This window comes from Myxine glutinosa, chromosome 5, assembly GCF_964187855.1.
Source record: "Myxine glutinosa chromosome 5, kmMyxGlut1.1, whole genome shotgun sequence".
Taxonomy (NCBI): domain Eukaryota; kingdom Metazoa; phylum Chordata; class Myxini; order Myxiniformes; family Myxinidae; genus Myxine; species Myxine glutinosa.
Genome location: NC_136265.1, coordinates 103,277,837 through 103,405,694, shown reverse-complemented (window position 1 = coordinate 103,405,694; position 127,858 = coordinate 103,277,837). Strand labels below are relative to the sequence as shown.

The 127,858-nt window shown below is 43.7% G+C and overlaps 3 protein-coding genes across 3 annotated transcripts; all 3 read right to left on the bottom strand.

The window, feature by feature from the left end:
- Nucleotides 1-10,927: 10,927 nt before the first annotated feature.
- On the bottom strand, nt 10,928-17,494 carry LOC144892352 (uncharacterized). The gene is made up of 3 exons (XM_078778459.1): nt 16,798-17,494; nt 16,569-16,703; nt 10,928-13,542 (listed from the first exon to the last, which is right to left on the bottom strand). Exon 3 carries the CDS (start codon nt 13,211-13,213, stop codon nt 12,548-12,550), a length of 666 nt encoding a protein of 221 aa, XP_078634585.1. The 5' UTR covers nt 13,214-13,542; nt 16,569-16,703; nt 16,798-17,494; the 3' UTR covers nt 10,928-12,547.
- Nucleotides 17,495-23,795: 6,301 nt separating this feature from the next.
- LOC144892351 (uncharacterized) lies at nt 23,796-36,510 on the bottom strand. Its single transcript, XM_078778458.1, has 3 exons — nt 36,055-36,510; nt 30,497-30,559; nt 23,796-26,472 (listed from the first exon to the last, which is right to left on the bottom strand). The coding sequence occupies exons 1-3, from the start codon at nt 36,185-36,187 to the stop codon at nt 25,361-25,363; spliced, it is 1,308 nt and encodes a 435-aa protein (XP_078634584.1). The 5' UTR covers nt 36,188-36,510; the 3' UTR covers nt 23,796-25,360.
- A 17,274-nt stretch (nt 36,511-53,784) lies between these two features.
- LOC137427310 (uncharacterized) lies at nt 53,785-113,905 on the bottom strand. The gene is made up of 11 exons (XM_068116720.2): nt 113,641-113,905; nt 108,679-108,741; nt 107,438-107,569; nt 74,304-74,366; nt 74,009-74,149; nt 67,101-67,355; nt 63,190-63,269; nt 56,842-57,401; nt 56,120-56,495; nt 55,032-55,798; nt 53,785-54,812 (listed from the first exon to the last, which is right to left on the bottom strand). Exons 1-11 carry the CDS (start codon nt 113,786-113,788, stop codon nt 54,242-54,244), a joined length of 3,156 nt encoding a protein of 1,051 aa, XP_067972821.2. The 5' UTR covers nt 113,789-113,905; the 3' UTR covers nt 53,785-54,241.
- Nucleotides 113,906-127,858: the final 13,953 nt, after the last annotated feature.

Below are 127,858 nucleotides of genomic sequence, written 5' to 3'. Positions count from 1 at the left end.
CCCGGGCTGACGTGCTCCCAAACGTGCACGTCACGTACCGGGAACAACGGCTGCAGCGCACACCTCCTTGCCAAGCAAAGCGGGCAAAGCAACGTGCGGCTTGCCCAGCGCGCGAGGCCCAAGGTGCGACCCGTACGCATCCTTGTAGATGGTGAGGCGAACTGTGCCGGACGCTTGGTTCCGTGCACGCACCCACGGCGACTTGACGTGTAAATGGGTAATTACCCCGCGCAGGTAACTCCTTTCGCCAGACGGGCTTTCAAACGCAGCGTCCCCCCACGCTGCTCAATATCGATACCGCTCACGTTGGAGCTCGGCGAGGAAGAGGAAGATCGCTGCTTCTCCCGGACCTCGTGTCTTTTCTTCTTCCGTTTCCGGTCTCCTTTTCCCCAGAAGGGCTCCTGACCCTTTAATCACAACAACCTTTAATCGACTACACATTAATAAGCAAAGACCTGAATAGTAATTCACATAAATCCACATAAATCCGTAACACCCACCTCCTCACCATGGTGGACTGCACCACCCGGTGGCCGGAGGCCGTGCCGTTGGCGGCGACGGCTGCGGCTGACGTCGTGCAAGCCTTCATCGCAACGTGAGTTGCCCGGTTCGGTTCCCCCTCGGACATCTCGTCCGACCGCGGCCCCCAGTTCACCTCGGAGCTCTGGGGAGCGGTGGCGCAAGGGCTCGGCGTCAAACTGCACCGCACCACGGCCTACCACCCCCAGGCCAACGGCCTGTGCGAGCGCTTTCATCGCTCAATGAAGGCCACGCTCTGGGCCAGCCTCCGCGACGACGGCAGCTGGGCCGACAGGCTCCCCTGGGTCCTGCTGGGCCTCAGGACGGCACCCAAGGACGACCTGCGCATGTCCTCGGCGGAGCTGGTCTTCGGACAACTGCTGCGGGTGCCGGGCGAATTTATCCACGGCTCCTTGGCCTGCGGCGCAACAGCGCTCCACCCTGCAGGAGATCGCCAGGAGGTTCGCCCCGGTGCCGATGGCACACCACGGTTGCCCGTCCTCCCACATTGCCCCGGAGCTTCGCACGGCGGAGTACGTTTTCGTCCGCCACGACGCCCACCGGGCATCGCTGCGGCCCCTGTACGACGGGCCCTTCCGCGTGCTGGAGACCGGGGACAAACATTTCACCGTGGACATCGGCGGTGCCCCGGATCGTATCTCCGTGGACCGCCTCAAGCCGGCCCACCTCGATCTGGATCACCCCCCGCAAGCAGCTTTGCCTCCGCGTCAGACCCCAGGCACCCCCCAGCCCCGCCGTCCCGCTACCCCCCCAGCCCTGCACGCATCGCCAGAGGGTGTTTCGGCCGGTCATCCGGCTTCCCCGCAAGCTCACCCTTCAGGTGCGCGGGAATTCTGGGGGGGCGCGTGTGGCGGGCACAATGATCAATAATTCCGCGCACCAGTGGGTGGCGCGAGCGTCCTGGCATGGAACTGAGATACATGCCCCGCCTTTCGGCCGATCGGCCACGCCGGGAACAAGGCGTGGCCTCGGGACATATATGCGGGCTCGAAGGTCGAGCCCGCCCAGTGCTGATGTGCGAGCTTGTAATAAAGTGCTTTCGTTTGTACCACGCGTTGTGGCCTACCTTTTTGGCAAACGAGTTGTGTGTGCACAGCACCACAGCATCACTGGACCTCCCGTGGTGTTCCATCCACGGAATCCTGGGCGGACAGCTGCATTCATCCACCTATGGGTTCGTCAGGACAGATGTTGGCGGGTTCGGGCTCACCTCCATCCTTCCTCCGCCGGCGCGATCTTCCACCCCTATCATTGTGAGTCTGATTTCAACCTGGAGTATACCGGGATTGTTGGACACCACCACCCCCTGTGTCACCACCTATACCGCTTCTGCCGCTCCAGGTCCCAGTTGGTCCCTTTGAGGTTGCCACAGCCGTACAGACTTATATGGATCGCTGCCTTCCATGCCGTGGTCAGCCAGTCATCCGTGCTTCGGTGCTACAGGTGGCCGGCCCTCAGCTATCACCTACACCCAACCTGTGTGACTCCAGTCACGCTTGGCGACCGCCTGTTTGTCTGCACGATTACTGTCTTATCCTGATTTTGTTCATATTGTAAAGGCTTATATCTCCAGTAATGTTTTCAGTTAGTGCTATTGTTGATTGACGTCTCTAGAATTATAAAGACCTCTACAAGCCAGGAGTAGGCGAGTTATCGCAGGCATTCAAATTCAAACTCGTCCGTGATCCTCTTAAATTAATAATTCAAACTTGTCCGTGATCCTCTTAAATTAATAATTCAAACTTGTCCGTGGTCCTCTTAAATTAATAATTCAAACTTGTCCCTGATCCTCTTAAATTAATAATTCAAACTTGTCCGTGATCCTCTTAAATTAATAATTCAAACTTGTCCGTGATCCTCTTAAATTAATAATTCAAACTTGTCCCTGATCCTCTTAAATTAATAATTCAAACTTGTCCGTGATCCTCTTAAATTAATAATTCAAACTTGTCCCTGATCCTCTTAAATTACTAATTCAAACTTGTCCCTGATCCTCTTAAATTAATAATTCAAACTTGTCCCTGATCCTCTTAAATTAATAATTCAAACTTGTCCGTGATCCTCTTAAATTAATAATTCAAACTTGTCCCTGATCCTCTTAAATTAATAATTCAAACTTGTCCCTGATCCTCTTAAATTAATAATTCAAACTTGTCCCTGATCCTCTTAAATTAATAATTCAAACTTGTCCCTGATCCTCTTAAATTAATAATTCAAACTTGTCCCTGATCCTCTTAAATTAATAATTCAAACTTGTCCGTGATCCTCTTAAATTAATAATTCAAACTTGTCCGTGATCCTCTTAAATTAATAATTCAAACTTGTCCGTGGTCCTCCTAAATTAATAATTCAAACTTGTCCCTGATCCTCTTAAATTAATAATTCAAACTTGTCCGTGATCCTCTTAAATTAATAATTCAAACTTGTCCGTGATCCTCTTAAATTAATAATTCAAACTTGTCCCTGATCCTCTTAAATTAATAATTCAAACTTGTCCGTGATCCTCTTAAATTAATAATTCAAACTTGTCCCTGATCCTCTTAAATTAATAATTCAAACTTGTCCCTGATCCTCTTAAATTAATAATTCAAACTTGTCCCTGATCCTCTTAAATTAATAATTCAAACTTGTCCGTGATCCTCTTAAATTAATAATTCAAACTTGTCCCTGATCCTCTTAAATTAATAATTCAAACTTGTCCGTGATGCTCTTAAATTAATAATTCAAACTTGTCCGTGATCCTCTTAAATTAATAATTCAAACTTGTCCCTGATCCTCTTAAATTAATAATTCAAACTTGTCCCTGATCCTCTTAAATTAATAATTCAAACTTGTCTGTGATCCTCTTAAATTAATAATTCAAACTTGTCCCTGATCCTCTTAAATTAATAATTCAAACTTGTCCCTGATCCTCTTAAATTAATAATTCAAACTTGTCCCTGATCCTCTTAAATTAATAATTCAAACTTGTCCCTGATCCTCTTAGATTAATAATTCAAACTTGTCCGTGATCCTCTTAAATTAATAATTCAAACTTGTCCGTGATCCTCTTAAATTAATAATTCAAACTTGTCCCTGATCCTTTTAAATTAATAATTCAAACTTGTCCGTGATCCTCTTAAATTAATAATTCAAACTTGTCCCTGATCCTCTTAAATTAATAATTCAAACTTGTCCGTGATCCTCTTAAATTAATAATTCAAACTTGTCCCTGATCCTCTTAAATTAATAATTCAAACTTGTCCCTGATCCTCTTAAATTAATAATTCAAACTTGTCCGTGATCCTCTTAAATTAATAATTCAAACTTGTCTCTGATCCTCTTAAATTAATTAAATGTATTGTAATGACAATGAGATAGAAATAGTTTAGTTATTTGATGAATCTTAATAATACTATGCTATAGTTCATAATAATCTTGTAGAAAAGGATTAATTATATTATTGAGATGTGTGTATTTCTATGTATTACAAACTTAGGAATTCAAGTGTACAACTCAGACTCTGGTAGACTCAAAAGTTGCCTTGTGATGGAAAGATATACATATCTTTCATGTGCAGTCTTGTGTAAATACTAAGCAGGGAATAGAGTTTGTGAAACAAACAACAGAACTTCTTTGTCATCAAGTTACCCGCTGAGAAGGTAATGGCTATCAAACTTCCTCGGCCCCCAATCTGCTCCCTCCCTACTTCTTGCTTCCTAATCAGCGATCCCCGTCCCCCAGGTCTATCCCTCTTCCTAATCAGCCCTTATCAGAATCTCCGACCCCCGAACCCCTCCTACTGTGAAGACCCAATCATCATTCCCCTATTGTTCAAAATGATCTAAATTGAGCGAAGTTCGCTCAATCGGTGAAGAATGCTCATTTTGACCCGGGTCCTGTGCTGTGAGTTTTATATATAATGTATTTCTGTTGTAACCGAATGAGTATTTATTTCAATTCCATCGCCATATATGACATGATATACTAACCTATGACATCCATCTGTGATTTATTTGGAGTCTGGGTACTTCTGGGCAAGGCGTAGTGTAATATGAAAGATGATGAATAACATCTCAACTGCTCTGTATAATATGGTTATCTGCTATTGAACTCTCCTGACTAATGCGTACTCATTCGGTTATTGTGTGTCGGAGTTGAAACAGAAGTGAAAGGGAAATATGATGTTGCCGTTCTTTGTTTATGTAAATGTACATATGGTGGTTGGGTTGACTGCAGCTAGGTGTTGCTGTTGGCCTTCATGTGTCCCTACTTCTGTGTTCCGGACCGAGTTGACAAACTTAACTCTATAACCGCACGTATTGGCTCTCGTTAAGTGTTATACATTTCCTTGGTTCCGAACTAGTATAAAATTGTAGATCCGGTTGTATGCACTATGGTGATCAGCAAGAGAAAAAAAAGTAGTCACGCCATTATACAGTCACGTGAAAAAGTAAGTACACCCCATTTAAAGTTTTGACATTTTCAACATATTTCAACATACAGCTATTTGATCTTCATTTCAACAATATTGATAGATAAAGGGGATATAATATAACAAATATCATGAAACATTTACATTTTGTCGTCCATTGTATAATTTAAATAAACATAAATGCAAATTTCGCTTGTGGAAAAAGTAAGTACACCCTTGGCTCGAATAGGTGGTATTGCCCCCTTTGGCAGAAACAACCTCAAGTAGGCGTTTCTTATAACTGTCTACCTGTCTCTGACATCGACTGGGAGAAATTTTTGCCCACTCCTCCATGCAGAATTCATTCAGCTGTGCGATGTTTGAGGGGTTTCTTGCATGCACAGCTCGTTTCAAATCCCCCCACAACATCTCGATGGGATTTAGATCCAGGCTTTGACTTGGCCATTCCAGAACCCTCCGTTTCTTTCTTTTCAGCCATTCCTTGGTGGATTTACTGGTATGTTTGGGGTCATTGTCATGTTGCAAGGTCCACCGTCGGTTGAGCTTCAACTTTCCGACAGATGGCCTCACATTATCCTCAAGCACCCCCTGGTACAATGAAGAATTCATAGTGGATTATATGATGGTGAGCTGCCCAGGCCCTGATGCAGCAAAGCTGCCCCAAACCATAATAATTCCACCACCATGCTTTGCAGTTGGTATCAGGTTCTTGTGGTCAAATGCTGTCTTTGGTTTTCGCCAAACATGTCTTCTGGTACTGTGGCCAAATAGCTCTACCTTTGACTCATCGTCCAGAGCACATTGTTCCAGATTTGCTGGTCTTTGCCTAGGTGTACATTGGTAAACTTTAGTCTTGCCCTGATGTTCTTTCTGGACAGCAAAGGTTTCCTCCTGGCACACCTCCCATGTAGATCAAATTTGTGCAGCCTCTTTCTAATTGTGGACTGGTGCACTTTGACATCAACAGTGGCAAGAGCTACCTGTAGGTCCCGTGATGACATTCTGGGGTTCTTAGAGACTTCTTTCAGCATCTTGCGGTCTGCTCTCGGGCTGAACTTGCTGGGGCGGCCTGGCCTGAACAAGTTGGCAGTTGTTTGGAATCTTCTCCACTTGTAGATGATCTTCCGGACAGTCGAATGATTGATTTCAAATTGTTTGGAGATCTTTTTAAATCCCTTCCCAGACTCGTAGGCATCTACAACCTGCTTTCTGAAGGCCTCAGAGAGCTCTTTTGATGTAGGCATGGTGACGCCACACACTTCAACAACAAAGAGCAAACCAAACTAAATGTCTGAGGTTTAAATAGGACAGGTTCCTCCAAGACCCTCTCTAACGATGTTCTAATCATTTGCACCTGATTCTAATTTTATGTATTTGAAGTAGTGATAAATGTAGGGGTGTACTTACTTTTTCCACATGCTAAATTTGCATTTATGTTTATTTAAATTATACAATGGACTACAAAATGTAAATGTTTCATGATATTTGTTATATTATAATCACCTTTATCTATCAATATTGTTGAAATGAAGATCAAATAGCTGTATGTTGAAATATGCTGAAAAAGTCAAAACTTTACATGGAGTGTACTTACTTTTTCACGTGACTGTATGTTAATGTATTTACTGTTGGTGACGTAGGCATATGCATCATCGCTATTTGTGCATGCGCGGCCCGGCGGCTCCGGTGTCTTGTTCATCTTGGTGTACTGTTGCCTCATGCCTCGTCATCCGATAAAGTGCGATGGTTAAATGCTGATGTTATAACAAAGCCTGAACGTGTTTTGGTTGGACATTCGCTCTGAAGGAAGGAGAGGCGTTTACCATTTACTGGCACAGGGTGAACACGTGATGCGTGTGCAGGGTGAACACGTGATGAGTGTGCAAGGTGAACACGTGATGAGTGTGCAAGGTGAACACGTGATGAGTGTGCAGGGTGAACACGTGATGAGTGTGCAGGGTGAACACGCGAAGCGAAAAGCGAGGTTAAGCAATTGGGTGCGTACATGTGCCATGTCTGCATTTAAAAAATTCATTTTCTCGGCAACCGTTGGTCCGATTAACACGAAATTTTACCTTCTGAGCGCCTCCGCCTGTATCATTTTGTTATTAATAATTACGACGTCATAGGTCACGTAGTACGGACGCCATCTTGGAGCAATATTACATCTTTATATCTCCGAAAGCGCTCAATGGAAAAAATTGAATCAAGGCTCATTGTGAAGTACTCCCCATGGGTAACAAGATATGTTAATGATGATGTCATTGGTGCCTTAAATATGATGTCATAATCCGACAGGGACAACGCTTAGTCTGATCAATTTGACATTTCTTGAGCGTAATCTACGCAACAATTATATTAGAGAATATAAATTTATGATGTCATCGCTCACATGGTCTGATATGAAATTTTCACCATAGGAGGGCCTCCTCCTGTAGAATATTTTAATGATTATTATGACGTCATAGGTCACGTGGTACAGGCGCCATCTTGGAAAAACCACACCTCTATATCTCTGAAACCACTCCATGGAAAAAATTGAGACCTGGCTCATTGTCACCGACTCCCCATGGGGAATAAGACATGTTAATGATGATGTCATCAGTGCCTTCATTATGACGTCATAATTCGACAAATACAACACTTATCCATCTGATCATTATTTTAAAAAATTCAGCAACTGTTGGTCTGATGGACACGAAATTTTCACCATAGAAGCGCCTCCTCCTTCAGAATATTTAATGATAATCATGACGTCATAGGTCATGTGTTACAGGCGCCATCTTGCAAAAACCAAAAAACGTTGCACCTCTATATCTCCAAAACCGCTTTATGGGAAAAATTTAAACATGGCTCATTGTAAATAACTTCATATGGGGAATAGGTGTTGTTAACGATGACATCATTGGTGCCATAATTATGACGTCATAATTCGACAGGGACAACGCTTACTCGCTTAGTCTGATCAGTTTGAAATTTATTGAGCATGCAACAATTATTCTATGCAACAATTATTTAGAGAATATAAATTGATGTCATCGCTCACGTCGTCTGGCAGCCATATTGGATCAAAAAAAAAAAGAACCGCTCAAAAACAGAAGAGTTGGCTCACACCAAGTTGACTGCCCAGGGTAAGTATTGTTGTGGAAGGAAATTAATTGCATATGTAATTTGTGTAAGTTAAGTGGATTTCCTTGAGCCTCCACCTGATGTGGCAAACACTTGAGTTTTAATTGCGTACTTAAGCTTCATAAATACATATATTAATCAGCGTTAAGTGTATTCTATTTTATTTGTCTGAGAGCTTTTGGACAAGTTTGAAATCTGTGCAACTGAAGAATTCTCGCAGGGCGGGCCCGTGTGCAAATGGATGCTGTAGGAACCTGCCTGCTCGGAAAAGCTTCCCGCCGTTTGTAACTCTTATCTTGGGGAAATGAAGGCCAACTCCCTGTTGCATGACGTGCTCCACACTTGGTGCGCAATAATTAAAATTACAAAGCATACTTTGTAATTTTCCAAAAGGACCGTCTATGAGTTCGTAAAACTTTCACCGTATACTCAAATGGTTTGGATTATAGAACAAACATTTTATTATTAGTAATATTTTGTATAAGCCTGGAGAAGTTGTTCTAAAACTATTTTTTAATAAATGTTGAGCTCCATGCAAGGTTACACCGGCACATGCCACTAAAAAAGATTAGATTCTAATCATTAGATTGTGACTTAGCAATGACATTGAAGGAGTGCCGTTCTCTGGAGAATCAAATGAATTACACACTTTCTTTTAAGCCAACACAACTGTGGGTTAATGCTCTATTAATTCGATACACGTTATGGGAATGTTCTGAGACAAAATGGGAAATGTATTATGTTATAACTGTATGCTTCACAATAGCTGAGAATTGTACTTTCTGTAACCCAGAATCTCTCCCAAGATGAAAGGAATGGACAAAACCAGATTGCCTTCATCACGCTTGAATCTCTTGCAACTTTTCTTATCTCGTTCCCCCCTTCCTCTCTCTCTCTCCTCCCCTCAACCCAGCCCCATTCTCTTTTTCTTCACAAGTATAAGAAAGGCTGTGCTGCACAAATGCTTCAGGATTTTGCTTAGGAATTGTTGTGTTTGTGTGTGTGTGTGTTCTTTTTGGATTTGGATTCGTGCCAAGTAGTTTTCTGTATTCCTTTGATGTATATCTTCCTTGTAACATAAGCAAAGTCCTCCACGTTTCATTAAAAATCAGTCGATTGTCTTCTGAACAAGTTTGGACACTAATTTTTGAGTCTCTCTATCATTCAAGGCTAAATTAATTAGTTCCACATCAGTATTCTATGAATACCATCTAGTTTTTTAATTATTTGCGTTTAATCCAAGATGGCTGCCACACCACGTGACCTATGATGTCAAAATTATCATAAAAAACATTCTGCATGGGTGTCACTTCCACCCTGAAAGTTTAGTCTCAATTGGAAATGTGGTTGCTGAGAAAAGTGAGGTTTAACCAGTACGGACGACCGAAAGACATAATGCCTACGGCCATCTTCGGGGGTGGAGGTATAAAAAGGTTACGACGAACGCACGCACACACGAAAACCCCCCATCTTCCACTGCGCAGGAGGAGGAGAGGAGCTGATTAAAAAAAATCCAAAAGATTCCATCAAGCATGTGACACAAGATGGCTTTCACTTCACGCATTATGAATAAATACGGTGGTCTACTGTTCTTCAGGAAGATAAATCAGCAAAGGGATAAGGATTACTGAGATTCACGAGGAGTTAGAAATTCATCCAATTTCAGGGCATATGCTGTGTCACAGATTTATACTTTGTCAAAGACCTTCCAAAGAGGAAAATCAGGACTGCGGAATAATAAACAAACAGATTGGAGGATGTATCACTTCCTTAGAGAGGTTACCCCACTCGCTTCAACCTAACCTTTCCAACTTGGAACAGGTGCTGCCAAACATTGTGGAAATGGGAATCTTTGAGATAAACGGGCACCGTATCAATTATTCACAGGAAAAATGGGAAATGAGGCAGAAATCTGCTGTAAAACATTTATTGACACCATTATTAAAACGCATGGAAAACAGGTTTTTGGAAGGTAACAATGAAGAGGTATTCAAAGCATTTTCAACCATCTTTAAACCAGTGTTGTACATCCGAAGTAGGTTGACCTCAAAGATAAAATTTACAATCGTTTCCCGGCTTCACAAACAGCATCACACAGCAGAAATTCCCACATTTCAAAATGATGAAGGAAAAATGTACCGTCCACATTAAAGTTGAACAAACTACTTCACGATGAAGACTTTCCACAGTTGGTGACAATGGCTCAAATTGTAATGGATCGTCCTGTATCCACTATGGATGATGTGATGGGATTCAACAAGCAGAACCTGAAAAAGACTCGAACACGACAACAAGGATCCAACCTCTGCATGTAAACATGTTAATGAAGGTAGTAAATGAAGGACCGACGGAAAAAATGTGGACTTCACTGTTGGTTGTAAAATGAGGTGAGGTGTAAAAGAAAGGAGGATACAATATATATATATTTTAATTGTTGAACGCCTGTGGAAATGACTGGTGCCTTTTTGTTGCCAATTTGGATTGAATATGCCATTGGAGAATGAGCCATGGGAGTATCCTGTGTCGGAGTGGCGACCTGTCCATGATTGTGCCCAATTCAATCCCACTCCTCCATTTAGGTCTTTAAAACAGCTGTTCACCACCATCTCTTATCTTCCCCCATCCAAAACCTTGATCTTTTCTACCCCCGTTAATTCACCCCAGATCCACTTTTCTGAAATACCAACTTCTTTCCTGGAAGTCCTAGCAGTATCCATGTGTTTTTTACCTCTCCCACCCCCCACCCATCTTTCCATGCCTCCTCCCCCCAAGCCCTCTCACCCCCACAGATCTCCCGATGCCCCTGCTCTCAAATGTTGTATTTGTGTGCTTCCCACTCTCTCCCCATCTTGTCTCCCATTCCCTTTATTTCCTCTTATGTGTCCGTTGTTTTTTTTTTGTTTTTTTTGTCATTAATGTTAGCTCTTACACGAACCTCGATCTTGTATCCCAAAAAAAAAGAAAAAAAAAGAAAAAAAAAGGATTGCTCACGGTCATCTGTACAGCTCTTTTTTTTTTTCTTGCTGTTCTTCTGTCTTTCTCCCAATTATTGGTGTGTGATTGTTGAGATTTTGTTTTGTACTTTTCCTTAGTCTTCTTTGCAATCATTGGGGTTGTAGTCTTTGCTGTTCCGATTTCATGTGTAGCATCTTCTATACACACCTGTTTTTGCTAATGTTTTGCAAGTATTATGTATTACCTCCCCAAACTCCAGTTATGGTGCCCCTCTGAGTCTCGAGAGGGAACACGGCGGAAAGATTTGTTATTTTAAGTGTTCTAATAAACCATGGTAAAACCACACCAAGGCAATTGTAGAACAAAACAAGTAATTGCATTCAGAATTCTCACATACACAATAATAACACTATTAAAGAAAGTACAATGAAAATATCACTTGCATCAAATGAACAATACATGTGATGGTACCATCATTCCCCAATGCTCTCAAAGCAATAAACTCACGACACGCCACACGTGAGTGGAATGTAACACTCCCCAATTCCGTGCACAAATCCCAACGCGGGGTGAAGGTTGAAGTCATGCAGAATGACGAGAACAAGCAGGTATCGGCATGGCGGTGGACGAGGAGTTACGAGGTGAGAGGTCGATATGGGAATTGAGCCGATATGAAAACCAACGGCGATCAACACGATGATGTTGATATGGGAATCCCAACAACCAAACAAGATGCACCAAGCGGACAGCCTCTTCGAGGACAAAATGGCGAATCAGCCTGTAATGGAGGCTCTTGGTTTCCCGCCAACAATAACTCACGATGGTAATAAAACCTGAGACGCAGGTTTAATTGCAATCGCAATATAGGACGATGTCGCGGGCAATCCCTTTCACGGGAAGCCTCAACTCATTCACGACCAATATCAAAAAAGTCCGCTCGCAGCCCCGATGCGATTCACAGCTGCATCTCTCTCATGGCCCTCTCCTCTCCTCCTCCGGTAATTGCCGCGCTTTCCTTCACAAACATTTATTTTTACCATTTACTAAAGTCATCTCCATTTCACACAAAAATCGTAACAACAATATTACCTGAAACTAAAAATCCTACAAGGAAATAATCAACAACAAAGGCGGAAGTGACGGATCCGTAACACAAGGTAAGTTGGAGATATGTTTCCTGGCTTGTTGTTTTTGTTTGTATACAAATTGGATTCAGTAGAAACATGAAAGGGATTAAAAAAACTTTTTATGTATTGGGCCAAACCCACTGTCATCGTTCTGTCCACTTGGTTGAGCCCCATCAGACCAATACCTCCTTCTCACCTCGGCAGGTACATTCTCAGGATATACTAGTTGTACAACATTTTGTAGATATTCAGCCACATCCTTGTTTTGGTATCTAGGTTGCTAAATTCCATTTTGCAAATGTATTGGAACACTTGTACTGTGAGTTGGTGAGTTGGTTTATAGCTTTGATTTTGTTTCATGGGGAGAGGTATGTTTTTAGGATTAGCCTCGTTCTACAGAGGTATTCTTTGGCGATTGTTTTGCACCTTTCTTTTTAACAGACTTCACTTCAGTGTGACACGTTTGATGACGCTTGAAAGAAAATGGGGTGGCAAATGCCCTGCTACACACAGAACACTTGTACGGCTTCTCCCCCGTGTGCTTTCGTTTATGACAAACTAAAGATGATGAAGTAACGAAAACATTGTTGCACACAGAACACTTGTATGGCCTCTCACCCGTATGGAATCTTTGATGTACTTTCATTTCTGATAAAAAATCGAAAGTCTTGCTGCACACAGAGCACGTGTGTGGCTTCTCCAGTGAGTGCGCTCTTTGATGTTTCCTTAAATGCGTCGACTGAGCATAGGCTTTCAGACACAAAGAACACTTGTAGGGCTTCTCACCGGTGTGCGTTCTTTGATGGTCATCTAAATATGTTGAACGAACAAATGCTTTGCTGCACAAAGGGCACTTGTATGGCTTCTCCCCCATATGGATAACTTGATGGATTTTTAAATCTGAGATGAAGGCGAAAGCTTTGTCGCACACTGAACACTTGCATAACTTCCCCCCTGTATGCACTCGCTGATGTGTGTTTAAAGCTGGCGAATGAGAAAAGGCTTTCGGACAAAAAATACACTTGTAAGGCTTCCCTCCCGTATGCATTCTTTCATCACCATCTGAGTGTGATGAATCAGCAAAGGTCTTCAGACGGCTGGAGCAACTGTATGACTCGTCACTCAAGTGTACTTTCTGATGTACTTTCAATGAAGTTAACAGTGCAAATGATTTGTGGCAAACAGAACACCTGTGTGGTTTTTTACTTCCTGGGATATTCTTGAGTTCCTCCGTACAACTTTTGCAACAATAGTTGTATAACACACTTCTAAATGTGTCCGTTTCTTCATCAAGGGCCTTCGCCGTCTGATGGTCGGAAATATCTGAGTAGAACAACTGAGAACAGTTGAAACAAAAAGCCAGTTTCACTTGTTTATCTGTAAAGACAAGTCACATAAAGGATCAAAAAACCACTTACTTTGAAAAATGTAGCCAAATTCGCAAGCATTTCACTCAGATTAGACTAAACTTTGGACGTATTTGTGTCCTCAACTCAAATGAGAAGCTCCATATTAAGGATTATAAAATGGCAGAATTTTCTATGTTCCCAAATGATTCAGACAGTCATTGAGCAAACAAAATAACTTCCATCCACCTTGTATGGCAGAGGTAACGAGTCACATTGCTAGAGGTTTCAATTCATAGCGCATGAAAAGGTCTGATCTGCAGTCTTTCAACCTCAGCATTGCCCAGGTAAAAAAGGGAATTGTAATACCCTCTGCTACCACCACCAGGTGGCGCTTCACAATACGCATTTACAAAGATCATTTTTTCCCCCTCCACCCCCACACTTCCGTGTGAGGCTGCGGCCACATACCCCATGTTATCCAACACACAAAGTTGTATTTGTACCGCAAGTTTGGAATTTGTAACTTAAAAGACGTGGCCGTGCATAGAACACATACAAACAGAGAGCGAGAGAGAGAGCGAGCGAGAGAACGAGAGAGAGAGAGCGAGAGAGAGAGAGCGAGAGAGAGAGAGCGAGAGAGAGAGAGCGAGAGAGAGAGAGCGAGCGAGAGAGAGAGCGAGAGAGAGAGAGCGAGAGAGAGAGAGCGAGAGAGAGAGAGAGATAGAGTTGTTTTGCCTTTTATAAGGTATTGATTATTTTGTAGAAAAATCCAAAATAAATAAATAAATTCCACTGACATTATGGGGTATCATGTGTAGCTCATACCTGGTGTTGGCCTAATGGTTAGGGTGGAGAGCTTGGGATCCTAAGGTCCTGAGTTCAAATCCCCATTGAATCAATGCCAGGTGGGGTTGACTCAGCCTGTCATCCTTCTGAGGTCGGCAAAAATGAGTACCAGATAACTGGTTATAGAGAGGCATTGCATCAGCGGCAGATGCGCCCACTGAAAATGATGCAACCAACAGCCGGGTGGCTGCACATGAACCACGCATGTGTATATCGGTGACAAAAAAAAATCTTGACTTAATCCATTTTTCATTCAGGATGCAACACAACAAAATGTGAAAAAGTCAAGGGGTGTGAATACTTTATGAAGGCACTGCACCTCTGCAGGCTGAACAGTTTACGTTTTGTATCCCATTGATAGGTCAGACCTGCATCCGGACCTTAACCAAAATCTATTCACCTGCCAAATTCATCCGTCAAGTTTTGCCATAATCCGTCCACAACGTTTTGGAATATCATGCCATATATCGTTTTTGACCCAATCTCTCAATAGTAAAGAATCACTTTGAAAATGAAAAAATTCTCGGATCCGGATCTTCACCGAAATTGAATCAATTCGTCCTTTTCACACAACCATGCTTTAACATGCTTGTTAAAGTGGACATCTCTCTGGATGTTTTCAGAGCCCCACCTCAGCACCACCCAGTCTGGCATTTCACTCAGGCCGACTGGCACGGTCTTGAAGCAAACTTCTACACTGGTCTCCCATTTCTACTGTCTCTGACAACTCATCCTGGGAATTCTTCCAAAGAAAACTGCTCTCTCTCAGGCACAGATTTATCCCATCTTGTCTTCATTTGTCATACCCACAACTCTGTGTTTGCCTCAAAATCTTGTGTCCCAAACCCGTCCCTCTCTGTACCCACCGTACCCAGTCGTACCCAGCTGCTCCTGGACTCTGTGTCCTTCTCTCCTGACAAGGTGGAGAAGTTTCTGTCAAACCTCGATTCTGATTCTGCAACTGGACCAGACGGCATCAGCCCACGGGTCCTAAAATCCTGCTCTGCCACTCTATCTCCCCCTCTCTCTGTTCTCTTCACCCTCTCTTTTGCTCAAGGTCATCTGCCAGCATCCTGGAAATCAGCAAACATTACCACTTTACACAAAAAAGGTGCAAAAACAGATCCTTGCAACTACAGACCAATCAGCCTGCTCCCAATAATCAGCAAAGTCATGGAATCCATCATTGCTTCGGATATCAAATCCTTCCTCTTCTCCAATGGCTTGATCTCTGATCATCAATTTGGATTCAGACCAGGTCACTCTACTCTGGACATGTTGCTTCTGCTGTCTCAACAATGGATGGAGGTCCTCAATGCCAAACAGGAAATCAGAGCTGTCTCCCTTGACATATCACGTGCCTTCGATACAGTCTGGCACCCAGCTCTGCTCACCAAACTCTCCTCCTATGGTATCCATGGAAATCTCCATGTTTGGCTTGCGGACTTCCTTTCTAGTCGTAGTCAATGTGTGGCCCTGAATGGGTTTCTCTCATCTCCCCTTCCTGTTCAGGCTGGAATTCCCCAAGGTAGTGTTCTGGGCCCAGTGCTTTTTCTGGTCTTCATTAATGATCTCTCTGACTCTCTGGAAAATCCTCTCTATCTCTTTGCAGATGACTCCGCTCTCTGCCGCTCCATATCTTAACGCTCAGATCAGCAGGCAGCATCCTCCTCACTCTCTGCAGACCAGGACAACATCACAGACTGGTCAAACAAGTGGAACATGTCTTTCAATCCTGACAAATCTCACACTCTCACTTTGTCTCTCCGAAAAGACCTTCTGGAAAACCCTCCCATCTACTTTGTCAAGCTTTTGGGTCTCACTATCTGCCATGATCTTTCCTGAGAAAACCAAATTTCCAAACTGGCCTCCAAAGCCAGTCGCCGACTGGGCATCCTCCGTCGTGCAAAGTCCTTTCTGGGAACTTATGAGCTCCTCACCACCACCCCTCTTGCATCATGTGACGCTTCATGCACCTTCCTTTCATAAACCTGAGTAAAGGCCAGGAATACAAAGTTCAGGACATTAGGAGGATTTTAAATGCAACAGATATCCGGGTCACATGAACATAAGCAAGCCCACTTTGCTGCACACAAGTTAAATGTATGTGTCGTTCTGCATGGCCTGGACTAAAATCACTTCATGATAAAACGAACAAACAAAATGAGAAAACACAGTTTTACGTGTTCTCGGTGCAGCTCGGCTTACCTTGGGCAGGTTTGCTGGACTCTGTAGGTGAAGCATCGCACAGTTCCTGCTTGGCGCATTCATCGCTCAAAGCATCCTGGGAAGTCTGAATAACGTCACCTTGGGAAGATTCTGACTTCACCAGATGAGATTCACCTGCAAACCACGTGATATCAGGTTGCTTTTTTCAATTGAAGGTATTTGTATTAATTATCACTTATTAATATAACAGGAAAATTAACGTTCACACCTTTGCTGAGAGAGGAGTAATCATCGACGAACTCGGACTCCACCTTCACTTCCACAATATAATCTGAAAATGAAACATCTCATTCAACCTCAACTTGGAGCATTTTGAAACAACCTCGTCACCACAACACATGTCAAGTCTGGGTTCACTTTTCAATCTCCTGAAAAATATCCGTATTTTAAAATGACTTGGAAAAGCAAACCGGATGATCTGACCTTCTGTTGGTCAATATTTGACATCGGGACATGTAGAGGCAGGAGAAGGTGATTTTGTCGATTCTACCTGCGTGTCGTCAATACCTGAAAATCCATCTCGAGCCCAAAAGGTTCACAGGTCATCCAAGGACTCCCACGATTAAAATATTGGTTTGTACCTCCTCGGGATCCTAACTCCATGGTACTTTGAAACTGGTCTTTAGCTCGCGACGCGTCAAATCCCATCACATGAAATAAATCTTATTTCATTCAAATCCATTTCAGTTGAAGTTGAAATCTTCCACGCAGATGGCATCGAGATGTGAAATCTTCCTCTTCAGGGAATGCCGGACGTCGTTTTCATGGCAAAATGCCCTCTCCTCCCCACGCCTGGCACAGGTACGCCAAGGATAAGAAGGGAAGTAACTTTGTACAAAAATTGAATTTTTACTTGTTCAGACTCCACTATGACACAAGTGTGTGTGTGTGTGTGTATGTGTGTGTGTGTGTGTAGGCATGTGTGTGTGTGTGTGTGTGTGAGTCCGTGTGTGTGTGAGTCCGTGTGTGTAGGCATGTGCATGTGAGTGTGTGTGTGTGTGTGTGTGTGTGTGTGTGTGTGTGTGTAGGCATGTGGGTGTATGTGCATGTGTGTGTCTGAGTGTGTCTGTGTGAGTGTGTCTGTGTGAGTGTGTGTGTGTGTGTGTGTGTGTGTGTGTGTGTGTGTGTGTGTGTGTGTAGGCATGTGAGTGTGTGTGTGTAGGCATGTGAGTGTGTGTGTGTGTGAGTCCGTGTGTGTGTGTATGTGTATGTGTGCGTGCGTGTGCTTTCATAAATATGAAACCTCTCTCAGAGTGAAAAGTCATTAAGAGTTTCAAAGATGTCGAGGTGATTATAACAAAGATAAAGAAGGGAATTATCGAACTTCTCTCACAACTTGAAAATTAACGAATCTGCTCTCAGGAATCGAAATCAACGAAAGGAAACGCTTCACCGGCTCAAGATATCCAAACAATCGTGTACCACGTGACCCAATCCGGGCCATCGCGGCCCCACGTTACAATCAAATCAATGCACAGCACGGATCCCACACAGGAAGTAGAACAGCACGACGTGCAACGTACCTGGTCCATACACCTTTATATCCTCGGGGGCACCTCCCGGAGAGACCGCGCTTCCTCCATCGGAGCCGCTCGTGGATCCCCAGGAGAGATCTCGGTTCATGGCGCACGATGAGTCCAGGGTGCGGGTGAAGAGGTGAAGACCGCGTGCGCTCAATCTCCTCAGAGACGAGTTCATTAAACGATTCCAAACCGCAGATTCGCGACTGTTCGAAGATTTCATTTTAAAATATTCATCGTGAGGTTTAAAAGTGAAAATGGACACGATCCGCTCCGCCATTCCCGATCCGGAAGTGCAGTCCCTTCCACCATTCTGGATCCGGAAGCACAGTCCCTTCCGCCATTCTGGATCCGGAAGCGTACCGATCAAAGCTTCAATAACAAATTGAGACGAATTAACACCTTTTCTTTTTCAACGGTCAAATTTATTATTAACACCCTTCACGAACCTGATGGCCACGCCCGACGCTCGACGAAGGTTATGGCAGGAATTTGCTTACGGTGCCGGCGATAGCTCACCTACTCTTCGTGAAGGTAAAACACGGAGCTGATTTAACTTGTGGTGGTGGTGTTCACCATGGGGATTATTTCCAGGTACGTTTAACAAGCATCCACCAGTACAATTTTTTTTTTTCCTTTGAAACGACCAGGAAGATCTAAAATCTAAATGAAACCATTTCCAGGGACCAGTCGACCAAGAGTCCAAGACCACAATGCTGGCTGGGTCCCCGGTGGAGCCCTCACATTCTCCTGACACAAACCACACAATTTCAGAGTACTTTCGCTGTCTGTCAATATTTAGCCAATACAGGTATCTCCTGGCCATTTGTTTCATTTTTACCATACCTGAATGTTCAGCATGTAAATTGATCTGCCTTGAAGATGTGGGATTACCACAGGAGAATCCCACGGGCGATATCGTTTTCAACAGAGAGTTTCAGTGTTTTGTTGTGATAAAGAGGAAGTATATATCGTCTAGGAAGTTAGGAGTGGAGGAATGGTTGATCAGAGTAGTGATGGCAATGTACAAAAGAGCGCGCACAGCTGTAAGGACGAAGGACGGGAACAGTGGTGAGTTTGAGGTAAAGGTGGGAGTGCATCAGGGGTCGGTACTAAGTCCACTACTATTTGTAGCTGTGATGGAGGTGCTGGCTCAGAACGTAAAGGAGGGTTTACCATGGGAGTTGTTGTATGCAGATGATCTGGTGTTGATTGCGGAAAGTATGGATGGACTGAAGGAAAAGATGAACAAGTGGAAGGAATGTATGGAGACAAAAGGTCTGAAGGTGAATTTCGGAAAGAAGAAGGTGATGGCAAGTGGTAAAGCATGTGGTGAGGTGGAAAGAACTGGGAAGTGGCCGTGTGCTGTGTGCAGGAAGGGTGTCGGAGTGAACTCCATTCAATGTGCAATGTGCGCTGAGTGGGTTCATCAAAAATGTAGTGGTCTGAGAGGGTCATTAACCAGTGTGGCAGCGACATTCAAATGCAAGGTGTGCACAGAGGGAGCTGCAGATGGAGGAAATGTTGAGTTGGATCTTGGAGACGGCGTGAAGCTGGAAGGTGTGAAAACATTTTGCTACCTCGGAGACATGCTGAATGGAGAAGGTGGATCAGACTCAGCAACGGTTGCTAGAGTGAGATGTGCATGGAAGAAGTTTCGGGAATTGAGTGGCGTGCTGACGAGGAGGGGAGTGTCGCTGAAGCTGAAGGGAAAGGTGTATGCTCCATGTGTGACAGGTGTTATGATTTATGGGAGCGAGACATGGGTAATGAACGTAGAGCAGCAACGAAGGCTGGAAAGGGTGGAAATGTGAATGGTTCGATGGATGTGCAGAGTATCGTTGAGAGAGAGAGGAAGACAAATGATGAATTGCGAAAGATGATGGGAATATTGCCTGTGATTGATGCTGTGAAGAGGAACAGGCTGAGATGGTTTGGTCATGTGTTGAGGAAGGATGAAAGTGACTGGTTGAGAAGAGTGATGGAAATGAATGTAGAAGGAAGTAGAGGACGGGGAAGACCGAGAAAGACTTGGCTAAAGATGGTGGAAGAAGAAATGCGGGCAAGGGGGTTAACAAGGAGAGATGCAGAAAATAGGGCAAAATGGAGAAGATTGTCATGGGGACCGCAAGGCTAACCCCTGCTCTAGCAAGGAAAATGGCCTTAAAATGCATGTTGTTGTTGTTGTTGTTGTATATCTCCAAAACCACTCCATGAAAAATTCAAACATGGTATGTTGTTGTGGAGGGAGAACTCAAGGGTCTTACCCCTGCATTCCCTCATGATCCCAAACAGGGGGGCAGGGATATTTGCATAGCTGTCCAAACCTGAGGGCAGGGAGTTGAAACGCATCTTCATAAGACAGTCTTGTTCCAATGGAAGTCTGTTTCAACATTTCCCACATGCTGTAAAGGAGAGATATGCAGTTTTGTAGAACAACGGGCAGGATAAAGTTGCATTCCGAGTTAATCAATTAAGCTCTGAAGAGGTTAAAAGCTGCAATGGTCAGTTTAACCTTCGGAGGAGTTACAGAGGACATGCAAGCATTTGCAAATAGTTACAAAAACAGGGTCTTGTCTGTATATTGTCTTGCCACATACAAGGCTTTCATCCGCAGCTCAATGGAATACTGCTCTCCCCTCTGGGCCGGTGCTCCTGCCTCACACCTAGCTCGGCTTCACGCTGTTGAAACCAAAGCTTTCAGAATCATTGGAATCTCCCTGGATGAAGCTAACTCCGAGGGCCTTTCACTCACTCACCGCAGGCAGGTTGGTGGTCTTTCTGTCTTCTACCGACTCCTCTCCGGCCTAGCTCCCCCAGCTCTCTCTGTGCTCTGTCCCCCAAATATTCCTACAGGTCGCACAAGATCTGCCTGCAACCCTCTTATGGTTAAACTGCCAAAATCTCGGCTCTCTGCTCACCTTCACTCCTCTTTTCTCCCACCTCTGGAACAAACTCCATCATTCCCTCTCCCTCCAGGTCTTTAAAACAGCTGTTCACCACCATCTCTTATCTTCCCCCATCCAAAACCTTGATCTTTTCTACCCCCGTTAATTCACCCCAGATGCAATTTTCTGAAATACCGACTTCTTTCCTGGAATTCCTAGCAGTGTCCATGTGTTTTTTTTCTTTTTACCTCTCCCAACTCCCCCCCCCACCCTTCCCACACCTCCTCCACCAAGCCCCCTCCCTCCCACAGATCTCCCGATGTCCCAGCTCTCAAATGTTGTACTTGTGTGCAACAGTGTACCAGCCCTCTCTCCCCATCTTGTCTCCCACTCCCTTTATTTCGTCTTGTGTCCGTTTGTTTGTTCTTGTCATTAATGTTAGCTCTTACAAGGGCCTCGATCTTGTATACAAAAAAATAAATAAATAAATAAATGCAGATTAGATCAACAGGACATGTCGATTACCAGAATCTGTTTTCCATACCACTTGTAATCTCAGACATCCTGGCACCAGTGTACTTCTTACTTATTTAAACTCAAGTAAAACATTATATATATGTATTGTTGTGGAAATGAGAATTGTTTTCTTTTGTTGTAAAAAATATCACCCTCCTTCCTCCAGTTGTTGTGTATAAAGGTCAAAGGGCGTCCCGTAGTTAGGTCATATACAATCACGTTAGCCAATAATAGATTTCCTCCTTGTTAGTAGTTATTTCCTTATTCTGTGTATTAGGTTAAGGCTTTGTCTTCCATTAATTAATACTCCATTGCACCGAATTCAAATAGAGTAGATTCCCTTTCATTTCCATTCCCAAAGCCCCATTCCCAAAGCCTCGATTGCCAACTGCATTCGCCGCCATTGCCATGTGCTCCGGCTCGGAGAAGAAAGGCGTGTCTCCACCTCGTCAGAGAGGGGAGGAGTGAGTCGGCCCCGCTCGACCAACCCAGCCAAAGGGGTTTGGCTTGAGCGGGCGGAGAGAGAGCGATCGGGGAGGTTCGCAAAGGTTGAAGGGCGGGGCCTATATAACCCGCAGCGGGACGCTCCCCACGCCAGATGAGTTCTGAGTTCTGCAAAGAGACGAGCTTCAGAGAGAGAGGGGAGACGCGTAAGAGAGGAGCCCTGAAAGCAAGCATTGAGAGAGAGTCCTGAGAGCAAGTAAGAGCAGTACCATGCAGCTTTGACTCCACCAGGCAGCGTTGGCTCCACCAGGCAGCTCCGACCCGTTACCCCGCGGGAGCCAGATTGCGGTGGCATCGGTGGCCGTCGAGGTCCAGCCCGACGTCCCGTGCGGGGTCAAGCTCCAGCCAGCTCCGTGCCTTCCTCTTCCTCCAGCCATACACCACCTGCCGTTCCTGTCATCATCCCCCGTGTAAGTGTGCTTGTAGTCTGTCTTTGTCTTGTCCTGGGGTATTAATTAAGACTGTAGGTAAGCTGGCGTTGCAATGTGTCTCCTTGATTCCTTCTGTCTTTATTTTATTATCCTTCCTCCTCCTTGGTTTCTTTTCGTTGTAAATAGTATTAATAAATTTTTCTCGTATTTCAAACCCTTTTTGTCTTCTTCTTCTTCACATCCGTCGTCTGTCTTTTCCCCATTGAATACCTGTGGCACGATTTTGCCAACGTTAAGGAATCGGGTCTAGTCATTGTTAACAGTTCGTGCTGCGGCTGCCATCCGCTCGGCAAATTAACATCTTATCCGCGGTCGCGAACGGGGCTGTGCACCGGCCTTTCCGGAGGTCGCGGTGCAGCTACAGGGACCACGTCGGTCAGTCACAAACGAGGGGACTAATCCCCTCTCGAGAAGGGATCCGAGGCCGACGTTGGGTTCCGTAACAATATATACACATGTTTAACATGTTACAAGATTTCCTAAATTATAATTCGTCATGTATGTAACATGGTACAAATGAATTCACCATTGAGAAGAGTGAATTGAAATGTTAAAGCACAATATATATACCATATACCGAACTAGAACCTAGATCCCTTCATAGAACCATCTTTAAAGACCATTTTTCCCTGCAGAGCAGGGGTTGGCCTTTTTTGGGCTCCGTGGTCCCCTTTTTGAAGCAATGTTTTATGGCCGGATGCCCTTCCTGCCACCAACCCTGCTAGTTACCTTTTTTGCGACACACATGGAATTACCCGTTAACTGGTACTCAAGTTGCCGACCTCGGAAGGCTGACAGGTTGAGTCAACCCCCTTGGTGTCAATACAGCGATCGACCGGGATTCAAACCCAGGATCCTAGGATCCCACGCCGGCACCCGAACCGCTAAGCCAGCACCTTTATAAAGAAACATGATTACAAAAAACTGCACAAATCGATTCACCATTGGCTTGGTTCGTAAGCAACAGATGGTTTGACATTTCCTTCTGCAAGAGCCCAACAGTGCACGATTATAAAGTGCACGATTTGAAATGATTTCCTATCCTGATAAAATAATTCCGGTCAGAATGCGGGTGATAACTCACCGACTCTATAATAATAATAATAATTCATTTATTTTGTATAGCGCTTTTCAAGTAGCCCAAAGGCGCTTATTCTGCTTATAATTCCTCCCACGTTGTCGGGTACTCCCCATGGGGAATAAGATATGTTAATGATGATGTCATCGGTGCCTTCATTATGACGTCATAATTTGACAAGTACAACACGATCTGGTCAGTGTCAATTTTTTTGTCTCTGCAACTGTTGGTCCGATGGACACGGAATTTTCACCAAAAGAGACCCTCCTCCTGTATAACTTTTTAATGATAATTATGACATCATAGGACACATGGTAAAGGCACAGGCGGAGTTTGGGGGAAGCAGGAGAGGGGGGGGGGGGGCAATGCCCACATCTTGTTTTTTTTCAGTAGTTTACAATTAAGATAAAAACATCTTGTATTTAAACGTGAGTAACAATAATGAACGTAAACTGTATTTGTGATTTCACGTACACTAACTACACTTACAAACAGTAATTTTGGAAGTCAAACCGAGCTACCCTTTATTAATATTATTAAGCCCTTGCCCCCCACAAATAGAGAAGTCAAACTACGCCTCTGGGTACAGGCGCCATCTTGAAAAAAAACTAAAAACGTTGCACCTCCACATCTCCGAAACTGGTCCATGGGAGAAAATTGAAACATGGCTCATTGTAAAGAACTCCCAATGGGGAATAAGTGTTGTTAATGATGACATCATTGGTGCCTCAATGATGACATCATAATTCGACAAGTTCAACGCTTTGTCCGATCAGTTTGAAATTTCTTGAGCGTCATCTACACAACAATTATATTAACGAATGTGAATATACGATGTCATCGGTCACTTGGTCTGGCAGCCATATTATATCAAAGAAAAGAACCCTTCAAAAACAGAAGAGTTGGCTCACACCAAGTTGAATGCGTGGGGTAGGTGAGTATTCCATGAATACCATCTCATTTATTTTTGTATACAAGGTCAAGGCTCATGGAAGAGCTCGTTGGACACCTTCTCTCCTTTCTACTGTGACAATGTTCTCATTACTTTCTGCATATTTAAACCAGAGTTACAGTTCCTCTTGTGGCGCTGCACTCACCTCCTGTCCCTCCATGTGTGGTACAGATCCCTTACAATCCATTGGGTACTCCTTCTCTTTGAAAGTTTGTACTGTGGTACTTCCATTCCAAGTGTGAGTGCATTGTGGTAGTGGTGGAAGTTCTCCATTCGTTGGTAACAATTCACTTATCATTGCCTCTTTCTCGTCTTCTCTTCATTGTTTTTCTTCCTCTGGGAGTTTCTTGTGGTTGTTGTTGGTTTTTCTCTTTTGTGTGAATATTTTTATGTTGAGATAAATATGATGAACAAACAAACGCCTTGCTGCACACAGAGCACTTGTAGGGCTTCTCCCCTGTGTGAACGTTTTGATGTTGCCCCAAATATGATGAAGAAGAAAATGACTTGCTACACAAGGAGCACTTGAAAGGCTTATTTCCTGTGTGGATGTTTTGATGTTGATCCAAATATGACGACGAAGAAAATGTCCTGCTACACAAATAACAGTTGTAGGACTTCTCTCCTGTGTGTATCATTTGATGCCTCCTCAATGTTCTTCTGTTAGAAAATGCCTTGTGACACAGAGGGCACTTGTGGGGCATCTCACCTGTGTGTATATTTTGATGACCCTGTAAATGTTTCGATTGAGTAAAGGCCTTATTAGTTATTACACACAGAACACTTGTGTGGCTTCTCTCCTGTGTGTATTCTATGATGAACATTCAGATGGGTTCGTTGACTGAACATCTTGGGGCATACAGAACACTTGTATGGCTTGCATCAGGGGTGTCTTCTTAGATGAACGCGTAAATATGGGATGCGAGCAAACGCCTTGGAGCAAATAATGCAGCTGAATGGCTTCTCACCTGTGTGGATTGTTTCATGCATTTTCAGTTCCGAGATAAAGGTGAAAGCCTTGTTGCACACAGAGCACTTGTGTGGCTTCTCTCCTGTGTGCACCTTTTGATGCTTGTTCAAATGTGTCGATTGAGCATAGGCCTTGGGACACAAAGGACACTTGTAGGGTTTCTCGCCTGTGTGTATTCTTTGGTGACCTTCTAAATTTGATGAACGAGCAAATACCTTGTTGCAGACAAAACACTTGTGGCACTTCTCTCCTAGGTGTATTCTTTGATGTCCTTTTAAAGATGTTAACTCAGCAAATGATTTTTTACACACAGAACAATTGTGTGGTCTCTCTTTGTGTATTCTTTGATGAACGCGTAAATATGATCGGCGAGCAAACACCTTGCTGCAAATAGAACACTTGAACACCTTCTCATCACTTGTGTGATCACTTTTGTGAATTATTTGATGTTTTTTCAAAGATGAAATTCGATCAAATGCTTGGCTGCACAAAGAACACTTGTGTAGTTTCTCTTTCTCTTCTTTGTGTATTCTTTTATGAATGCGTAAATATGACGAGAGGGGAAACTCCTTCTTGCATGTGGTACATTTGAACGGCTTCCCCTCGGTATGGATTATTTGATGTATTTTCAACTCTGAGATTAAATCAAAAGCTTTGTTGCACAGACAGCACTTGTGTAGTTTTGTTCCTGTGTGCATTCTTTGGTTATTCAAATGCGATGAATGAGCAAACACTTTCGAACACAAATGACAATTGAATGGCTTCTCACCCACGTGTACTTTTTGATGTTCTTTGAAAGACGATAACATGGAAAATGATTTGTCGCAAATGGAACACTGGTGTGGTCTCTCACTTTGTGGGATATCCTTGAGTGCGTCTGTGCAACGTTTGCACCTTTGCTCGTTTGACATGCTGCCAAATGTTCCGGTTTCTTGAGAAATGATCTGTGTCACCTGCTGCACGAAAACATCCGCGTAGAACAACTGGGAACAGTTGAAACAAGAAACTGGTTTCCTTTGTTTCTCTGCAAAGACAAGTCACAGAAAGCATTTAAAATTCACCTTAATTAAAAAATAAATTGCATAATTGACATGTATTTCACTCAAATAACAGTGAATATTGCATAATCCCTGGTGTTGGGCTAGCGGCTCGGGTGCCGGCTTAGGATCCTAGGATCCTGGGTTCGAATCCCAGTCGATCGCTGAATTAACGCCAGGGGGGTTGACTCAGCCTGTCATCCTTCCGAGGTCGGCTAATTGAGTACCAGCTCACTGGTAATTCCCTGCTTGTCGTTAAAGGCGGCAAAAAGGGTTGGCGTCAGGAAGGGCATCCGGCCGTAAAACATTGCTTCAAAAAGGGGACCGAAAAACAACAACAACCACAGTTCCCGAAAAAGGCCAACCCCCGCTTGCGGGGAAAAATGGCCTCTAAAGGTGGTTTTATTGCATGCTCAAGAGATTCAAGAGGATTCAAATAATTGCAGATTTTTAGATGTTCCCAAAGGAATAAGACAGCTCCTGAGCACAAACGGACGACGTCACAAGATATTATTTTTCCATTTTTCTGCACAGAGTATACGAAGCTAAGACTTGCGGCTGTTTCATAAGGTATCCCCACATCCTATTCATAAAGCTCTCGTGTAAATTTAGAATCTCGTGGACACACCATCAGGAATGGTGAGAGTTATGGAGTTTGAGAATGAGCTTCTTTCAAAGGTTACTCCTCAAATAAATAAGATTTGCCTAGTTTATCCCTTCAGAGAGGTACTGGGAGTATTGAAGACTTCCCTGAATTAAAAGCCACGAGCAACGGTACCCGCTCTACGGGTGGGGCTTCAATTGGGAGGCCCAAATGAAAAGGCAAAATATCAGAAATTGATCAGTGCAGCCGTTTTTGCGGTACCCAGGACAATAACGTTAGGCAGGAGTCCAAACCTGAAAATGCTGGAGACCAAACCTGAAATTGGGAAAACAATAAAGCCTATTTTACTCCAGGGGGTCCCAGGATTACCCACCCAAAATTTCGTTGCGATCAGTTCAGCCGTTTTTGCGGTACCTGGGAACAGACAGACATTTGGTGAATTATAGTATGATGCTCCAGGTGTTGAAGCAGGGTTTGACCTTCAGTAAGTTATCTATGAGAGTTGCAACCATTATCTTTCTGTCAATCGGTGAAGGATTTGTCGAAAGTACTGCCAGATGATCAGCAAAATGGGAAAAATGTTTTTTTCCAGAGAAAGTGAGGACAAAACAGTAACGATAATAGAACGGAATTCAAAATGCTGTCATAGCATAAGACGGTGACATGATAACGTCTACACTGCAGAGTTTATTGTATGTGGGCAGCTCAGGTTTGAACACAGTCAGTTCTGCAACATGCATGTGGCTGTGCCAACAGGGTTTTACCTTAAGCACGTGGGTCATGAGACGGACAATACGATTAACTTGTACTTTAAAAAAATGCCTGAGTGAATGCACCAGAGAGCAGATTCAGTTGCATTCATTTATATTTGTGTCAAATTTGAAACAGCTCAGATGAACTAGCACACCATTCCAACACGGACATAAAAGGGTTCACACTTGTTGAAAAGCTGAGCTGCATAGGATGAAGGGCTAATGCGCAAAACCTTTTGTTTTGACTAATGTTGAAACATCAGATGCATTTTACTTCTCACAGAGAATAGTTGATTATAAACAGAAGCTAGAATGGCACTCGGTAGAGCGCATACCTCCGCCAGGCTAACAGTTTACGTTTTGTATCCCACTGATAGGCCGGACCTGTATCCATACCTTCACCATAAGCATGGTGTTGGCTTAGCGGTTAGGGTGCTGGCTTGGGATCCTAGGATCCTGGGTTTGAATCCCGGTTGATCGCTGAATTAACACCAGGGGGGTTGACTCAGCCTGTCATCCTTCCGAGGTCGGAAAATTGAGTACCAGTTCACTGGTAATTCCCTGTGTGTCGCAAGAGTCGACTACCAGGGTTGGTGGCAGGAAGGGCATCCGGCCATAAAACATTACTTCAAAAAGGGAAACTAAGGTGCCCAAAAAAGGTCAACCCCTGCTCTGCGGGGAGAAATGGCATCTGAAGGTGGTTCTTTCTTTCTTTTCTAGTTTCATCATAACCTGTCCACAACCTTTTTGAAATGTCATGTTATATATCGTTTTTGGGCCATGTTATATCGTTATTGTTTATCATGTTATATCGTCATATATCGTTCTCAACGTTGAAGAATCACTTTTAAAAATCTACTATCTGAATTTGGATCGAGATCTTCACCAAAATCTTATCAATTCGTCCTTGCCATACACCCAACCTGTCCACCAAGTTTCGTCTGAATCCATCCATAACTTTTTGAGATATCTTGTTGACAGGCAGACAGACAGACAAACAGACAGGGGTGAAAACATAACTTCCGTCCACCTTCAGTGAGGAGGTAAAAATTCTAAAATCTTCGTATCTTGATCTTAATCAATATCTAATTAATTCGTCGTTGTCACACACCCAAACTGTCCACCATTTCCGGACAAAGCCATCCATAACTTTTTGAGATATCCTGCTCACAGGCAGACAGTGAGACAAACAGGGGTGAAATATAACCTAGGTTCTCCTTCTGAGGAGGAAGTAATGAATGAGCTTCATGTTGATAAATTCTAATGTTTAACCTGTCCTCTGACAGAGACTGACAAAAGCCTTCCTGAAGAATTGTATTCCATTCCAAGTTGCCAAGGACATCAGTCTGACAGGGACCCTGAACCGTGGGATGAACAAATCTAGCATAACTAAGATCGTGGATGTGGATGAATGAAATCAACACAATGATGAGACAATCGCACAAAATAAGGGATACAATCCAAAAAACGGACCTCGACTTCTGACCAATCAAAACTGATCTCAGATGTTAAATGAAAGGGTCCAGGCTTAATATTGTTACGTTTGTGGGGTAGAGATGAAATACTCGAGGAAAGGTCGGATGGTTTAGTTTAGCATGGACTGTGTTAAGCGAAGAAGAGGCCCACGTAAAATCCTACACTTTTTTTTTTGAAATACCAACTTCTGTCCTGGAAGTCCTTGGTCTCCTTGCGTTTTATACCTCCTCCCCCCCCCCCCCCCCCCTTCCCACGCCTCCTCCCCCCAAGCCCTCTCCCTCCCACACTTCTCCCTGCTCTCAAATGTTGTGTTTGTGTGATTCCCCTTCTCTCCCCATCTTGTCTTCTGCTCCCTCTTTTTATATATTTTGTTTGTCTGGTTGATTTGTTTGTGAAATAAATGCTAGCTCTTTCACGAGCCTCGATTCAGTACACAAAAAAGAAAAAAAAGAAAAGGATAAAAAAAGCCCTCCTCTCCTCCAACCGGCCCCTTGACCTCTCAAATCTTCCGATCGCGTCCGTCACCTCTGATTGGCCGAGCGCCTTTTGCCCTTCGTGTCATGCCATAGGAGGATGGCCAATCAGTGTCGCATGTCCCTCATCTTCCTTCCTCTCCAATCGGTGCCCTGGTCTTTGCTCGCCCCTCCCCACTGTCAATCAAGAGTTCTCCTTGGCGTGGCTCTCGGCCTGCCTGTTCGATGCCTGTCTTAATGCCGGCGTTGTGCACGGCCGCTTCCTGTCTGCTTTTCCGTAAGTTCCGTTGTTATTGTGGTGGAGGGGGACGAATTAATGTGTGCGCTAATGGGCCTAACTAATGTATGTGATGTATTGCCATAAGGGACACCAGGATGATTACAGGTTTCACACACGTGGGAATTAGCGTAATCCCTACAACTATTTAACATGCCCCATTCCTAGTAATGGGGATGAAGATACACCTTAATCCGAACAAACCGCCTACACAGAACTTATTACAGGTGAGGTTCCCTACCACGACAGCTGGACACCTACCTATGCAGATCTACCTAAATCTATATATATGCCCCGACCCAAAATTCATAATAGTATCGTGCTCTGCACGACATATTCTTGTTTATTTATTTTTTTACTCTCGAAGACATTTGCATTATTATTATTCATGGTGACCTCAAACAGGAAGATTGTTAGTATTCTTCAGACCTTGGACAAGCGACGGGTAATCATCAATGAACTCGGACTCCACCTTCACTTCCACAATAAAATCTGAAAATAAAAACATCATTTTCAAACTCAACTTTAAATGGCATTTTAAAACAAACTCAAGATCACATAACATGTCCAGAATGTGTTTTCTTGTCAATCTCCTGAAACATAGTGATTTGAAGCTGATTGGGAAAGTAAACCCAATGACCTATTCACAGCATATAGATGAGCTAAATGACCACGTTATCACTATGGTTGACAATATTCGAGCCACGACTTAAAACTCCTCTTTTACCATCAAGGGTGACCTCAAGGACCTTGATATGGGATCACTAACGCATCATACGTTATTGCTGCAAATCGTTAACGGGGCTCCTAGTGGCTCTGCTGCTCTGGATAAGATTTTGACGGATCTATTCGATATTGATACATACTAGGGCATTGCCCGTACGTGGGTGCCCGTTCCTTGCCAAAAAAAAAAAAAAAACGCTACCCGTACGCTCTACCCCGCCCGTACGCCCGTAAACAAAAAATAACAACGCTCTTCGCTTCCGCCCTTCGCTCTGACTGAATTGGGAGAAATAATGCGCATAAGAAATCGAATTACGTACCGTAATGGCGGTCAGCTCGTAACGCGCACACTGTCCGGAAGTTCGCATATCGCATATCTATCTATCTATCTATTAATGCCCATTTATTCAATTATCGCCAACGTATTTTGGCTTTTTGCAATTTAATCGCAAGGAAAAGTAGAAAGAGAAGAGGGAAAAAAAGAAAAGCCTTGCCTTGCTGCAAACAGCTGCTGCAAACAACAACAACATGGAAGGCTGCACTGTCCGGAAGTTGGCATATCGCAGTTACGATTATTTTAGTGTTAATGGCCAATTATTCAATTAGCGCCAACGTATTTTGGCTGTTTGCAATTTAATCGCAAGGAAAAGTAGAAAGAGAAGAGGGAAAAAAAGAAAAGCCTTGCATTAACGCATTAACGCTTGCATTGCATTAACGGTTCGGCACACGTGATAGCTCGCTGCTCTCTGATTGGTTGAAGCGTTTTTTGGACATAGCTCGGTAGGTACTTGTCCGATTAATTACAAACCTTGAAAAGGCACATCCTCGGGTCCCCAGCAATATACCTGGCAAGTTTCAAGTATATCGGACCCGTGGTTGTCGAGAAACAGCGGTCACAGACAAACACACAGACACACAGACAGACACACAGAGATTGCTGGAATTATAGATAGATATATCTGCCCCTACATCAATCAACTTGCGATCATACTCTCCATCTTTACCAATTAATACCATCCCTTAACCCTATCTGGGCTGGGGTGTGGACAAAATGCCCCCCAACCCCTCGTCAATTTTCACGATAACTTCCAAACCGCAGCTGATCAGAAAATTTCCTTTCATGACTTTTTTTCAGGAGAGTCTCGCACAACTTTTGATACCATATTTACGAAAATCGCATGTAACGTTTCAGCGTTACATAATTTTTTATGGTCGCATGTACGTAGAAAACTGTAATTTCTCCATATTTGTGTGTGTAAAATTTACCCAAATCAGTGTTATTTGCACTAGCCCATTTATAAATAAATCTGAAGTTTTGTCCCATTTTGTCTTCTTACAACAAGAAGGCATGTTTGTCTAATGGCCTTCTATATGCAGTGCCTTGAGAAAGTATTCACACCACTTGACTTTTTTTCTTTACAGCCTGAATTTAAAATGGGTTAAATTGAGATTTTTTGTCACTGATTTTCACATAATACCCCATAATGTAAAAGTGGAATTTTATTCTTAGAATTTTTACAAAATAAGATTTTTTTTTGTCACCGATTTACACATAACACCCCATAATGTAAAAGTGGAATTTTATTCTTAGAATTTTTACAAAATAAGATTTTTTTTTGTCACTGATTTACACATAACACCCCATAATGTAAAAGTGGAATTTTATTCTTAGAATTCTTACAAAATAAGATTTTTTGTCACCGATTTACACATAATACCCCATAATGTAAAAGTGGAATTTTATTCTTAGAATTTTTACAAAACAAGTTTTTTTTGTCACTGATTTACACATAACACCCCATAATGTAAAAGTGGAATTTTATTCTTAGAATTCTTACAAAATAAGATTTTTTGTCACCGATTTACACATAATACCCCATAATGTAAAAGTGGAATTTTATTCTTAGAATTTTTACAAAACAAGTTTTTTTTGTCACTGATTTACACATAACACCCCATAATGTAAAAGTGGAATTTTATTCTTAGAATTTTTACAAAACAAGTTTTTTTTGTCACTGATTTACACATAACACCCCATAATGTAAAAGTGGAATTTTATTCTTAGAATTCTTACAAAATAAGATTTTTTTGTCACGGATTTACACATAATACCCCATAATGTAAAAGTGGAATTTTATTCTTAGAATTTTTACAAAACAAGTTTTTTTTGTCACTGATTTACACATAACACCCCATAATGTAAAAGTGGAATTTTATTCTTAGAATTTTTACAAAACAAGTTTTTTTTGTCACTGATTTACACATAACACCCCATAATGTAAAAGTGGAATTTTATTCTTAGAATTTTTACAAAACAAGTTTTTTTTGTCACTGATTTACACATAACACCCCATAATGTAAAAGTGGAATTTTATTCTTTGAATTTTTACAAAATAAGATTTTTTTTTGTCACTGATTTACACATAACACCCCATAATGTAAAAGTGGAATTTTATTCTTAGAATTTTTACAAAACAAGTTTTTTTTGTCACTGATTTACACATAACACCCCATAATGTAAAAGTGGAATTTTATTCTTAGAATTCTTACAAAATAAGATTTTTTTGTCACGGATTTACACATAACACCCCATAATGTAAAAGTGGAATTTTATTCTTAGAATTTTTACAAAACAAGTTTTTTTTGTCACTGATTTACACATAACACCCCATAATGTAAAAGTGGAATTTTATTCTTAGAATTCTTACAAAATAAGATTTTTTTGTCACGGATTTACACATAACACCCCATAATGTAAAAGTGGAATTTTATTCTTAGAATTTTTACAAAACAAGTTTTTTTTGTCACTGATTTACACATAACACCCCATAATGTAAAAGTGGAATTTTATTCTTAGAATTTTTACAAAACAAGTTTTTTTTGTCACTGATTTACACATAACACCCCATAATGTAAAAGTGGAATTTTATTCTTTGAATTTTTACAAAATAAGATTTTTTTTTGTCACTGATTTACACATAACACCCCATAATGTAAAAGTGGAATTTTATTCTTAGAATTTTTACAAAATAAGATTTTTTTGTCACCGATTTACACATAACACCCCATAATGTAAAAGTGGAATTTTATTCTTAGAATTTTTACAAAACAAGTTTTTTTTGTCACTGATTTACACATAACACCCCATAATGTAAAAGTGGAATTTTATTCTTAGAATTTTTACAAAACAAGTTTTTTTTGTCACTGATTTACACATAACACCCCATAATGTAAAAGTGGAATTTTATTCTTTGAATTTTTACAAAATAAGATTTTTTTTTGTCACTGATTTACACATAACACCCCATAATGTAAAAGTGGAATTTTATTCTTAGAATTCTTACAAAATAAGATTTTTTTGTCACCGATTTACACATAACACCCCATAATGTAAAAGTGGAATTTTATTCTTAGAATTCTTACAAAATAAGATTTTTTTGTCACTGATTTACACATAACACCCCATAATGTAAAAGTGGAATTTTATTCTTAGAATTCTTACAAAATAAGATTTTTTTGTCACGGATTTACACATAACACCCCATAATGTAAAAGTGGAATTTTATTCTTAGAATTTTTACAAAACAAGTTTTTTTTGTCACTGATTTACACATACCACCCCATAATGTAAAAGTGGAATTTTATTCTTAGAATTTTTACAAAATAAGATTTTTTTGTCACCGATTTACACATAACACCCCATAATGTAAAAGTGGAATTTTATTCTTAGAATTTTTACAAAACAAGTTTTTTTTGTCACTGATTTACACATAACACCCCATAATGTAAAAGTGGAATTTTATTCTTAGAATTTTTACAAAACAAGTTTTTTTTGTCACTGATTTACACATAACACCCCATAATGTAAAAGTGGAATTTTATTCTTTGAATTTTTACAAAATAAGATTTTTTTTTGTCACTGATTTACACATAACACCCCATAATGTAAAAGTGGAATTTTATTCTTAGAATTCTTACAAAATAAGATTTTTTTGTCACCGATTTACACATAACACCCCATAATGTAAAAGTGGAATTTTATTCTTAGAATTTTTACAAAATAAGATTTTTTTGTCACCGATTTACACATAACACCCCATAATGTAAAAGTGGAATTTTATTCTTAGAATTTTTACAAAACAAGTTTTTTTTGTCACTGATTTACACATAATACCCCATAATGTAAAAGTGGAATTTTATTCTTAGAATTTTTACAAAACAAGCTTTTTTTTGTCACCGATTTACACATAATACCCCATAATGTAAAAGTGGAATTTTATTCTTTGAATTTTCACAAAATAAGATTTTTTTTGTCACTGATTTTCACATAACACCCCATAATGTAAAAGTAGAATTTTATTCTTAGAATTTTTACAAAATAAGATTTTTTTTGTCACCGATTTACACATAATAATACCCCATAATGTAAAAGTGCAATTTTATTCTTAGAATTTTTACAAAATAAGATTTTTTTTGTCACCGATTTACACATAATACCCCATAATGTAAAAGTGGAATTTTATTCTTAGAATTTTTACAAAATAAGATTTTTTTTGTCACGGATTTACACATAATATCCCATAATGTAAAAGTGGAATTTTATTCTTAGAATTTTTACAAAATAATTTAAAATTAAATCCAGAAATATATAATTTGCATAAGTATTCAACCCCCCGAGTCAATACTTCGTAGAAACTCCTTTGGCAGAGATTACAGCTTCTTGGGAATGTCAACAGTCCACAACTATTGGAGATATCCTGTTCACAGACAGACAAACAGGAGTGAAAACAACTTCCATCCACCTTCAGTGCCTAAGATATTTATGAAGAAGAAGAAGAAGAAGAAGAAGAATAGCGAAATATAACAAACTAGCCGGGTCACCCGTGGGAATCCCACGGGCATGGATGTGTGTGACATTTCGACATATTGAGTTCGATGCAGCAACATTCATTTTTACAAAATGGTTACTGGCAAGTCATCACATCAGATCCAGAAATGGTGTAATGAACACAATTTATTTATTTCACATAATATGTGACCCCTCACTCCTCTCCACCTGACACTCTCCTGTCTATACCTTCACCTGACACTTCGCTTCACCACCTCGGGACATCGAAACGACCAAACCATGGCCGACGGTATCCGCTCGGCACATCGTGAAATTCCTCAAACTCAATAGATACGACATCCTGAAATTCCGTCAGCAAGGAACCCTCACGGGAACCAGACCGTCGGCTACACCGCGTGGAGCGAGCCGCACGTACCGAGACCGGAGACGTCGGATGGATCGACCCTGGACCCGGGGTCCACCGAAGAACCTGTGTTTCCTCCATCGGAGCCGTTCGTGGATCCCGGCAGGTTCTCTTTGTGCTGCTCACCGAAGAGATGTCGCTTCATGTCGCACAGTACAGTACAGTACAGTGCAGTGCAACACAATTCAATGCTTTTCAACAACAACGTGCAAATCCCTTCAATTGAAGGATTTGAAGGAGTTATTCAGCAATTCCAATCCGCAGATTCGTCACACATCGAGGATTTCCTTTAAAACATTGGTAACACTTAAATGTCTCAAAACGAGCTTTGTCTCTTTATTGAGACATGAAATCATTAAAACCAAGAAGGTAAACTCGGTAGCGCGTATAATTCCGCCAGGGTGAACCGTTTTGTCTCGAAGAAAGTGGATTCATTCACCAGGCAGTATCTGCATGACGAGCTCTCGCGAGATCTCACACGATCCCGTTCAGGGCATGAGGACACGTGGTATTCCACAAAACCCGAACACGTGGTATTACACAAAACCCGAACACGTGGTATTACACAAAACCCGAACACGTGGTATTACACAAAACCCGAACACGTGGTATTACACAAAACCCGAACACGTGGTATTACACAAAACCCGAACACGTGGTATTACACAAAACCAGAACACGTGGTATTACACAAAACCAGAACACGTGGTATTACACAAAACCCGAACACGTGGTATTACACAAAACCCGAACACGTGGTATTACACAAAACCCGAACACGTGGTATTACACAAAACCCGAACACGTGGTATTACACAAAACCCGAACACGTGGTATTACACAAAACCCGAACACGTGGTATTACACAAAACCCGAACACGTGGTATTACACAAAACCCGAACACGTGGTATTACACAAAACCCGAACACGTGGTATTACACAAAACCCGAACACGTGGTATTACACAAAACCCGAACACGTGGTATTACACAAAACCCGAACACGTGGTATTACACAAAACCCGAACACGTGGTATTACACAAAACCAGAACACGTGGTATTACACAAAACCCGAACACGTGGTATTCCGCAAAACCCGGACACGTCGTATTCCGTTAAACCCTGACACGTGGCATTCCACAAAACCCGAACACGTGGTATTACACAAAACCCAGACACGTAGTATTCCACAAAATCCGAACACGTGGTATTACACAAAACCCAAACACGTGGTATTCCACAAAACCCGGACACGTGGTATTCCGCTAAACCCGGACACGTGGTATTCCGCTAAACACGGGCACGTGGTATTCCACAAAACCCGAACACGTGGTATTCCGCAAAACTCAGACACGTGGTATTCTGCAAAACCCGGACACGTGGTATTCCGCTAAACCCGAACACGTGGTATTCCACAAAACCCAGACACGTGGAATTCCGCTAAACCCGGACACGTGGTATTCCGCTAAACACGGACACGTGGTATTCCGCTAAACCCGGACACGTGGTATTCCGCTAAACCCGGACACGTGCTATTCCGCTAAACCCGGACACGTGAAGCAGGAACAGCATTGCGTCACAGTCTCCACTGATGGGCCACGGATCTGTGTCTGGACTTTTGTGTGAGACGAGTTGTGTGAGACATTCGATTGGAACCTCCTTTATCTTTGTTATAATCACCTCCTCATCTTCGAAAGCTTTATTTATGACATTAGTCTGGTCGGGACAGTAGTCTGGTCGGAACAGTAGTGTGGTCGGAACAGGAGTGTGGTCGGAACAGTAGTGTGGTCGGAACAGTAGTCTGGTCGGAACAGTAGTCTTGTCGGAACATTGCTCTGGTCAGAACATTGGTCTGTTCGGAACAGTGGTCTGGTCGGAACAGTGGTCTGGTCGGAACAGTGGTCTGGTCGGAACAGTGGTCTGGTCGGAACAGTAGTCTGGTCGGAACAGTAGTCTGGTCGGAACATTGCTCTGGTCGGAACAGTGGTCTGGTCGGAACAGTGGTCTGGTCGGAACAGTGGTCTAGTCGGAACAGTGGTCTGGTCGGAACAGTGGTCTGGTCGGAACAGTGGTCTGGTCGGAACAGTCGTCTGGTTGGAACAATAGTCTACTCGGAACGGTAGTCTGGTCAGAACAGTAGTCTCGTGGGAACAGTAGGCTAGTCGGAACAGTAGTCTACTCCGAACAGGATGCGGAGCAGTCGTCAAGTCGGAGCAGTAGTCTGGTCGGAACAGTAGTCTGGTCGGAACAGTAGTCTGGTTGGAACAGTAGTCTGGTCGGAATAGTAGTCTGGTCGGAACAGTAGGCTAGTCGAAACAGTAGTCTGGTCGGAACAGTAGTCTAGTCGGAACAGTGGTCTGGTCGGAACAGTGGTCTGGTCAGAACAGTAGGCTAGTTGGAACAGTAGCCTGGTCGGAACAGTAGTTCCACCACAGCTCTTCAACCCCTCTCACTTCAAGTCCTCAACACCCCCGCCCAAACCATAAGTCCTCGACCCCCCTCACCTCCCCCCACCCCAACCCCAAGTCCTCAACATCCCCCTCTTCAAGTCCTCAACAATCACCTCTTTACCCCCCCATTCCCAAGTCTTCAAATGTCCTCCCACCACCACAGCTCTTCAACCCCCTCCAATGCAAGGCCTCAACCCTCCCCCCTTCTCTGAACGATCTGTCCAGTCTCTGCACTCACCCCCACTCTAAGCCCTCCCCCCCCTCGTTTCCTCAACATGTCCACACATCTCCTCCTTCAAATCACAAATCCTCAACAAGTCGAGACGGTGGAAGCGAGACGGTGGAATCTTCAACATTACCCGAAGAAACCTATTCAGAGTGATGTACACGATTTCTGCAGTACTGACGAGGAGGTAGAATATCGATGAAGTAATCATGAAGTATGTGATGATATTCTTTTCGGAGGGACGGGTGATGTAACATCGACTGAATTGGGGCATGGAGTTTCGCTGCAACGAATGATGCGTGGGAGAGTGAATCCACCGTAAAGATTAATAAAAGAGACCAGTGAATCCCAACTGCAAACAGAGAGGAGATACACATTACAAATACATCCTGAGTTGTTATTTACAGTGTTATCAACTCGTTTGCTTATTCACTTTGTCAAGCATTATGGTAAATATTGTTTCGCCCATTAATGAAACTGCCAAAATCAAGACTCACTATTCACCTTCACTCTTTCATTCCTCTTTTCTCCCGCCTCTGGAACCAACTCCCTCACTCTCTTCAATCCCACTCCTCCCTCCAGGTCTTTAAAACAGCTGTTCACCACCATCTCTTATCCTCCCCCATCCAAAACCTTGATCTTTTCTACCCCCGCTAATTTCACCCCAAATCCACTTTTTTTACTTTTTTGAATACCGACTTCTGTCCTGGAAGTCCTAGCAGTGTCCATATGTTTTCTGCCTCTCCCACTCCTACTCCCCCCAACCCCTCTCCCTCCTACAGATCTCCCGATGTCCCTGTTCTCCACTGTTGTACTTGTGTCCTTCCCTCTCTCTCCCCATGTTGTCTCCCGCTCCCTTTATTATATGTTTTATGTGTCTGTTTTTTTTTGTGATGAATGTTAGCTCTTACATGAGCCTCGATCTTGTATACAAAAAAAAAAAAAAAAAAAAAAAAGTCCACAACTCTCCTCCTCCGAACCACAAATCCTCAACCCCAAGTTCTCAACCCTCCCTCACAACTCCAAGTCCTCAACCCTCCCGCATCCCTGACCCCAAGTCTTCAACACCCACTGCAAGTCTTCAAACTTTCCCAAAAGCCTCAACCCCCTCTCCCAACTCATTGTCCCAAAGCACACCGAAGTGATGACGTCATGTTGACGTAACAAAACAGGGTCTGGTTTTACACTCATAGAATATGGCCACGATGGCTTTGTGAAGATGATGCGGTGTTTCGTTCCAGATTGGATTCACCAATCAGTCATACCTGCAGCGTTTACCCTTTTCGAAAGGAACCAAGTGCGAAGCAATGGTGGATTGAACAAATAAGGTGATTTATCACTTTTATTCTCCAAGCAAAAACGAATTTAAAATCAGTGCTAAATGTTGATGTCACAGAAGTTGCGTACCGGTAGATACTCACCCTCTCATTCCGTGTACTTTTAAGCCAAGGTAATCCCTGCTCTGCATTAAAAAAAAAAAAATCCATATATTATTTCTTTTATTTCGTTCCTACCGAGGCATGAAGACAGACAACCAAGCACCAGGTGTGTATTCAGTTACCACCGATGGGCTCGCAACGCTCACCTCACCACATGTCGCTACAAAGGCACAGGCTTGTTGTAACTGAGGATAATGACTGTACGTGAGTTTTTTTTTTTAAATACTGTGTCGAGGCTCGTGTAAGAGCTAACACGTTGAACATATAATAAAGAGAGCGGGAGACAAGAGGGGGAGAGAGAGGGAAGCACAACAACAGTAGGGAACAGGGACATCAGGAGATCTGTGGAAGGGAGAGCGCTGGGTCGGGGTACACAGGATAAACAAGACGGACACTACAAGGACGTTCAGGAAAGAAAACGGAATTTGAAGGATGGGGATTTGGGGGGGAATAACGGGGGTAGAAAAGATCAAGGTTTTGGATGGGGGAAGATAAGAGATGGTTTTAAAGACCTGGAGGGAGGAGTGGGATTGAAGGGAGTGGGGGAGTTTGTTCCAGAGGCGGGAGAAAGAGGAATGAAAGAGTGAAGGTGAGCAGAGAGTCTTGATTTTGGCAGTTTCACCAGCAGAGGGTTGCAGGCAGATCTTGTGCGACCTGTAGGAATATTTGGGGGACAGAGCCCAGAGAGAGCTGGAGGAGCAAGGCCGGAGAGGAGTCGGTAGAAGACGGAAAGACCACCAACCTGCCTGTGGTGAGAGAGAGAACGGCACTCGGAGTTAGCTTAATCGCGGGAGATTCCAATGATCCTGAAAGCTTTGGTTTCAACAGCGTGAAGCCGAGCTACTTATATATATATATATATATATATATATATATATATATATATAAGCATGATTTGTATTTGTGGAGATTTGGAATCACTGTAGTGGAGAAAAGATCTTTGTAGGGAGAGGGATAAGTGGTTATGTTTACTTCCTGAGAGTGGTTTCAATGAAATCCGATCTCAAGTTAACAAAGAAGGATTCCTGGGAGATCCTGCTCTCCATGCAGGCATAACCAATGTCGCCTGTTGGCGTTTGCAGTTTTGACACGCGTGTCCATGTACCCATGAAAATTTTTTTTTTAATCACAGACTCTTCCGGGAGTTACCTGAATCCACCGTAGTTGGATTTATTGAAATCCGTTAATCCGTTCTCAAGTTATAATACGACAGACAGACACGGCTCCTTTTATAACATAGGTGTCCAGACGCTGCATGACGTCATCGTCGGGCACCGAAGGGGGCCTTTCTTGCCGAAAGGGAGTACTCAGTTTTCACTCCATTTGTTTTCTTGCTTGTTTTTTTTGCCCGGGCGATATCTCAGCCATCATTTGAGATAGGAAGCTGAAATTTCTGCACAATAGTGAACAAGTGCTTTGGCAAAAAACCGTGTTTTATATTTATTGATTAATCAATTAATTGTTTAATTATTATCGATTTATTAAGGACTTATTTATTTTCGTTCTCATCTAGGCGATATCTCAGGCACCTTTTGAGCTAGGAAACTGATATTTGGACACGACAGTGACCAAGTGATTTGGCTGTGAAAGCTATTTTTGAAATATTAATTTATTGATTAATCAATTAATTGTTTAATTATTATTGATTTATTAAGGACTTATTTATTTTCTTTCTCATCTGGGTGATATCTCGGGCACCTTTTGAGCTAGGAAACTGATATTTGGACACGACAGTGACAAGGTGATTTGGCTGTAAAGGATATTTTTGAAATATTAACTTATTGATGAATCAATTTATTTTAATTGATCGATTGATTTATTGATTGATTTATTAAATTGATCGTAAATTTATTGATTGGAATCTCCCACGATGAAGCTAACTCCAAGGGCCTTTCACTCACTCACCGCAGGCAGGTTGGTGGTCTTTCCGTCTCTACCGACTCCTCTCTGGCCTTGCCCCCCCAGCTCTCTCTGGGCTTTGTCCCACAAATATTCCTACAGGTTGCACAAGATCTGCCTGCAACCCTCTTATGGTTAAACTGCCAAAATCAAGACTCTCTGCTCACCATCACTCCTTCATTCCTCTTTTCTCCCGCCTCTGGAACAAACTCCCTCACTCTCTTCAATCCCACTCCACCCTCCAGGTCTTTAAAACAGCTGTTCACCACCATCTCTTATCTTCCCCCATCCAAAACCTTGATCTTTTCTAGCCCTGTTAATTCACCCCAGATCCAATTTTTTGAAATACCGACTTCTTTCCTGGAAGTCCTAGCAGTGTCCATGTGTTTTATACGTCTCCCACCCCTTCCCGTGCCTCCTCCCCCCAAGCCCTCTCCCTCCCACAGATCTCCCGATGTCCCTGCTCTCAAATGTTGTACTTGTGTGCTTCCCCCTCCGTCCCCATCTTGTCTCCAAGCTCCTTTTATCTTATGTTTTACGTGTCAGTTTGTCTTTTTGTGATTAATGTTAGCTCTTACATGAGCCTCGATCTTGTATACAAAAATAAATCGATGAATTACTTAATTTTTTAATAGTTACAGATTTGGATGACACAATGGTGGTTTAGGTATGCCATGAGCCAATTGATTAATAATTTAATGATTTTATAATTATCATTCATTTATTTTCATTATTAATCATTTATTGATTTTCTTTCTCATCTGGGCAATATCTGACACATTTTGAGCAAGGAAGCTGATATTTGGATACGACAGTGACCAGGTGATGTGGCCATAAAGGATATGTTTGATTTGTTGATTGATCAATTAATAGATGAATTATTTATTGATGAATCAATTAATCGATTATTTGTTTCTCTTTTTCGATTAATTAATTATTTAATTAATTTCCAAAAAGGTACAGATTCAGATGAAACAATGGTGGTTTAAGTATTCCATCAGCCAATTGATTAAGAAATTCTGGGTAGAGAAGTTCGTGGAGCCCGAGAGTAGTCCTTTTAGCTCATCTCTGAATCTTCTCAACTGTGTTGTTGTCCACCAGGAATCGAGGGTGCCAGTCAATGGTGCCAGTTTTGGTCTTGAAAGATTCCAAGATGAGCTGTGGTTTATTGTTTGGGTTCCATCCATAATAGCTGTTTGTTTTTAAACAAAACCTGGAACGTTTTTTAATATTAAATATTCGATATGTAGCTCATGTGCAGCTTGGAAATGTTGAGTGAACTAATGACATTTCTTGAGTGCACAGTCTTCACTCACACGCTGTTGTTCGATAGGATTTAAGTGTGCGGTACTGTACTGCACTGTACTCATCTGCACGGTACTGTACCTGAAAGCCTGGAAGAGGTCCACCATTCCGAGGGCTCTGATCGAGGAGGCAACTGGTTCACATGCCTACGTACAGATCCACCTCTATCCGGATGTACCTGGTAGGACACTGGTCCGGTCTGCCTCAATATTGTACCTCACAGCCATGGATGCCCTTGTCCGTGCTTCTTTCCAAACACCATAACTTGGGGAACAAAACTATGATCTGTGCCATTGTAGTCCTGTACTTCTTTTGATGCAGGTCTTGTTTGCTTATGTGCATGTTCACGCTCAGGCGGACCAGATCCATGAGCAATACCATTTTGCGATTAAACAATTCTGCCTGTGTATGGCCTGTCGTTGTGTGTGGGAAAGCATTACACTTAAGTTGGAAAAGGGACAACTTGTTCATCAGACTATCCTTCTTCTTGGTCATCTTTGTCATGGTCTGTTTGAAAGTCTGCACCATCCTTTCTCCCAGGCCGCTTGAAGCCGGTTCGACTGGAGCCGAAGTAGAGTGATAAACCCAACCATCGGTTTTAAAAAGGTCCATCAGACACTCAATAGTAGCTGTTGAGGTAGCAGACGTCACTATACAGATTTCTACAAATTTGGAAAATGCATCCGAAGCAACAAAAAGACATTAGCCCCAGTGATGGCCTTGCAAAGTCCACATGGAGCCGATGCTATGGCCTAGTCGGAAACTCCCTGCTACAGGAGGGTTCCTGGCATTAATTTGGCAGGTATTGCCTGCACTCATCTTTAAATACCTCAACGATGGTCCACCACACATAGCCTCTGGCTAAGACCTTCGTACGGACCACCCCTGGATTCATCTCAAGCAATTCCTCCAAGATTACTGCACGACCAGGCTTTGGGATCACAACTGGATGGCCCCATAAGATACAGTCACAATCCATGTTCAATTCCTCTTTCCAATTGAAAAAAGGTTTCGGTTCCTCGGATGGACAATGGTCAGGCCATCCCATCTGTAGTTACCTGCACACCTGACATTGCAATCGGTCCCTCCTAGTCCAAGCCATAATGTCTACTGACGTGACTGGGGACGTGTAGGTGTCCACCGTGTGCATGACCATCTCGGTCTCAGGCACGCTTGGAGTTTTGTCCAGAATCCCAGGCAAGGGTAACCTACTCGGTTCATCACAATTGCCATGAGCCCTTCCCGGTTTATACCTAATATAACGTGTCGACCTCAGGGCACCGCAAGAGTGCACCGGTAGGCCGAAGGGCCTCATGACAAAAAACAATCTCGATGGTTTTCATGGCATACTTACCCTGCGCAGTCAACTTGTTGCGAGCCAACTCTTCTGTTTTTGAACATTTTTTTCCTTTGATCCAATATGGCTGCCAGACCACGTGAGCGATGACATCATAAATTTATATTCTCTAATATAATTGTTGCATAGATCACGGCCAATACATTTCAAACTGATCAGACTAAGCGTTGTCTCTGTCGAATTATGACGTCATAATTATGACACCAATGACGTCATTGTTAACACCTATTCCCCATATGGAGTTCTTTACAATGAGCCATGTTTCAATTTTTTCCATGCAGCGGTTTTGAAGAAATAGAGGTGCAACATTTTTCGGTTTTTCCAAGATGGCGCCTGTACAACATGCCCTATGACGTCATGATTATCATTAAAATATTCTACCTGAGGCGCTCCTATGGTGAAAATTTCGTGCCCATCAAACCAACAGTTGCTGAAAAAAAATTCACAATGATCGGATACGTGTTGTACTTGTCGAATTATGACGTCATAACGAAGGCACAGATGACATCATGAACATTTCTTATTCCCCAAGAGGAGTACTTGACAATGAGCCATGTTTCAATTTTTTCCATTGAGCGGTTTCAGAGATATAGAAGTGCCTCTTTTCGATATTTTCCAAGATGGCGTCCATACCACGTGACCTATGACATTATAATTATCATTTAAAAATTCTACAGGAGCCGCACATATTCTGAAAATTTCGTCTCCATCGGTCTAACAGTTGCAGAGGAATTTTTTTTTCTCATACTGATCAGATCAAGCGTTGTACTTGTCGAATTATGACGTCATAATTAAGGCACCTATGACATCATCATTAACATATCTTATTCCCCATGGGGAGTACTTGACAATGAGCCACGTTTCAATTTTTTTTCCATTAAGCGGTTTGCGAGATAGAGGTGGTGTAACGTGTGTAACGTGTGACGAGGTGTAACGAGGCGAGGTGTAACGAGGCGAGGTGTAACGTTTTTCCAAGATGGCGTCCGTACCACGTGACCTATGACGTCATAATTATCAGCAAAACAATCTACAGGCAGAGGTGCTCCTCCGGTAAACTTTCACGTCAATCGGACCAACGGTTGCCGAGAAAATGAATTTTTAAAATGCAGACATGGCACACGTACGCATACGATTGCTTAACCCGACTTTTCGCTTCGCGAGCGCAGGGTAATAAACACACTGATGTGCCCTTAGTGTTGTTTTAAGGGTGAAACCAACATATGACAGGAGACAGAAGGATAACATTATAAGAAATATTTATTTATCCCCTAATGTCTGCCTTGAACACAATAATATTAGTTAAACGTAACAATTAATGAATTTCCTAAGAATCCCCAAATTAAATAAGTACGAACATACAGCAATGCAACGATACATTTACTTACATCACATGATGTGGAGACTCAGCTTAATCGAGCAGTTCACGCATTAAACCCCAGCGGGTTCGAAATGGGTGAAAGGACGGCGGTGAGTTGGAAGGATCAAAGTCTGGAGGGCGCGGCCAAATGGTGAAGCCGACACAGGTAGGCAGTCCGTCAGGTTGAGCAAGTCCTCAGAAGGTGAATCACTGAAGTATGGAGAAGAATTTGAGTCAGCCGTTAAAGCTGCACCACCGACAATGAAGTTGGGAACTCCCAGCTGAAAAGGACGATGTGCTTGAAGGTTGGAGGGACGATAATCTGAGAGTGCGTACCGATAATCTGAGAGTGCGTACCGATTAATCTGAGAGTGCGTACCGGTCAATATGCCGGGTGCCCTCTCGAAAATTGGCGCGTAAATCACCCAAAGTGGTGCCAACGAGGGAACACAAAGAGCAGCGCTTATATTGTCGCCAATGTTACAAGTGAAGTGCAATGTCTGACATTCAGGTCTAAAGAATAGTTGAGGGAATTCAGGGGATCCGCAGTGGTGAGGAGAGGCAAGGGCGCACAAAGAGACGAGTCGAAGGCATGAGACAAGGGTGAGGGGGCCATGGGAGAGAAGGAAGAAAAAGAGAGGGATGAGGGGAGGAACGCCATACTCGTGGGCGAGCCGAGAGGAACCACTGCAACATGCGAGCCAATAGGAGCCGCTAGTGCGGCCGAAGCGGGGGCGTTGCGGGCAAGGAGTGGCACGGAAGAAGCAAGAGGTGCCACAGGCATGTGCGAAGTGAAGGGTGCTGCAGGCGCGGTCGTGGTGAGGGGCATCATGGATATGGGTGAGGGGAGGAGCACAGCTGGCAGAGAAGAGGTGTGGTGAGGTTCCCCACAGTCGGGAGACGAGGCGAAGTGCGTTGCGGGCATGAGGATGGTGGGGAGCTGTGGGCGTGAGAGGTGGGAAGCCATGGGCGTGAGGGGAGAGTATGAGGCAAGGCATGTCATGGGAATGAGACAAGGCGAGCATGAGGAGAGGAGTAGGGTGACAAATGGGCAACTCATGGGGGAGGGTGGGATTGAGGGGAGGAGTGGGCGCAAGGTGAGGAGCACTGCAGGCACAAAGTATGGCAAGGGGTGGTGCAAGGAGAGGGGCACAGTGCAAGTGAAGATGAGCCTTGTGTATGGGGCGAGAGGAGGCGAGGGCACCGGGTGTTGTGGGAATGGGGTGAGAGTGGAGGAGCGGGAAGGGTGATGCGAGGATTGGCTAGGGCGAGGAAAACCACAGGCGAGGAGAGGAGTGTTTGTGGGCACGAGGGAAGGTGAGGCACCATTGGTGTGGAGGTGCTGGTGTGAGGATTGGTGAGTCATCGCGGGTTCGAGGGGAGGAGAGGTGCCATGGGTGCGAGGTAAGGCGAAGAGCATCCCAGGCGCAAAGAAAGGTGAGTTGCCGTGGGCACGAGGGGAGGCATTGGATAGAAGGGAGGCAAGGGGTGCCACAAACACAAGAGAGGCGAGGGGCGTCATGGCAGCGGGTGAAGTGAGAGCACCGCAGGAGAGGTTGAAGTGAGGAGAAGTAACGGTTGAGATGAGGGGTGCCATGGACGTGGGTGAGGGGAGGTGCACTGTGGACGTGGGTGAGGTGAGGGGCGTCGTGGGTGGGGTGAGGGGCGTCGTGGGCGAGGTGAGGACGTCGTGGGCATGGGGCGAGAGAAGCTGTGGGCACAAGGGGCCATTGCACCAGGTGAGGGGCGTTATGGGAATGAGGAAAGAGGGGAGGAATGGGGCAGGGCGAGTGGAGGAGTGAGAAGGGCGAGGGCACCCTGGGCAAGGAGAGCAGTGCTGCGGGCATGAGGCGAGGTGAGGTGTCACGGGCGAGAGGGGAGGTGAGGCATCACAGCCTCAAGCTGAGGCAAAGAGCATCCTAGGCGCAGGGAAAGGTGAGGTGCTGTGGGATCAAGGAGAGGAAAAGGACGCCACTAAGATGAGGAAGGTGAGGGGCGTCGCAGGCGAAGTAAGGAGAGGGGCGCTGTGAGGGGTGTCTCGGGCTTGAGAAAAGGTGCGGCAAGACAAGATTCCCCATGGGAGTGAGATGAGGGGAAGTGCGCTGTGGTTGTGAGACACGTGAGCACATGGTGAGGTAAACCGTGTTGCGGATGTGAGAAGCGAAGTGCGAGAGTGGGATGAGGTGCTGGTGTGAGGTGAGGAGAGGGAGTGTGGGTCGGAGCACCTCAGGCATGAGAGTATGGGCGTCATGGGTCTGAGGAGAGGAGCGCCGTGGGTGTGGAGCGATGTGAGGTGTGCTTAGGTCGAGAGGGGCTGTTGGTGTGTGGGGCGCAGACATGATGCGAGGCAAGAGGCAGTGCGGGCGCAGATTTGTGAGGTGTGGCGCAGATTTGGGCCGAGGTGAGGACCCCGCCCGAGTCTAGTATTGCTGCAGGCCTGGGTCGGGTCTACAGGTTCCTCAGGAGCAGGGCGAGGGGCGAGATTAGAGGGGATTTATGCCATGGGGGTGAGTTGTTGGTGCTGCTGGCACAATAAGCCTAGCCGCGCCGCAGGAGTGGGCACGAGGCGAGGGGTGCAGTGGGTCCAGGAGAATATTTCTTTTATTTCCTGGATTCTGCTCTTTAGCGTTGGTCTTCAGTTTATATTCTTGAATTGTTATACAGGGTGATTTTTATTATTTGAGAACCCTAAATAATTCTCATACACTAAAAACTACATCAGTTTGCGTAAATGTAGCCTTATGTCACAGAAAGACGTGACATGATCCACACAATTGATGACCTCAAATGAAGTGCTGGAAGTGGCCACAGTCATGTGGCAGGAACAACTTCATTCTTCGCAGCATGCTCTACGACAGTGTAGCATTTCTTGGGGAATATTGCTGATTGTGTCACTGCTTATCTTATTATAATTCACCAAATGTCAGTCCGTCCGTTCCCAGGTACCCGTTTCAAAAACGGCTGAACCGATCACAACGAAATTTTGGGTGGGTAATCCTGGGACCCCCTGGAGGAAAATAGGCCATGTTGTTTTTCCAATTGCAGCTTTGGTCTCCAGCATTTTCAAGTTTGGACTCGCTTTTCAGGTTTCAGGCTTCAAATATCCCCCCAAAAAGAAATCTGGCGATGTAAGATCTGGGGATAATGACTTGGACATTACACGGTCACCAAAGAGTAGCCGAAGTTCGTTTGTGCTGTATCGCCAAGTGTGACTTGTGGCACCATCTTGCTGAAACCATCCTTGGTTGATTTTGTCTTCTGTAAGGTGCCCAAGAAACTCATGGATTATGTTGATGTAACGTTCTGAGTTTACTGTTTCTGAGAAGAAAATTTGGCCAATAATTATTTGCTGATTTACAATACACCAAGCAATATTTTTCACAGAATGCAATGGCCTTTCATGCATTGCACAAGGTTGTTCACTTCGTCTGTAAAAAAACAAAACATTGTCTTGTTCTGTTAGCATCCTCTGGAGCCACTCACAGTAGGCTACACATTTATCTTTATCTGGCTCCAGTAACTGATGCACTGCATTGATTTTGTAGGGATAAAGTTTTGAGTGTCTTGACCGCTTTCCTTGCACTGGAATACGAACACTGAGCTTGTTGTGTTAAACACCTCGGAGATATATTCAGGCTTGCTTCCATTCTTTCCCACACTTCATCCACTTTCACTGGTGTAACAATACTTGGCTGGCAAATGTGCTTTTAAACTTCTCTGAATAGCTTCACCAGTTTCTATAACACTGATTTTTAACTTTCATGCAGACTGTTTCGCTGAACTGCTTCACCAGCGTCTATAACACTGATTTAAAAAAAAAACTTTTGCACACCATGTTTCTCTGAACTGCTTCATCAGTTTCTATAACACTGATTTCTAACTTTCACGCATACGGTTTCGCTGAACTGCTTCACCAGTTTCTATAACACCGATTTTTAACTTTCACGCAGCCTGTTTCTCTAAACTGCTTCACCAGTTTCTATAACACCGATTTTTAACTTTCACACAGCCTGTTTCTCTGATCTGCTTCACCAGTTTCTATAACACCGATTTTTAACTTTCACGCAGCCTGTTTCTCTGATCTGCTTCACCAGTTTCTATAACACCGATTTTTAACTTTTACGCAGCCTGTTTCTCTAAACTGCTTCACCAGTTTCTACAACACCGATTTTTAACTTTCACGCAGCCAGTTTCTGTAATCTGCTTCACCAGTTTCTATAACACCGATTTTTAACTTTCACGCAGCCTGTTTCTCTGATCTGCTTCACCAGATTCTATAACACCGATTTTTAACTTTTACGCAGCCTGTTTCTCTAAACTGCTTCACCAGTTTCTATAACACCGATTTTTAACTTTCACGCAGCCTGTTTCTCTAAACTGCTTCACCAGTTTCTATAACACCGATTTTTAACTTTCACGCAGCCAGTTTCTCTAAACTGCTTCACCAGTTTCTACAACACCGATTTTTAACTTTCACGCAGCCTGTTTCTCTAAACTGCTTCACCAGTTTCTATAATACCGATTTTTAACTTTCACGCAGCCAGTTTCTCTAAACTGCTTCACCAGTTTCGATAACACCGATTTTTAACTTTCACGCAGCCTGTTTCTCTAAACTGCTTCACCAGTTTCGATAACACCGATTTTTCACTTTCACACAGCCAGTTTCTCTAAACTGCTTCACCAGTTTCTATAACACCGATTTTTCACTTTCACGCAGCCTGTTTCGCTAAACTGCTTCACCAGTTTCTATAACACCGATTTTTCACTTTCACGCAGCCACTTTCTCTAAACTGCTTCACCAGTTTCTATAACACCGATTTTTCACTTTCACGCAGCCTGTTTCTCTAAACTGCTTCACCAGTTTCTATAACACCGATTTTTCACTTTCACGCAACCAGTTTCTCTAAACTGCTTCACCAGTTTCTATAACACCGATTTTTAACTTTCACGCAGCCTGTTTCTCTAAACTGCTTCACCAGTTTCGATAACACCGATTTTTCACTTTCACGCAGCCTGTTTCTCTAAACTGCTTCACCAGTTTCTATAACACCGATTTTTAACTTTCACGCAGCCAGTTTCTCTAAACTGCTTCACCAATTTCTCTAACACCGATTTTTAACTTTCACGCAGCCTGTTTCTCTGATCTGCTTCATCAGTTTCGATAACACCGATTTTTCACTTTCACGCAGCCTGTTTCTCTAAACTGCTTCACCGGTTTCTATAACACCGATTTTTAATTTTCACGCAGCCTGTTTCTCTAAACTGCTTCATCAGTTTCTATAACACCGATTTTAACTTTCACACACCCTGTTTCTCTAAACTGCTTCACTAGTTTGCATATCACAGATTTTTAACTTTCACGCAGCCTGCTTCACCAGTTTCTATAACACCAATTTTTAACTTTCACGCAGCCTGTTTCTCTAAACTGCTTCACCAGTTTCTATAACACCGATTTTTAACTTTCACGCAGCCTGTTTCTCTAAACTGCTTCACCAGTTTCTATAACACCGATTTTTAACTTTCACGCAGCCTGTTTCTCTAAACTGCTTCACCAGTTTCTATAACACAGATTTTTAACTTTCATGCAGCCTGTTTCTCGAAACTGCTTCACCATTTTCTATAACACCGATTTTTAACTTTCGCGCAGCCTGTTTCTCTAAACTGCTTCACCAGTTTCTATAACACCGATTTTTAACTTTCACGCAGCCAGTTTCTCGAAACTGCTTCACCAGTTTCTCTAACACCGATTTTTTACTTTCACGCAGCCTGTTTCTGTAAACTGCTTCACCAGTTTCTATAACACCGATTTTTAACTTTCACGCAGCCAGTTTCTCTAAACTGCTTCACCAGTTTCGATAACACCGATTTTTAACTTTCACGCAGCCTGTTTCTCTAAACTGCTTCACCAGTTTCTATAACACAGATTTTTAACTTTCACACAGCCTGTTTCTCTGATCTGCCATTTCCGGAGTTGACTACGGACTCTTTAACCCAAAATCATATTGATCGCCCACGAAATGCACTTCAGTGCAATGTCTGCGTTTCATGTTCAAGAGTTTGTTCCTGTACCTTTCCTGAAGTTGGTCAAATGTACTCGAACCAAGTGTGTTGAACCGCTGGATGAATGCCATTGCATCGACTACATAAACTGCATCAGATGCAGAAGGAGGCAACTCTTTTAACGGTTCCCATGACTCGGCAACCTCTGCCTGTAGAGTGGATAGTTGGATTTGCAACCTTTGCGCATGGAAAATCCATTCTTCTCTGGCTCAAACAACGAGGGAGGGTACTCGAGCCATTCGTAACTAAATGCCTCAGTCCGTGCCTCATCACTCAGGTCCTGTGCGAAACAAAGTGCCCTTGTCACTGCACTCTCCTCTCTGTTGACTTCTTTCACAGTGTCCATCTTTTTCTTACTTTTCTTCAGATGCGTGGCGAATGTTTCTATCATCGGTTGGACAATCTTGTCTGCATTCGTCGTCGTGGCAGCATCCATTGCCTCCAAGCCTAGACGTTTGGCATCTACCAGGGTAGTTGCTGCAAGAATCTGACCTGTGGATATGTTCATTAGTTTATCTGTCGCAAGTGAAGGATCGAATGGGTTTTGCATCTTCTCTTCCACGGTCCGTTTGATCTGCAACACCGCTTCCATGTCGTCTTTCCTCAGCTTCTCGTGGTGGTCAGATTGCGGCGAGGCCATGTGTGCCATCTGTTTTACACTTTCAGAGACAGAGGTCATGAACGGTAGAGCCTTGATGTACTTTTCTCGTGCTGATTCAGACTGTGTTATACCCTTAAAGAGGCTTGTTTTGCCTTCCCTATTGTAGGTCTGTTCAAGGGCAAGGTCTGTCCACACACCATTAAAGTCTCCTGCAGTCTGGTGAACTGTGAATTTGCCAGCTGCAAACTCCTCGTGCACTTCTGGTGCTGTTTCTGGAAGCTTTTGCATCGCACTGAGATAGATCGGAAGGCAGGACATGTACTTACTATGGCCGGAAGCAATGGTATAGGGTAGCATATTCTGTACCTCTTGTAAGTGCTGTTGCCACAGCCCAGCTCTCTCAGCATGGATGTAACGCCTTAGGATAAGCACCATGTCTATGTACATGCTCCAAAGATGGGCTGTCACTCCTAATCCCTTCTCAAAATCTCCCCAGAGCGACTCCAGTGACTCTAGGCATTTCATGACTTCCTTCATGAGTGCAGCAAATTCGTCCTTCTCTTTCCTGTCAAAGGCATTTCTAAGACTTTCAAGCAGAGATGAAAGCAAAGAAAGTGTCTCCTCAGTCTTCTCGAACAGCCATTTCTCAAATGTAGTAAGGGAAACATATGAAAATCTGTTAACTAAATTGTTACCAAAAAATTTCTTCACCAATATGTTTGTAAAGGTGTGTAATAACATGTGTTAAAATGTTGAAGGTCAACTCCCGTGGGAAACCCAGAAAAAAAGCTGTTGAATTCGGGTACTGAAAAATTATTTTCGAGAATTTTTTTTTTTTTAATCGGCCCTTAAGTAACTTATGAGGGGTCAAATAAGGGTTTTTCATGATTCTGAGTTGATTGTTAACATTTATATTTCACCACAGACACTCCTTTGTGGAAAAATAATTTCTAAATATATCTCATTTTCTACTTTGCAGGACATGGAGTCTAGCAATATGGATGAAGACGTTACTCCACCTGTGCTCAATTGCTTCATCTGTGCACGCTCGTAAAGGTGGGCGCGATTCGGAAAATTTTAAGTCCGCTTACCGCTTATCCGCTCCGCCAGCCCGTGTAGTCCGATTCGCTTATCCGCTTCAGCGGCCGAAAATCTTAGTCCGCTTACCGGTTATCCGCTTCGATTCGATTTTTTAAAAGCGCTTCGACGTTTTTAAAGCGATTTTTGACGTTTCTAAAGGGAATTTAATGCTTTTTAAGCCTAAATAGCCATTTCTAACTACTACAAAGACAAACAAAGCTTTTAAGATCAAAAATATACATTTTTATTTAAATAAAATTTATTCAAAATTTATTGAAATAAAGTTTTCCACTCGACTCTACTCTACTCTTCAGTTAATTTAAATATAATTTTAATATATGCAAGTTACATTAAAGAAAAATCAATTTGCCCGTCCTTTCTTTGACAAGAGAGTCTACTAGTCAACAGACTAGCAGTCTGTTGACTAGTCCTCGTCTTCCTCCTCCACCTCGTGGGCCTTCTTGAGGATTTGGAGGTTGCCCTTCATGAAGACGAGGGCCTCGAAGTTCGGTGCAGCCAGGGCCGACCTCTTAGGCCTGAGGATGTCCGACCCGTAGCTGAACACGCGCTCGACCGAGGCAGAGCTCGGGAGCGGCGTGTTATGCCTGAGAAATAGAGTTACCCAAGCATCACGGAACTCGAGCGGGAAGAGATTGGGCGAGAGCCCCGGGTTCCCCCTCAGTGGCTTCCTCGACCAGTTGTTGACCTCTTCCCTGATCTTCTCCTCGAGGTTCTCCTCCTGCTGCCCCTCCTCCATGGCGAACAGGTAGTCCGTACTGCTCGAACCGGGCTGGGGTCCCTGCTGGGGGGCAGGGTCCAGGTGCTCGTCAGGCAGGACGAGGGCGAGCAGGTCCCTGATGAGCTTGTCCCTCACCAGGTCGCAGATGGCGTCGTTGTTCTGCCTCCTACAGATGGCCCTGACCGTGGCGAGCTTGTGCTGGGGGTGCAGCGCCGTGGCCATCAAAAGGTCCATGTCCACGAAGAGGTGGCTGAACCTGAAGTAAAAGAAAAGTTATAAAACAAATGTCAAATAATTTCAGATTTGTAAATTGAAAAATCAAATGTCATTCAACTGATTTTAATTCATTTCAAATGAATCATTAGACCGGCAAGGATTTTTTAATCATTTAATAATAATATAATATAAGAAGAAAGAAGCACTTATTAATTTTCAACTCATTGCGATAAAATATAATAATAATATAAGAACTAACCTGCCGTCAAAGCCCTTTGTTCCCTTCCTGGTGCAGGATGGCTGCTGGAGGAGGCTTGCCACCAGGTTCTGGGCGTGGACGATGCTGCCGTCGATGGACAGCGCCTCCAGGGAGTCCTTGAGCACCTGGAGGTGGGGGAGAAGGCACCCCATGTAGGCCTTCTCCTCGCCGTGGAGTACGTCTAGGCAGGCGGCGAGGGGGGCGGTCACCTTGACGTACTCCGACCAGATCTGCACGTCGTCCTCCGTGATGTGCGGCAGGGGGTGGGGGTGCTGCCGCTGACAGATCTGGTTCAGGTTGTTCCTCTTGTCCATGTCAAGCACCTCGGTCAGCAGGCACTTGTAGGCGTCGTGGCTAGAGTTCCACCTGGTGACGCCGGGGGTCACAAGCTTCTTGCCCAGGGCCGTCTTAATGTCATTGGCGGTCACTGTCTTCCTGTTCTGGGCGTTCCACAGGCCCTGGGCCTTGGCGGCCGGCTTGGTGAAGGCCGGCCTGGGCTGGGCGCTCCAGCCGGGCACCTTCTCGACGTCCCTGGAGGCCAGCAGGTTCACTGTGTGTGCCGCACAGCGGCGATGCTTGGGGACGTGCACCACCTCTTCCTGCTGGTCCACCTCCTCCAGGGCGTCCACCACGAGGATGGTGTTGGTCTGCACCACCTCTGGGTCCACCTCCACCACGTCTAGCTGCTCGTCATCGCGCCCGAGGGCCCCGTAGTGATTCAAGGCGCTGATGTAGTTGGCGCCGTTGTCAGTGGTGGTGCTGACAACCTGAAAAGCAAAATACTGTTTTAAAACAAAGTTTATTTTCATTTTTCACTTACAGTTAATATTAAAAGTTTTAAAACTTAAAATGAATTGTTTTAGCAAAATATAATGTGTATTAGGTGACGTATTACTGTAATACGTCACTTAATACACATTATATTTTGCTAAAACAATTCATTTTAAGTTGCCTGAATAATCTAATTAATCTTGACTATTATATTTAAACACTGTCATAAAAAACGCATACTTTTATTGTTAATTGTAATCTATTGAAAATAAATTTTGTAAACAATTTTAAATTCTAAAACTACAGAGTTTACACACCTTTCTTTTGATGCCGAAGTCATCGTGCAGCTCGGAGATCGCCTCTGCCAGGTACTGGCCCGTCTGGCTGACGGTGATCTCCTTGATCCCGAGGACGGCGGACTGCCTCTCGAAGGTGACCCTCTCCAGCCAGGTCACCGTCATCCCCAGGAAGGCCCTGTTGCTTGCCGACCAGCTGTCGGCCGTGGTGGCGACGAACTCCTGTTTGGCGAGGAGGTCCGTCAGGTCGGCCTTGGCCTGGTCCCCCATCGCCCTGATGTCCCGAGTGAGCTTCCGCCGGGAGGGGACCTTGAACTGTGGGCAGGCGTACGCCCACAGGGCCCTGTTGTGCTCGTTGTCTGTCTCCGAGGCGGGCTTCATGCAGCCAATGAAGGACCTGAATTATATATTATATCAATTTATTATAAATTGATATAATGAATGAAAACTCTTAACAATTTATATGTCTCATATAAATTTTTTATATAAATAAATAAATAAATAAATAAATAAATAAAAAACCACTCCATATAAATGAGACATATAAATTGTTGAAAGATATTTTTGAACAGTCAAAAAAACTTTAACATTGAATTTATAATTATTAACGTGCCTCCGATTGAATCCGATAAATTCCGATTAAATCGGAATAGAACGGACCGATTTATTCCGAAGTTATTAATATATTCTTACTTTAAGTTGACAAATGAAAATGAGTTTAATTAAAATATAAAATTACCTACCTATAGTAAAGGTCGAGACACTTCTTCTGGCTGAACTTCTCTTTGAAGGTCTCCTCGATGCTGGCCTGCCTCCTGGCGCCGGCCATGTCCTGGAAGGACTTGTGGCGGCCGCGTCTGCTGCCGCCGTCGAGGGCCGCCTTGAGGTCGTTGTGCTGGGCATCGTGGTACCTCTGGTAGTGCACCTTCAAGTTTGAACTTGATCCGGGCTGGGCTTTGAGTGTCTTTGAGCACTTGGTGCACGTGGCCTTGCTGTCCACGACCTTGAAGAAGGGGGCGATGTGCCTCCACTTCTGGCTGAGGCTTGAATTGTCTGTGTCCATTGTCACGTTGATCTCAGCCGACTCGATTGAGTCCAGCGACATCCTGCTCTCGCTGCGCGCGAGCTGAAGGGTCAGGGCGCAGATCTCCTGACTGTCCTCCACGTCCCCCATCATGTTGACCGCTGGGTTGTGGATGTCGCTGTGCTGGGACTGCTGGTTTGCGTCGCTCGTGTGCCTGTCCCTGGCACTGCCGCTGGGCTGGAGAGTCAGAAATCTCTCCATCTTGACGTTATTGCCGCTCTAGCGTCCAATAAAATATTCAGTTTTCACTTATTATTCACTTAAATAAATATTCACAATTCTAGAGTAACGGCTCAGGCTAACAGCTGATTTGGCGAATCGCGATGCGCTTTAATTTTTCGGTAGTCCGCTTACGCTTATCCGCTTCGGTTTCCGGGGGTTGTTCCGATTCGCTTATCCGCTTCGAAAACGTTAGTCCGCTGCAGCGGATAAGCGGATAAGCGGACTTTCGAAGCGGACCGCCCACCTTTGCACGCTCGGATACACCAGCTGAAAGGCTCATACAGGCAACTCCAAAGGGATACTCAACTTTATTGAAACAAGCAGAAACTGTCGAAAATGTTACTGTTGTGGAACGTATGAAGGAGGCTCAAAAGGAAGGAAAACTGAGGTACCACCAGAAGTGTAAAAATGATCTGTACAACAACTTTGTTGCAACCACCAAGAAGTCAGCTCAAGCATCAAAGGCAGAGAAAGAGCCATCAAAGTTGAAGAGAAGACGCACTACTTGTGAGTTCAGTTCATCAACTGGCTGCAGTTCTAGAAGATCACAGTCAGTTGACCTCCTGTATAAGGATGTATGCATTCTTTGCAACCAACCAGCCCAGCTCTACAAAAATAATCCAGCACAAGCTAGAAAGAAATACAGAGTGCCAGATAATTTGACTGCAGATACATTGAAGGCAAGCTTGCTGAAGACAGCACGGAGTCGCGGGGATGACTGGGGCACTGAAGTCACTGGACGCCTGGAAGGGATCAACGACTTGGTAGCAGAAGAAACACTGTACCATTTGCGATGCAAACTTATGTTTGCGAGAGGTGACAGTTTGTCCAAGACTGATGAGGAAGGAAAAAGGAAGAGAGGACAGAGGAGTATTGATGAGGAGCGAGAGGCAGTTTTTATTGAATTCTGCGAATGGTTAGACTCAGAATTAGAGCATGGGGTAATGAACATGGACCAAGTCCATGAAAAGCTGCAGGAGTTTGATCAGTCACCAGAGAAGAGCCTTTCTTATTCAAAGCATTGGCTAAAGATAAAACTTCTAGAGAAATACGAAGACACCTTGTATTTCACAACACAGGAAAGAAGGGCAGATGTACTCTGTCTCAAAGATGGCACCGACAATATTCTGCGAGGGCATCATGCTAATCTTGACCATGGAGATGAGAAGACTCAGATCATAAAGACGGCACTCAAGTTCATATCCAATGATATTGCCTTGATTGATTTAGGTCCAAAGTCATACCCCACCACACACAGTATGACTGACATCGATAGTCAGCTGACACTTGTTCCTGCAAGCCTTCAGATGTTCTTGAGACCGATTGTCAAGACAGACGAAAGAGTTGCCGTTTGGGGGCAGAATTTTATTAAGGCCTGTCGACCTCGGTCTGGAGTATTGCCACACCAAATGGGGCTTGCCATACAACTTGATCATAGATTTGGGTCAAAATGGATGCTCAACAAGTTCCACCGGCTGGGATACACTGAGTCTTACACGGAGACACAAAACTACAAATACTGCTTCCTTAATAGTAGGAGTGGAGATGATGTTCCAGATACTTATGGCACTCTTGACACCATTGTGGAGGAAACCGATGAACAGATCAATGATGAGGTTGCGGTTGATGCTGCGCTTGAGGATCAATCAGTGATGACAGCCAAAGTGCCAGCCAGTGAAAGTGAATTGTCAAGTAATGATCAGGTGGTCTTTATGGAGGTTGGGGAAACAAACAATGCAGTCACTCAGTTTGTTGGAGACAATATAGATTTAAACATTGTCTCTATTCACGGAAACACTCCCTTTCACTCAATGGGTTGGATCGAAGTCACCTCTCCGGCACCACCTTTGCCAGATCCACAGACAACAGCAGCTTTCCCCCGGGTGAAGTTGAAGGCACTCGACAAAGCTAAGATCCTGAGAGGAACTGAAGTAAAGATTATTCCATTTACGAACAGGAAACAGATAGGAACGAACGCGATCATGTTTCTCCCCCTCGCTGAGCTTTCCTCCTCCCTGGCTCATGATCAGCCACTCCTCACTCCAGGTGACACACTCTGGGCAGCGGGGTGGGTGATCAAAGCCAACGATCCTGAGTTCCCACACTCCAACTGGAATGGCTGGATGAAGAGAATCCATGCTAATGATGCAAAGCAGAGCACACAGATCGAGTTCCTCCCAGTTATTGAAGGAGACCCTAATGACCTCAACACCATCTTCACCACTCTGAAAGAGTGCATACGGCGCGCTGGGGTCGCTATAGTGACCTTTGATCTTCCGATTTGGCTGAAGGCTGTGAATATAATAAAGCAGGCAAATCTACCTGTCATTCCAAGGTTGGGTGGTTTTCACCTGCTGAAGTCTTATCTTGGATCAATGGGTAACATCATGGAAGATTCTGGACTACTAGATGTGATCCAGTTGATCTATCCTGGAAGTACGACAGCCAATCACATCATGGATGGAGGATGTTTTGACAAGGCAATCCGTGTTCACCTCCTCATCGATGCAGCCATCTATCAACACATCATGAAACTTGCCTTCACTGAGGAGGAGCGTGGTGACATGAAGACCTTCATGGAGAAGGTGGCTGATGGGAAGATGGGAGCCAGACACTCAGACCCAGTAGTGCCAGTGTTTGAGCAAAGGTTTGAAGAAACCTTCAAACGACTCGCAAAAGGAGGAAGAACACCTGCACTCTGGGTGGAGTACCACCACATGGTAGATGTGATCAAGGTCTTTATCAGAACCGAGCGACTTGCAGACCACAATGGGCATCTGTCCTGCATTGTTACCAAGATGCTTCACATCTTTGCCGCTGCAGGCCATCATCAGTATGCCAAGGGCGCACGGCTGTACTGTCAACTCATGAAGGAACTAGAAACTTTGCCTGCTTACAAAGGCCTGCCTTCTACAGAGCATGTCTCTGAACCCCAGTGACTATGGATGGACAATAGGTGTGCATGGGTATGAGCCAGTTCCAACACTGGACCCCACGGCTCCTGAGGAGCTATTGCAGTTCGCGAGCTGTAATTGTCATGGAGATTGCAGCAACCGGCGATGCAGCTGCAAGAAGAATGGGGTCACGTGCATCTCGGCCTGTGGAGTCTGTAATGGCATTACATGCAGAAACTGCAGTCATGATGTTGTTGAGTCTGAAGAAGACATAGACAATGACTGTTGAAACTTCTGACATTGTGAATGAGAAATAACTCTTGAGTATTATATATGTATGTGAAATAAAAGCTACTTTGTGTGTAAATGTAAAAGTGAAAATATAAATGTTAACAATCAACTCAGAATCATGAAAAACCCTTATTTGACCCCTCATAAGTTACTTAAGGGCCGATTAAAAAAAATAAAAATTCTCGAAAATAATTTTTCGGTACCCGAATTCAACAGCTTTTTTTCTGGGTTTCCCACGGGAGTTGAACTTCAACATTTTAACACATGTTATTACACACCTTTACAAACATATTGGTGAATAAATTTTTTGGTAACAATTTAGTTAACAGATTTGTGAAATATCTCATAAAATGCCCTTACTAATGCCTCCCACTTCAGCATGAACAATGCCTCACTCAACCATGAATGATAACGGACCATCTTATAATAATCTTTTCCTGCCATGACTTTATTGGCTGTACCTCGACCACAGATATCACTAGAAACCAGAATGTCCTCTATGCCACTCTCCATTATGAAAAATCCAATAGATCCCAAGAAGTTCTGGGCAATATGGAATCCTCCAAGTCGAACAATAACATCTTTGTACTTTTCCGATTCCTTCCTAAACAACCCCTTTACTATGTCATATATCGCCTGGTCACAAGTCACCACCGTCTTAGCCTGACCCATCTTAAGACTCAAGGAGACAAAGTAGTCCAATGAGGTCTGGACTACATCTGCGTTGGTTGGGTTTTGTGGAGCAATGGTCCATAACCAATCTTTGTTTTCTCTGTATGTTGCCCAGAACTGTATTCAAAGAAGCTGCTCCATGTCAGGCTACCAGTGTCCTTGTCGTTTTCACCCGTCATCAACTGTGTTGGATACATCCTCAGTAGGAACCAAACGATGTTCTTGTCAGCTAGAAAGCAGGCTTTCCCCTTGTCATCATGAGGAAGTTCAATATCACGTAATGACCTAGCCTGTCTTCTGTCCTTCAGTGTCAGTTTACTACTTACTGGAACGAATTTGTCTGGTTCACTGATAGTCAGTTTCCTGGTTTTCTTAAGGGGCACTGCCCCCACTACCTCCCCACTTCCTTCTCCCTCAAATGTGTACTGATAAATTATATTTGTTGTAGCATCAAAACTACCACCATCTTGTGTCTCTGAATGGAAGTTTAAGTTATCCAATGCGTAGTGGGTAAAGTGTCCTGGTGTGATGTTTGTTGGAATGAACAACCCTTCCCTTTCTTCTCGTTCAGAAACATCATTGGCGGCTGTTGTGATGTGTCGCTGAGCAGTGGGATAACTGATGCAGTGTCCAAATTTGTTAATCATTGTCACAAGGTTTTTACGACGTGTTTGCTTCAGAATATGTAGGGCAACACCGATGTGTTTGGGAAGTGGCTGCCTGCTAAGACATCCTACAATGTCCTGTGCCAAATTCAGTACCTTCTCTTCATCATCTTTGGTAAGCTCGACTTTGCCATCTTCACCGAGACACTCATCTCCCTCTGTTAGTAACCATGCCAAGTGATTGTACAAGTCGACCGGGACTTGACTAGAGGCACCTTCATATGATATTTCAATTTCATCACTGACTGGGATTGCACACCCTACCTTTCCGAATTTTTTCACTTCAGCCCTCAAGTGTTTTGCCACGTGGTATGAACTGTTTGACACGTTTGTGAGCAGTACCTCCTCTTCCTCGTCATCTGGAAGAAGCTCACACTCATCTAATTCAGTCTGCAGAGAGACTACTTCATCACAGAGCTCTTTGACGGTCAAAGAAGATGCACATATTAACGTATCTCTACCCTTCAATGTGATGACCTGAATGTCAGACTCAAAGTGCTTCAACAATCGCTTTTTCAACCTATCAGTTCTGTAGGGTTTCTTACTGACTACATCCTGTTGTGAGAGAAGTTCCGTAAATCTATTGGTCAGCTGGCCAAGGTGGTAGACATGCTTGTTAATAAGAAGTCCAGGTGAAATTTCTGAAACAAGCATTTGGAAGCCTTTGTCATATTCAGTGACACCTTTACTGTCACATGTCTGTTCCGAAGCTTTACATCGTCTGTTCATGAAATTGTTCATACACCTCAAGTGATAGCGGAAATCGTTAGCTATGAGGTCAAGACAATAATCACCATGGCCCTCAATTTTCAAAAGGACCGCCTCATCCCTCAACACCTTTGCCTTATCATGGATTGACTTCTGCCTGTCAACTGTGCTGACTAAAGTTAATGTCCTATCGCCTTTGGAATCGCGTTCCCTTTCACACAGGAAACACACTGCCTTAAAGTCCGTTAAACTCCTCCTGCCCTCCCGTTCACCTGATGTTTCTCCTTGCTCGGCTTTAAACCATTTGGCGGATACTAGATTGTCCAAAGTCCGTTTGAGGGTGTAACTACTGCGGCATTTTTCGTGACACATTGGTCCTTTTGAAAGAAATTGGTCCTGATTCTGCAGATCGTCCCACACTCTGCTGTAAACGTCATCCTTCCTTATTTCCACCGCGTTCTTGAATGTTGTGAACCCTCTCTTCGTCAGGTTATACAGAGGTCCCTGATCATCTGTTGTACTTTGGCAGACGATACATTTCGAATAGTCACTTACACTAGAAGAGAGTTTGCGTTTGTTTCCTTTACCAGCTATCACAGCCACAGGTTCCATCTTTATATGCCAGGGGTCAGCACCTGTAAGAAATAAAAAGACACTCTAAGACTTCATACAATCCACAAATGGAACAAAATTAATAATGTTGTATTCGCATCAGGCGAATCTTTGGGCGAACCTGGTGCCAGGCCAGAATGAAACATATTCCCCACGCCACACAAAACCAATCAACACCATCACGTGTAGTAAATCAGGGTCGACTGTGAAATATATTAGATTCGTAAATATCATGATTTCACAACGTTATAACATTTCAAGATTCAATGAGGAAACTAGTCAAATTTACCTATACTTTTCTCTCGAACGCTAGTAAACCGATAATTGCTTGAATGACAGGAAAACATGTGGAAAATAATCAATGAGGAAACTAGTCAAATTTACTAAGACTTTTCTCTCGAACGCTAGTGAACCGATAATTGCTTGAATGACAGGAAAATATGTACAAAATATTCCTAACTATATAATGTTCTTATCTAACTATTCTAAGTTCATATTTCGCTCTTATTTTACGGTTTTTGGACGGGAATCAGCATTCCATTCAGCTCCTGACAGAAAAAGGAATATGGCTACCGGTTTCACTTTCGATATGTCATTCAGTGCTTCCACACAGGAATTTCGATATGTCGTTGGTTGAGTGGTAAATAATAATTGACAAGAAGGAAGCTAGGGAGGCTGAAGGTCGATGGTAATCATAAAGATCAGCAAGAGTGAAGCAAGTTGCTGAAACAAATGTAGCATAATAATCACTAGCACCACACAAAAGATGAAAAGCATCAACCACCACAGTAAACCATCACTATTACGATCAATATAGGCCAGAAACAGTAGAGGGATGCAAAGAACATATTGTGACATATACATATGTGAATTATTTGATAAAGGAGCTAAATTTTCAGCTTAACCCACTTTCCATGACCTTTTGACCTCTGCTGACCTCATGGATGGTCCAATCACGTTGAATCATGTTTCATATAAAAGCCAACTTTATAACAAAAAGAATGAGTGGTAATTTGTTGCACTCACCCCTGTATTATGGGATATATGGTCAATTGAATTTCCCCTACCCCTAAATTTCTTGCTTTTTTACAGTTGACGCCCCAAGTTAAAAAACGTCCTTACAGAATTCGCGCAATCCAAACTACCTTGCTAATGTCACTTTTCTGGTGGCTAACACCCCCACAGACATGATCTAGGGGTCAAACATTTTATAGCAGGGGTGTCACTTCAAAATCACTTTTTTACACATTTCCAGGCCTCGGATCCCAGACTATTGAACCCTAGGACCCGTTAAAACACTAAGACACTTTCAGAAAATGTAGTCCCCTATAGATGCTGTTATACCCTTTAGAACCCTAAGATCCTGTTAGACCATTTAAGAAGATCCCATATATATCCAGTTACACCCTTCAGAACCCCTAAAACTTCCCAAACTTCCTTCTATGATTTCGACCCTTTTCAGTGTTGGTGTTGGGCTAGCGGCTAGGGTGCCGGCTTAGGATCCTAGGATCCTGGGTTCGAATCCCGGTCAATCGCTGAAATAACGCCAGGGGGGTTGACTCAGCCTGTCATCCTTCCGAGGTCGGCAAATTTGAGTACCAGTTCACTGGTAATTCCCTGCTTGTCGTTAAAGGCGGCAAAAAGGGTTGGCGTCAGGAAGGGCATCCGGCCGTAAAACATTGCTTCAAAAAGGGGACCGAAAAACAACAACAACCACAGTTCCCGAAAAAGGCCAACCCCCGCTTGCGGGGAAAAATGGCCTCTAAAGGTGGTTTTTTTTTTTGTTTTTTTTTTCCAGATGTATCAAGACCCTTTAGACCTTAAATTACACCCTTTAGATCCCTATGACCGTTGAAGACCCTTTAGACCTTCACAACTAGACCATTTTGACCTTTCATTTGCAATCAGTGACCTTTCATTTCGTATATCCTTCCATTTATATGCTACACAAAATACACCACACAAAACAAGTCCTGGCGAGGGTCTGCTATCTCTGCTTGCTTTCTTGTGTTATACTCTGGCCCTACTGTTGGGCTTCTGGTGTCGAGCCACAGTATGAGTTCCAGTCCTCAAAGCTTCTTTTCTTGGAAAGCTTCTCTTTTTTCTGTTGTTGTGTCAAGGTTCTCATTACCTTTTGCTTCTCCAGTTGCTCTTGTGGGGTTGCATTCGCCTCCTGATCCTCTATCCACAGTGCAGTTCCATTACAGTCTGTTGGGTATTCCTTATCTTTGAAAGTTTGTATTGTGGGACTTTCATCCCAAATGTACGTCGATTTATTGCAATGTGTCATTGGTGAAAGTTCTCCATCTCTTGGTGATCACACATTTTATTGCCTCTTAACTTGTTCTTCTCTTAATTGCATTTCTTCCTATGTTAACGTTTTTTTCTGTTGGGTTATTGTTGCTTTCGTTGACCTTCGTGTTTTTCTTCCATGTTGTTTATAACGGCGACGTTTTTGGAATAGCCACTCCCACATGTTTGCACTTCCTCATCGTATGTCCTTTTCTTGTCACCTGTATGAATTCTTTCATGTCTTTTCATTGACGAGGAAGTTGCAAAATCTTTGTTGCACACAGAGCATTTGTATGGCTTCTCGCCTGTGTGTATTCTGTGATGCCGATACAAATGTGTGGAATAAACAAATTCCTTACCACAAACAGAACATTTGTAGGGCTTCTCACCGGTATGAATGATTTGATGCCTTCTGAACGATGAAGCTAATGCAAATTCCTTGCTGCAAACAGAACACTTGTGCGGCCTTTCTCCACTGTGTACTTTTTCATGTAGTTTTAAAGATGATAACACAGTAAATGATTTGCTGCACGCAGAACACTTGTATGGCCTTTCGCCACTGTGTAGTTTTTCATGGAGTTTTAAAGACGGTAACACAGTAAATGACTTGTCGCACACAGGACACTTGTACAGCTGTTCTCCTGTATGATTTCTTTGATGAATCTTTAAGGAAAGTAATCGAACGAAGCCTTTAAAACACACCGAACACTTGTACGGCTTCTCTCCTGTGTGTGTTTTATGATGCCTTGTCAATGTTGCTCTTTCAGCAAATGATTTGAGACACACAGAACACTTGTAGGGCTTTTCTCCTGTGTGTGTTTTATGATGCTTCATTAAAGTTGCTCTTTCAGCAAACGACTTAAGACACACAGAACACTTGTAGGGCTTCTCTCCTGTGTGTGTTTTATGATGCTTCATTAAAGTTGCTCTTTCAGCAAACGACTTGAGACACACAGAACACTTGTACGGCTTCTCTCCTGTGTGTAATTTATGATGCTTTATTAACGTTGTCCTGTAAGCAAATGACTTATGACACACAGAACACTTGTAGATCTTCTCTCCGAGATGTACTTTTTTGTGATGGTGAACGTGTTCCAATTGACTAAAGGCCTGATGACAAACGGAGCACTTGTATGACTTCTCTCCTGTATGCGTTCTTTGATGACTGTTTAAATTTGTTAATTGACTAAAGGCCTTATGACACACAGAACACTTGTAGGGCTTCTCTCCTGTGTGTATTCTTTGATGAACGGCTAAATTTGATGAGCGAGCAAACATCTTGCAGCAAAGAGAACACTTGTACGGCTTCTTGCCCGAATGGATTCTTTCATGTTTTTGTAACTCCGAGATAACAGGGAAACCCTTGTTGCACACAGAACACTTGTACGGCTTCTCACCTACATGCATTCTTTGATGTTCCTTAAACTTTTTCGATTGAGCAAAGGCTTTAGGACACAAACACTTGTACGGCTTCTCACCTGCATGCATTCTTTCATGCTCATTAAAAAAAATTGATTGAGAAAAAGCTTTAGGACAAAAAGAACACTTGTAGGGCTTCTCACCTGTGTGTAAATTTTGATGAAGTTTTAAAGATGATAATGTGGTAAATGATTCGTCACACACAGAACACTTGTGTGGTCTCTCACTTCCTTGGATATTCTTGAGGGTCTCTCTACAACGTTTACACCTGTGGTTGAAAGACACACTGCTAAATGTGTCATTTTCTTGACAAATCTTCCGAGTCATGCGTGGATTTAAAGCATCCTGGTCGAACAACTGGGAACAGTTGGAACAAGAAACCGGTTTCATTTGTTTCTCTGTAAAGACAAATAAAAAAACATCATAAAAATCACACCATCTTTTAAGAATACAGCATAATTGACAATTATTTCACACAAATTAGATTTGAGCAAAACCAAAGTACATTATCAGACATTATTCAATTATTCTGGACAATATTACATTTGTGGGGGGTACCAATGAAATACCTTAGGGCCAGGTAGGATTGTATAGGGTAGTGTGCTCCGAATGTCGCGACCAAGAAGAAGAACCTCCATGTAACTAAGTCGGGAATCCGTTAGGTCGTATTTTTGTCTCCATGGCGAGGGGTGGAGCTATGTTGATTAGTTTGGGTATAAGAATAATTCCCTAAATCGCGTCTGTTAGTTTTTTTCCTTTTTCCTTATGCCACACACCACACCAGCCATGCACTAAATAAACCCCATAACAAACAACCGTTTTCAGACATTTGAATGCAACCGCTGGTGTCGCCAGCCGAGTCATCGCAACACCAGGCAGGCAGGGCCGTGGGGCACCGCCCCGAGAGGTGATGATTGGTCAGGGCGATGGACTGCTACGATGGACTCTTGGATTGGAGCGTGCGCGGACTGTCATCAGATGACGTTCGAGACCGGGGAACAAAAAGGCTGAGGACCACCAATTTTTCTTCCTCTTGGTCCGGGGTTTGACGACGAGCAGTCACAGTTTTGACTCTCTTGCTTTGGGACATTCATTGCGGGAAGACACATTTTCCCCTCTCTCCGGGCTGGCTTTGATAGCGTGCAGTCGCACATTTTCTTTCTCTTTGTTTCGACATTTGTGGCAGGTGGTTGCAGCTCGTGCACTCCGACGCCCTTGGTTCGTGGCTTCGTGACGGCTGTGTGCCATGCCATGGGCGTTGGCTAGACCGCGGTGCTTTGTGGAGTGGATGACAAGGAAGGAAAGAGGGCCTGTTCGCTTCACGTTTGGCGGCTGGGGTGAACGAACTACGCGCCAAGGCGTGCTTTCCCACGCACGGACCCGGGGACCCGTTCAAGGGCCGACGGGGTTTGAGGGCCACTCAAAGCTGAGTACACACAAACACTATGCATTTATTTTTCATTTACACTACTCACAATAAGTTAGGGATATTGTGGGAGTGAGTTTTTTTTTTTTTTAAGGGTTAGGGTTAGGGTATTGAAATCAAGAATGCTGTGTTTTTTCACACTCATTAATAACCATAGAATTAGGACCAACAACTTTTTTTCAACATAATTAATACACAAAATCAACCACACCGAAGCACCTGCCAATATCCCTAACTTATTGTGAGTAGTGTATTTGTCCCCTCGTGCTGTTTTGCGAGTCCGTGTGGGGGAACCCCAATTTAGGAATTAGTTTTACCGTGCTTTTCTTGTTGCCTGCATTTCTTTTATTAAACCCTTTATTTATTGCATTTTAATTCCGTGCCTGTCTTGTTTAATCGTTCGTGGGTTTGAGGACGCCCCAGGGGAATCCATCCAGGTTACAAGCTTCCCTACCCTCCACTACACCCTCGCGCGTATAAGCAAGATCCGCCATTGTTTGATTGACCGCCTTGGAGTGTAAAGCTCGATCGGCCACCCGTCACCTAGGGGGACCTTAATCCCCCAGTGAACACGATCAAAAGGGCTCGTTCCGATGAAAGGTTCAGTCTGAAACATGTCTCCTTGCCTCTCACGACAATGATCAAACTTCAATGAACATTCTGCTGAATTCAGAATGGAATTGTATTTAATCGCAAAAAAACCAAAACAACCAGAACAAATTTCAGGGCTCTGGATTCTCCAATTTCCAGAAAAAATAGAGATGAAGCAACTTAGGGGAGTAGTAGAAAAATGTTGGTTCTGAGATGATCACCAAAATAGCTCACTCGCGACACTCGTTTCGCTATTTTGGCGCTTCCTCCACCCCTCCCCCCCTTACACCTAAGTTCTATTTTTACTTTATCCCATTGTCTCAATTTCTAATAGAAAAACTATTTGACCAACACCCCATAACCCTTTTTTTAAATCTGTTTTTTTTCTATTCTGTAAACTGTAAACCCTATTCTGTAACCCTATTTCTCCCTTCCCCATCTAAGCCATTAACAAAGGTTAAATCCTCAATAGATCCCCAAACCCTTTGTTGATTCTAAAACACCCATATTTTATTTGAACTCATATAGAGAGCCAATGAATATTTGTTTATGTTCTATTTTAGGGAATAACTTAATTACCTTCGCAAAAGCGGAAGGTTATGTTTTGATCGCTGTGTATTTATTTGTATGTCTGTGTGTGTGTGTGTGTGTATGTTATTCGCATAACTCAAAAAGTATTCAACCGAATTGCATGAAATTTGGTGGGATGATTGGTTATTATACGGGACACATTTGATTAGATTTTGGGAGCAATCGGGTCAAAGGTCAGGGGGGTCACGACCTTGCAAAATGTGCGTTTTTTGTCATAACTCGGTCAATTCTTATCCGATTTGCATGAAATCAGCACCAAACTGTTCACTGTTCTGTTCCCTACACTCCCATGCCAAGTACAGAACAGTAGCTGCGGCGAAGGTATGCGCTCTACCGAGTGCCCGTTCTAGTTTTATTATTGAACTCATCACCATTCAGTATATTGATAAATAGTATGTTTGAACTTGGTTCTTGGTTTAAATATCTTTGTTGGGCAGAGATGAAATGATAAACCTCTCAATGCTTTTGTCTGAGCACCTCCTGAGCCACATATCATTTTGAAGACTTATTTGATATTTCACATTCGTTATGTTTTCCAGTTTTATACCAAGGCTGTGATTTTCTCCATTCTTTAGTTTGGTTATTGCTTGGTTCTATCATTTATATACCAGTCAAAAACGTGGCAATAGCCTGTTAAAAACCCCCATCCCCTTTTTTTATTAATTCTTATGTATATCTTAACTCTTATGTTTATCTTTTATACTTATCCTTTAAATATCAATATATCAATAAGGGAGGCTGTCAATTCCATTCTCTAAAATAAATCTCTCATCATCAAAAGCCCCCAATGCTTTCTTATTTACCTCTTCTGCATATAGTTGATGTTTATAACTTCTTATTGTATTCATTTTTCTATACTCTTCTTTCTTAAAGGTTAAACAGTTGTAATAATGTTCAAAGTTTATTGCTTCTTTGATTACATTTTTCTTTACCCCCTTTAACTTTTATCACTCTTTTCAATATTATTATCAATGTATTTATAAGAATAAGCCTTTGCTCTCAATCCCACAAATTTAGTCATTATCTTTCCACCCAATTCATCTTTAAACTTTCAAATAACCTTTTTATTCTTTGTAGAGAGTAGTTTATTATCCGATTTATAATTTCTTGTATCATAAATATCAACATCCTGAGATATATCCTTATCAATATCTTCTGTATTTATTTTCAAAATAAAACTGTGTAACCATATAAAGTAGATTAACTCCATCCACATATTTTTTCTTTAAGTTGTTGTAGAAATAGTCATACATTAACAACTTTAACAAGTCAAGAATTGATGTTCCTACATCAATAGGTTTACCCATTTCAATACTCTCTTTATTCAAATGAATAGCACAGAAGTTCTCCGAAAACACCTCTACTCTTTGAAAACTTGGTTTATTGATTCATTTGGATGCTTGTTTCCAAGATGTAGCAAGTCTTATATTCTGTCTATTCCTATCATTTTCCATAGTTTTTCCAAATACAGCATTATTCATTAATGTATAGAAGTCTTTCTCAAAATCTGTCTTTGTCTCTGTTCTCCTTTTTGTATTAAAATCAATATCAGTCTTTACCCAACGACTTTGTCTAAAATGTAAATTTCTATGAATTTTCTTCACTCTCAAACCAGCACTTCAACATTGTCTCAAGTTCCTTTGATGTAAAACATAATTCCCTTTATTATATAATGTAGTAAATATTTTTTCTGTTGGTTTGCCTTTCGTAAGAAATGATGGTTGATAACCACAGTCATTCTTTTCTTGGACTTTGTCAGGTTGTGTTTGTTGTGGAGTTCTTCTGGATATTTTAAATCAACCTCAAAATAATACCCAACTTTAGCTTTATCGAATTCTTTTTGAGAAGATATAACGATGTTTTGTAAAACTTTTAAATAATATTTTTCTTTAACTCATTTAAGTTTTCCATAAGGTAAATATTGAGACACAGCCCATCCATACAAATTGTTAACATCGTAATACATCAAGTAAGAACTATCTTTTTTAGCATCATAGTTGGGAAGATATTTGTTGTTTGTTTTGGCATATCTCTTTGAACATATTTGAGATATTCCTCCTCTTTTAGCCATGTCTATCATCAAAAGCATATCTATATCACCGATTAATTCCAAAACCTGCCAATCCTGGGGCTGTGTAATAGTGAGCGGGGTCTAATCCATAGGAATTTATATTACGACAGACTGTTCTAAAAGTTTCAAATACATCAGCCAATAAAAGAACATCAGTTTTAAGATACAAATCGTGATATTCCCTAAGGTTCTTTATATCAAACTTCTTCCAAACATTTTGTGCTTGAGTATAATCTTTATCAGTTATATAACTTTTATTTAACTCATTATATAAATTATCTTTGGAGGGAAGTTGTTTTTTTAAACTTCTCAAATGAGATCATATAATCATAAGGATATATATCCTCTTTTGTGATAGGAGTTCAATCTCTTCTTGAATTGAAAAATGTGATTTAAGATTTGGAAAGTTTTAAATATTTGATACCAAGTCAGATAATGGACTTGACATGAATTTGAATGTGTCAAAGAAATCTGATACGAGTTATGGAAGATGTATGAATTGTTTTTGTGAATGAGATGTATTTTTTTTTTTTTTTGTATAGAAGATCGAGGCTCGTGAAAGAGCTAACATTAATCACACAAAAAGTCAAACCGACACATAAAACACAAAATAAGGGGAGCAGTAGACAAGATGGGGAGAGAGGGGGAAGGACACAAACACAACATTTGAGAGCAGGGACATCGAGAGAACTGTGGGAGGGAGAGGTTCTAATCGGGGAACGTACCCTCCGGCAGTGTACCACTTTTGTTCCTGGATGGAAATTTAGATGGCCAATTTAGACGACAGTCGGAATGGAAACGTTTAACGATTCGATTTATTTGAAAAAAATGACAAGAGGCAGAAACTTAGCTTATTCTATGCCTTACAACGATCACTACGAATAAACACAACAAAGGGCGCCCAGCACACATCCCAGGAGGGGGAGAGGAAAACGAACGTCGGGATCCTGTCAGCAAAATGGTTATGATGTTACCAGGACTTTGTTGTCTTGATTCACCAACGAGCACCACGTCAGCAAAGGGCAGTCCCCAACATGAGCACAAGGAGGCAGTCACCAGATCGAACATGGGCAGGCGGTCCCAGCACGAACACGGGCAGGCAGTCCCAGCACGAACACGGGCAAGCAAGCAGGCATGTGCAGAGAGAGTCCAAGTCATGCACATGTGCAGAGTGCAGAAAGCCCGATGAACATGTGCAGAGTGTCCGATGACCACATGCAGAGAGCAGAGAGTCCGATGAACGTGTGCAGTGTCCGATGACCACATGCAGGGTACAGAGAGCCCGATGAGCACGTGCAACGAAGAGGGAGCAGAGGGATTGATGAATAAAGTACACGTGCTGAGGCCTGAGAGAGAGTGTCGTGCACACGTGCAGCGAGAAGGAGCAGAGAGAGACCAGCCAAGAGAGAGAATCAAGTGTGCAAGGCCTTTTTGTCAGGCCCTGGCGACGGTGGAGGGCTGTTTGAGGGTGTTTTCTGGGCTGCCGATTGGTGGAGTGTCACTTCCCCTGCCCCCACAAGCCCTCTCGAAGGAACTTTTACCTGGTGCATAACCCAATGGTCTTTGGTGCATTTGAAAAGTTCCCTGTCCACAAAATGTTGTTGCTGGCATCCACCCTTGAGGTCTTTGGCCTGTCTCCTGTCCTTCAAGACTTTGAATCAATAACTGTGGATGCAATCTTTGTTCATCTGCTTGGCTTCTTCTTATGAGTGGAGGGCCTCGCTTTCTCATCTCCCACGCATAACGGCATACTAACTCATATAAGGGGAAGGGACTAAGATAATGTTCTGCTATGAAATAACTATTCTAAGGGACCTGTATGGTGGTTGTCATTACTTCTTAGCGGTTTTCCAAAACCACAACAATATCATTAAAACTTAAAGGGATACAATTATGGAATTTTAAGAAGAGATATGGTTTAGTGGATGATATCCCTGACCCATTAGGACAAAAAAATATTTTGGGGAGAATAATAAACCACAACAATCTTGAATACACCTTTCATTTCACCTGTTTCGATCTTCATAAGCTTGTCTTTCAAACCTGTCAAGCCCCAGTGATCTCATTTAATTTGTTATTTCCAATGCTATTTCCAAAGTGTGTATTAGTGGAACAGAGACTTTTCAAACGTTGGTTTCATGTGTCTGATCAATCCTGAGTAAAGGCCAGAATTACAAAGTACAGAAAGATTTTGGGGTATATTATAGGCAAGCAATATACCTGTCTAATAAATATAAACAAGGACACTTAGTTGACCACAATTTAATGGATTTGTTATTCTGCAGAATTTGGAACGAAATCATTTAATCAGTAAAAGAACAAAGAAAACAAATAAAGACAGTGTGATGTGTTCTCTATGAGGTTCGGCTTACCCTCGAGTAGTTGAGCAGCTTGGCTGGACTCCATGGGAGGAGAAGCACGTAGTTCCTGCTTCACATGCTCATTGCTCAAAGCATCTTGGGAAGTCTGAAAACAACTCTGGAAAGTTTCCATCGTCCCCATATGAGCTTCACCTGCAAACCATTTGACAATTTGTTGCTTACTCAGGAATACCATTCTGTCCAACTCAAACATCCAAATATGCAGGGGAGGCCTACCCTTGGCGATAGTTTTGTGATCGCAGATACTGTATTTAGTTTTTATTATTATTATTGTTGTTCTTCATACCTTTGACAAGTGAGGAGTAATCATCAATGAACTTGGACTCCACCTTTACTTCCACAACAAAATCTGAAAATACAAACATCCCATTCAAACTCAACTTCAAATAGCACCTCTGAAGAAAGAAACAAATCACAATACAGCTCTAGGAAGTCCTCGCTTGCATTCTTCTGAAAAATATTGATTTGAAACCGACGAGGAAAAGGAAATCCGATGATCCTGACCCTTCTGTTGGTCAATTATGGAGCCAGTGATTTTCCACAATTACGGAAAACGGACGGAATTCATTGAATTTGTTATTCCAAACGGAGAACTAAATCCCACACGGAAAAAAAAACCCGGAATGTAGCCGCATCAAATAAAAGACCAAATACTGCATTATAGTCATCAGGATAAACCTGAATAGGCAAAGATTGAGTCATCAGGAGGATCGGCTGCTACTCTACCCTCAAACCCATACAGGTGCGGCCAAGTCAGCCTTAGAAAAACAATTTGTCAGAGTTCACCTTCCTGTGTAAATATAGATAAAGGAAGAGTAAAAGATAAATAAAGCACAAAATATGTAACACAATTAACCACAACTTAGACTTCTGCCATGTTTATTTGTTGATCCAGGAATACCTTGTTTCGTTAATCAGGGTGTTGAGCTTGCTGCCACACAATATACGCAGGAATGCATACATGACCCAAAACGTTACACAGGCCCTCTATTCCCAATGAACTTCCTGTTCCGGTCTTCCAGCAATTTTGTGATGCACTAACGTTTTGAGGATTCCGTAAATTAAACCAAAACAAATTATTACACAATATACGAGTGCAATTCAACGGGATCTTCTTAAGACGAAAACCAAACAAAGTTAAACAAGAGGTTATGATGAAGTCTCAAAACGTTCTCACATAACCTGATCCAACTATCAGCCGAATAACCCCTCTCTAACATGATGGAATACATCATCTCGCACAAACCACAAAACCATCCATTACCAAACAAATTCTTGCAAATCGAATTAGCTGAGATCTAATCTGACCTAATTAAACAAAAATAGTGAATTTCATGATGTACACCCATACTAAAACCATTCTGTCCAACTCTAACACGTACAGACAGATATGCAGCTACACCAACATCACGACTACTTTTATCTGCTATCAGACCATCTGAGTAAATCATGTGAATCAGCTCATCAAATAAATTAGAGTTAACCACACAAATATCATCTAAAAATGACATATAGGAGATAACTTTTTAGCCTAACTTCTTTCGTTAAGCCTAACTTCTTCTTCTTCACCAAACGTCTGCACGAATGAAAACTCACAATAAACAAGGAAAATGTCTGCTAATAGGGGGCCCACCCATCTGAATCAACACCCTTTATCTGTTCAAAGATTATCCCACAAAAATATACAAAAGTGTTGAATAAAATTGACAGCATCCTTCAACTTCTTTTGGTCAAAACAACTAAAACCAGTTGTTGTTTTTTTTCAGGGAAAAGAATCACCTATCAAACCTGATTCTGTTAAAAACTTGTTAAATGAGTGAAATACTTTGTCAGTTAATTTAAGAATAGAGAGAGCAGGAAATACAAGATAACTTACAGATAAAGTGAAAAATTAAAATATGCACTACCAACGCATTGTCTGATTTCCTTCGCGAAGAGGAGATGAGCTATCGACTGCACCTTGAACAAATGAGAAATTTCTGCCCTGACTTGCTGTGTCGGAATGGCGACCCATCCAGGATTGTAATCCTCGCCTAAGAAACTGTTGGCAGAAACGACGCTCGAGAGAGCACGGTACTTGATATGATCTGAAATGCACAAACAAATGCTCCTTTTTTCATTGACAAGAAGAATCTTGCTCCTAAAGCATTTCATTTGCAGAACAAAGTATTAATAGAGTATGGAGTTTGCATATATCCAAGGTGCAAGCAAATATTTATATCCGAGGAGGCCTCGGATAGGTTTTGGACCTCTGTTGTTGATGTGGTGCTGCGGTTTTTGCGGTGCTGCAAGAAGTTAGGTTTTTTTTTGGAAGAGGAAAAGGCACTTTTTGACATGGGAAATCACTGGTTCCATCAATATTTGACCTTTTGAAATGCAGACACAAAAAAGTTATTTTGTTGATCTTATCTGAACCGCAGCACCACATCAACAACAGAGGTCCAAAACCTATCCGAGGCCTCCTCGGATATAAATCTTTGCTTGCACCTTGGATATATGCAAACTCCATACTCTATTAATACTTTGTTCTGCAAATGAAATGCTTTAGGAGCTATCTACATATAACATAAGCAGAGTTGATAAGACCTTTTGAGCTTCCTTCCATAATACAATTCCTTCGGGAAGAGGCACTGTTGTCGATTGGTTTTGAGAAGCATGGGGTAGAAGGTGGGGGGGGGGGGGGGAGGGACATGTCAGTGTGCAGAGCCAAGCCGATACAATGTGGGGGTTCGGACCCCGGAAGATGTAGGATACTTAATTCTCTGTGGAGCAATCTGAGCACTTTTTGGCCTCCACTGCTACGTTTTCTGGGAAAATTATTCTGAAGTAGCGATGACAAGATGTTTTCTTAGACAGAGAAGGCAGGCGAAGAGCAAAATACACCAACAGCAGGGACGCGAGACAAAATAGATGGAGACTTGTCGAATAAGGAATTTGGGTAAGAATAAGGGCAAGGGTTGAACAGGGGTTGAACAACATGGATACAGCTGTAAACTCTCAGGAATAAAAAGTGGAAATTTGGAAAGAATGGGGCTTGGAGAGTGTTAAGAAGGATAGAAAAGATCATGGTTTTGGATGGAGGATGATCTGAGATGGTTGTCAACAACTGAGTGGGGCAGCAGGAAGCAGCTGAAAGGGAAGGTGGGGGGAGGGTCAGGGGGGGATGATGGGAGGTTGCAGTGCAGGGGTGAGGAACATGTAAGGAGGCAGGATGAGGGAGGAGATGGGAGATGGGGTGAGGAGGGAAGATGGTAGGCATGAGGCTATGATGGGGTGGGTTTAGGGAAATGTATAAAGGGGGACATGAATAGGAGGGATACAGAGAAGGGGTGGAGTTAGGATGCCCAGGAATGTAGTGGATGACGTTAGGGAGGGCACTCACATGGAGGGGTTTGACACCATCAATGGTCGTCAAGGGAAATTGATGATCGTGTGCAAACAGCCTCTGCAAACTGGACTTCTCAAGATTCCCAATCTGTATATATGGGGACAGACATGAGAGGGGTGAGATGGCCATTGAAGGTACGGAGGAAAGTAGTGTTGTTGGTACAAGGGAACAGTAGATGGACCAAGCATTTAGGAATGAGACAGGTTTGAGAAATAATAATCATCCATCTAGGTTTCTTTTTTCTCATACTCCACTCACTCAAATGTGGAAAAGCCTCGTCCCCCAAGTTGTTCTTCCATCGTTGTGCTTCCTCTGTCTCCTCCGAAAAAAAAAGAACTTCTTCAAAGCCTAGAAAGCTTTGCCTTCACATGGTAGTGCTTTTTGTGACTGCACATATTAATTGCAAGTGCATCATCTCTGCAGCCAAATCCACCTTTACCCAGCGTACCTGTCTCCACAGCAGCAAGCATACCTTTCCAGCTTTTGGCAAAGTGCACTTTCACCAATTTCTGAGTCATCTTTTCTTCCTCTCAACCACCATTGATGGCTCCATCTACAGCTCTTCTCAATACAAAGTCAACACTTTTACCTTTTTTTCAGCTAACTTTATGTTGGAAGACTCCAAGAAGAACTGCTTTTCCTAAATCCAACTTCCTTACACCTGTCATCAAATTTTCCACTCGCAAAGTTTGCCAGACCCTGTTTGCTTTCTCTTGTATCCAAAAAAAAGCCAATGGCCCAGATAGCATTCCTGCTTTTGCCTTCAAACACTGGGTTATCGAACTTGCTCCCGTTTTCTCATAACTTTTCAACCTCTCCAACTGTACTGGTATTTACTCAGCTTCCTGGACACATGACTTTGTCTGCCCTATCTCGAAAAAGGGAGACGTGTCTTATCCCTCCAATTACTGTTAACCTTGAACTCTAATATCGCCAAAGTCATGGAGTCTCTCATCAATAAACAGGTTTTTAAACCCACATCAAATCCTGTATTCCTCTCAATGAACACCAATATGACTTCCCCAAAGTCAGGACCACTGGTGACCTCCTGGTCTATGGTGCCAACTAATGGTCTTCAGTTCTCGAGCACCTCAAATAAAGTAGAGTTGTTGCACTGGACATGACAGCAAACAGAGTCTTGCACAAAAGGTTACTAGTGAAGCTCCCAATGTATGATATTCAGCCTCAGCTCATCTCCTGGTTTTCCAGCTTCCTCGCTGGGCGAGCTATCTCTACCCTGCATTGATGGTGCCCTCTCTGACCCCCATCACATTTACCCTTAGAGGCTTTTGTGGGTGTTTCAACTGGCATGATTGTTTGTTTTGCCATTACCTTGTTATAAAAACGTTTATATACATGACCTTTCATGAATGCTTCAAATAAAGGGTAACACATATTGCTGTGTGTGTGCTTTGCTTTTTTCCATTCAGGATCGTGGGAAAATTTGTTTTAAAATATTAATTATCTTGGCTGACCAACTTCCTCTACTCTTATAGCCAAAGATGCGGCTCTGAAACAGAATCCTTTCGTCTCCTCTCACTGTCAAGACTGGAATGCCACAAGGCAGTGTCAGGGCCCCTTTCAAGCTTTGCAGAGTCCTTGAAATTCCTGGAAAAATGAAAAAGCATTTTCCTGTACTGGAAAGTCCTGAAAAAATTGTCGAAGTCCTTGAAACTCTTGGAAAATCGAGAAAATTACATAAATATAAGTAATCTGCCATGCCCCTTGGTCAGAATTGTTAATTCCACCACCCTTTTCAAGAGAACCAGCCTCTGAGAACGTTACCAATCATAACCTCCTCCACGGATTTACCATTAAAGCCTCACCAAAATGGTTTCTCGTGTGCAAAATCTGCAATGACGGGTCACCACATGAAACGTGCTTTTACGGAATAGTTTATTATAAGAAAGAAACAGGATGATGAAAATGGAGAATACCTGGATGAAAGATAGACGGATATGAAAATGAGCAGAGAAATAAATAAATGAAACACACTCGCGATCCGATATAACGAAAACGCACACTACAGGAAATAAAATCTAATCAAAATGGCCATTAACACAATAAAGGGTGCCCTACGAGGTCTTTTAAAAGATACCGGTACCAGAGATCATAAATGCTCCACCACAAGGTCATCATTCCGTACATAGAGTGGAAGAGTGTGACTGAATCGTTTTACGACAAGACATTGGGTTGTTCATACATTATGCCAATGCGAACAGAAAAGTCCCGATTAAGCAGGAAGTAGCTACTTGTAGTCTGCGCGCTGTTGATGTTGAATATAAAGGTAAAGGAAAAGGGAACTTTAAGAATGTCAAAGCTTTGCTATTTTAATTCCTTGTGGCTGAAGCACGTTAACCCTCAAGATTAGCTTGTGAAGGAGTCCATTCACGAGGCCAGGTGAAGGTCTGTGACAAGACATTCGATATCGGGAATATGGGGGAAAGCGCACTTCAGTCATGCGACAGGCGCCAAAGCATGATGTCACATATGATTGCAAATGGCTGGCCTAACTCCCATATTACGGAATTATTTGGCTGCAAGATAGGTCTTTACACTTCAGCTGTATTTTGTTTACATTTATCGTCTGTTTTCCCAAATCTAATCCAAACATGGTTTTAGACGGGCTTGGTTTACTGACTTTATGCAGTTTTGCCTTTTTTCTGCAAAATATAATTTTTTTTAAACCATTTTATGTTTTTTTTACATGGTCCATATCACTTTTAAGCAGTATGTCCCCTCTGTGCGGGTTATGTGTACTCAGCCATGCTGCTGCGGCACAGGTGGTAAGTAGGGCACGCAATGCGTGCGTACCTATCTCTGCGTCAACACTGCGTTCCATGGAATCAATTAATTCCTTTGCTTGTTTTCAATCAATTAATTCCATAAGACTGTGGGAAAATGACGAAGTTAAATCCAGGTATTATGATTCCAAGTTTGTTGGACACTGCACAGCTGAAGACATGTACGCTGAATTTCATTCAGTTTTGGAAGACTTTAATCCAATAAATCTTGTTCATTTTTCTATGGATGGCCCAAGTGCCAACTGGAAGTTTCATAAGTGTACAACTTGAAATGGAAATGAACGATGACAAGTCACTGTTAAATGTGGGGAGCTGTAGCCTGCATATTCTTCATGGTGCATTCCAAACAGGTGTATTGATATCGCCAAGCTATGACATGCACTCTACACATTGTTCTGTGACTCACCTCAATGGAATATGGAATAACAGAAAACAAACAAGGTTTCATTCTTATTCTTGTGCTTTATTCCAATGTCACTTGTTACATAAAGCATTTGCATTAAGAAGTCCAAGAAAACAACGTTTTGTCCTGGAAACTCCTGGAACTTTGGTCTTCCATAGCCATGCAAACTCTACCTGTCCGATTCCTAAGCTTCATCAAAGAGCTCCATGACTCTCTGAAAAATCTTCCATTTATTTGCCGATTACTCCAACCTCTGTCGTGACGTCCCTCATTCAGATAGGCAGGCAACAGTCTCTTCCCTTTCTTCAGACCTTCACATAATCAGAAGATGGTCAAACCCTTGGAATACATTTTTCAATTCTGACAAATCTCACACCTTGTCTCTCTGAAAGGATCATTGCTTCAGTCAGGTCAGTCTCTTGACTGTCACTGGTAACATGTAACCCAGTGCTACTTGCCGCAGGGTCGGGTAGTCGGCGCCTAAACTGACTACCCTCACTGGCTTGCCAGTGGGGAGGGTGACTGTGACACCCTGCAGGACTAAAAACAATACCTGTTAAAAGGTGGATGAGCTCCCTTCGGGAGCCAACGGCCATCCAGGAAGGAGATGGTGTCTCCAAAAAAACACCCATCCAGTTGGACCCGTTTTTTTTGGTAGTAGGTTGTAGACAGCAACCACCCAGGGTAGCACTACTGTTTGGACTTAGGAGCGTTAAAGTGATGCCCGGAACTACCCGTGGAGAGAGAACATAACACCATAACAACTCTCTGTGTCATGATTGCTGGTCTTACTTTCTGTCTCACTCAAACTATAGCTACTGGGCTGGCTTTAATCTCTCTTTATGGTAAACAAACATCATGCACTTTTCATCATGCACTATTCATACTAATTTTCACTCCTCACCATTACATCCTCTCTCTTTCCTCTCATTAATGCTTCTAAAACTCAATTTCTTCCCATCTCCCTCTCTAAAACCCCTCTCAACTCTCCAATCTCCTTTTAAAGCTCCACAATTATTCTCTCTTTCTTTACTTTTCTATCAATGCAGCAGTTTTATTTAAGGCCTGGCCTCGATGAGGACTACATAGTCCGTGAATGGAGCCTTCAACATCAAAAAACATACACATATTTATGTTATTTCGTTTTACCCGGCTGGACTTGTTTTTTCTCTCCAGGGGTGGATCTTCAAAATCTCCTCATGTTGACTCTTGCACTACTATTGGGCTTCTGGTGTTGAGCCATGGTACACGTTCCAGTCCTGCTGCACAACTTCTCTTTCTGTTGGTGTGGCAAGGTTCTCATGACCTTTTGCTTCTCCAATTCCTCCTGTGGGGTTGCATTTGCTTCCTATCCCTCCATCTGCAGGCAAACCCAACTTTCTTAACAACACTCTTGAAGATGTTCAGCCACTCAAACTTGTGGGTCTCACTATCAGCCATGATCTTACTTGGGCAAACCACATTTCTAGATTGGCCTCCGAATCCAGTCCCAACTGGGCATTCTCTGTCGCGCAAAGTCCTTCCTTGGCACACCTGAACTCCTATCCACCTACAAGGCCTTCTTCCACAGCTTGATGGAGCACTGCCCTCCCCTTTGGGCTGGGCCCCTGCCTCACACCTTACTCAGAAACTAAGGGCGATCACTTTCCCATCACAGATAGGTCGGTGGTCTCTCTGTTTTCTGGCCTTTCTGGTCTTGCAGCATCTGCTCTTGCCATGCTTTGTTAACCCCAGGTTTCTGCAGGGCACACGCAGAGCACCATTAACCCTCTTCTGGTGAAACTCCCAAAATCCTAAATCAATGCTTACCTCCACTCCTTATTTCCTCTTTTTTCCCCCGCCTGTGGAACCAACTTCCGCATTTTCTTCAATCTTAGTCTTCCCTCTTCCAATGAACAGCAACCGATCCTCCCCGCACCCCATTCCATTCAAAATTTCCAGTTCTTCTTTCCTGAGAGTTTGCTTCTCTATCCATCTTGTCCAGCCTATACATCCTCCTCTACCCCTCAATCCTTATTTGTCCAAGTCTCCCTCTATTTCATCCTTTAACCCTGCCGTTGGTGTGCTTCCCCCTCTCCTCCCATGAATCCTTTTGTTCTGTTGAGTCCTGATCCATTCTGTATTCCAGCTCTTTCACGAGCCTCGTGAACAAAAAAGGGCTTCAAGTGGGACAAATTTGGCATATATTTTTTGAGTGCTCGCTTGGTTCTACTGGGTTGTACTTTTGTCCATTTGTTTTCTTTCGATTCAAGTGTCGTGATCTTTCCCTGAGTGGTATTAATCTCATGTCCTCTATTTTGTTGGCCAACTTCTTCTGCCTGCTCTACTCATCATCCTAGTTTTCTTCCTATTCTACGCTCTGCTGTTCTTTCACTTTATTATCATCTGCCATTCTTACTTTAATCCCTTCTGTTTGTGTTTTTGTCATTTATTCTGCATTACTCAACTGGACTTGTTCTCTCTCCACGGTGGGTCTGCATCTTTCCTAATGTTGTACTCATGCAAGACCGTTGGGCTTCTGGGATCGAGCCATTGTATGAGTTGTAGTCCTGTTGCACAATTTCTCTTCTTTCTGTTGTTGTGTTCAAGTTCTCATCACCTTTTGCTTCTCCAGTCCTTCTGCGTGACCGCATTCTTGTGTGGCTGCATTCACCGCCTGCCCTCCATCTGCGGTGCAGTTCCATAGGTCTGTTGGGTAGTCCTTCTCTTGGTATCCATGCATTGTGGCATTGGTGGAAGTTCTCCATTTCTTAGTGACCACACATTTTATTCCTCTTTAACCTGTTCTCTTCATTGCATTTCTTCCTCTGTTAACGCTTTTTTCTGTTGCGTTATTGTTGCTGTTCTTGACATTGGTGTTGTTCTTCCAACATGATGTTTATAATAGCGATTTTTTCAGAATAGCCACTCCCATGTGTTTGCACTTCCTCATCGTATGCCCTTTTCTTGTCACCTGAGTGAATTTTTTCATGTCTTTTCATCGACCAGGAAGTTGCAAATTCCTTGGTGCACACAGAACACTGGTATGGCTTCTCACCTGTGTGTATTCTTTGATGAGCTTTGAAAGATGACAAGGTGGTGTACGCCTTGCTGCATACCAAACACTTGTGGGGCCTCTCTGACGAATGCAATTTTTGATGATTATACAACGTTGATAAACAAGCAAACGAGTTTCCGCACACAGAACACTTACAGGGATTCTCTGTTGTGTGAATTATTTCGTGTCTTTTAATTGATGAGGGAGTTGGAAAATCCTTACTGCAAACCGAGCACTTGTATGGCCTTCTTCCACTGTGTATCTTTTCGTGTTTATGGAAATGCGAGGACTGGCCAAAAACCTTGTTGCACTCAAAACACTTGTATGGCTTCTCCCCTGTATGTATTCGTTGATGATTCTTCAAAGTTTGTGAAAGACTAAAGGCCTTAGGACACTCAGAACATTTGTAGGGCTTCTGTCCATTGTGTATTCTTTGATGCCGATACAAATGTGTTGAATAAACAAATTCCTTGCTGCAAACGGAACATTTGTGGGGCTTCTCACCCGAATGAATGATCTGATGCCTTCTCATTGATGACGAAAATGCAAAATCCTTGCTGCAAACAGAACACTTGTATGGCTTTCCTCCACTGTGTACTTCTTCATGTAGTTTGAACGATGATAACACAGTAAATGATTTGTTGCACACAGAACACTTGTACGGCTGTTGTCTTGTATGAGTTCTTTGATGAATCTTTGAGGAAAGTAATCGACCAAAGGATTTAAAACACACCGAACACTTGTACGGCTTCTCTCCCGTGTGTGTTTCATGATGCCTTTTCAATGTTGATCTTTCAGCAAATGATTTGAGACACACAGAACACTTGTAGGGCTTTTCCCCAGTGTGTGTTTTATGATGCTTTCTTAATGTTGCTCTTTCAGCAAACGACTTGAGACACACAGAACACTTGTAGGGCTTCTCTCCTGTGTGCGTTTTATAATGCCCTCGTAATATTGCTTTTTCAATAAATGCCTTAAGACACACAGAACACTGGTAGGGCTTGTCTCCTGTGTGTAATTTATGATGCTTTCTTAATGTTGTCTTGTAGGCAAATGACTTGTGGCACACAGAACACTTGTAGGGCTTCTCTCCCGTATGTATTTTTTTATGATGGTGTAAATGTGTCAATTGGCGAAAGGCTTTATGACACACAGGGCACTTGTATGACTTCTCTCCTGTATGCGTTCTTTTATGAATATTTAAATTTGTTGATTGACTAAAGGCCTTAAGACACACAGAACACTTGTACGGCTTCTCTCCTGTGTGTATTCTTTGATGAACGTGTAAACTTGATGAGCGAGCAAACGTCTTGCAGCAAAGAGAACACTTGTACGGCTTCTCACCCGAATGGATTCTTTCATGTTTTTGTAACTCCGAGATAACAGGGAAACCCTTGTTGCACACAGAACACTTGTACGGCTTCTCACCTGCATGCATTCTTTGATGTTCCTTAAACTTTTTCGATTGAGCAAAGGCTTTAGGACACAAAGAACACTTGTAGGGCTTCTCACGTTTGTTGTTATCTCCATTTCCGGGTTTTTGGAGGCGTGAGGAAGTTCCCCCAGAACTCAAAAACTCCAGCTTCTCACCTATGTGTAAGTTTTGATGAAGATTTAAAGATGATAATGTGGTAAATGATTCGTCGCATACAGAACATTTGTGTGGTCTCTCCCTTCCTTGGATATGGTTGAGGGTCTCTGTACAGCTTTTACAACTGCGGTTGTAAGACACGATGCTAAATTTGTCATTTTCTTGACAAATGGTCCGATTCATGTGTGAATTGAAAACTTCCAGGTCGAACAATTGGGAACAGTTGGAACAAGAAACCAGTTTCATTTGTTTCTCTGCAAAGACAAGTCACAAAAAGCATAAAATCACACCATCTTTGAAAAATATAGCATAATTGACAACTACAGTCGTGGCCAAAAATATTGGCACCCTTGCACTTTTTTCAATTAACTCACAATTTTCTCAAAAATAAGTTGAAATTGACAAAAGTATTTGGTCTCCACAATTCTTTGTTTCACTGTTAACATTACAGAACCTTTGTTTTTGATTCAGAACTTAATATATCCTTTTAAATCAGAAAATAAAAAGAAATGGCATTGACAAAATTATTGACACCTGAGACTAAATATTTGGTAGCACAGACTTTGGACAAAATACCTGCAGTCAAGCGCTTCCTATAGCCATTAATGTACTTCCTACACCTCTCTACTGGCAGCTTGGCCCACTCTTCTTGTGCAAACTGCTCCAGTTCTCCATAATTTGAAAGGTACCTTCTCCCAACTGCCGTTTTCAGATCTCCCCATAGGTGTTCAATGGGATTTAGATCTGTACTCATTGCTGACCACTTCAGAACAGTCCAGCATTTTGTCTTCAACCATTCCTGGGTGCTTTTTGAAGTGTGTTTGGGGTCATTGTCCTGCTGCAAGACCCATGACCTTTGACTGAGACCCAGCTTTCTGACACTGGGTTGAACATTGCGCTCCAAAATGCCTTGGTAATCTCCTGATGTCCTGATGCCGTGCGCATATTCAAGGCACCCAGTGCCAGAGGCAGCACAGCACCCCCAAAACATCACTGAACCTCCTCCATGTTTGACTGTAGGGAAGGTGATCTTTTCTATGAAGGCTTCATTTTGTTTTCTGTAAACATAGAAATGATGTGCTTTACCAGAAAGCCCTAATTTGGTCTCATCTGTCTACAGGACATTCTCCCCAGAGGATTTGGCTTGTTCAGGTGTGTTTTGGCAAACTCCAGTCGGGCTTTCTTATGTCTCTCTCTCAGAAGTGGGGTCCTTCTGGGTCTACTACCATAGAACGCCCTTTCATTGAGCTGGTGACAGATGTTGCGAGTTGAAACTGTCATACCTTGTGTCTGAAGGTCAGCTTGAATCTGTTTGGCAGTTGATCGAGATGCTTTCTCCACCATTCGAACAATCCTTCTCTGCAATCTTCGATCAAGTTTTCTCTTGCAGCCACATCCAGGGAGGTTGGCTACAGTGCCATGGGCCTTAAACTTCCTGATAACATTGCGTACATTGGACAAAGGAACATCAAGGTCTCTGGAGATGGACTTGTAGCCTTGAGATTGTCCATGCTTGGCTACAATCTGTGTCTGACCTACTCAGACAATTCTCCTTTTCTTTCTTTTCTCCATGCTCGTTGCGGTACACAGTGACACAAAACAGCAGAATGACTCCTTTTCTCTTTTCAAACTGGTTGAATGAGTGATTTTTATATTGCAGGCACCTGTAACTCACCACAGGTGAGTTCAATTCCAAAGTAAAGGAGAATCACCTGCTTGAAATTTAATTATTTCTAACAACTTCTAAAAGGTGCCAATAATATTGTCCGGGCCATTTTAGATTTCCGTGTGGAAAAAGCTAAGATTTCGTAATTTTTCAGATTTCTTTGTTTTGTTCCACTGCAAAGCAAAGAAATACAAATGTGGATACCAAAATATTTTTTACATTCAAAAATTTTCTGGAAGAAATGGTGCATTATTTGAAAAAAGTGCAAGGGTGCCAATATTTTTGGCCACGAGTGTATATCACTCAAATTAGATTTGAGCAAAATAAGCTACATTACTACCTACCTAGAGGTTATTCAATTATTCTGGACAGTGTTTTTTTTATCAAAAGCTTTGCTCCGACGAAGGGTTAATGCCTGAAATGTCATCTTCTCATCGCCTCTCATTGCAATTACCAAATTTCAATGAACATTCTGTTGAATTCAGAATGGAATCAAGAATGGATCGTTCTATCCATTCGTTGAAACAGAATGATTTTCAGAGCTCTGACTTCTCCAATTTCCAGAAGAGAGGTGAAACAACTTAGGGGTACCAAGCCACTAGGCAGAATTCACAGTCATCTGAGAAAGTATTTTGATGACTTGCCTGTTGTAGAATTCGGTGTACTTGCACCTGCATTTTTTTTTTTTTTTAACCTCTGCCACCGAAGTTGGATGGTGGTTATGTCTTCGTCTCCACCCCTATCTATGAGCAGGATATCTCAAAAAGTATTGGATTAATTCGGACGAAACTTGGTGGACAGATTTGATATGTGTCAAGGAGGAATAGATTCGACTTTGGTGAAGATCTGGTTCCAGATACGAGCATTTTCCAATTTTTTAAAAAGTGTTTCTTTAAAAAGTGTTTTTAAAGCCTGGCAGAGGTATGCGTTCTACCGAATGCCGTAGTAATTGTTTTTGTATACAGTCAAGTCTCGTGGAAGAGCTATAACACTGAATGGATGGGATCAGGACGCAACAGAACAAAAGGATCAGTTGAGGGAGAGGAAGGGAAGGTGACAGGGGGCAGGAGAAACATCAATAGAAAAGTTGAAGGACCAGGAAGGGTGTGTGGGGTGGGCAAGATGGATACAGAAGGAAACTCTCAGAAAGGAAAAACTGTAAATTTGGAAAGTTGGGGGCTTGGGGTTGCGAAGAGGGTTAACAAGGGTAGAAAAGATCATGGTTTGGAAACTCATGTTTAAATGTAGTAGTGCGGGAGCCCAGAAACATTTGTTTCACATCTCGAGTACAAAAGGTTTGAGGCCTGGAATATATGCATCTATGATAGGAGACCCCAAAAAGGCAATTCTTAAGTTCTGCAATTCTGCACAGCAACCAGGGGGCGCCACCAAAGACCCCTAAATGTGACTCTTAATTCACAATTTGAGTACATCTTTCAAACTTGTCTTAAAATGTTCTCTATAGGAGTGGAAATCAGAATTCCCAATTCTTAAGTTTTCAATTTGTGTATTAGGTCGCTTAAGAACGACCTAATTAATGCTAATTAACGCTAATTAGCATTTTTAATTCACAATTTGAGTACATCCATGAAACATATGGCAATGTATTCCTTAGGTCATCCTAAATCAAGATCAGTCATTCTTAAGTATCCATTTCATGTATTAACCCACTTAAGAATGCACACTGACAAAAAGGAGAAACATAGATTGTATACAAACACAATGTTTTATTTTTTTATAAACTACACAAAAATGTACTTAGTATGCATGAATTATGCTTCAAAATCAGATCATAGTAAGTCATGTAGTAAATTGGCGTCCTGGTTCTACCGCCCATCAACAATTAAATCTCAAATTTCGGAACAAAAAACAATTTTTAATGTTAATTTTATAAAAATTAATACCTAATGTCTAACTTTTACTCTATTAGCGATATTGCTGTTTTATCTCTGACTATCGCTTATAAACTATTTAACATGTTTAAGCTAATTACCCTGAACTAAAAACAAATTTTAATGTATGTAAAAACTCAACTAACTATATCAACGAAAAATTATTGAATTTATCTCAAACATCAACATGATTGTATATATGTTGTTTTATCCAACATTCCTAACATTATTTTGCTTAAAATTTCAAAAACATTACAAATTCCCTGTCAGGATGCTTTGGATATGTACCGTACTGAATATAATCGTATGAACAGGTTTGGTCGATTGTAAACCTACACATCACCATCATCACCATCTCCTTCAACGTCCTCTTCATCAGAAGATGACTGCGCTAGGACCTCATCATCGTCAGCATCAGCTAATTCTTCATCATCTGGAACGAGCGACTCCGGAAGTTGGTCTCCCTCAAACCAGATGGGTTTATATTGATCTCCCACTAGTTCCCATCCGTCATCCTCTGATGGGTGTTGCTGGATGATTGGCTGGTCAGCATTGGCCCACATTCTTGAAACAAGCGATACACGCTTTATGTGGGCAGCAACCTCTCTTTCGCATGGAGGAATACTACTGGCATCAGCTCCCTTCAGCTTTTCAAGTGGGTTCTTTCCTCTTAACTTGGGCTTGTAAATTCTTTCAAAGGTCTTGAACCTGTAGGCGTTTAACGTTTCCTTCGACTTCTCTTTGGCTCCATACATTATAGCAGTGAATTTCAAGAGTGTGTCCTTGCATTTCTCGCTTGGCAGTCCATCTGTTGACAAAGCTTTGAAAGCTTGCTGTACATCGGGCATCTTTTCCAGCTTATTAAAGGGCTGAACCTTGCCCTTTCTTACAAATGCTGCGGTGTAATCCGAGCCGGTAAAGGCATGGAAGGCAGGGAGGGAACTGCACAGTTGTGGTCCCAGTGACTTGGATATCGCTGTTAGGTCAATGAGCCTCCGATTACGCTTGGATGTAGTACCGACATCCATCCAGATGTGGCTGCTGAATTTCTCACAATGATAGAGCAGAATAACAGCTATGTCCGTGTCTGAGGCGCGTATTACTACATTTCCATTCGAGGTGTCTGCTGCCTTTGCATGCATGCAGATCTTGGTATCCGCTTCTTCATGGTTGTTACTGAGCATGTCTACGGTATCTCACTTGACCTCTCCTTCGCTTACGTGGAAATGGAAGCACTGGCCTGACGGAACATCTAGGAAGACATCACAGGTCCCAAGTATATGAGCGTATGCTTGATCCTGCCATTCTCTTGCAAGAAAATCAGGAAGTTCCCGTTTGAATGACCTGGACGTTAGCGCTTTGCTGATATCGTTGGGCCTTCTTTGTGCTGGACCAGTAATAATGTAGGATCTGCTGTCCTCGGCTGTTGTCCCCCGTCTGGCTCTTTCTGCATCCTTCAGTGACGGTTGAGGGTAATCATCATAGGCTACGTGTACCCGGACTTTGGACAATGACAATACTTGGTAGAGTATGCTCCTCGCTAGACCTCCATATGTGGGTGGTAAGTTTGGAGGTAGGGTGTGCAGAAGATATTGTCCATCTACTACGTATGCATTGATCTGTTGAGGTCCGTCTCCTTTGATCTCCTTGCTCTCCAGTAAGTTAAGCAACTTACTTTTATCTGTCTTGACCATGCTCTCATCAGGATTGCACATCGTGAGTGGTACTGGTGTAAGGGGATATTGGAATATATGCTGCAGGTCAACATCACGCTTTGATGCAAGGATTATTAGGCGGCCCATCAAATCACGAGTACACTTCAGAACTGCCACTTTCTTATCCGGTGTTCGTCTATTTCTGGCACATTCGTCTACGAATGTTTTGAGGAGCTTTCTTTATGGGTTGTTCAAACCTACTGTCATCGGCCTCGCATGCTGTGATGAATGCCTGGTGTAATGTCCTTCCACTTGCTGGCACATTCAGTAAACTTTCGCGGACTGTTTCACTAGTTGCCCTTCCTGTATGGATGTTGTACAACATGGTATCTGCATCTGTTTCGTTCCCAAACGGATTGCAACTATCCTGGATTTGTTTCACCATGGTTTTCACATCTCTATCGTCACGTTTTATTCGTGCAGGTCTCAGTTCAGCAGTTGTGTCTTCTTTGACTATCAGCCCAGCCATTTCGTGGAGTAGACTAACGAATGAAGCTCTAGTGGATTTCGTAAGCATCCAGCGAAGTCGTGCCGCATAATTATTCGTTGAAGAAGTGAATCCAGTTCTTCTCGAAGCTGCATCCGCGTTAATCGTCTGTTCTAGAGTCGTCGACCGGGCATCTACTGAATGGATGTTCTGTTCGTCGTACAGTAAAGACGCCTGCTTCCAGTATTTGACGTAGGCCAGGATGGCTGTCTTCCATGTTCATCAAATCGAGTTGGAACTTTGTCAGCCACCGACTGTAATTTACATGGTTTGTAGCAAAGAACAGTCCAATGAGTCCGGTCAGTGAGTATGTATAGAGATCGATATCATTCGTTCGAATCGCCCGTTCGAGCTCGTGGTATTTATGAATGTAATCTATATACATTCTCCAAAACTGGGCGGTTGCACCATGGCCTCCAGATCTTGTCACTTGGGTATATGCTTCATACGCGGCTGTGCATGCTTTGAAGACGTCCGAGTCTAGAGCAGACTGAAGCTGCTCCCACGTGGTCAGTTGAATGCTGCTTATCAATGCTTCTGTTTCTTCTCTGTGTGGGTAAGAGTCTAAGAAGGATGAGAAGTGTAGCATCTCAAGAGCAAGGGCTAGTATGGGGTGCAATCTCTTGCACCTGTTGAAATGTTTCCCCGTCAAAAATCCGTTTAAGGATCCGGTTGCAAGTACCTCAGATTCAGTCAGCATTTCTGGTCCTCCAGAGTTGGACAGGAGTTTCCCAATAGCCTTGAAGAAAGCCATTTCGATGTGGAATGGGCCTAACATTATGAAAATGTTATCAAATTTCGGTTTCTCAGTCACTTGTATTTGAAGTGCCGGCTTGGCTGCGCCCAGATCATAACTGACTATTCCGTATTTCTGTCCCGTCTCATTAGCACACCTCTGCGTGATGAGGAGAGTCTCCTGCACGACCTCTAGGCTGGTGATAGGCTGGCGTAAGTTTGGCATATATAGAACCTCTTGTTTTGGAAGGTGGTCACTGCAAATGCTTGCATTAAACCCAACCCACATAATAGGCAATACATCATTGCCAATGGCATGGCTCATCATCCACACGAGGTCCAGGTGGCGAGCCTTGTTGCTAACATCTGGAAGGCTGTAGACTGCAGTGTTTTTGTAACTGAACTTCGTCATCTTTGGTATCTTCCTATATGGCTGGAGTGCAGTATCTGTACTCTCAAGGGTTCTCTTCCTTTTGCCTGTCTTTACTTGCCGAGCACTAGTTGAGGTTGAAACTGCCATGACAGCAGATGCTTCACGTTCTTCATCAGGTGCTGGCACATTTTGGTACAGAATACCCATGGTATCGTGCAGCGAATTGGCTCCAGACATGGTTTGAGTCATCTCATCGAAATTGTCGAAGGCTAATCCGACTGGTTTACCTACGACTGTTCCTTTTGGACAAGCAAGCTTCTGTTCTTGAATGGATTCAGCTGTGGCAGTTTCAACTTCTTCCAATGTGTTGTAGCTTAAACAGTGACCAAACCTGTTCAGGACTTGAACCATTTTTTTACTGCCAGTGACCGACTTAACACTCATACCAAGAGCTACATGTTTTGCAGGTTTTGCGCGACCCCGTTGTACAATGAACAAGGCATCCTGACTAGACGAATTTGCGCGGCGCTTTACTGACTCTGTATATCGCTCTGGTTTTAGCCCTCCGTACAAAATATTGAAAAAATCTACTACAAGTTTTGGGGGTGACGAGTCCCCGTTTCTTAAATCCTCCAATGTCGGACATTCAGGAAGGTCGACCTTTTCAACCTTGAGCAACTGGTTGCGCAAAAGCAATGCTGCTTTGGCGATTGTTCTCTCATCAGTAGATGTGTAATCATATACAACACGAATTGCATCATCTGCGGTTTCTGCATTATATAAGATGTTTCCAAGCCTTTTCCCAAGTGAACTCTGTATCTTTATGCGCGCTTTGAAGTGACTCATCAATGTCCTAGAGAGGCTGAAGGCGCTTCCCCTGGGCGTATCTGCGGATGCCGAACAAATATCAAGATAACGTTCATATACAGAATTAAGAAGTTCAGGTCTGTTGTCTATTATTACAGATTGCTCAATGTATGCAAAAATGTCCAACACACTGGTCTCAGAAGGCGTTTTTGTTTCACGTGTGTCCTTTTGGGAAACTCGATTGGCTGACAACAAATACGCACTTTTACATGAATGATGGTAGTGGGCCTCCTTGGCAATTAAATCCGTATCAACTACTTTTGGAATAACCTTACTGTCATTTAATGTCTTTGCTGCATTTTGGATCGATACACCGGCTTCAATGGTTTCACATCTTCCCAACAGTTCGACGCTTCCACCTTTGAGTCGTTTTATCTTTTTCTCACAGAATAGACAAACAGGTGGCAAAATCCCGGCAGATGATGTAGAAGGTGCCGACTCCTTGGATGGACGTAAATGTGGGGCATTGCTACGGTGAACATCACTGGCGGCTTTAACAGGCGGCGTTTGGGATGAGATGGCGGTAAAGTTCTTGTAACAAGAAACATGGTAACCATCCATTTCAGCAGGAGACGTAGGCAATCTCTGAACTACACCACAATAGACAGAGTCCTGGAAATGTTGCTTTTGCCGTCTATTAGCTGCTGCTGTTTCTACTGCTTCCCATTGCGTATCCTTGAAAGGTAGAACGTCTGGACGAGCTTTCTTGTCTGCACTGCGTTGGATGTGAAGAATACATCTGCGTTCCAATGATGAAACAGTAGGCTGGACAGTAGGCTGGACAGTAGGCTGGACAGTAGGCGTAGTATTGGTGGCCGATTCCATGGTTGCATGTTTCAAATCATTGTCTGAAAAATAAAATCACAGCGGGTGGTCAGTGAGCATGGCGAGTCAGTCAGTTTTGGTCAGTGAAATCCAAAAGAAGTTATTTCAAATTTTGAGGCAATAAGTCATTATTTTCTACTCAGCTGTGGTTCGAACCTGAAATCGGTATGCATACAGAACTTTGGATACCCTCATCTGCCTGGACATTTCCTGCGCGCCACCTAGGCCTAGGGCTACATAATTCTGTATCGGCCCCGAATGCTTATTAGGCCTACAGCATAGTATTGTTTGTTGGGTTAGGGTTAGGGTTGGGTTAGGGTTAGGGTTAGGGTTGGGTTAGGGTTAGGGTTAGGGTTACCATGTTTCTTGTTACAAGAACTTTACCGCCATCTCATCCCAAACGCCACCTGTTAAAGCCGCCAGTGATGTTCACCATAGCAATGCCCCACATTTATGTCCATCCAAGGAGTCGTCACCTTCTACAACCTCTGCCGGGGTTTTGCCACCTAACCCCAAACCCTAACCCTATTTGTTGACTTACCTAAGCAGTGATCTAGGCATTGCAGGCAACATCAGACATTCTGCAGCCGATTCAGAGAATCTATGGAGGGAAAGAGCAGGAGATTCCCCATGATTAGGTCCTATGATAAACCGACAACTCCCTCTACAGGGTGTCCCAGAAAGTTCGTCCCTCAAGATAGTGTCACAAACCTGGATTGATAATGTGTTAATATTTCCCTTTAAGTCACTGGTTATTATTCCCCAAACAATGTTGTATATTGGTCCCAGTTATTCACTGCAGGACAGTCATTTCTGTAGAGAGGCACTTCCTGTTTAGGGTGTAATTGGCTCAAGTTAGGGAAGAAGCCTCCCCATTGGCTGGGAGGCCAAAACTCCTTCCTTAACCAAAACTGAACACCCTCGATCCGGCCAGCCAGACAGGTGTGTGCATGCTCAGCACTGGTGTGGGTGTCTACTTGGGGCCTGCCCTCAGGTCAGCACTCCAGCCCCTCCCTTGCATATAAGGGAGGGCCAGCCAGGGAGTGGAGGGGGGATAGCAGCCAGTGACAACCCAAATTCCGTTACAATACTGACTGCATTCTTAAGTGGGTTGATGCATGAAATGGACACATAAGAATTGCTGTTCTTGATTCACGATGATCTACTGAACAGTTTGGGACCAATTTGAAAGATGTACTCAAATTGTGAATTAACACTCACCTTGCCAGGGACGGGGTCAATGAGTACATTTTGCGTTCTTAAGTGGGTTAATACATGAAATGGATACTTAAGAATGACTGATCTTGATTTAGGATGACCTAAGGAATACATTGCCATATGTTTCATGGATGTACTCAAATTGTGAATTAAAAATGCTAATTAGCGTTAATTAGCATTAATTAGGTCGTTCTTAAGCGACCTAATACACAAATTGAAAACTTAAGAATTGGGAATTCTGATTTCCACTCCTATAGAGAACATTTTAAGACAAGTTTGAAAGATGTACTCAAATTGTGAATTAAGAGTCACATTTAGGGGTCTTTGGTGGCGCCCCCTGGTTGCTGTGCAGAATTGCAGAACTTAAGAATTGCCTTTTTGGGGTCTCCTATCATAGATGCATATATTCCAGGCCTCAAACCTTTTGTACTCGAGATGTGAAACAAATGTTTCTGGGCTCCCGCACTATAGCCTAATGGACGTGCCCTCTGGAATGGTGGGGCCTACAGAGCTGTCAAGAATTAACTTCTTTGAAAGGTTAATCCACCCACTAAATATGAGAGTTGGTTGGTTTTCCCTTTCAGATAGGTACTGGGAGTAGCGCTGTACTTGACCTCGAACCCAGCGAGTTGCACTTCCAAACCGAGTCCAAATCCAGCTGTGAACTCGAAAATTAGCTCGGATATTTTTGTCACATGAAATGACGTACATGCAGTAACCATCCCCTCCAGCAGGAGTCAGTAAATACACACGATGCCACATATACAAGGGAAAGAGAAGCAAGTTGTAAATAAACAAATTAGTTTTTAAATATTTATTTTATTTGCATTTATAACTCTCCAGTCCCTGCGCCTGCTACACTTTTCTCATCCCAACTCCTTCCCCCAGTGAAACTGAGTCGAGAGCCTGACGGATCTATTTAATGTGATCGTGGAGCAGCACAGGCATGATGGGCCAAATGGCCTCCTATTGCGCCAAAGGCCCTTGTTAAGATTTATTGGTCTTGCACCAAAGTCGTCTCAAACTTGACACCATGACCAACAGACATTATCAGGTTTTGGATTTGTGTGCAGCAGCATCGCGGCTTTATTTCATGCAATGTAAAGACAGCACTTCGGTATTTTCCGTGATGTTCAGAGGAGGGAACGGCGTTGGGAAAATCCAACAATGGACACTATTTCCGTATTTACCGACATAGACAGACGTTCTCCTGAATTGCGGATATCTCATCATGGTAACGTGCTTGCAAGCTTTTGTACCCAACTAACCTCTACAATAATACCTCTTAAAAACTACCATCGGTGCAATTCACATAATCGTGGTCATGATGCATTTGCATTGCACTCTTTCCGGATGAAATGGGTTAAGAAATGAATCAGCATAACGGAATAGCACCTCAATTCCCTAAAATTGCAGCATGCTTTTCAGATGACGAAAATACAGAAACCTCTGCATGGGTTAGTTACAAATAAAAAATGGAATTTCCGTAAGATACGGAAGGAGTTTCACCCATGTACGTAGTGTGTTCAAAAAGTATCCGACCTTTATTTTTCGTTCGTAAAAAAAAAGAAGCTAGGGAGGCGTTGATTGGTGCACGTATGTAGGCGATCCTAATGCGCACGCATGAATTTTTTCCCACCTGCAGAAGCTGTCATTCGACGGCAGACCGCCGATGAGTGAGGACATGTAAGTGAGCGCCGTCGGATTTTCGTTTTTGACAAAATGACGGAAAAACTTGAACAACGCTACTGCATCAAATTTTGTGTTTCATCAAACTTGCATCAATACTGCAACTTGGTTTCTCGGTCGTACCCATAAACCCAGGACTCATCGCCAGTGATCACTGTGTTGAGGAAGCTGGGATCGCTGTTCACAGTCTCCAGCATGTCCTGTGCGATCTCCAAACGGAGTTGCTTCTGCTCAATCGTTAGCAGCTTTGGTACGAACTTCGCTGAGATTCTCCTGAAGCCCAAATCCTCCTTCATAATGGAATGAACGGTGTTGAATCTTGCGGATCGTTTCCACTTGGGAATCGCCAAACTTTACACAAAATTTGATGCAGTAGCGTTGTTCAAGTTTTTCCGTCATTTTGTCAAAAACGAAAATCCGACGGCGCTCACTTACATGTCCTCACTCATCGGCGGTCTGCCGTCGAATGACAGCTTCTGCAGGTGAGAAAAAATTCACGCGTGCGCATTAGGATCGCCTACATACGTGCACCAATCAACGCCTCCCTAGCTTCTTTTTTTTTACGCACGAAAAATAAAGGTCGGATACTTTTTGAACACAGTAGTATTAGTAAATGTGGGACTTGACACAAATTGAAGTACTGTAATATTACAATGACTTAAGACTGGACTCAAAACTTGCACTCAAAAACTTGAGACTTACTTGAGACAGCTCAAGTGACTTACTGACATCTATGCCTTGAGGTAAAGAAAACATTAGATCATAGATGTTGTTACGGACCGGTATATTCAGTTAATTGTGCTTGGGAAAGGGTACATATGCTGATGAGTTTCCTGTGAAGTCACGACACCAACAACACAAAGAGGGAAAAGGCACCAGCAGTTTGGGAACGGAAGAGAGATACAAAGGAAAAGGACAAAGCAGAGCAAGAAGGCACATGGCCATGTTCCTTGATGGGTACTTCTCTCCAGTGGCTACTCTTTGTATCAAGTGGTGCATACCATTTAATTCTGACAATAACCAGCAAGTTGAGATTGTGGTCTTCTGCCTGCAAACCTGTGAAGGTTTAGTGACAGTTTCATTCCTTTGCCACGGCGGCTCCACTTTAACCTACCGTGTGCGGGTCTGTGAAGGAGATTCAGCTCAACTTCGTACAGTCGTGGCCAAAAATATTGGCACCCTCACACTTTTTTCAAATAACTCACAATTGTCTCTAAAAACAAGTTGAAATTGACAAAGGTATTTGGTCTCGACAATTCTTTATTTCACTGGTAATATTACAGAACCTTTGTTTTTGATTCAGAACCTAATATAGCTATTTAAATCAAAAAATAAAAAGAAATGGCATTGACAAAATTATTGACACTCCTAGTAGGAGACCAGCCTGTAGGTCCTGTGACCAAATTCTGGGAACAAAGGTTTGAAAGTGTTTTTGTGTTCCCTGATGAATACCGAACAATTTTGACTTGGGCTGCCCCCTTGAAAATGTCAGGCATTTCCGGGAAGGGTCAACAAAGGTCAAACAGGGGTCAAAATTCAAATATATTCCAATCATGTCGATATGCATATCAAATTACCCGTCTAGTCATGAGGATTCCAAAAATGTATAGTTTGTTATACCTCCGACCTTAAATGAGGGCGCTATGGTCAAAAACGTCGAAAGGTCAACGCACTTTTGACTGGCGGTCAAATTCACCAACACAGTTAACATTGTCCGATTCTAATGATTTTAGTGTCTAATAATATGTTTTCTGACATGGCAAATTCAAATAAGCAACTTTTAAAAGTAAAGGTGGTTGCCATAACCTTGAAATTTCAAAATGGCTGGCAAAAGGGCTACTGAAAGACTTGAATCAGGATCCTTGGCCAACAATAACACAGTTATTTCTAAACACATTGTCCAATGATGCTTATCTTGCTTTATTGCCCAGTTCATCATCCTACTTAGCCTGGAACCCAGTGAAACTTCCAACTTTCTGTTCATCAGCTGGTATGTTCTTCCCTGCAATATCCAGACGGGCCAACACGTGCATAACACCTCGCTTTCTTTGCTCATCACTTGTTTGAAGTGAGATATCAATTTCCTGACGAACTGCTGGCTGGCCACGTTTGACTGTTTTGTAAGGATGAATCTTGTGTTGTAAAGTACTTAAATCTTTCAAATCTTCAGACTTGGTCAATTGAAGTATAGGACGACCCTCCTCTGAGTCCATTGATGTAACATCATCAGGTTGTACAAACATAACATTGGTCCGGTGAGATGTATCGGCCCCTGTCAATGTATCATCTTTGAAGTCATCGTTATCTAGGATACCTGTTCCTGGAAAACCATCTGCTAACTCGTCAGGACAAGCAACATTTGCTTTGATATCATCCATGGCCCAAGCTTCATACAGAGCAAGAACATCTTTGTAACTTATTCCAAGAGCAAATTTTTTCAAGATGTCAATGATTTCACGACTCCGAGTTAATCCATGAAGAGTCACTGATAACTTTGTTTGGAAGGATGTGCGTTTGCCGGTGATGAACGAAAACAAGAGGGATGCCAAAGCAGCAATTTGTGGATCATGACATGCTTCAGTAAAGTCATTGGAATCAGGATCCTTGAGCCATGTCAAAAGTTGGCGCAAAAGTTCATGGGGTTCTTCAATATTTTCAAGCTCATCAACACGGAGAGGCCAAGATAAACCCACTTCTTCTGTAAACTTCTTTCTCAGACGCCTTGCAACATTGTTTAGTAACTGTTCATCACTTATTCCCCAAGAATAAATGGCTGCTTCAATGTAACTTCCACCAGCAGATGCATCATAGACAATTGTGCTCTGGTTCTTGTGGAAACGATCATGGAATCCAATGTTGTCTTTGAATTCATTTTGAAGCATTTGTTTTATAGTGCTGGTTTTCATCACAGTTTCAAAACCAAAGTTTGCACTCATTTGGTTATAATCAACCAGAAGACCCTGTAATGTTCTTGGCTCATTTATCTCCAGCACAACTGTACGGACATGCCTAAAAAACATCTGTCTAACCTCTGTAAGTCGCACGTTCTGTAAGTGCATTCGGTCACCAGATGAATCAGAATGTTTGTAGTGAGGCTTCACATACTTCATCCAGCAGGAACGATGATAGCGTATTTCTGACGCAAAGGGATCAGGGGTAGAATCTATGACAGTTAAAATTCTTTCTCTCATCTGGTCATCTTCCAAGTGTATTGTATGTGACTTGAAGGTGTTCCACGCATTCAACTGTTGGATAATACATAATGTTTTGGAATTTTTCAAGTCTTCTGGTTTCATACACCAAATGCACAGATTCTTTTCATGAAGGAGACCTGTGCTACGTGAAGATCGTCCAGCTTGCTGCTGGTCTTTTGCATGCGTTTCTTGTGTGTCCACTGTTTGTTGTTTCTGTTCTTGATCTCTTTTTCTTAATGCTTGTTGAAGTCCACGTTGAGCTGCCAATGCAGTCCTGCATGCCTTATGAAAATAGACACCATTCGGTCCTGCATCCCAATTGCCTGAATCATAAACAGTTCCAAATTTATGCAACCCTTTCCAATCTTGTGCTTTGCCCTTCATGCGTTCCCATGCTTCAGGAGAAATGTTGCTTTTATCTTCATCGCATTGTTCATTACACAAAATACATAGTCCAGATATTTCCTCTCGTTTTCTTTTTCTGTTTGGTTGAGGCTTCAGTACTGGTGTTGACTTTGGTGCTGACATTGTTCCCAGAAGATCTAAAATATAAAAATACAGAGCAGATGTTAGTCTTGATCCTATGGGGATCCTAATCATATTTACTTTACATCAATACACAGAAGAAACGTTTGTAAAAATTACTAGTATGTGGACGTCATGAAACAGAACAAATGACTACCAGATATTCACAGCCCATCATCATTTACCTATACACTTTATATGGTACACAATATTATATCGAACATGTGCTCTAAAGAAAAATGATACACATAATTAAAAATCATTATTTTGTTTTAAAAATGGAGTGTTTCAATTGTTCGTGACGTTTCGGTGACAAACATTTAATAATTTCTTATCCATGGGTTTGGGAAAAAAAAAATTGTTTTTGGCTAATTTATGTTAAACTTTTAGCAGCCATTTTGAAATTTCAAGGTTATGGCAACCACCTTTACTTTTAAAAGTTGCTTATTTGAATTTGCCATGTCAGAAAACATATTATTAGACACTAAAATCATTAGAATCGGACAATGTTAACTGTGTTGGTGAATTTGACCGCCAGTCAAAAGTGCGTTGACCTTTCGACGTTTTTGACCATAGCGCCCTCATTTAAGGTCGGAGGTATAACAAACTATACATTTTTGGAATCCTCATGACTAGACGAGTAATTTGATATGCATATCGACATGATTGGAATATATTTGAATTTTGACCCCTGTTTGACCTTTGTTGACCCTTCCCGGAAATGCCTGACATTTTCAAGGGGGCAGCCCAAGTCAAAATTGTTCGGTATTCATCAGGGAACACAAAAACACTTTCAAACCTTTGTTCCCAGAATTTGGTCACGGGACCTACAGGCTGGTCTCCTACTATCCAGAGTCTGGACTTAATATTTGGTAGCACGGCCTTTGGACAAAATAAATGCAGTCAAGCGCTTCCTGTAGCCATGAATGAGCTTCCTACACCTCTCTACTGGCAGTTTGGCCAACTCTTCTTGTGCAAACTGCTCCAGTTCTCCCAGATTTGAAGGGTGCCTTCTCCCAACTGCTGTTCTCAGATCTCCCCACAGGTGTTCAATGGGATTTAGATCTGGACTCATTGCTGGTCACTTCAGAACAGTCCAGTGTTTTGTCTTGAACCATTCCTGGGTGCTTTTTGAAGTGTGTTTTGGGGTCATTGTCCTGCTGCAAGACCCATGACCTTTGACAGAGACCCAGCTTTCTGACACTGGGTTGAACATTGTGCTCCAAAATGCCTGGGTAATCTCCTGATTTCATGATGCCATGCACACCTTCAAGGCACCCAGTGCCAGAGGCAGCACAGCAACCCCAAAACATCTCCTCCATGTTTGACTGTAGGGAAGGTGTTCTTTTGTTTGAAGGCTTCATTTTGTTTTCTGTAAACATAGAGATGATGTTCTTTACAAAAAGCTCCAATTTGGTCTCATCTGTCCACAGGACATTTTCCCAGAAGGATTTTGGCTTGTTCAGGTGTGTTTTGGCAAACTCCAGGTTTTCTCAGCAGTGGGGTCCTCCTGGGTCTCCTACCATAGAACCCCCTTTCATTGAGTTGGCGACGGATGGTTCGAGTTGAAACCGTCGTACCTCGTGTCTGAAGATCAGCTTCAATCTGGTTGGCAGTTGATCGAGGTGCTTTCTCCACCATTCGAACAATCTTTCCCTGCAATCTTCAATCAGATTTTTGTCTTGCGACCACGTCCAGGGAGGTTGGCTACAGTGCCATTGGCCTTACACTTCCTGATAACATTGCGTATGGTGGACAAAGGAACATCAAGGTCTCTGGAGATGGACTTGTAGCCTTGAGATTGTCCATGCTTTGCTACAATCTTGTCTGACCTCCTCATACAATTCTCTGCTTTTCTTTCTTTCCTCCATGCTCATTGCAGTACACACAGTGACACAAAACAGCAGAATGACTCCTTTTCTCTATTCAAACTGGTTGAATGAGTGATTTTTATATTGCAGGCACCTGCAACTCAACATAGATGAGTTCAATTCCAAAGTAAAGGAGAATCACTTGTTTGAAACCTAATTATTTCTAAAAACTTCTAAAAGGTGCCAATAATATTGTCTGGGCCATTTTTGGATTAATGTGTGGAATAAGCTAAGATTTAGTATTTTTTTTCAGCTTTTTTTTGTTTTGTTCCACTGCAAACCAAAGAAATACAAATGTGGATACCAAAATATTTTTTGATTTTTGATTTTGACAAAATAGTTACATTTAGTTAATATTATTTTGCTTATGGTAGACATTAGGGATGAATAAATAATTATTACAACGTTGCCCTTCTAATGCCGTTGTTTCTCTCATCTCCCCTTCCTGTTGAGGCTGGAGTTCCCCAAGGCAGTGTTCTGGGCCCTGTGCTTTTTCTGGTCTTCATCAATGATCTCTCTGACTCCCTGGAAAATTATTTATTACAGCCTGGTGTTAGCTTAGTGGTTAGGCTGCCGGCTTGGGATCCTAGGATCCTGAGTTCGAATCCCGGTCGATCGCTGAATTACGCCAGGGGGGTTGACTCAGCATGTCATCCTTCCAAGGTCGGCAAATTGAGTACCAGTTCACTGGTAATTCCCTGTGTGTCGCAAGGGGCGACTAACAGGGTTGGCGGCAGGAATGGCATCCGGCCATAAAACATTGCTTCAAAAAGGGGCCATGGTGCCCATTAAAGGCCAACCCCTGCTCTGCGGGGAAAAATGGCCTCTAAAGGTGGTTCCTTCTGTATCCTGTTGTTTGGTTTCACCCTTAAAACAACAATAAAGAAAACATCAGCACTTGTCTTTATTCATTTTCTGCTGTGATGCCCTCCGGCTTAACGGACAGTGCACTCGCTGCGGTACCCTGCGGTCAACATGTAACAATATATTTGAGATTGTTGATCGAGATCGAGTTGTAGAATACCTCCACATTAAGTCTTCCAAAAATGGTGAAAGTGCGGGCAACATTGCGGAACTCGATCACAGGATTTTGAATGGTTTGTGAGCGATTTAAATTTCGTGATGCAACGATCCTGAATACACCTCTCATTTCACATGTCCAGATTGTCATAAACTTGTCTTTCAATCCTGCCAAGTCCCAGTCATCTCACTTGATTTGTTATTTCCAATGCTATTTCTAAAATGTATTTGTGAAAAAGAGACTTTTCAAAAGATGGCTTTATATGTCTGATCGGTCCTGAATAAAGGCTAGAACTACAAAGTACGGAACAATTTGGTGTATTGTTATGAATTTTGGGGTAGAGTGATATATAGATCAGGTAGATCTGTGTAGGTATCATGCTCCGACTGTCGTGAAGAAGAAGAACCATTTCAATTTACATAGGTAGAGGACCTGTTTAGCCCGGATGTCAGTTTAAGCTTGTATATTTGTGGTGATACGAGGATGGCCTTGTGCTAATTACGATTATGCTTGATTATGCTAATTCCCCTGTGTGTGAGACCTTGCGATTTATCCATTGTCCCTTATGGCACTACACCAATAGACACAAGGCAGGCCCAATAGCACCACACATACTAATTAAATTCCCCCCACAATAAAACTCACCGAAAGCGCAGGCACGAAGTGCCCCCGCATTGCGCCAACATGGCGATAAAAAGTTGCTCAGGCAGGCTGAGGCCATGCCCCACCTCGCAACGGATTGGTCGAGGGGGTTTGATGGGGAGATCACACCAATGAAAGGCCAGAGTAAGGAAGGACTTGTGATTGACCAGGGGCGGAGCAAGGAGCGACCCGCTGATTGGTAGAAGGAAGCGACGGACTGATTGGCCACCGACAGATGGCATGAGGAGGAGAGCACGAATCGCTCGGCCAATGGTGAAGGACTGACGTGGGAAGAACATTCTGGAGGTCGAGAGGCGATGGACTGATTGGAAGGGAGGACCAATGACGTCAAGGGACAGAACGTAAAAACCACGGCTGGCCGGCATTTTTCTCTCGTTTTTTTCATCTCTTCACGCACGGACTTCGTTCTTCTCATTGACCCTGGAATCTTGCTGGTTGGACGATGACGGACGGTGGAGAGATGGTGGAGCGCTGACGATTCTCCTCCCCTGCGTTCCCGTACGAGCGTACAAGCAAGGCTTGCCACTGCAGAGTACGCTGGGCTAGCAGCGCGGAACGAGAGGTCCGTGCCAACGACCGGGCAGCCTTCTTCCCGCCAAGCACGGAGCCGCGTCTGGACGGCGAGTTTGGGGCCGACACTGTCCTGACAGGATACTTCAGCCCATTTGAGCCAAGTGCACTAAATAAAAATCACACACCATTCCTTTCCACGTTATTTTATCCCTTCGTCCATATTTAAATCTGGTGTGAGGGATCCCATTTTAGGACATTTATTTGAGCGTCGCGTTTTCATTGTTATCGGGTTCCGTTAAATAAACCTGTTATTTTTGTACATTCTAAATCGGTTTTCGGTTGAGTTACTTTTTGCAGGATTGAAGACTGCTCGGGAATCGCGTCAGGTAAAAGCTTCCAGCTTCTTCTTCTTCTTCTCTCTCTTCCTCTCGTGCGTAGATAATAAATCCGCTATTGAACAACGCCTCGAAGTAACGCTCGATTGCTATCCGTGATTTTCCGGTCTTCACAGAGGGGAAACACGCGACAGTATTATATAAGCAACTAATATCTCCGTCTCATGAAGCCCACTTGATTGATCACAATTTAATGGATCCGTTATTCCACAGTTTGGAACAAAATAATTAAACCCTTTAAGGACCAACGGACGCATATGTCCCTAAACTTTAAAGTGTTGTATCTCCGATATTTCCTCTGCAACATTAAATTACTTTTAATATGTACATTGGCAAACATTATAGCTAACACTACGTAAGAGCTTTTGTCGTTTCAATATATTTTTTAGTTTATCTGCAATTTAAATTCCAGATAAGGTATTGTCATCGTGCAGTCCGTCCGCCTGTCGCCTTTTTCGGCCAAACCGCTGAGACGATCTGGCTGAAATTTGACAGCAAGGTTCCGCTCCTGACTGGTAACAGGGACGCGGTCGCGGTCGCGCCATGTTGCTCTCTCTCTCTCGTTCTGGCTCTCGTCGCGAGTGGACGCTGTGGTTTCAGGTGAGAAGACGTGCCGGGGCTTTGGGACTTTTTGCAATGTGGAAGGAGGAGGGGTTGGTTGACGGTGGTGCCCTGTGGAGAAGGAGGGGGTCGCAAGCGAAACAAAGAGGGATCCTGCCTGCTTGCCTCATGCCAGCGGCTGGCTGAGGGCGGGATTCCACGCCATTTTGTGCGTTTGCCGCGCGGTGGTTCGAGGCGACGACCAGCAGCCTTACCAGCCATTTGGGGACGCAAAGCTGAGTTCGGCCGATTATAAAAGGGATTTTACTTTTACTTTAGTTTTCCCCTCGTTTGTATACGAGTCTGAGTAGAGACATCTCAATTTAGAATTTAATTTTACCTCACCTTTCATTGTTACTTGCATTTATTTTCATTTAATCTTTATTTGTCGAATCTTGCTTTTCTTGTATTTATATTGTGGATTTTGCTGTCCCGTCTGTGTCTGTGGGGATCGGTTAAGCCCTGCGTGTGTTCCCGATCAGGTAAGACCTCGAACCTTCCTGCGCGTGTCACTACCACCAAGTTGGGTATACGCCTCGGGGTTAAAGCTCGTCTTAACCCCGGGGACATGACAATACTTCATATATGCAAGGAAATCAACTTCATATTCATAATTATTGTTGCGGTTTTGGAAATAAAGGCAAACCCCCCTTTAGTTAGTTGCACCACAACATGTAGCCTCGCTTTAGTTCAGTTATTTCTTATTAAATGTTAAGTATAGTCTCCTTCCCAGTGTTAGTATGCGTTGAGACAGGTAAGTAAGGGTAGGCCTCATTGGGCCTGGAATGCCATGTGCTGGGCCTGGAACAAGTTGAGGAGGCCCGAGGGAGGAGGTAAAGGGGAGTGGCCAACAACGGCAGCCAATGGGAGCTAAAGGGGAGTGGCCAGCAACGGCAGCCAGGGGAGGTGCTTGGAACATTCTGGTGGGACTCTGGGGGGGGGGGGGGGGGCTATAAAACCAGCCCCAAGCTCCGAACGCTCTCTCGAGGTCGAAGTCTAGGTCGAAGCACGAACTCTCTCTCTCGGTGGCCAAGCTCTCAGCTCTGTAATCGAAGCGTTCTGCCCCTGCTCCCTGCTGCCCTGTTATAAGCGCTCTCGCAGGACGATCTCTCCCGTGGCCCTATACTCCGGCGGCCTCCTTGCCTGGGCTCCCTGCACGAGCGTTTCACCTCGTTAACTTCGGGACACGCTGGGCGGATTCCCATGCATGCACGACTGGAGGCCGACGTCCATGCCGCGAACATCCTCAAGGGACACGCCCAACGAGCTGTCCGGGGCGAGCTGCACCAAACGACCGCGCTTTGAGCGAGTCCTCTTCTTCCTTCCTTTCCCCGCGTGAGTCAGTGGGCCCTTGTCTGGAGAATTGAGTTAAGAACGGTTAAGTTTCTGCCCTGTGTCTCTTTGCTCTGATCATTGTACAAATTGTAATAAACCTGTGTTCTTTGCTTCCAACTTGTCGGTATACGTCTTTTCCACCATTGACCTCGCATTGTACGAGATAAAACCGCTTGATCAGGTTCATAATAATAAACGGCACGAGTCACGTGACACGCAAACCGCTCGGACGTATCAACCCAGCGTGACTCGTGTGAGGTTCAGCCCCCGTCCTCGCAGCGGCTCGTGTATCGAAGGTACCAGGGTATTTGACCGGAAACCCTTCTGCACGCTCGCTGCGGGGTTGGCGGCTGGAATTGCTCCGCAATCCGCCCCACGAGTGTAAAGTGGGTAGCGGCCCCGTGGACTCAAAGCTCGAGGGGGAGAAGGGTTTAACCCCCCTTAGTACGTCGACGGGCTCGGGATCCGCAACATTGTTATAGACAAACTAATAATAAAATAGGATTTGTATCTGAAAATTACTTTCCAGATACTTGTGGTTATTTTGGGTTAATCGTAAAAAAAACAAGTAAAAACAGTGCGATGTGTTTGTTCTCCATGAAGCTCGGCTTACCCTCGAGCTGTTCAGCAGCTTTGCTGGGAGGAGAACCACATGGTTCCTGCTTTACATGCCGATTGCTCAACAGATCTTGGGAAGTCTGAAAGCAACTTTGGAACGTTTCCATCGTCCCCGGTTGAGCTTCACCTGCAAACCATTTGACAATGATTTTTTTTAATCAGGAAGGCATTTGTATTATTAGAATGATCACTGAAGATTATTATTTTTATGCCTCCGCCGACGAAGTCGCCAGAAGCATTATGTTTTCAGGTAGCCCGTCCGGCTGTCTGTCCATCCATCCGTGATAGGTTTTCGTTAACTCGATAACTTGAGAACAGCTGAAGGGACCTTTGTCAAACCTGGCACAGGTATGTATTATGAGGTAAAGATGAACCGATTATATTTTTGGGTCACGAGGTCAAATGCCGAAGGACAGAGGTAATCTTAGGTAAAAATCCTGTTACCGTGATAACTTGTGAACCAGTGATGGGATTCTGACCAAATTTGGTACCATTATGTAGAATGATGCAAAGATGAACTGATTAAATTTTGGGGTCTAGGGGTCAAATGTCAACGTCTGTTATAGGTCTATAACTTGAGAACAGCTGAAGTGATCCAATTCAGACTTGGTACAGGTATGTATAATGATGTAAAGATTAACCCATTAGAATTTGGGGCCAAGAGGTCAAAGGTCAAAGTCTGTTATAGGTCTATAACTTGAGAACGGCTGAAGTGATCTAATTCAAACTTGGCACAGGTATGTATATTGTATAATGATGTAAAGATTAACTGATTAGATTTTGGGGTCAAGAGGTCAAATATCAAAGTCTGTAATACGTCTATAACTTGAGAACGATTAAAGGGATCTAATTCAAACTTGGTACAGATATGTATAATGATGTAAACATTAAATCATTCGATTTTGGGGTCCCAATGTCAAAGGCCAAAGGTCAGAGGTCATGTCAGGTGAAAGTGTGATAACTTGTGAACAGCTGAAGGGATTTAAATGAAAACTTGGTACAGGTATGTATAATGATGTAAACATGAACTGATTAAATTTTGGAGTCAAGAGGTCAAAGGTCAGAGGTCATGTCAGGTACAAATGTGATAACTTGAGAACAGCTGAATGGATTTAAATAAAACTTGGTACAAGTATTATAATGATGTTATAATGTGGGCGGAGGCATATCAGTCGACGTGCTGACGTCGAAGAGTGCCGTTCTAGTTATTACTATTATTGTTGTCGTTCTTCATACCTTTGACAAGCGAGGAGTAATCCTCAATGAACTCAGACTTCACCTTTACTTCCACAATAAAATCTGAAAATAAAAACATCCCATTCAAATCCAACTTTAAATAGTACTTCCAAAGAAACTAAGAATCACATGAGAGTGGCAGCAAGTCTTTACTTTTCATTCTCCTGAAAAATATTTATTTGAAATTGCCTAAGAAAAGGAAATCAGATTATCTGACCTTCGGTTGGTCAATATACACTACCGGTCAAAAGTTTTAGAACACCTCAAATTTTCCAGTTTTTATTGAAATTTAAGCAGTTTAATGTCTCAATGTACCCTGAAATTAAGCATAGAACAAATAAAGAATTGGAGATAAAAAGAAATCATAGAGTCATTTTGTTTAACAAAATTTAATTTAAATTTTTGACAGCAAAGTAGCCACCTTTTGCAGATATAACCGCCGAACACACTCGTGGCATTCTTTCCACAATGGAAATCAAATATTGTTCGGGAAGTTCTTCCCAACACTGTTGCAGAAGTTGCCACAAATGTGTTGCACTTGCAGGTTGCTTTGCTTTCATCCTTCTGTCCAGTTCATTCCAAACCAGCTTGATGGGGTTTAAGTCTGGAGACTGTGCTGGCCATTCCATGATTTTAAGCCTACTGTCTTGTTTTTTTTCTCGAAGGTAGTTTTGACATAGCCTGGAGGTGTGTTTAGGGTCATTATCTTTCTGTAGGATGAACCCCTGACCAACTAGGAATATTCCAGAGGGTATTGCATGGCACTGCAAAATGCTGTGGTAGCCCTTTTGGTTCAGCGTGCCAGTCACTCTGTGCAAGTCGCCGACTCTGGATCCAGCAAAAGAGCCCCAGACCATCACGCTTCCTCCTCCATGTTTGACAGTTGGTGTCACACACTGAGGAACCATCCATTCGCCTCCTCGACGGCATACAAAAACCCTGCGTGATTTCAAATTTTGATTCATCGGTCCATAAGACCTTCTACCAGTCTTCAGTTGTCCACTGGCGGTGCTTCATGGCCCAGGCAAGCCTCTTTTTCTTATTTTGCCATCTTCGCAATGGCTTTCTTACTGCCACTCGCCCTGTCAAACCTGCAGCTCGAAGTCTTCTCTTCACAGTTGAAACTGAGACTTGCTTACTTCGACCAGTGTTAAGCTGTGCTTGAAGCTGTTGTCCTGTGAGCTGCCGATCACGCAAGCTGTTGACTCTCAGAAACTTGTCTTCCGATTCTGTTGTGGCTTTGGGTCTGCCAGACCTCTTCCTGTCAGAGTTTCCTCCAGTTTCCAAGTGCCTTTTGATGGTGCAGGAAACTGTACTCACTGACACTTTGGCTTTGTTTGCAATTTCTCTAAAGGAAAGACCTACACTTTTAAGGGTTATAATGGTCCGTCTGTCTTCCTTTGTTAATTGCCTTTTTCTCACCATTATGATAGCAATATACTACTTCCTGCAGTGCAATATTGTCCAAATAATGCTTCAGAAGGTGTAATAACAGTCTGTTCCAATACTGCTTTTATACAGGCAGGGGGTTTGTAATCAAGAAATCAGCAGAGGTTGGGACACCTGTAGGAATTGTTTGCATCAACTTTCAAGCTTAATTTACTTACATTGCTGCAGAACAGCTGTAAGATGTTAACCCATTACTTGTTCCCTGAAGGTCTTTTTTTACAATATAACTGTGCAAATTACATTATTTTCCCGTTTTTGCGAACCTAAACATTTTTTTTTAACCTCGAGCAGTTTACTACTTACCTTTGTACCATTTCAGGTTATTCACCAAACTTGAATTACTTAAATTTCAATAAAAACTAGAAAAATTGAGGTGTTCTAAAACTTTTGACCGGTAGTGTATAGAGCCAGTGATTTTTTGCAATCGCGGAACAACTGACAGAATGCATGGAATTTGATTTGAAAAGGAAAACTCAATCTGACAGAAAAAATCCAAACAAAGAGAATATAATCTATCTATATACATAAAAGAAAGTTTTTGTTTGTTTGTTTGTTTATTTGTTTGTTTTTTGTTTGTCTGCACGCGCTAATCTCCTGAACGGTGAAAGATAGGAGGAAACCTCTGAAACAAAAAATGTCGGGACGGGCCCCGGGAAGGTTATAGGCTAAGTGGCGAGGCTGGTCGAGGCCGCCTCGGCCGGGCTGGGCCCATTTCGCAATAAATCTTCTTCTTCTTTCAAAATTCTCTTGAAGTACAACTTATGCACTTAATAGGAATATCTGACTGATTGCAACACATGCTTACAAAATTCTCTCTCGCGGGCCCCGACAGAAGAAAGAACAAGGAATCGTTGAGCACTAACTGATACTGGGCTCGCGTCAGACCGATGTACAGAAGATTAAATTCATTCAAAAAGAACCCGGACAACGCCGGGTGCATTCAGCTAGTCTACTATACACAAAGAATTAAGTTAAGCACCCCTACACAACGAATTAAGGTAAGCACCCCCTAATATATATTCTTTGTGTATATGTATACATTGGCATATATTCTAAGGTATGTGAGATCAAATATTGATTGGTATGACATTAGCAATTATCCATTGATGAAATTGAGTGATCAAAGTGAAAAAAAGTGATTGGTTGAGTCAGTGATCCGATCACGTGGGTCCTACACACGTTATTGACGCAAAGATCGCTAGAGGTCTTCTCAGAACAATGACTGTACGTTAGAAAACATAAACGTCATCCACACTGTCCGTGATGGACCTATAGCTCCATACTTAAATTGAGGTGAAAATATGCCTAAAATTCCCAAAAAATTTCACCTTAAATTATTCAGAATAAAATATTGAAAACGGCATGATTGTTATGTTTTTATGTGACCATAATATCACTTCTCCAGAAAATATAGCAATATCATGGGTATATTACACTGTTTTGACGACAACAAACTTGTAATGTGCGAGGTTGTAAAAAAACGGGGGGGGTGCTTAACTTAATTCTTTGTGTATATATAAGAGAGATGTTGGTCTGTGTCTGTCTGTGTGTGTCACCATTTTTCTCAGAGATGGCTAAACGGATCTTCATCAGTGAGTGCCTGGGAGTGTTTTAGGCCAAAATAATAATAATTTAAAATATATATATATATTGCTCGATAGCGCCTAAGCCTTATTTAATTTATGACAGTTATATACAAGTACACATTCACATAAATAAATACAAAACAATCCCCAGACATTTGAACACAAATAAATCAAACAATTCCGGAAGTGTACGAAGTTGGTAGTACAGCTTCTTCTTCTTCCTGATCTGCATCACTCAACGCAGAAAAGGGATGAACGCCACATTCACCAGCATATATTTAACGAAAAGGTGATTAACCCCCTTCCTCTCCTGCCTCCCCACCGCCCGCGCTCCATCGTCCCCGCTCCACCCTCCCGGAGGGAGGGTTAAGAGTGAGGTTGATGACTTGAGGTTTGTGAGGGCAGGTGTTGACTTGAGGTTTATGAATTGGGGTTTAAGAGGAGGATTGACAAATTGGGGTTTGGGAGTGGGGTTGATGACTTGAGGTTTGGGAGTGGGGTTGATGACTTGAGGTTTGGGAGTGGGGTTGATGACTTGAGGTTTGGGAGTGTGGTTCATGACTTGAGGTTTGGGAGTGGGGTTGATGACTTGAGGTTTGGGAGTGGGGTTGATGACTTGAGGTTTGGGAGCGGGGTTGATGAATTGGGGGTTTGGGAGTGTGGTTGATGACTTGAGGTTTGGGAGTGGGGTTGATGACTTGAGGTTTGGGAGTGGGGTTGATGACTTGAGGTTTGGGAGTGGGGTTGATGACACGAGGTTTGGGAGTGGGGTTGATGACTTGAGGTTTGGGAGTGGGGTTGATGAATTGGGGGTTTGGGAGTGGGGTTGATGAATTGGGGGTTTGGTAGTGAGGTTTATGAATTGGGGTTTAAGAGGAGGATTGATGACGAGGTTTGGGAGTGGGGTTGATTAATTGGGGGTTTGGGAGTGGGGTTGATGAATTGGGGGTTTGGGAGTGGGGTTGATGAATTGGGGGTTTGGTAGTGAGGTTTATGAATTGGGGTTTAAGAGGAGGATTGATGACGAGGTTTGGGAGTGGGGTTGATTAATTGGGGGTTTGGGAGTGGGGTTCATGAATTGGGGGTTTGGGAGTGGGGTTGATGAATTGGGGGTTTGGGAGTGGGGTTGATGAATTGGGGGTTTGGGAGTGGGGATGATGAATTGGGGTTTAGAAGGGGAATTGACAAATTGGGGTTTGGGAGTGGGGTTGATGAATTGGGGGTTTGGGAGTGGGGTTGATGAATTGGGGGTTTGGGAGTGGGGATGATGAATTGGGGTTTAGGAGGGGAATTGACAAATTGGGGTTTGGGAGTGGGGTTGATGAATTGGGGGTTTGGGAGTGGGGATGATGAATTGGGGTTTAGGAGGGGAATTGACAAATTGGGGTTTGGGAGTGGGGTTGATGAATTGGGGGTTTGGGAGTGGGGATGATGAATTGGGGTTTAGGAGGGGAATTGACAAATTGGGGTTTGGGAGTGGGGTTGATGAATTGGGGGTTTGGGAGTGGGGATGATGAATTGGGGTTTAGGAGGGGAATTGACAAATTGGGGTTTGGGAGTGGGGGAGGGGGGAGGAGAGTTGAATACTGTAACGTTTAAGTCACATCTCACATTACGCGGATGTTTCTCGGGTCCCTGCTCGTTATTATTATAAATGACACCCAAACTTCTAACACAACTTCTCCCTTTGGCTTTAAACGAATCTTGCTTCACCGGCTCGACATAACATCAAAACGATCATGTACGGGAAGGTACGGGAAGGGACGGGAAGGGACGGGAAGGGACGGGACCCGCTCCGAGCATCGTGAGATTCCACATCAAAGCGAATTCCTGAAATGATACATATTATTCCTGAACATAAGAAATGAATGAAATGAAGAAAGAAATGATAATAAATGAATTCCTGAATATATTAAATTTAAAGTACCGGGTTTCGACTCTTCCCCAGGAGCACCAATCCTGGACCCAAAGTCCGCCGAAGAACCTCCTGTAATGGCTACGTTTCCTCCATTCGCGTCGCCGATGGATCCCGAGTCGTTCGTCGTATGCCCCTCACCGTAGGGATCTGGATTCATAGTACAGTATACGCTACTGTACAGTGAAATACAGTGCCGCACAGTCAGTAATCGAACAGCAACGCGCGAGCGAAGCCTGCCCGTTTGCACAGTCACACACGTCACACATACGACTTCGACTCCGCAGATTCGCCACAGAATTCAGAATCATACGACTTCTACTCCGCAGATTCGCCACAGAATTCAGAATCATACGACTTCTACTCCGCAGATTCGCCACAGAATTCAGAATCATACGACTTCTACTCCGCAGATTCGCCACAAATCGAACTTCTTTTTTTTAAAAATACGACGACTTCTTCATGCACCAATAATTTCAAGAGGCTCTTCCAGATCCAGACTCATGTGGATCGATGGATGTTAGTCCAAGTTAATGTTGTTAATTGCCAGCCACCTTGACCGTCAACCTAACAGTAACACCAGGCTTGCTGTCCTATATTTAAAATACTAGCGTGACTCGGCGCACTCCGTGCGCCTCACCACACGTCGTTTCAGAGGGGTAGGCATCTTTAACCATTTCGGTGTCTTTTGGGTTTCATGGTGTTTTGGGTCTTCAGGGCTGGGCCATTTGGGTCATCAGGGTCTTTTGGATCCTCTGGGCCTTTAAGTGTATTTTGGGTCTTTGAGGTGTTTTTGGTCTTCAGGGTCTTTTGGGTCTTTGGTGTCTTCAGAGGCTTTTGGGTCTTAAGGGTCTTCAGGGGCTTTTGGGTCTTAAGGTTCTTTTGGTTCTTCTTAGTCTTTGAGGGTCTTTGGGTCTTTTGGGTCTTCCGGGTATTTTTGGTCTTCGGGATATTTTGGGTCTTCTGTGTCTTTGGGGTCCGTTTGTTCTTCAGGGTCTTTATGGTCTTCGGGGTATTTTGGGTCATCATAGTCTTTTTGGTCGTTGGGGTCTTTTGGGTGTTTTGGGTCTTAGGGGTGTTTTGGGTCTTCAGGGTGTTTTGGGTCTTCGGAGTGTTTTGGGTCTTCTGGATGTTTTGGGTCTTCGGGGTGTTATGGTTCTTCGGTGTGTTTTGGGTCTTCGGTGTGTTTTGGGTCTTCGGGGTGTTTTGGGTCTTCGGGGTGTTTTGGGTCTTCGGGGTGTTTTGGGTCTTCGGTGTGTTTTGGGTCTTCGGGGTGTTTTGGGTCTTCGGGGTGTTTTGGGTGTTCGGGGTGTTTTGGGTCTTCGGAGTGTTTTGGGTCTTCGGAGTGTTTTGGGTCTTCGGTGTGTTTTGGGTCTTCGGTGTGTTTTGGGTCTTCGGGGTGTTTTGGGTCTTCGGGGTGTTTTGGGTCTTCGGGGTGTTTTGGGTCTTCGGGGTGTTTTGGGTCTTCGGGGTGTTTTGGGTCTTCGGGGTGTTTTGGGTCATCGGGGTGTTTTGGGTCTTCGGGGTGTTTTGGGTCTTCGGGGTGTTTTGGGTCTTCGGGGTGTTTTGGGTCTTCGGGGTGTTTTGGGTCTTCGGGGTGTTTTGGGCGTTCGGGGTGTTTTGGGCCTTCGGGGTGTTTTGGGCCTTCGGGGTGTTTTGGGCCTTCGGGGTGTTTTGGGCCTTCGGTGTGTTTTGGGTCTTCGGGGTGTTTTGGGTGTTCGGGGTGTTTTGGGTCTTCGGTGTGTTTTGGGTCTTCGGTGTGTTTTGGGTCTTCGGTGTGTTTTGGGTCTTCGGGGTGTTTTGGGTCTTCGGGGTGTTTTGGGTGTTCGGGGTGTTTTGGGTCTTCGGTGTGTTTTGGTCTTCTGGATGCTTTGGGTCTTCGGGGTGTTATGGTTCTTCGGTGTGTTTTGGGTCTTCGGTGCGTTTTGGGTGTTCTGGGTGTTTGGGGTCTTTGGGGTGTTTTGGGCATTTGGGGTGTTTTGGGTCTTCGGGGTGTTATGGGTCTTCGGGGTGTTTTGGGTCTTCGGGGTGTTTTGGGTCTTCGGGGTGTTTTGGGTCTTCGGGGTGTTTTGGGTCTTCGGGGTGTTTTGGGTCTTCGGGGTGTTTTGGGTCTTCGGGGTGTTTTGGGTCTTCGGGGTGTTTTGGTCTTCTGGATGCTTTGGGTCTTCGGGGTGTTATGGTTCTTCGGTGTGTTTTGGGTCTTCGGTGTGTTTTGGGTGTTCTGGGTGTTTGGGGTCTTCGCGGTGTTTTGGGCCTTTTGGGTGTTTTGGGTCTTTGGTGTGTTTTGGGTCTTCAGTGTGTTTTAGGTCTTCGGGGTGTTTTGGGTCTTCGGGGTGTTTTGGGTGTTCGGGGTGTTTTGGGTCTTCGGTGTGTTTTGGGTCTTCGGTGTGTTTTGGGTCTTCGGGGTGTTTTGGGTCTTCGGGGTGTTTTGGGTATTCGGGGTGTTTTGGGTCTTTGGGGTGTTTTGGGTCTTCGGGGTGTTTTGGGTCTTCGGGGTGTTTTGGGTCTTCGGGGTGTTTTGGGTCTTCGGGGTGTTTTGGGTCTTCGGGGTGTTTTGGGTCTTCGGGGTGTTTTGGGTCTTCGGGGTGTTTTGGGTCTTCGGTGTGTTTTGGGTCTTCAGGGTGTTTTAGGTATTCAGGGTTGTTTGGGTCTTTGGGGTCTTTTGGGTCTTCGGGTATTCAGGGTCTTTGGTTATTCAGAGTCTTTGGGTATTCATGGTCTTTTTGAGCCTCAGGGCCTTGAAGGGTATTTTGAGTCTTTGGGGTCTTTGGGGGTCTTCAGGGTATTTTGGGTCTTCAGGGGTCTTGGTGGTCTGAAGGGTCTTGGGGGAATTAAAGGGTCATCAAACGTCTGAGGGGTCTCAGCAGTCTTAACGCAATTAAGAGGGTTAATTAAGAGGGTGGTAATTTTATTTGAAGAAGAAGAAGACGTTTTCGTCGCATATAAATATACATACATATAGGCTCCGGGCCAGGTATGGTCCATCTGCACCCCCCCCACAACTCTCCGACCCTGGGTTTTTCTGAACCATTGGGGTGTCCTGGGGTGGAAATCAACTGGTAACAGTAAATAAACTTGGACTCACTACCCATTTGGTACCTATATTGGATGGTACCCTCAAAACAGCATATTTTTAAATCCGCGTTGCGCCATATTCGACACACGTGTTCTTTTGGTATTTGTGCCTGCTAATATTAACTCAGAATAAAAAGTTATATACCAAAAGAAAGCTGTTCATCTACTGATCATCATAGAATATTGACACATTACTTATAATGGTACCTTAATGGTCATAACTAGTGCTGAATAGCAGTACCCCACTTTAACGTAACATAATTCGGTATCGACCGTACTATTTCATCTTACACACATAATATGAACACATTACACCTGATATGCTTACATATATATTTTATTGGCTTTCTCCTGTATATCAGCTTTAATTTGATACCAGATACATCCCCATAGCTTCAATTCTCTTTTTTATACAGCGTGTCAAAGATACTACCTGTTTCGCGGGAACCATGAATCATATTGTTACCGACACGACTTTGATGTTAAAGTGGGCCGAGCGGAATGGCCGTCGTGTCCGCACAAATTACCCGACTATACTCGACGTTGACGAAGTCGCGTTACGCTGGCTCAATAAGAAAAAGAAGACACCCGGCTGGGTTATAAAATGACGACACCAGGGATACGGTTCTCAAGACCTCCGGAGGAGATTATATTCGTTACGGAAGGTCAGATTACAGGGACGAGAGGTACAACATAGAAAGACAAGCACTTAGACACAATCTTATATTATTCCCAACAGACGACAGATAAACGGGACAAAGCTGACTCACACGGGGATTGATGGCTAGGAAAGGCAAGGTAGCGATGGCTCCAGGTGCACCTGGGCTCGGGGCAGGATCAACACGGTTCGGTCCAGAGATGCGGGGAGGTCTCGTCGCAGCGCTCAGAGGTGACGTTCTTTCTCAGGCGGGTCTTTCTCAGGCCTCTCCAAACTCAGGCGCATCTGTTTCAGCGCTCGCAGGTCCGTCTTTCTCCAGCTGGGGGCGCATCTGACGTCACATCCGGCGCGTGGCCGCGTATATCCGGCGGGGAGTGACACGCCCTCGGCTCGTTAGCTCCGCCTCGTGGAATCGGCACGTTGCTTCTCATTGGGTGCGTGCGGGGGGTTTACCAGGCTCCGCCCTTGACGAGGAGCTGACAAGGAGCCCCTTCGTGGTAACCCCGTGGAGCGCATGGTCTGGAGCGCATCGTCTGGAGCGCATTGTCGATGGCGGCGAACCGAGCCGGTGGGAGGACGCACACTCCCCCCCGCGCAGCGCCGTGCCCCTCTGTTGTTGTAGACGGGGAAGAAGATGGGAGGAGGTATGGGAAAGGTCCTAAACTCACTACTGGTGCCATATAATCACATTCTGGTGCAACGAAGAGTCATAATTATTAATGGAAACGAGGCCTTAACTGACATAGACTAAGAATAACTAGGAAGATGTCCGAAAGTTGTCTACGTGTGGTGCAGTGGACCTGGGCACGACATTTAATGGGGGAATAAGGGGAAGGTCGGCTCTACTGATTGTTATTTACATGCAATGGGACTAGGGAATGGGGGATTGGGGAAAGTTGGGGAGTATTGGAGAAAATAGGGGAATATTTACAAGCGGATATGGAGGCCGAATTCCATATTCGCAACATTGCACCCTTCTCTACCCTCGGGGCGTCCCGACCCGATAAATTTTTACCTACTTTAGTGTGGCACGCAATGTAGTTCCCTCTACTATTAACTCTACCCTGAGTGCGACAGTTTTACAGATATTCACGAATGAGTAAATATGTCCCCCTGCGACGTTGCACCCTTCTCCTCACAGAAACACACCCACAGGATAACCGAATCCGGAAAGAATTCTCAAACTAAACATACAGCCGGTAGGGAGCATTATTTACAAGATTACGCTGATATCTACACTACGATCCAGGACCTGTTTTTGGAGGAACACATGCAGATGTTATGCATAGAGAGAGCGCGCTTGCCAGCATCGATACACCAACCCACGAGTGCTCTGTGGCTGACGGCCTTTAATAACGTGCAGAGCACCCTTTCCCAGCATCAAAAGCACCACCCCACCACCAATCGGTGCAGTCACCATTGTTCATTGGAATAAAAATAAATTCGACAACCCCTAACCCTGCAGGTGTCTCTTGCTCTTCTTGTGGTGCACTTGGTGTTAACTAAAAGTGGTTCACCTGTATGGCATAGGTGCCACGTTGACCCATAGGTCCATCCCCGGGTGGTGCTTGGCCGCAAACGAACTGCGGTCCATTGTGGGTGGCCACAAACATTGCGGTCCATATGGTGTATCGATCCCGGCAGCAAACAGCGAAAGTGCAGGCCCACAACTGCGCAGCCAGCACCTCTCTCTCCTCTCTCTCTACCCCAAAGCCAGATCCTCGGAGGTGGGAGACAAAAGAAGCAGACAAGTGAGTAAGGTGGTAAGGGCGCAAAAGTGCACGCAATGTAAGGTGATGCACACTGGGGGCACATGGGAACCAGGTGAGACAGGTACGTTCCTATCGTACGCCCCCCCCCCCCACCAGGTAACCTACATGGCCCCTCCCTTACCCCTTACTGTATCCACAAAACACAACACTACCCATAAACATCTACTTTACAAATCAACAAACATCCCTACTGTCTTCCCCGTTCCTCCCATAAACCAAATTCGTCTTCTCTCCCTCCTAACCAATCAAATTTGCCATTTTCAACTCTCATCAAAATTTGCCATCTCCAACTGCACATCAAAATTTGCCATTACCAATTCATCATCAGTCCCTCCTAGGGAGGGAGAGATGGAATCACCCCAATGTCTCATCCACGTCGTGATGCGTCTCACAATCCACACAGCAATTTCATTTTCTGCAACAAAACAAAGAAAACACAGGTGTGGAGTCATCATCATCACCACAGGTAAGTGGCTGCGTATGGTGCGACAGGTTCATCAATCCTAACTATTTCCTAAGTGACTTTAACAACTTTACACTACCCGGGGTCTTTCTCCGGCCAAACCATTGGCCCTCTTACACTATGGGTTCTAAAAACCAATTCCCATTGGCCAAACTGTGGTGCTCTTCAATTTGGGGTCTCACTCCCCCGATTCATCTCCCGGTGCCCTCGTACAATTTCTGGGCTGTGACGTGTACCTCTCCCAGTGGGTCTACCCACCTGCACACCTCCACCACTGCAGTTGCCTCCGAGCTTACCTGCTCCTTACCCTAACCTAACTACCAGGGGAAGGCCCTCTGGCACTCTCCCCACTCGGTGCCCTCTCTGGCACTGGGCTACCCGGGTCCATCCTCCGGATCCTCGGGCCCCATCCACAACTCTACCGGCTCCCAGAGCCCACCTGCGGCCTCACCTGGCCGACATCCTCACAGTGGTGGAGTGCCCAACCAACTACACACACTAACAGGCTACACGCCCCGCCATTTCCACAACACTAATGCACCCATTCACAACACCATTCTGCAACCGCACCACAAATGCCAATATCCAACCACAACTTACCTATACCCTCTACCTAACACTTACACTACCCGCCCCGGGTATTCGTGAAAGGGGTCCACTCTTCCCCCATCCACACCTTCGCACCATGCACACCACTCCGTACCACTTACTCCAACTCTCTCCACACACCTGTACTTGCACACCTGTGCTCTCACACTTGGTGCCACCTGCACCCTTCTCTCCCCAAGCGCATTCGCGCTGATCCACACACTCACTACTCATACACTGCTCCACACACCTGTCCAATTGCACACCTGTGCAAACACACCTGTTCCATCCTCACACACACGGCATCATCTCAGCTAACTACTCCCTTCTGAAACTTGCGCTTCCCAGTCGTCCCTTTAAACTATTGCGCTCCCTCGTCATTATCATCCATACTAATCTACCTGCGTCCCCACTACAGGTATCAGTCACTAACTAATCTTAACGTCACCTAATGTCAATCTCTTCTAGATCCCTACTAATAACCTAACCCACCCGGGCTAGTTTTCACTGCCATACACCCCATAATCTAGTGCTCCTTTGCCCCCCCATGGGAAGGATGGTGGATTTGCCATCCCACCACATCGGGGGTCTCTCACTACCAATTTTGCACATCAAATTTCAATAAATCAAAAATTTACCAATCACTACCCATCATCTGCCAATCACTACTGCCAATCCCTTGCCAATCATCAAATTTTGTTTTTCTCTAATTTTGGGTCCAAAACACTAACCTCATCACCCAGTCGACTCACTAATACCTCTCGGTGCGCCAATCCCTGTCCAAAGCCCGGCTTCGTAAAGCCAAGCAATGGATGCTGGTTGTTTTGTGCCAGCGGCTGGATGCGTCCGGCACTCGGTGCAGGGACGGGGGCTTACCCGGGCCGAGATCCCACGCATCACCTCGGCGTGGAGCCATCCAATGTCCCGATCTCGACCTGCCGGCACGTCTCAACAAAACGTGGTCGCCATAACGACCCTTCCTATCGGGCTGCCAGCTCCGCCTAGTGGAGCCTGGACGCGGCCGTTCAAAGCGAGGCCCGGCACGCACCGAGGGCCTGCTTCGGCTAAAAGTCGCTCTAACCTCTAACCCGTGTAACGTCGATGCTTCACCTGGACGCTTACACCCCGCAGCCCGTTCCTTGCTCACACATCCAGCTGTGCCCATGCTCCTCGTACCCTTCCTTACACACCCAGGTACACCCATTCCACTCACAGCCTTGGTCACACACCTGACCACCGAACACTTTGGCACACATTCGTTGCTCGACACCTCACCAATACACCGCTTCGCGCCCCCTCCTCGGTCACCTCCTCTGTGACAATCACAGGTGTGCCCTCATTCGCACACCCAACCATGTGCCTCACCACCAACTCCAGCGTGCATTCCCACTCACGCTCTACCATTCCAGGTGTGCATCCTTCCATCCCAGGTGTACATCCTCGCTCACCTGTCACAACTAACTCACGCTCCATGTCACTCTCACTACTTTCACCTCCATTCCTGACAGCGCACTCACCCTTACTCTTGACAGCGCACTCTTTCCCCATGCACCTGTCCGTTACACACCTTTCTCGCGCACACTCTCCCGTTACACCCTCTGTAACACTCACCACAGGTGTGCATTCTTCCTTGCCTTTGACAGCGCACTCTTTCCCCATGCACCTGTCCGTCACACACCTTTCTCGCGCACACTCTCCCGTTACACCCTCTGTAACACTCACCACAGGTGTGCATTCTTCCTTGCCTTTGACAGCGCACTCTTTCCCCATGCACCTGTCCGTCACACACCTTCCTCGCGCACACTCTCCCGTCACACCCTCTGTAACACTCACCACAGGTGTGCATTCTTCCTTGCCTTTGACAGCGCACTCTTTCCTCATGCACCCGTCCGTTACACACCTCTCTCGCGTACACTCTCCCGTCACACCCTCTGCAACACTCACCACAGGTGGACACTCTTCCTTACTTCTGACAGCGCACTCTTTCCTCATGCACCTGTCCGTCACACACCTTTCTCGCGCACACTTTCCCATTACACCCTCTGTAACACTCACCACAGGTGGACACTCTTCCTTACTTCTGACAGCACACTCTTTCCTCATACACCCCAGAGTCGGACTTTCTCGCACACCTCCTTTTTCGCACACCAGACCTGTCGCACACTTCACCAACGGCCTCTCACGAACACCCGGGTCCATCTCGACCCCCAAGCTTATTAAATCCCCTGGCGCATCATACGCACGACCATATTGGTCACCACTTACACCGGGTCCTCTTCCTCTTCGCTTCTCCTCCATCACCTGCGAATCCCTCATCCGGTTAATGAGCACATCATCACGATCCAAACACAGACTTTGGACCAATTCTTTTATCTCCTCTTTTATCTCTTTCTTATCCCCTCTCCGTCGCTTCTTAATTTCGCTCATCCCTTCTTCCACTTCTTCTAATTTGTGCTTCACCTCTTTTATTCCCCGGTACGTCTCCTCAAGCTCATCCTCTAAGGCTACCTTGACCGTTTCCATGTGCGTCCTCACCTGCCGGTCCTTCGTCTCCATAACCTCTATCACCTCGTCCAGCCTCGTTGTCAGTCCCTCACGTACCATCTGACATTCCCTCTTTGTCGCTATCAAGTCGTTTTTTATGTCGTTTTGTGTCGCTTTTAAACCTCCTAATACTGCAGTGTTCCTTTGAACCTGCTCCACTAACTCCGTTTGTCCCACCGTCAGCTGCTCCACCTCCTGCGTCAGGTCCTCTATGCCCCCTTGTAACTTTACAGTCCCCTTTCTCACCTCCTTCTCCATGTGCTCCTTACAGTGCCTCACCTCCTCGCGCACTCCTCCGACCTCCTCACTCACTCCTCTTCTGATCTCTTCTCCCATCACTTGCATCTCCTGCCCAGATGCCACCCTCATCTGCTCCATTTCCTCCCTGTGAGCATCCAGTTTGGTTTCTACCCCCATTCTGACCCCCTCTATCTGCTGCTCCATTTGTTTAACTTCCCTTTCCGCTTGGTCCCTCATGTCCCTCAATTTGCCTTCCATACTGTTTTCTAACCCCTCTAACCCAGTTTTCACTCCCTCTATCTGATTTTCCTGGGCAGCCATTCTATTTTCTACCCCCGTTAACCCCTCCTGTATTTCCCCTAATCTATCGTCTAATTTCCCAAATTTCATGTCTAATCCCTTAAAATTATTGTCTAATCCCTCACTGGTACCCCTCGCTTCGTCCCTCATTACCCCCATTTGGCCCTCCAATCGCTCACCCAATCGCTCAATTTGGCTCCCCATACTCATCTGTACAGCTGCCTGTAGCTGCGCAATGAGGGCCTGTATGTCAATCGGCTGCATGTTAAAGCCCGTTGATACAGCGGGCTCGGCTACCGCGCGCTCTTGCGAGGCGCCATTTTGCGTGCCTGCTACCCTCGCTGTTTCGCTCTCCTCATGTCCCTCAATTTGGTCCTGGACCGACCCTGCTTCACTCTCCCCTACCGGACCCCAGCCGTCTTGATCCGCCATAGCGCGACTTGCAAAATTCGAGTTTCGTAAAACAAATCCAAATTTTTTTTTTTTTTTTTTTTCGTTATAATTTCGGCGAGCGCAGTAACCGCGCTCCGGATCGATTTCGTCGAGCGCAGTACGCGCTCCGAATCGATTTTCCCTCCCAAAATTTGGGCCTAACTAATTTAGTCCCGGGTCCGAATCTCACTCCTCGACACCAATTGTTACCGACACGACTTTGATGTTAAAGTGGGCCGAGCGGAATGGCCGTCGTGTCCGCACAAATTACCCGACTATACTCGACGTTGACGAAGTCGCGTTACGCTGGCTCAATAAGAAAAAGAAGACACCCGGCTGGGTTATAAAATGACGACACCAGGGATACGGTTCTCAAGACCTCCGGAGGAGATTATATTCGTTACGGAAGGTCAGATTACAGGGACGAGAGGTACAACATAGAAAGACAAGCACTTAGACACAATCTTATATTATTCCCAACAGACGACAGATAAACGGGACAAAGCTGACTCACACGGGGATTGATGGCTAGGAAAGGCAAGGTAGCGATGGCTCCAGGTGCACCTGGGCTCGGGGCAGGATCAACACGGTTCGGTCCAGAGATGCGGGGAGGTCTCGTCGCAGCGCTCAGAGGTGACGTTCTTTCTCAGGCGGGTCTTTCTCAGGCCTCTCCAAACTCAGGCGCATCTGTTTCAGCGCTCGCAGGTCCGTCTTTCTCCAGCTGGGGGCGCATCTGACGTCACACATCCGGCGCGTGGCCGCGTATATCCGGCGGGGAGTGACACGCCCTCGGCTCGTTAGCTCCGCCTCGTGGAATCGGCACGTTGCTTCTCATTGGGTGCGTGCGGGGGGTTTACCAGGCTCCGCCCTTGACGAGGAGCTGACAAGGAGCCCCTTCGTGGTAACCCCGTGGAGCGCATGGTCTGGAGCGCATCGTCTGGAGCGCATTGTCGATGGCGGCGAACCGAGCCGGTGGGAGGACGCACACTCCCCCCCGCACAGCGCCGTGCCCCTCTGTTGTTGTAGACGGGGAAGAAGATGGGAGGAGGTATGGGAAAGGTCCTAAACTCACTACTGGTGCCATATAATCACATTCTGGTGCAACGAAGAGTCATAATTATTAATGGAAACGAGGCCTTAACTGACATAGACTAAGAATAACTAGGAAGATGTCCGAAAGTTGTCTACGTGTGGTGCGGTGGACCTGGGCACGACATTTAATGGGGGAATAAGGGGAAGGTCGGCTCTACTGATTGTTATTTACATGCAATGGGACTAGGGAATGGGGGATTGGGGAAAGTTGGGGAGTATTGGAGAAAATAGGGGAATATTTACAAGCGGATATGGAGGCCGAATTCCATATTCGCAACAATATAATCTCGGTAACAGTCTTTGTCTATATTCAAAAGAACTGCCTATTACACTTATAAATGTCATTCATAATCGAATATCATAATCATACTGCCATCTTATTAACATATTAAACAAGAAAAACTTGTTTATTAATCACAGTAGTTTTTAATATCATCATATTAATATTCATACACTGGGTCAAACACCTTCCACAGAACAGTAACAATGTAATGCTCGAATATTTACTGTAAAAGTAAAAATATTTCTTATTTGAAACTAAATTTTAACATCCCATTGAAAAAATTTTTAGTATCGAATATTTTGATGATAAACCAAACATTATTGCTCAACAACAGATATCATAATAATATTAAGTCAGTTTTATCCCTACAATTACATATGTATGTCGTACACTCAGTTAACCACATTATATCATACTAGGGCATGCCCGTACTATATATAAGCTAGGACGTGCCCGTACGTGGGTGCCCGTTCCTTGCCAAAAAAAAAAAAAAAAAAAAATTTGTGTAGGGGTGTGTGTGTGTAAACATCCTAGGGCGTGCCCGTACGTGGGTGCAAAAAAACATGCGTGCAAACAACAACAACAAAAAAAAACTTTGAAACCACGTGGCAGTAACGACCACAGAACCCCCCCCCTCTATTTACATGAATGGTTTGGTCCATTCGCAACGACCACAGAACCCCCCCCCCCCTCTATTTACATGCAATGGTTTGGTCCAAAGCGAACGGCTTGCAGTGTTTGGTAAAGAAATCGCCATAGCTCGGTAACTACTTCTCCGATTAATATGAAACCTTGAAAAGGCACATCCTCGGGTCCCCAGCAATATACCTGGCAAGTTTAAAGTATATCGGACCGGTAGTTGTCGAGAAACAGCGGTCACAGACAAACATACACACATACACACAGAGATTAATGGAATTATAGATAGACTAGGGCATGCCCGTACTATATATAAGCTAGGACGTGCCCGTACGTGGGTGCCCGTTCCTTGGCAAAAAAAAAAAAAAAAAAAAATTTGTGTAGGGGTGTGTGTGTGTAAACATCCTAGGGCGTGCCCGTACGTGGGTGCAAAAAAACATGCGTGCAAACAACAACAACAAAAAAAAACTTTGAAACCACGTGGCAGTAACGACCACAGAACCCCCCCCCCCTCTATTTATATGAATGGTTTGGTCCATTCGCAACGACCACAGAACCCCCCCCTCTATTTACATGCAATGGTTTGGTCCAAAGCGAACGGCTTGCAGTGTTTGGTAAAGAAATCGCCATAGCTCGGTAACTACTTCTCCGATTAATATGAAACCTTGAAAAGGCACATCCTTGGGTCCCCAGCAATATACCTGGCAAGTTTCAAGTATATCGGACCGGTAGTTGTCGAGAAACAGCGGTCACAGACAAACATACACACATACAAACACACATACAAACACACATACAAACACACATACACACAGAGATTAATGGAATTATCGATAGATAATACAAGTATCCACTCTCAAAAGAACACAAACAAACAATTGCATTTTGTTAATTTATCAACAAAAGTCAAACACTGCATGAGTGCAGTCAAGTTGGCTTGCTTGCACGAATGGCATATGTCCATCATGATCAGTCATCGTCACTGTCACTTTCATCGGTATCACTGTACAAAACACGATCCATATCATCAGGTGTTTCATCACCTGATTCATCATCACTCTCATCGTCGTCTGACATGACCTGAGCTATATCAGCCAGCTCACGCGGAAGCATGTCTCCATCATACCAGAGAGGATCCAGGCAGCCTTTCTCCTCTTCCCAGCCATGGCCTGGACTTGCTTTGGGAATCCTTGGTCGAGGAACGTGAGCTCTCTTCCAAATTCCCACTTGGTGGTTGACCCTTCGGATGTGCTGTGTGAGGCTCCTCATACATGGTGGAATATTGGCCATGTCTACATTGCCTGAGGGTAGGTGACGATTCTCCTTGGCACATAGCTCATTTATTCTCAGGAGTCGCAGATCATCAACGTGTGATACCTTTCCTCTTCCATACATGGCACATGTGAAGCTGTCTAGTTGATTGTTCAGCTCTTCTGGCACATCCCACGTATCTCCAAGCTTGTTGAGAATAGGGATGTATTGCGGCAGACGAAGCAGCGTTTTAACAGGTTTGATTTTTCCAATCCCTCGGAAAGCGCTAGTGCTGTCACAACCGCTGTAGGCGTGAAGTGCCATAAGAGCAGTACTCTTCTCTTGGCCGAAGTCTGCTGCGAGTTTACTGACGTTTATTAGCCTCTGCTTGTTTCCTGTGCCTGTGTCAAACAGTATCTTTATGTCGTTTATCGATGCGGCGTAGTGCAGTAAGATGAAGAATACATCCGAGTCTGGGCTCTTCACTCGAACAAACTCATATTTCTGGCTCCTGGCGTAGTTTACGTATAATATCACGCGCGGTCACATAGCAGTCAGGTAATATGGTTGCTTCCGTCAACTGCAGAGAACGCCGTTTGGTCCTAACTTGAGTTGGCCTTGCTGGACCAGATGCGGCATGATCATCACTGACTTCTTGCATCATGATCCCGTGTGCTGTATGAACAGAACCTTTTCCTGTCAGATCATTCACCAATGAGTCGAAATTGTCAAACTCCGAGTGGAAGACAGACGGCTCTCGTGGTGACCTGATGATTTGGTTGGAGAGTTGTGTCGATGACTTCATCACTGATTCGGCCAGTGCAGTCTCCAATTCAAGTGAAAATGAATAACTCTCACAGTGTCCCATTCTATTAAGAAGGGTTATGAGCTTT

Coding starts and splice junctions, on each gene's coding strand:
- LOC144892352 (XM_078778459.1), bottom strand. CDS start 13,213: ATGCATACGGGAGGGAAGCCTTACAAGTGTATTTTTTGTCCGAAAGCC.
- LOC144892351 (XM_078778458.1), bottom strand. CDS start 36,187: ATGAAGCGACATCTCTTCGGTGAGCAGCACAAAGAGAACCTGCCGGGA. Junction 30,560..36,054: donor ATCCGACGTCTCCGGTCTCG/GTACGTGCGGCT, acceptor TTTTATTTTCAG/ATTTTATTGTGGAAGTGAAG. Junction 26,473..30,496: donor TTACCCGTCGCTTGTCCAAG/GTCTGAAGAATA, acceptor TTGTCTTTGCAG/AGAAACAAAGGAAACCAGTT.
- LOC137427310 (XM_068116720.2), bottom strand. CDS start 113,788: ATGAATCCAGATCCCTACGGTGAGGGGCATACGACGAACGACTCGGGA. Junction 74,367..107,437: donor AGCTGCTGAACAGCTCGAGG/GTAAGCCGAGCT, acceptor TTGTATTTTCAG/ATTTTGTTGTGGAAGTAAAG. Junction 57,402..63,189: donor AACGCAAACTCTCTTCTAGT/GTAAGTGACTAT, acceptor ATTGGACGCTAG/AGCGGCAATAACGTCAAGAT.